Source organism: Somniosus microcephalus, unplaced genomic scaffold (genome assembly GCF_052327205.1).
Source record: "Somniosus microcephalus isolate GS21.2 unplaced genomic scaffold, FLI_Smic_1.0 unresolved_chr2, whole genome shotgun sequence".
In the NCBI taxonomy this organism is placed as follows: domain Eukaryota; kingdom Metazoa; phylum Chordata; class Chondrichthyes; order Squaliformes; family Somniosidae; genus Somniosus; species Somniosus microcephalus.
In genome coordinates this window covers 78,736,267-78,842,510 of record NW_028225180.1, presented here as the reverse complement: position 1 = coordinate 78,842,510, position 106,244 = coordinate 78,736,267, and the positions used below count along the sequence as shown (strand labels likewise).

Genomic DNA, 106,244 nt, shown 5'->3' with positions numbered 1-106,244 from the left:
GTGAATGCTGCAAAATGGCTGGCCTTTATAGTGCAGGGTAAGTGCCCTTTAATTAGCGCTCCCCGCGGCCCACCTCGGCTGTGTACCGTTCCACTTCACAGTCGTTAGGGCCGCCCGGCGCACAATGGCCCGGCGCGAGTGAAGTTCCGGTTCGGGGCGCACAAAGGGCGTTGCACTAGTAAATGACGTCATGATCTGCGCGCGCAGCAGGGCGCGCGCTAAGACTTTGCGCCGGCGCTAAATGTGTACTGAAGTTGGGGCGAGGCGCAGATCGCGCTGCGCCCGGGCGCTAAGCGCCTAGCGCTCGAGATCTACTCCTCCTAAGGCGCTAACGGCTGGCGCGCCCAACTGAATTTCTAGGCCCCAGTATTTCAAGCACCAAAATCTCTTGCAAGATCCCAGTATGTGTTCCAGATGCCAATTTTAATTAATAGTAATGTTCATTCTTTTAACGGTTATCAGTTTCATTGACTGCACATTAAAGGAACATCTCCATTGTTTATGTATGTAATTTCTCTTGTCTATCTCAAAATACAAGAAAAAAACTCATATGATAAGCAATCCTTCTCTCACCTCCAACATCTCTCTCCTGTAAACTGTAAGATTATCATGGATTAGTTAATTTTTAGAATACTTGTTTTAATCTCTTAATCATTAATATCTTACACTAGATTATAAATCCATTACTGATGATTGTAAGAATTAAATGTAGAAGTTTGTAATCATCAATTGTATGCAATGACAGTATAGTCAGGGGGATAGATCGTGTTCTCTGCAGCTGCAAAAGAGAATCCCAAAGGTTGTGTTGCCTACCCAGTGCCAAGGTTAAGGATATCTCTTTGCGGCTGGAGAAGAACTTAGAGTGGGAAGGGGTGGATCCAGTTGTCGTGGTCCATGTAGGAACCTGCATAAGCCAAGGTGCTGCAGATGTGGCATCTTTATGATTTGGATTTGGGGTTTTGGGTGTAAGCCAGTGATTGGTTCAATAGGACGCCGTAGGCTTTCAACGAGAGTAAGGGTATAAGAATGGGGTCTTAACAGCCACAATGTGCAGAAAATTTCAGGAAGAATCAAGGAGATACCCGGTAGATCAAGAGAGACGAGAGACAAGAGACACAGGGTGCAGCTTACTCACGGTTCCGCTTCTACCCAAAGAATAACGGGGTAATATAAGTCTCAATTGTCCTCTGCAAACTGCTGCTCGAATACTGTAATGTATTAACTCTTGCTTGTGCTGAATAAAGTTAAATCACTGTCCCCTATACGGGTCAACCTCGAATCATTTGGAACCAGGGTGCTTCTGGGATCGTACAAAACTTTCTAGTTTCTCTATTTTAACAATGTTATTTTGCTCACTGCAGCCCTAAACTTTCCTCTCCTATTCTTGCAAAGCTCCAGATATAACATCTTATATGCTCATTCTCTTCCCTGCAACCTCACTTTGTTAAAATCAAGATTCATCACATCATCTGCTAGGCTAAATCATTGAAAACCTTAGACGTGCAGAACTCCACCTTTCTCAGGTTTCCCTTCTTTCTATATTCTATGGACTTTTAAAATTCTAATTATCATTATTTAGCGTCAGCCTTGGCTCAGAGGTTGCACTCTCGCCTCTGAGTCAGAAGGTAATGCGTTCAAATCCCACTCTGTCACTCCCAGTACTGTCATAGGTGCTGGATTTCAGATGGAATATCAAACTGATCCTCTGGCTGGCTTCTCAGCTAGATGTGAATATCCCAGGGTAGAATTACCCTGGGGTTGGGGCGGGGGTCTTGATTTACATAGTTTCTCCTGAATTTCCACTGGAGTTAGAGCAGAAGATTGGAAGAACTCCTACGGAAGTTTAATGGTACTGTTCAAAGATTCTCCTGAATTTCCACGGAAGTTATGGCGAAAGATTGGAAGAACACCTACGGAAGTTCAATGGCACTGTTCAAAGAAGAGCAGAAAAGATCTAGGCCTAGAAATTCAGTTTGAGGCGGCCAGCTCGCTCGCGCCCAGAAAGTACCGCTGCGCGCGGAGCCACTTGCGCCCGCCGGAAATTCAGTTTCAGCGCCCCAACTCGAAGGCGGCCGCTATTCAAGGGTTTCGGCGCCCCCGCTTGGGGCGCTGAAACTGAATATCGGCGCGCTAGGTGCCGCAGCGCCACCCGCTGCGGAGCGGCAGGCTGCGGTACTGCAGGCCTTCCTCCCTCTCTTAAGGGGGAGGTGCCTGCAACAGCGAGATCGCCGCTCGCTAGTGCCGGCAAATGAGCCCGGCACCACGGAGAAGTGCCGGGCTCCCGGAAAACAGCCGGCAATGCCGCGGGGGGGGGGTGGAGGAGGCCGGGGAAGGAAGTGCGGGCAGGCGGCCGCCGAAAAAGCGGCCGACCGCACCTCCGCCTTAACTCGTCCCACTAACGCTACAGGACGGCCCTGTTTTCTGATCGCTGTTTGCGGCCGCTGCGGAAGAGGCGGCCGCAACTAAATATGGCGGTCGGGCCGGTAGCGGGGCACTGCGCACACCGATGACGTCATCGGTGGCGGCGCAGCGCTACTGGCTAACGCCGCCATTACTGCAGCGCTGAATATCGGCGAAAGCTCAGCAAGTGGCGCAAAAGCCCTCTTTCAGCGAAAACTGGGCGCAAAGCCTACTGAATTTCTAGCCCCTAGTGTTCTAGCCAACCTATTAATAGCAAATGGGTTCACATTTGCTATCTGGCTTTGTCAGGGGGAGATCATGTCTGACCAATTTGATTGAATTTTGAGAGGGGGTGACTAGGTGTGTGGATGAGGGTAGTGCAGTTGATGTAGTCTACATGGACTTCAGTAAGGCTTTTGACAAAGTCCCACATGGGAGACTGGTCAAGAAGGTAAGAGCCCATGGGATCCAGGGCAATTTGGCACATTGGATCCAAAATTGGCTTAGTGGCAGGAGGCAGAGGGTGATGGTCGAAGGTTGATTTTGTGACTGGAAGCCTGTGTCCAGTGGTGTACCGTAGGGATCGGTGCTGGGTCCTTTGCTGTTTGTGGTGTACATTAATGATTTAGATATGAATGCAGGAGGTATGATCAGTAAGTTCGCAGATGACACGAAAATTGGTGGAGTGGTAAACAGTGAGGAGGGAAGCCTCAGGCTACAGGACAATATAGACGGGTTGGTCAGATGGGCAGAACAGTGGCAAATGGAATTTAACCCTGAAAAGTATGAGGTGATGCATTTTGGGAGGACTAACAAGGCAAGGGAATACACAATGAATGGTAGGACCCTAGGAAGGACAGAGGATCAGAGGGACCTTGGTGTGCATGTACATAGATCCCTGAAGGCAGCAGGACAGGTAGATAAGTTGGTTAAAAAGGCGTATGGGATACTTGCCTTCATTAGCCGAGGCATAGAATATAAGAGCAGGGAGGTTATGATGGAGCTAGTTAGGCCACAGCTGGAATACTGTGTGCAGTTCTGGTCACCACACTATAGGAAGGATGTGATTGCATTGGAGAGGGTGCAGAGGAGATTCACCAGGATGTTACCTGGGCTGGAGCACTTCAGCTATGGAGAGAGACTGGACAGGCTGGGGTTGTTTTCCTTAGAGCAGAGAAGGCTGAGGGGGGACCTGATTGAGGTGTACAAAATTATGAGGGGCATAGATAGGGTAGATAGAAAGGAACTCTTCCCCTTAGTAGAGGGGTCAATAACCAGGGGGCATAGTTTCAAAGTAAGGGGCAGGAGGTTTAGAGGGGATTTGAGGAAAAACTTTTTCACCCAGAGGGTGGTTGGAATCTGGAACTCACTGCCTGAAAGGGTGGAAGAGGCAGGAACCCTCACAACATTCAAGAAGCATTTAGATGAGCACTTGAAACACCATAGCATACAAGGCTATGGACCAAGTGCTGGAAAATGGGATTAGAATAGACAGGGCTTGATGGCCGGCGCGGACACGATGGGCCGAAGGGCCTCTTTCTGTGCTGTATAACTCTATGACATCAGTCTTTGATTGCCAAAAAGAGTACATGCACTGTTCTCTTGCTGGACACATTTTATTAATTCATTCATGAGATGTTGGCGACGCCGGCAAGGCCACCATTTATTGCCCATCCGTACTTGCCCTTGAGAAGGTGGTGGTGAGCCACCTTCTTTAACAGTGCTGTTAGGGAGAGAGTCCCAGGATTTTGACCCAGCGACAATAAAGGAACGGCGATATGTTTCCAAGTCAGGATGTTGTGTGACTTGGAGGGGAACTTGGAGGTGGTGGTGTTCCCATGCACCCGCTGCCCTTGTACTTCTAGGTGGTAAAGGGGTGCCAATCAATCGGGCTGCATTGTACTGGATGGTGTCGAGCTTCTTGAGTTTTGTTGGAACTGCACTCATCCAGGCAAGTAGAGAATATTCTATCACAATCCTGACTTGTGCCTTGTAGATCGTGGAATGGATTTGGGGAGTCAGGAGGTGAGACACTCGCCGCAGAATACCCAGCCTCTGATCTGCTCTTGTAGCCACAGTATTTATGTGGCTGGTCCAGTTAAGTTTCTGGTCAATGGTGACCCCCCAGGATGTTGATGGTGGGGGATTTGATGATGGTAATTCCATTGAATGTCAAGGGGCGGTAGTTAGACTCTCTCTTGTTGGAGATGGTCATTGCCTGGCACTTGTGTGGCGTGAATGTTACTTGCCACTTATCAGCCCAAGCTTGAATGTTGTCCCGGTCTTGCTGTATGCGGGCACGGACTGCTTCATTATCTGAGTAGTTGCGAATGGAAATGAACACTGTGCAAACATCAGCGAACATTCCCGCTTCTGACTTTATGATTGAGAGAAGGGCATTGATGAAGCAGCTGAAGATGGTTGGGCCTAGGATACTGCCCTGTAGCTCCTGCAGCAATGTCCTGGGCTGAGATGATTGTCCTCGAACAACAACAACCATTTTCCTTTGTGCTAGGTATGACTCCAGCCAGTGGAGAGATTTCCCCCTGATTCCCATTGACTTCAATTTTACTAGCGCTCCTTTATGCCACACTCGGTCAAATGCTGCCTTGATGTCAAGGGCAGTCACTCTCACTCTCACTTCTGGAAATCAGCTTGAGTGTCAATGTTTGAACTAAGATTGTAATGAGGTCTGGAGCCGAGTGGTCCTGGCGGAACCCACACTGAGCATCGGTGAGCAAGTCATTGGTGAGTAAGTGCCGCTTGATAGCACTGTTGACGATACCTTCAATCACTTTGCTGATGATTGAGAGTAGACTGATGGGGCGGTAATTGGCCGGATTGGATTTGTCCTATATTTTGTGGACAGGACATACCTAGGAAATGTTCCACTTTGTCAGATAGATGCCAGTGTTCTAGCTGTACTGGAATAGCTTGGCTAAAGGCGCGGCTAGTTCTGGAGCACAAGTCTTCAGCACTACAGCCGGGATGTTGTCAGGGTCGTAACCATTGCTGTATCCAGTGCACTCAGCCATTTCTTGATATCACGTGGAGCGAATCGAATTGGCTAAAGACTTGCTTCTGTGATGGTGGGACCTCAGGAGGAGGCCGAGATGCATCATCCATTCGGCACTTCTGGCTGAAGACGTTTGGAAACGCTTCCGCCTTGGCTTTTGCACTCACGTGCTGGGCTCTGCCATCACTGAGGATGGGGATGTTCATGGAGCCTCCTCCTCTCAATAGTTGTTTAATTGTCCACCACCATTCACGACTGGATGTGGCAGGACTGCAGAGCTTTGCTGTGATCCATTTCTTGTGGGATTACTTAGCTCTGTCTAAAGCATGTTGCTGTAGTCCTGTGTTGCAGCTTCACCAGATAGGCACCTCATTTTTAGGTACTCTTGATGCTGCTCCTCATTGAACCAAGGTTGGTAATGGTAGAGTGAGGGATATTTAGGGCCCTAAGGTCAGAGATTATGGTGGAAATCAATTCTGTTGCTGCTGATGGCTCACAGCACCTCATGGATGCTCAATTTTGACCTATTAGATCGGTTCTGAATCTATCACATTTAGCTCAGTGGTAGTGCCACACAACATGGTGGAGGGTGTCCTCAGTGTGACGACGGGGCTTTGTCTCCACAAGGACTGTGCGGTGGTCACTGCTACCCATAGTCATGGACAGATGCATCTACGACAGGTAGATTGGTCAGGATGAGATCAAGTAGTTTTTTTCCCTCGTGTTGGTTCACTCACCACATACCACAGGCCCAGTCTGACAGCTATGTCCTTCAGGTCTCGGCCCGCTCGGTCACTATTGGTGCTACCGAGCAACGCGTGGTGATGGACATTGCAGTCCCCCACCCAGAGTACATTCTGTACTCTTGCTACCCTCAGTGGTTCATCTGAGTGGTGTTCAACATGGAGGAGTACTGATTCATCAGCTGAGGGAGGGCGGTAGGTGGTAATCAGCAGGTTTCCTTGCTCATGTTTGACCTGATGCCATGAGACTTCATGGGGTCCGAGTCAATGTTGAGGGCTCCCGGGGTCACTCCCTCCCGACTGTGTACTACTGTGCCACCACCTCTGGTGGGGCTGTCCTGCCAGTGGGACAGGACATACCCAGGGATGGTGATGGAAGAGTCTGGGACGTTGGCTGAAAGGTATGATTCTGTGAGTATGACTATGTCAGGCTGTTACTTGACTAGTCTATGGGACAACTCCCCCAATTTTGGCACATCCTTAGATGTTAGTGAGGAGGACTATGCAGGGTCGACTGGGCTGGGTGTGCCTTTGTCGTGTCTGGAACTGTTGCCTAGGTCATGGAAAAGTGCTGAGCCTAGACAAACTCAGAAGAACCGCAGCATGCTACAGCAGTTAGCAGTTTGCGAGATACTGCATAACTAGACAGAGCTGGTTTGTCAGGTTTAGACTTCAATGAAGAGTGGGGTGTAAAACCAGCATTGCATCTGATCTCATCAGTTTCCTGACGGCCGGGTTAGGTTAAAATTGACCGCGTGGTCTCACTCTCCTCTCCCAAAACCGATCACTAGCCCAAAATCATTGGGAAGAGCAAGGACAACCCCTTTCTTTTTTTCTCCACTACCAACTGTCTCTTTAAACCCCTCTCCTCTGCTTCCTCCAACTTCGTCTCTAATAACAAGTGCGAGGAGCTCATGGGCTTCTTTGTGAATGCAACCCCAATGCCCCATTCAACAACAGGCCCACACCTTATGTTCCCTCAGTTATTATAAAAGACACCAAAAAAGAAACATTCCAAACCAAATTTATCAAACCATACAATATTACATACCAAAGTTAATTAATCACCCTGGTGCATTCACTTAGTGCCTGTCTTCCATGTGCCTTTGCCTGTCCTAGTGCTACCCAATGACTGCAGTGATGATGTGCCTCAATAATTCCGAGACTCGATGTTAGCGAAACAAAACAAGGCTTTTATTAACTTAGAAGGTAACACGCAGTGGAGAGAGGTATCTTCCATCTGGAGGTCTGCAGTACTGGATATGAGGCCAGACTGAGCTTGCTTACATAGGGGCCAGGTATGGGCGGAGCCCTACACACAATACATTACAATATACAATACAATGGTGAGGAGACGGAACTGAGGTAAGGGAACTGAAACCTGAAACCAACCACAGTCACAGGCAGTGATGAATGGAATATTTCATCACATGCAGCATGGCTAGTGGAAGGCTTCTGACTTTCAGTGGGGGAGACTGCAGAGGGCCTTGGAGGACGACCTCGAGCAGCTCTGGGACTAGAGGGCCCTGCTTCGCACTGCGCCATCTCAGCATGGGTGGCAGCAGTCCGGGCTAGCTGGCTGAGGCAATAACAATGGCACTGGCGGAGTGGCAGTGGTGGAAGGATGAATGCTGTAATCTTGAGAGAGGACAGCACGTTCATCTTCCACAGAGCCGCTGCCATTCCCCCATGGCAGCGCCTCAGCTAATCCTAGTTCACATCTGAGGCCTCTGCAGCAGAACTCGTGTGCAACTTTGCCCTCTGGGGAGCTGGCACCTGCACTACCCTTTCCCTCTGCCCTGGCTGCAGCCCACTCATGCCCGGTGACTCACCACGTGCAGATCCCGCCTCTAAGCTACCCTCTAAACTCCGCACAGTGCCAGTATATGAGCTGGTGGCTGTGACTGTCAGATCGAATGATGGTCTTTCTTCTTCTTCATCACTCTCCTCTCCCTCTTCTTCTCCAACCACTGGCTGAGCAGGTTGGATTTCTTGGGTCTCTGAAATGAGCAAGGCATAAGAGTCGGGTTGTGGTGAGGGGGAGTCGGGGGGGAAACAAGAACTGCATGCTTACACCATGTGCAGATTGTAAATAAGAGATTGAGGGATGAAGGGGAAGTGGGACGTGAGAAGCAGGATTAACATATGAGGATCCTGGCATTTTGTACTCTTTCTGCCCCGCTGCTGGCCACAACTAAGCTATGCCTCTCCCAAGAATCGCCGGCACCGTCTCCTCCATGACAGTGAGATGATGCAGAAAAGCCTGTCCCGCGCCAGTTACGTTCTGCTGATGCCGGTTATGCGCCACCTTTTCCTTCAAGAGAAAGGGAAGTGTGTCAGTGACTGTGGTGCAATGTGTTTGGGTGATGTGCCTGCCATAGTTGAATAGCTGACAGTGTGTGCAAAATGTGAGATGTGAGTGTGAGGCTTACAGCAGTACTAAGTGTGTGAGGATGAGGTGAAGCTATGAATGTGAGGTGATTAATAAAGATTGTTGGTAGGTTAGTGATGGGGGTGTGGTGATTTCAGCAGTGTGTGAGGCTTGTGGTGCAGTTTGCGTGAGATGGCATTTGAAGATGAATTCACTGACCATGGCCACTCGTGTGAGGTCATTAAACTTCTTCCTGCATTGCCTCCACGTCCCTGGGGTTACACTGCTGGCATTCACTGCAGTGGCTATCTGCTCCCACTGTACTTTGCTCTGTTGTCTGGAGGGCATCCTGTGGAAAGAGGACTTCTCTCCTCCTATTGACCTTCTGTCCAAGGCCTCCAGTGCTGCGTCGGATAACCTTGGTACACGCTCTCTCCCCTGTTATGCCATCATTAATTGTTTTGTTCCACTGTCTTCCTCAGCCAATTGAATGATCTGCTGTAGGCAGAATGCACCTCCCCCTTAAGAGGTGCAGACTGCCTTTAAGTAGTTCAGGCGAGCTTTAATTGGTGCTAGCCTCGCACAAACTTCGGACTCAGCTGAGTGTTCAGCCACGCAGCAGCGCGATTTGTGCTGGGCTGAATGCCACAATCATGGAAATGAGCAGGCAGCATGAAGTTCGGGTGCTGCCTGCAGTCCTCCGAACGGGCGAGGTTTGCTAGCACATCGCGATCACTGCGTCCAAATTCGGCGGCAAACAAATTTCTGGGCCAAAAAGTCTCTCATCAGTACATGAATCATTACGTAACGTTCAGTACAGCCAAAGACAGACAGGGCTCGAATTTCCAAGCCCGAGGAGGCGGGTTTGGAGGCGTGAGTGGTGGGAAAATTGCAGAATCTGGGGGGCAGGAACCCATCCCGCCCCCGTGCCAATGTCCCAGGAGGCGGGTACCCGATCTGTGCTGGGAGCCGCCTCCCCGAGGCGGGAAGGGGATTAGTGCCAATTATCTGCATGTTAACAGGTAGTTAACAGGCAGTTTTTTACCTAATCCCTATTTTTAGCCCTGAAGTGTGGGCTGTCCGACGGCTCCAAACCACGCCAAGTTAGCGAGGCGGACCGTCGGTCTGCAGGGGTTGGAGGGGTCGAAATGTCTGTTGTGCAGGTGACTGATGGGTGCATGTGTGCAGAGGTAAGTGTGTGAGGTAAGTGTAAAGTGTTTTAATAAGTTTTACTTACCTTTACTTTCTCCTGCAGGCTTCCTCCCTTCAGGTCTCGGGAGTCCTTCAGTTCACCGGCACAGAAAGCAGAATGGCCGCTGAACTGTCAAAAGCTGCAGCCTCTGCTTTCTGGTCTGGAGAGCCCTCTAACTGAATCTGAGTAGAAGGACTCAAGTTAGAAGACAGATTGTCAGTGTTTGACAGCTTCACAGAGCTGTCAAACGCTGATTTTTCATCTGTCAAAAGCTCTTGACAGATGAAATGTCAATCGCTGATGTCACCAGTAACCAGGTGTCCCTTAATTGGCCTGCTGAGCCCGCTGGGCGGGCTTAACAAGGTCAATCAAGGGAAAATAGCATGGGTTGGCCACAAGTCGATGGAGGCGGGACTACAACCCAAAAGGTGGGTGTCCCGCCTCCAAAAGCTCCCCATTGAGAAAATCGAGCCCACAATCTCTCCATCAGCAAGTCTCTGCCAGTGAACAACGCTAGTCATTAACAGTCTCTCTGTAATTAACTATCTCTCCATCTGTAGTCCGCAGCCATGGCCTTTGCTGATATCCTGGAGACTGTTGGAAGTGTGGGAAAATTCCAAATTATCCAGCTACTTTTGATGATATTCCCAATTTTATTGATGCCTAGCCACAACCTGCTTCAGAACTTTGTGGCTGCTGTACCCGATCATCACTAGGATCCGTTTGGAAGTGAATGGCTCGAGGTACATTAATGCTACAGACAAGCCGCAGACAGAGGAGCTTCTCCGGGTTTTCATCCCTCTGGACCAGGAGCAGCAGCTGGAGAAATGCCGTGTGTATTCCTCACCTCAGTGGCACCTTCTGGATCTCAACAAGACGCAGGGAAATGGGACCGAATACGACACACAGATGTGCACTGACGGGTGGACATATGTTTAAAGCTACACTAGTCAGTGAGGTATGACTGAGAATGTTTATTTTACTTAAGACTGCATTTCAACAACATTATGTATAATGTGGAACCGAAGGAGGTTCGATAAAAGGATATATATGCACTGGGATAATCTCACCTCTCAGCTGTGAGAATGGGGAGTGGACAGGAGGGAACCTATGTTGAGGTTGGAGTTGAGACACATTGCTGGGAAAAATGAGAGAAAGTCCGCAGTGTAATGCACGGTGGCATAGTGGTTAGCACTGTTGCCTCACAGCGCCAGGGACCCGGGTTCGAATCCGGCCTCGGGTGACTGTCTGTGTGGAGTTTGCACATTCTCCCTGTGTTTGCGTGGGTTGCCTCCGGGTGCTCCGGTTTCCTCCCACAGTCCAAAGATGTGCGGGTTAGGTTGATTGGCTATGATAAAAATTGACCCTTAGTGTTAGGGGGATTAAATACGTGGGGTTACGGGGATAGGGTGGGATATGTGTTGGTGTAGGGGTTACGGGGATCGGGTGGGATATGTGTCGGTGCAGGCTCGATGGGCCAAAATGGCCTCTATCTGCACTGTGAGGTTTCTGTGATTCTGTAATGTGCTGATGAATTGCTGAAGGAGTCGAAGAGGCCCTGAAAAGGTTAGGTTTTAAATGATTTTTGTGAGGCCAGAAGGAGCAGGAGTGTTCCTTCAGGCCCCACAAACATAATCTGGGCCACAGCATTCTGGCTCCCCCTCGGTGATCACGACCCACCCAGCCTGAAGTTAAAAAAAACACAAGGGCCCTGAGCTGCATCGGGGACACCTGTCAGGCGCCCACAGTTCGCCGGTTCCATTTAAATGAGGACTGGGCCTCCAAAAGGCTCCGGCCTCTTTGCCCCCGGAATGGGCAGCCTGCTGGCCAGTGCACTCTGCCAGTCAGTCGCCCAAATGTTGGCAGGGTGGGGAAGAAATAACCAAGTCCTAAATGGGACAGATTGTAAGGTAGAAGGTCATCAAGAGGTGGGTATGGGCACAGTAACCCTGAAAGACATCTGTGTACAGGACCCCAGGAAGAAGCTAACACTGGGAGAGCAGGACAGATACAGGCAACGACAGACCCATTCGTCTTACTTACATGTAAAATAATGGAACTGATTATCAGGATTAAACTTGAGTATTATCTGTATAACAATAACCTAGTGAAGAGTAGTCAACAAGGCTTTAGACTGGCAAGATCCTGCCCGACTAACCTCCTTAATTTCTTTCAGGAAGTGACAACTCAAATCGACTGTGGTGAACCCTATGACATTGTGCACATCGACTTCCAAAGATCCACACAAAAGATTACTAACTAATCTCAAATCTGTTGGGATTCAGGGAAAAATTTAGGTGAAGATAGCAAATTGGCTGAAAACAACTGAGATACAAGGGAGGCATTCAACCGCTGAAGGTAGTGCAGCGAAGAGCCATGAGGCTGGTCCCTCGTGTCGGGGGGAGGGTGGGGGCGGGCTCCGAGATATGAGGAAAAACTGCAGAGATATGAACTTTTTAGCCTGAAAAGGAGGTGATTTTATAAGGTATTTAAGACAATAAATGGTATTGAAAAGGTTAATCTAGAATACTGCTTCAAATTCAACAGTGGGACGAAGGTTCAAACTAGTCAAAGGTAACTTGAGGACTGATATAAAAAAGTTCTTTTTCATGCAGCACGGACTTGTAGGCAGCGTGCTGAAGGCAAAAACCCAGTAATCATTTAAGAAACAATTAGGTACAGCAATGGGAGGAATGCAGGGTTGTTCCACATGGATAAATTAATATTGGCCAAGGAGTCTTAGTTATCCATAAGTATCTTGTGATCTTTCTACATATTAATTACAAGTATAGCTTTGACCAATAACGCACGCAAAGGTTTGCACGTTAGAGTGAAAAAGTAACTGTGTTATCACCAGATGAAGCATTAGTTAATCTATGTACTATTGTTCAGTACAGCCAAAGATACACAGTAAGTGAACAACCCCAGTCATTAACAGTCTCTCTGCAATTAACGATCTCTCCGTCTGTCGTCCGCAGCCATGGGCTTTGCTGATATCCTGGAGACTGTTGGAAGTGTGGGAAAATTCCAAATCATCCAGCTACTTTTGATGATATTCCCAATTGTGTTGATGCCTAGCCACAATCTGCTTCAGAACTTTGTGGCTGCTGTACCCAATCATCACTGTAGGATCCGTTTGGAAGCGAATGGCTCGAGGTACATTAATGTAACAGACAAGCCGCAGACAGAGGAGCTTCTCCGGGTTTTCATCCCTCTGGACCAGGAGCAGCAGCTGGAGAAATGCCGTGTGTATTCCTCACCTCAGTGGCACCTTCTGGATCTCAACAAGACGCGGGGAAATGGGACCGAATACGACACACAGATGTGCACTGACGGGTGGACGTATGACGACTCCGAGTTTAAAGCTACAATAGTTAGCGAGGTACGACTGAGAATGTCTATTTTACTTAAGGTTTGAATAGCATTGTGTATAATGTGGAACTGAAGGGAGTTCTTTCAATGGATGTGTATGCACTGGGTTAATCTGACACCCAAGAGGAGTGTTCAGTTCAAACATTCAGGTATGAGTGTGGAAATGGGAAAATGACCCGCTGGTACAGGAGGAGTGCTCTGCTAAGGTTGAGATTGAAGCACAATGTTGGGGAAGAGTAGAGCAAGCTTTACTCTACATGCTTTGCCTGACCTGGGCGTGATTGTTTTAAGAACCTAACTGGTTCACTTATGTCCTTTAGGAAAGGAAACCTGCCTACCTTACCTGGCCCATATGTGACTCCAGTCCCACACTAGTGTGGTTAGCTCTCAAGTGGCCTTGGAAGCCATTCAGTTATATCAAACCACTACAAAAAGTATGGACTGAAGTGGTTCAAGAGGAAGGCCGATTACCACCCTCTCTGGGCAACTAGGAATGGGCAAAAAATGCCAGCCTTACCAGCAACGTTTAGGAACAGGGAATGAATTAAAAAGTAGATTGTGAAGACCCTGTTATGGCAGTTTCCCACAATTATTGCCAGGCAGGTGTGGATGGTGGCACCACCAATCAGGGTGTGTTGGCTGTTGATCACCTGGAAACCAAGGAAACATCCAACAGTAGCCATTCACGTATTCAACTGGTGCATCGGATCTGCTGTCCCGGCTTTCTTTGGGAATAGGAGCCTTCATATGCACTAATAACCTGCTCAAGCGAGGTATGTTTGTTTTTTCTCTACAGATGTGGGTGTGTGGATGCTGATGGAAGGGCACAGAGCACCTCTTGTGCAGCCTAACCTGTCTGGCATCCCTCTGTTGTCCTCCAAATACCTTAGATTGGGAAATTCCCAGTGGGAAACAGATTGGGGAGGCGGGTTTGGAGGTGGGTCTGTTGGGAAAAATGGCTTCAGACACCCAACGCGCCTCCATCCCGCCCCCACCCGATTTTCCTGAGTTTCTGTTTAGCCACTCCCAAACTGACCCCGTCTCCAACCGGTGGGACAGATAGTGAAGGCAGTTAACAGCCTGTTAACTGCCTTGCTAATCCTATTTTCATAGTGGTTTCCCATTTCCCTGCTTCTGGCTCCTGTTTCCCGACTAGTCAGAAACAGGCCAGGTTCAAGGAGATGAGTTGCTGGAGGACATGATTTGTATGCATTGGTGGAGTGCTTTAAAAGCGCCCCTGAAACATGGCTGACATTCAAATGCAACAACTTTGCTGTTGTAGGTATGGGATAACATTTTGCACATCTACTGACCTTCTGACTGTTCAAGTTGACACCCATCTGCAGGGTGTCATGATGGAATTATTTCAGGACATTTCGACTGTGCGCTTGAAAGATTGTTACCTCAAATGAAATCTATAGCAAAGGGATGGCAAACATTTATGCCCTCTCATCCTGGTCCTCATAATCGGGGGAGTAGCAGCCGCGTGGCTCAGCGCAGATATTCCTGGGAAGAGTAGGAGGAGGATGAGGGGAGCCTGTTGTGACCAATGCAGCATCCCTCCAGTTCACTGCTGCCCGTCAACCAGGGTATGCACACTGCCATGCCACACTACCATAAGCTTACTCTTCAACCATAGGTGGCCACCATATGGCTCTGTAATTGCAGGCGACACTTGTCCAACGTCATACTTCATCTCTGTTATACCCTCTTATTTCCTATCACTTTTACCATCAGCATTACAAATGCAAGTCGCCCTGGACCCTCAATGCACTTTTGCCATTTCCCAGAACACATAGGCCACACAATCAACTGTTTGACATAATTTATCTTTAACACATGACAAAATATATCAGCAACAGTCAGAAAAAAAAGAAACATCACCCAAGTGAGTCCCCTTGTGGCTGCAGGTGCTTTATCTTTCTCTTACGCATGCTTCTACGTGGTGCTTCCCCAGATGTAGAGGCACCTTGCTGACTAGGATGCTGCGCCTGCTTAGACGCCTTTGGCCTTTGGGTTTTGGAGCCTGGAAGGGCTCTTCAACAGTCTGGTCTTCCTGCGGCTGTGCAAGGGCTGAAACGGCCATCTCAGTTGTTTCTGCAAAGTGGGTCTCTGACCGAGGGCTCCGTAGTGGCATGGTTGTGCGAGCGCTTTGAGAGGAGCCCACACTTCCTTCTGTCCTGCCAACAACATCCCTCTCATGGGTCAGCCACACCTCAGTGCTAGCAAGTGACAGGAGAGCACCTTGTTGCACTTCAGGGGGGCCGTGAAGACCCGTATCTGCACTGGCAGTCCTCCTCAAAAGGACGTCCATGAAACTCTGGTCTCTCTGCTCAATAGCTGCCCGTCGCTCCTCCAGAGATGTCATTCTATTCTGAACAGTCACCAGGTTTTCCTGACTCTGGTGACTTATTTCCTCCATGGCCGTAGCCATCCTTTCCACTGAGGTAGCCATCCTTTCCACGGAGATTGCCATCCTATCCATGGTGGTGCGTTCATGCACCATTGCCTCCACCACGGCAGTGCTGATGTTAGAGATGGACTCCTCCACACTTCTTTCCACACTCGGACTAACCCTGGAGGGCAAACCCTCCAGAGACTCCTGCACTTGTTCCTGTATTTCACAAACCGCTCTTTTTCTGGATGGCCCCAGAGGCACAGCGTCTGCATGCAGCTCAGCAGAGCTAGGAGAGTCCTGCGACCTCCGCAGAGGACTCTCCACTGCTGTCGCTTCAGGTTCCTCTGAGATGTCCGGCTCTTTGTCCTGGATCATGGGGAGGGGGGCACTCGATTGTCCTGTGGGAGAGTAAAGGCTTGAATTAGACGTTTGATATTGATATAGCAGACACATCCTTTTGAGCAGATGATACAAAGCGATTCTCTATGAACATCATATTCCATTGCTTTCTGAGAGGGATGAAACTCTATTATGTCACCAGCTTCCTCTAGCATGCCCGTCTCTCCATCGCCCACTTCCAGGTCCTCACCACCTCCAACAATCTCGTTTGCTGCCTCCTCAGCACTGGTGAATGTTACAAGGGTAGGTGTTCCTCCTCCAGTCATTGTTCTCTCCCTCTTATTGTGGGCTATCTTTTCCTGCAAGGAGGGACACAAGTGGTGTTTCAGCCACAGTGATGGAGTGAGTGTGATTAATCCCTACCATAGAAGCTTTAAGTGAGACGAAGATGGGGTAAGGTGCCAAGAGGAAGGTAGCTCCCTGTGCGTTGTTAGTTGTTGTCACTGCATGACAGTGAGAACGAGTCTAAGCGGTGCATAGGCAGGCTGCTGAAGTGATTCAGTGCAGAGACAGAGATGGATAGGAAAGGGTGCAAGGGAAGTAAGAGTAAGGTGGGATGTGAAGGAGGAGGTTTACAAAGCAGAGTGCTGTTGATGAGAAGGGAAGGGAAGCAGAGTGAAGGCAAGTGAGATGGGATACTCACTTTTGATGTTCTCACAAGATCATTAAACGTTTTGCGGCACTGGATCCAGGAGCGTGCATAAATGCACCTTGCGCTCACCTCCTGAGCAATGTACAGCCAGGCTACCTTGGTCTGCTGAGGAGGCTTCCTACGGCAGGAAGGAAGAGAATCTCCCTGCGCCCTCTGACAGCATCCACAAGAACTTGGAGGGACTCATCATTAAAACGAGGAGCTGCCTTGCCTCTGGAAGAAGTCATAGCTTTGAAAAGAAGTGCAGGAAACCACAATGGAAAGGCTCAGGCTGGATAGCAGCTTTAAAAGCAGTTTCTATGATGACGTCATCAGAGGCGGACAGCCGACCCGATCCCACTCATTGGACCGGCCAGCGCGCCTCCATGAAATTAACAAGGTACTTTAATAAAAATCGCAACTCTGCAGCTGTTCCCGCCGGAAGCGGCTCCCGAACCCGCCCACCACGCAACCCAACTCCAACCCGCCTCGGGAATGAAAATCGAGCCCATTGTTTTTTTCAAACAATTCCAAATAAAGTAAGACAAAGACTAAAGTAATACATTGGACAAAAAGATAATTTTGAGGGGGATGTGAATGGAACTAGGGAAGATAAACTGGAATTTTTATTTGACAGACAAAGTGATAGTACAGCAATGGGAAATATTTAAAATGGTTATCAAGAGTTTAGGAGAAATATATTCCTCTAAAAAACAAGAACAAACAAGCCAATAATGAAACACCATGGATGAATAAAAAGATAAGGGTAAAATTGAAATTGAAGAAAAATTCATACACTAAGTGCATTGGCAATAAAGGAAAGATGAGAAAAGGGAATACAAAAAAGTTAGGAAAGGAGTTAAAAAAATAAGGAAAGCAAAGCAGAACTATGAAATTAAATTATTAAGGAAAATGAAAAGAAATAGTAAAGTATTCTACGGGCAAATAAATAACAAAAGAAAAATCAGGATAGGGCAGGACCACTAAGGGATGCACAAAGTAAACTCACAGGTAATGACAGCAAAATGGCAGCAATATTGAATAGTTACTTTGCCTCAGTGTTTACCAGGGAGATTATCATGGTGGACATGACATTGGAAGAAGAGATCAAAAAAGTATATAAAGATATTTAAGATAGAAAGGGGGGAGATAATTGATAAACTAATCAAACTTACAGAGGATCAAACCCCTGGTGCAGATGGATTGCATCCACGCATTTTAAAAGAGGTTAAGGGATAGATAGCAGAGGTACTATTACATATAAATACTAGCTGGGGAGCCCCGCGTTGCGAGGGCAATTTTGGGGTGCTTGGTCTCCCTGCCCCTGTGTGTCCCCCCTCTCCCTGTCCTGTCCTCTCCCTGTCCTATCCCTCCCTCCCCTCTCTCCCTCCCCTCCTCTCCCTCCCCTCCTCTCCCTCCCCTCCCCTCCCTCGCCCCCACTCCCCTCTGTCCCTCTCTCCGGCCCCTCCCCCTGCCTAGCGCCTGAGGTCCGGAGCTGAGGTCCCCCGCGTATCGCGCGGCTGATGGACGGCCGCTGTGGGCGGGCGGGCGGGTGGCGCATGCGCGGTCAGTGCGGGCGGCGCATGCGCGGTCAGTGCGGGCGGTGCATGCGCGGTCAGTGCGGGCGGCGCATGCGCGGTCAGTGCGAGGCGGCCCGCGGGGAGCAGGCAAGACCGCCGGCGTGCCCCGTTGCCGGGGTAACGGGGGCCGTGTGAATGCGTGGCGTCGTCAAGGCGGCCGCGCAACTGGCGGCCTCTTGTTTTTTTAAAACTCATCAGCTCTCCCCCCCCGCGATTTCCCGAGGCTCTCCCCCCCCCCCGCGATTTCCCGAGGCTCTACTCCCCCCCCGCGATTTCCCGAGGCTCTCCCCGCCCCCCCGCGATTTCCCGAGGCTCTCCCCCCCCCCCGCGATTTCCCGAGGCTCTCCCCCCCCCACGATTTCCCGAGGCTCTCCCCCCCCCTATTAAATTGTTATTTAATTCCCTAACACATCATTAAAATATTTACCTTAGTTCCCTAACACACAGAAAGTGTGGGGGAAAAAATTGTGAAAAATCAACATGGCGTCCACTCACCTCGGTTCAGAAGGATAAGGCCCGCCCACACACACACCGATTGGTCGACCAGTCAGGTCACCGAAGCGTAGGATTGGTCAATCGTCGAGTCACTCGACACTCAACTGTAGGAAGGAACCTGCCGTCCGATTGGTGGACCTCGACGTCACACGGTCGCTAATGAGATGCTAATGAGTGGAACGCTGAACGTTTTTGGGATACCGCGGGCGGGATTTTTGTCCGGCCGAAACGTAAATACGCCTATGACCGGTCCGGAATCGCAAGCTTTCTTTTGAGGCGACGCGCGCGTCGGTACGCTCTGTAACTTTCAAACGTATAGAACACGGAGGGACAGACAGACAGACATCGGGACAGACAGAAGAGCCGCTTTATATATATAGAAGATAGATAAAAAGTTCATCAGAAAAGGGAATAGTGCCAGAGGACAGCTAATGTTATTCCTATAAGTCCAGGGACCTATAGGTCAGTTAGCTTAATGCTGATGGTAGCAAAGATAATGGAATCTTTACTCAAATGGAAAAAGATCTAGAAACCGAAAATATAATAGAGTAGTCAGCATGGATTTCAAAAGGGAAGGTCGTGTTTGATCAAATTTATTCAATTCTTTGGAGAAGTAACAGAAAGAGTAGACAAGGGTAATGCAGTAGACGTTATATATTTGGATTATCAAAAGGCCTTCGATAAGGTACTGCATAGTAGACTCATGACTAAGGTCAAAGCGTGTGGAGTCAGGGGACAGGTGGCAGAATGCATCGTAAGGTGGCAACAAAACAGAAAAAGAGAGCAGGGGTTATGGGCAGCTACTCAGATCGGCAAAAGGTGGGAAGTGGGGTTCCACAAAGAATGGTGTTGGGACCACTGTTGTTCGCAACTGACATTAATAATTGGGATTCAGGAATCAGAAGTACAATTTCAAAATTTGGGCATGACACCAAATTGGGAGGGGTATTTTGGTGAAAGAGTGAAAACAGGCGCTAAACGGGTGCTGTGCTAATAAGACATGCCTGTTTGAAAGTCTGCTTTTAGCACGTTATTTTGGGCCTAATTGCTGATTACCGTAATGTGATCTTTCCTGGGGTGCTAAATCAGACACCTGCAGGTTGAGCATTCGAGCACCGATTACATGCAATTTTCGTGGAGCAGTATATGTGGGCTCCACGCGCCAACTTCCACTGAAGGTGTAGAGTGGGCTGGCTGACATACAACAGCAGGTTTCAGGATGGCTCAGAGACCGAGGGAGAGGGCGCACAGGTTCTCTGATGCAGCACTGGAGGTCCTGGTTCACAGAAATCACAGAAACCCCACAGTGCAGATAGAGGCCATTTCGGCCCATCGAGCCTGCACCGACACATATCCCACCCGATCCCCGTAACCCCTACACCAACACATAGAGTCATAGAGTCATAGAGTTATACAGCACGGATAGAGGCCCTTCGGCCCATCATGTCCGCGCCGGCCATCAAGCCCTGTCTAATCTAATCCCATATTCCAGCATTTGGTCCGTAGCCTTGTATGCTATGGCATTTCAAGTGCTCATCCAAATGCTTCTTAAATGTTGTGAGGGTTCCCGCCTCCACAACCCTTTCGGGCAGTGAGTTCCAGACTCCAACCACCCTCTGGGTGAAAAAGTTCTTTCTCAAATCCCCTCTAAACCTCCCGCCCTTTACCTTGAATCTATGCCCCCTAGTTATTGACCCCTCTACTAAGGGAAAAAGCTCCTCAGCATCCATCCTATCTATGCCCCTCATAATTTTGTACACCTCAATCATGTCCCCCCTCAGCCTCCTCTGCTCCAAGGAAAACAAACCCAAACTGCCCAGTCTCTCTTCATAGCTGAAGCGCTCCAGCCCTGGTAACATCCTGGTGAACCTCCTCTGCACCCTCTCCAACGCGATCACATCCTTCCTGTAGTGTGGCGACCAGAACTGCACACAGTATTCCAGCTGTGGCCTAACCAGTGTTTTATACAGCTCCATCATAACCTCCTTGCTCTTATATTCAATGCCTCGGCTAATGAAGGCAAGTATCCCATATGCCTTTTTTACCACCTTATCCACCTGTTCCGCCGCCTTCAGGGATCTGTGTACTTGCACACCCAGATCCCTCTGACCCTCCGTCTTGCCTAGGGTCTTACCATTCATTGTGTATTCCCTTGCCTTGTTAGTCCCCCCAAAGTGCATCACCTCGCACTCTTCCGGGTTAAATTCCATTTGCCACTGTTCCGCCCATCTGACCAACCCATCTATATCGTCCTGCAGACTGAGGCTACCCTCCTCGCTATTTACCACCCTACCAATTTTTGTATCATCCGCGAACTTACTGATCATACCTTTTACATTCATATCCAAGTCATTAATGTAGACCACAAACAGCAAGGGACCCAGCACCGATCCCTGTGGTACCCCACTGGCCACAGGCTTCCAGTCACAAAAACAACCTTCGACCATCACCCTCTGCCTTCTGCCACTAAGCCAGTTTTGTATCCAATGTGCCAAGGCACCCTGGATTCCATGGGCTCTTACCTTCTTGACCAGTCTCCTGTGCGGGACTTTATCGAAGGCCTTACTGAAATCCATGTATACCACATCCACTGCGTTACCCTCATCCACACACCTAGTCACCCCCTCAAAAAATTCAATCAAATTAGTCAGACATGATCTTCCCTTGACAAAGCCATGTTGACTATCCCTGATTAATCCTTGCCTCTCCAAGTGGAGACAAATTTTGTCCCTCAGAATTTTTTCCAATAATTTTCCTACCACTGATGTTGGGCTCACTGGCCTGTAGTTCCCCGGTTTTTCCCTACTTCCCTTCTTGAATAATGGTACTACATTAGCGGTTCTCCAGTCCTCTGGCACATCCCCTGTGGCCAGAGAGGTCCTGAATATATGTGTTAGAGCCCCCGCAATCTCTTCCTTTGCCTCACACAGCAGCCTGGGATACATTTCATCCGGGCCTGGGGATTTATCCATTTTTAGGCCAGCTAAAACCGCCAATACCTCCTCCCTCTCGATGTTAATATGTTCGAGCATATCACAGTCCCCCCGCCCTATTTCTATGTCTACATCGTCCTTCTCCATAGTGAAAACAGATGCAAAAAATTCATTCAGAACCCCTCCTACATCTTCCGGCTCCACACACAGATTGCCACTTTTGTCCCTAATGGGCCCTATTTTTTCCCTAGTTATCCTCTTACCCTTAATATACTTATAAAACATCTTAGGATTTTCCTTTATTTTGCTCGCCAGTGTTATTTCATGGCCCCTCCTTGATCTCCTAATTTCTTTTTTAAGTATCCCCCTGCACTTTTTGTACTCCTCTAGGGCTTCCTCCGTCTTTAGCCTTTTGTATCTGCCAAAAGCCCTCCTTTTTTTCCTAATCCATTCTCGTATATCCCCTGACATCCAAGGTTCCCTGTGGTTTTTGGAACCACCCTTGACCTTTACGGGAACATGTTGCCATTGTATGATCTCAATCTCCCTTCTGAAAGCCTCCCATTGCTCCGATGCGGATTTTCCTGCAAGTAGCTGATCCCAGTCCATTTTGGCCAGATCCTGCCTTATCCTATTAAAATCGGCCTTCCCCCAATTTAGAACCTTTATTTCCGGCCCATCCATGTCCTTTTCCATGACCACCTTAAATCTTACCATATTATGGTCACTGTCACCAAAGTGCTCACCTACTAGCACTTTTTCCACTTGGCCAGCCACATTCCCTAGAATTAGGTCCAGTACCGCCCCCTCTCTTGTAGGACTTTCTACATGCTGGCTCAAAAAGCTCTCCTGGATGCACTTTAAGAATTCTACACCCTCTGAGCCTTTCACACTCTGACTATTCTAGTTAATATTGGGGAAGTTGAAATCCCCCATTATTATTACCCTATTATTTGCACATTTCTCTGAGATTTGCCTACATATCTGTTCCTCTATCTCCCCCTGACTGTTTGGAGGCCTATAGTACACTCCCAGCAAAGTGCTTGCCCCCTTTTTGTTTTTAAGCTCCACCCATATGGCCTCATTAGAGGAACCTGCTAATATATCATCCCTCCTTACTGCAGTAATTGACTCCTTAATTAATATTGCGACACCCCCTCCTCTTATACCTCCTCCTCTGTCTCGCCTGAAGATTCTGTACCCCAGAATATTGAGCTGCCAGTCTTGCCCCTCCCTCAACCATGTCTCCGTGATAGCAACAATATCATACTCCCATGTGTTTATCAACACCTTCAGTTCATCCACCTTATTTGCAAGACTCCTTGCATTAAAATAGATGCCATCCAGCCTTGCCCTTATATATTTGCCCTGTCTACCAAGCTGACTTGTTTTTTTCTCTATAATTGGCAGCACATCACCCCCTATTTCAGCTCCCCTCTGTATCCCATCCCCCTGCCAAGTTAGTTTAAACCCCCCCCAACAGTGCTAGCAAACCTCCCCGCAAGGATATTTGTCCTGCTCTGGTTCAGGTGCAACCCGTCCGACTTGTACAAGTCCCACCTTTCCCAGAAGCAGGCCCAGTGATCCAGGAAAGTAAAACCCTCCCCCCTACACCAACTCCTTAGCCACGCATTCATCTGCTCTATCCTCCCATTCCTATACTCACTAGCACGTGGCACTGGGAGTAATCCAGAGATTACAACCTTTGAGGTCCTGCTCTTTAATCTGTTACCTAGCTCCCTAAATTCTTGATGCAGGACCTCATCTCCCACCCTATCCCCGTAACCCCACGTATTTAATCCCCCTAACACTAAGGGTCAATTTATCATAGCCAATCATCCTAACCTGCACATCTTTGGACTGTGGGAGGAAACCGGAGCACCCGGAGGAAACCCACGCAAACACGGGGAGAATGTGCAAACTCCACACAGTCACCCGAGACCGGATTCGAACCCGGGTCCCTGGCGCTGTGAGGCAACAGTGCTAACCACTATGCCACCATTGAGGTGGTCCAGAGGAGGAAGAATGTCCTGTACCTGCAGGAGGGAAGGTGTCCACCTCACCGTCCTGTTCCTCTCTCCTGCAGTAGCTGGTGCTACTCTGCCTGGCCTCATATCCTCCTCCCATTCCTCCTGTAGGCCCAGGTGGACCCCCAGCAGGATGCCGATGACCAAGCACTCCCTTTCTCCTTGTGACCCCTATAAGGTGTCCAATAAAGTAGAGTAGCACAGCGCTCTCTTTTTAAATGGTCCTCAGAGAATTTCCAGAATAAATGTTGATAGAGCATTGATGAAGTCTTGACAAAGTATCTCAGAAAGTCTCCTGATGTATTTCAAAAGTCCTCTTCAAACTTCCAGCAGCAACTGCTCAAGTAGTGCTCGAGATCCTCAGCAACGACTAGTTTATGCCCAAGCAGCTGGTTGCTGTTAGGAGAGGGCGTTAAGTCCAGCGCTAGCCACCAAAATGCCGTGCAGCCTCGGTAATGAGCATGAGCAGGCAATTTAAGTGGTAATCAACTGCTTAACGATCCTTAGGGCGGCCGTTCCTAACGCAAGCTTCCACTCCTTTACCAAGATGGTGCCTTGCGTTAAACGTGAGCTAAACCGGCGTTTTAGCTTAAGACCCCACCTTGGCCACCTCAGAGGCTCTTTAGCGCCTAATGTATCTGGAGAAAATCGGCCAGTTAACACAAAGGAACAATGTGACAAAATACAAGACGACATTAATAAACGTGCAGAATGAGCGTTTAATTGGCAAACAAATTTCAACATAGATAAGTGTGAGGTGATGCATTTTGGTAGGTAGAATAAGGAGCTCACATACTGCTCGCATTAGGGCTAGAAATTCGTTATAGCCAAGAAATAGGCAGTGTTTAGGCTAAACACTGAGCAGAGCCAGTGGACCTGGGCGGAACCGGAGTGGCAGTGGGAGCAGAATAAAGAACATGGCGAGAGGAGGCCTGAGAGCAGAGCCAGCAGGGGAGAAGCAGCGAGGCTCCAATTCAATAACAAAAAAAATCAAAGTGTGACGTCACAGGTAAGCAGGTAGGTGATTGGTGGTGAGTATTTCTTTTCTCTTAGGACTGAGGGCTAAATTACAGTAAAGACCTATAGCATATAACTAAATTTATAACTAACTAAACTTATTTTAATAAATTAAACAAGATTATTACCTAGTTTACCTAGATTAAAAACTATAACTAGACAATTGATTGACGTAATTAATAAAATAAAATACAATATAATCGAGATGGCAAGGCAGGTGATATGTTGCAGCTGTAGCATGTGGGAGCTGGTGGACACCAGTGTGATCCAGGGCGACCAGATCTGCAGTAAGTGTCTGTAGCTCAAGGAACTTCGGCTCAGAGTTGATGAGCTGGAGTCCGAGTTGCAAACATTGCGATACATCAGGGAGGGAGAAAGTTACCTGGACACTTTGTTCCAGGAGGTAGTCACACCCCTTAGGTTAAATACTTCAGATTTGGCCCGTGGTCAGGGACAGGAGTGTGTGACTGCGAGTGAGACAGGTATCGGGATCCAGGAGGTAGCATTGGAGGAGCCTCAGCCCTTGCACTTGTCCAACAGTTACAAGGCTCTTGCAACCTGTGTGGACGAGAGCAGAGACTGTAGGGAGGATGAGCAAACTGACCACGGCACCATGGTACAGGGGGCCATTCAAGTGGGGGGTGTAAAAAGGAATGTCGTAGTGGTAGGAGACAGTATAGTTAGGGGGATAGTTACTGTTCTCTGCAGCCGAGAGCGTGAGTCCTGAAGGCTGTGTTACCTGCCTGGTGCTAGGGTTAAGGACATCTCCCCGGGGCTGGAGAGGAAATTGGAGTGGGAGGGGAAAGATCCAGTTGTCATGGTCCATGTAGGTACCAATGACATAGTAAGATTAAGAAAGAGGTTCTGCTGAGGGAGTATGAGTAGCTAGGGTCTAAATTAAAAAGCAGAACCACAAAGGTAATAATCTCTGGGTTACTACCTGAGGCACAAGCAAATTGGCATAGGATCAATAAGGTCAGAGAGTTGAATGCGTGGCTCAAGGATCGGTGTGGGAGAAATGGGTTCGATTCATGGGGCACTGGCACCAATGGAAAGAGGGAGTTGTTCCATTGGGGCGGCCTTCACTTGAATCATGCTGGGAGCAATGTCTTGGCGAATCGAATAACTAGGGCTGTAGATAGGGCTTTAAACTAAATAGTGGGGGGGGGGGGGGAGGGTTCAAGCAAGGAGAAATTTAGAAAGTTAAAGAGAAAGGACAGGGCTATAGTGCAGGGTAGCAATATGAGCAATGAAAACCAGAGTGTGACAGGAAGGGACAGAGCGTACAAACATAAGAGTGCACCAGCAAATAAGGTCAGAGTAGGGAAAAATGATAAAAATACAAAATTAAAGGTTCTTTATCTGAATGCAAGCAGCATTCGTAACAAGATAGGTGAATTGATGGCACAACTGGATATAAATGGGTATGATCTAATAGCCATCACAGAGACGTGGTTGCAATGTGACCAAGGACAGACAAATATGCTGTCCGGCATAAGTAATCAAACACAGACAAATATCATCACTATTTGCTGATATCATTACACTGCACTCCCCACCGACCCTTCCCCCAGGCTCCCCTCCAGGGAAGACGTGTCCCCTACATCGCCATGGGTTGGCGCGGCTGAGGGTGCCACTGATGGCCCGCCTTCCTCTTCCTCCTCCTCTTCCTCCTCCTCCTCCTCCTCCTCCGACGAGGGGCTGACACTGGCAGCTTCGGGGACATCCTCCTCAGCTGGCGCCTCACCATCTGAAAGCAGGAAGGCAAAAGAGTAGCTTTTGAGTGAGGACAGGGCGTCTGCGAGGGAAGCATGAGTGGTGCCATTCACCGCATTGGTCGGACAGTGGCAAAGGATGTTGATCTGATGCGCAAGTGGAACGAGAGAGGTCCAAAAGGTCATGTCCTTACCATTGGTGCCCAGAACAGGGTCGGCATCTCCAGTGGCAACGGGGCCAATGACACGGACTCCCATGATGCGCTCCACGCGCTGGTCTAGGTCGGACAGCTCCTGGTGCCGAGGACCACCTCCCCCGGTGGCAAGCTGGCTACGCTTATTGTTAGCCAGCTTGGCCTGCAAGAGAAAGGATGGCCTCTAAGTACGGTGTGTAGCCCTGATCTTGTCTGCACAGCCTCCCATGGTGGAATAGCTTGGACAGTGTGTAAAGTGCATAATGTGCAATTGATGGTCATGCCAGTCCCATAGCTGCGGGATGAGGGCTGGCCATTAGGGCTTTCAGGTCCCTTTGCCCATAATGTCAGGTGCACATGCAAGGATGAGGAGGACACTGGAAAGGGTACTCACCCTGACAATCCTAGTGAGGTCATTAAACTTCTTCCTGCATTGTACAGGAGTCCTGCCAACCACACTGTTGGATGTCACCCTGTTGGAGACATCCCTCCAGGCTTTGCGGAAGACGCTGGTCACCGGTTTCTTGCCAGTGTCTGGAAACAAAATATGGTGTCTTCGCTCCACAGCGCGAACCAGCAGCCTCAGGTCAGCTTCAGTAAAGCGCTGCGCTCTTTCCCGGGCCTTCTGCATCGTCCTGGTCGCTAAATAGGTGCAGCAGCAGTGCTCAGGCCTAGCTGGAGGGCTGCAGTGTCCAGGGCGTGGCAGCCAAACAACTCGACCCTTCCCCCTTTAAGAGATGGCCGGCGCCAGCGTGTCTGCCGTCAATCAACAAATGACCGCACCTGCGCTGCGCCCGGCCTCGGCGGTATCGCTCAGCACCGCCGGCTTTGCGCCTAAAGATAGTCGTGCATCGCCAGTTTTAGCGCTGCAGCAACCTCTTAGGGCGATTCAACTGAATATCGGCGAAGTGGCCTCGACTTTGCACCGGGCGCAAACTTCAGCGGCCGCCCGACTTTACCGCCCCAAAAGTGGCGATACTGAATTTCTAGCCCAAAGAGTCTACAAAGGGATATAGATAGGTTAAGTGAGTGGGTAAGAATTTGGCAGATGGAGTATAATGTGGGAAAATGTGAAGTTATCCACTTTGGTAGGAAGAATAGAAAATAAAAATATTATTTAAATGGAGAAAGACTACAGAATGTGGCAGTACAGAAAGATTTGGGTGTCCTCGTACATGAAACACAAAAAGTTAACATGCAGGTGCAGCAAGTAATTTGGAAGGCAAATGGAATGTTGGCCTTTATTTCAAGGGGGATAGAGTATAAAAGTAGGGAAGTCTTGCTACAACTGTGCAGGGCACTGGTGAGATCACACCTGGAGTACTGCGTACAGTTTTGGTCCCCTTATTTAAGGAGGGATATACTTGCATTGGAGGCAGTTCAGAGAAGGTTCACTAGGTTGATTCCTGGGATGAAGGGGTTGTCTTATGAGGAAAGGTTGAGCAGGTTGGGTCTATACTCATTGGAGTTTAGAAGAATGAGAGATGATCTTATTGAAACATATAAGATTCTTAGGGGGTTGGACAGGGTAGATGCTGAGATGAACGAGGGGGCATAGTCTCAGAATAAGGGGTCGCCCATTTAAGACGGAGATGAGGAGGAATTTCTTCTCTCAAAGGGTCGGGAATCTTTGGAATTCTTTATCCGAGAGCTGTGGAAGCGGAGTCATTGAATATATTCAAGGTTGAGATAGACAGATTTTTGAGCAACAGGGGAATCAAGGGTTATGGGGAACAGGCAGGAAAGTGGAGTTGAGGCTAAAATCGGATCAGCCATGATCTCATTAAATGGCGGAGCAGGCTCAAGGGGCTGAAAGGCCTGCTCCTGCTCCTATTTCTTATGTTCTTATGCTATTATGTTCTAAGAAAGGTTAAGCTGTGCCACCTGAAAATCATCTAGGATGCACGCAAAATTTATGCTGACGCCTCATTAACATGATTGCAGTCATAACTCTAGTCTTAAAAACTCAAGCTGGTTGGCATTACACTGAAAAGCTGGACCAATATCAAGGACAGTCTAATTGCAATTCACGATTACCACAGGCTTTTTCCACTACTTAAAGGGGAGGTTCATTGATGCTGCAGCACCTCATTCCCAGGATTGTTGGCTGTGCAGCTGCCCCAACAGCAAACCAAACACTAGTTAGAAGACATCCGTTGGAACCATGGCAGACCAGAGAAGGAGGGAGAGAGCCCGTTAGTTCTCGGATGACACTCTGGAGGCACTGGTTCTTGCGGCTGAGAAGGCGGGCGGTCCTGTACCCAACCAACTGGCAGGAGGCCCTCGCCACAAGTCTGTCGCACTATGTGGAGGGAATAGCAGACACGTCCCCAGGACCCACACCCAGTGCAGGAAGAAGTTTAACAACCTCACACGGGTGAGTGAAGGCTTCAATAAATGCTACATACTGTTGAATCCGTGAATGTTAATGTATGGTATACTTCAATAAATCGACAGAGACTGCAGAGCAACAATCAACAGGTGTTTACTGGATGCAGGTTACTCAAAAACTAAAGTACAGATCCCTACTCAGGGTTTATATACCGGTGTAGTCACTACCAGTACTACAGTATACAGGAGCTGTAAAAAGTAGTTCTCCCCTTAAAGGTACATACACTACAATTCCTCCCCTTTTAGATTAACAGTACCATAACATTCATTTAACAATTAACACTTTTAACATGTAACATTAACGGCAAATAGTCCATTTATAAATTCAGTCTTTGGGGTGGCTTCCTGATCCTTTCTGGATAGCGCCTTTCCTGGGTGTCTTGCTCTTGGTGTGGAGGCGATTCTGGCCCCCTGTCATCGGTTGGTTCATCAGCTTCCGATGCTACTGTTTCTGGGGTGGATGCTACCTGTATGTCGGGTTCATCACCAGGTACACGAGACCTGGGGTGGACTCTTTCCTGTGACTCTAGGATCTGGTCGACATGGCGTCTCACGATGTTCTCCCCAACATCCACTGTGTACATTAGTGGCCCCTGCCGTGAGCATATCGTTCCTGGTTGCCATTTCTCTGTTCGGTAGTCGCGAGCCAAGACTGGTTGCCCTACATTGAAGCTCCTTGTCGGCTTCTCATTGATGTGCTGGAATTGCTTATTCTCAACATCTCTTCGTACATTTGGTTTGAGCAAATCCAGACGAGATCTCAACCTTCGGTTAAAGAACATCATGGCCGGGGTCTGGTTGGTGATTGTATGTGTCGCATTTCTGTAGGCTAACAGGAAATTGTCCACCTTATGCTGCAGTGGAATGTCGTCATCGCACATGGCCCTTACTGCTTTTTTAAAGGTTTGTACAAACCTCTCAGCCAATCCATTTGTGGCTGGATGATACGGAGCGGAGGTGTAATGCCTTACCCCATTCCTTTTCATAAATCTTCGAAACTCTTCGGACACAAACTGTGGTCCGTTATCAGAGCAAATCTGCTCTGGCAAGCCGTTCCTGGCAAAGATGGTCCGTAGGACTGCAATAGTTTTCTCCGTGGTGGTGGAGGACATTTTGATCACCTCAGGCCATTTTGAGTGCGCATCCACAGCTATTAAAAACATTGAGTCCATGAATGGACCAGCAAAATCAATATGCACCCGTTGCCATGGAGATGAGGGCCACTCCCATGGGTGTAGAGGGGCATGTGGTGGTGCATTTTGGACCTTCTGGCATCCTGAGCAGCTCTTTGTCAGGTCCTCGATTTGCTGATCGATCCCCGGCCACCACACATAAGCCCTAGCAAGGCTTTTCATTTTCACCCCTCCCAGATGGCCTTCGTGAAGCTCTTTGAGCACTCTCTCCCTTAACTTGGGTGGAATTACCACTCGGGATCCACACATCAAGGTCCCCTGGCATACTGACAGCTGTTCTCTTCTGGATGAGAATGCTGGCAACAGTGAGTCGCCATGTGCTGGCCATCCCTTCACCGTCAAATCATATACCCGAGACAGCGTTGGGTCATTGCGGGTCTCCTTCTCTATACCAGCGTTAGTTACTGGCAAGCGTTCAATTATAGTCGAATGAAATATTTCGACAGGATCCACTGCTGGTGCTTCCTCCGCAGTAGGTAGTGGCAGGCGTGATAGCCCATCAGCGTTTCCATGCTGTTTCGTACCCTTATACTCGATATCATATTGGTGCGCCCCTAGAAAAAGGGACCATCTTTGTAGCTGTTGCGCAGTCATCACCGGAACGCCCTTCTTTGGTTTAAAGATGGAGACAAGTGGTTGGTGGTCAGTCAGCAAGGTGAACTTCTGCCCGTGCAGATAGTGATTGAACTTTTTCACTCCCCACACTAGGTTGAGGGCCTCCCTGTCAATCTGGGCGTAGTTACGCTCGGCTGAGGTTAGTGACCGAGAAACAAAGGCTACTGGCCTCTCCGAGCCGTCCGGGAATTTGTGCGACAGCACCGCTCCAATGCCATAGGGTGATGCATCACACGCCAGCTGAATTGGTAGTGCCGGGTTGAAATGAACCAACACCTCTTTTGATGTGATCAATTCTTTGCACTTCTGGAAAGCTCGTTTACATTCGTCATTCCACTTCCATGGTACCCCCGTTTGCAGTAGGGTGTTCAGTGGGTGTAGAACTGTAGACAAATTCGGCAAGAACTTATGGTAGTAGTTCACCAACCCGAGGAACGACCTCAGTTGTGACACATTTTCCGGTGCTGGAGCCTTGACTACTGCCTCAATCTTTTCAGGGGACTTATGTAACCCCTCTTCATCAATAACGTGGCCACAATACGAGATCTGCTTCTGGAAAAACTCGCATTTGTGGCGATTAGCTCAGAGCCCATAATCCTTCAATCAAGTGAGCACCTGCTCCAGGTTGGCGAGGTGATCACTGTCATTTTCGCCCGTGACCAGGATGTCGTCCAAATAACACTGGGTCCCTGGAATCCCTTGCAGGACTTGATCCATTGCCCTTTGCCAAATAGCCGGAGCTGATGCTACCCCGAATACCAGCCGGTTGTATTGGTAGAGACCTTTATGAGTGTTGATCGTGAAGTACTGTTTCGAGGCTTCTTCTACCTCCATTTGCAGGTACGCCTGGGCCAGATCAATCTTAGTGAAGCGTTTCCCTCCAGATAGCGAGGCGAAAATATCTTCAATCCGCGGAAGCGGATATTGTAGTGTGAAGGACTGGATTCACTGTCACCTTAAAGTCCCCACAGATGCGAACCTTCTTTGGTTCCCCAGGCGTATTACTCAACGACCTCTTCATTACAGGAATGATGGGTGTGGCCCACTCGCTCCAGTCCACTTTGGATAGCACTCCTGAACGTTCCAAACCTTCCAGCTCTGCTTCGACGGCTGGGCGGGTCGCATAAGGTACCGGTCTGGCCTTAAAAAACTTTGGGCTTGCATTTTCCTCTATTTTGATCGTTGCTGTTATGCCTTTTAGTGTTCCGAGTCCCTCCTGGAACACTTCTTGTGCGTCAGTTAGCATTTTTGACAGTCGTCCCGGTGTGACGTCGTCATCCTTTTTGGCATCTACAGTCAGTGCTTGTATGGAATGCCAATCTAGCTGTATCTTCCGGATCCATTCACGCCCTAGTAGTGGCGGTCCTCCATCTGGCAATACATATATGTCCATTTTTGGTGTTTCCTTGCCGTTGTATATCACGTTCACCCTTATTTTTCCTTTGGGGTAGACTTTTTGCCCTGTGTACGTCTTCAAGACAATCTCTGTATCTCTCAAGGGTATATGTAAGAATAGCCGCTTGTAGTCCCTTTGGTTTATGACTGTTAGGGCTGATCCTGTGTCCAATTCCATTTTCACTTGGACTCTGTCTATCTTGAGCGTGACCCAGATAGTTTGGTGATCCTCCATTTTGATTACATGATGTAGTTTCATACAACCCAGCTCCTTGCTTCCGGAGTCTGTATCACTTTTCTGTTCGTCTGAACTACTCTCCGTCACCTTATGTACCTTTTTGTACTTCTCCTGTGGAGATTTCTTGCTGCTGGTTTTCTTTCCTGACCTGCAGACACTTGCTCTGTGTTCTACTTTTCCACACTGTCTGCACACTTGGTCCTTGAACCAACAGTCCTTGTGGTCGTGTGTTGTTTTGCCGCAGCGATAACACTTCACTGTCCCATATGACATTTCATTTGTGCCATATTCTTGCGATCTCCGTTGTATCTCTGCAGCGCCCCGTGCGGCTGCTTCGTGTGATACTGCCATGCTGAAAGCCTTGTCCAGTGTAAGATCCTTTTCTGATAGAAGCCATTTCTGGGTTCCTTCACTTTGAAGCCCACACACAAACTTGTCCCTTAAAGTATCTGCTAGTCCCGTTCCAAACTGGCAGTGTTTCGATAGTTTGCGCAGTTCCGTTAAATACTCAGCATTACTTTCGTCTTTATGCTGGTTCCTTTTGTGAAACTTAAATCTTTCGGCTATCAGCAGCGGTGTGGGGTTTAATTGTTCCTGTAGGATTGCCACTATGCTTTCAAAATCCTTTTCCACTGGCTTCTCTGGGGTTACTAGGTTTCGCAGTACGCCGTACGTTTTTGCACCCATGGAATTCAACAATACCAGTGCTTTCCTGGCATCTGGCACTTCATTCGCCTTGCAGTACACTTCTACACGTTCTATATATGTTGCCCAATCTTCGACTTCATTGTCGAACACTGTGACACTGCCACTCTTCTGCATCCTTGGGTGTGGTTAGACTGGCTAAAAATGGCATCTCCCGCGCTCTCCCTTCTTCTCCGCCGGCTCAAAATGGCGTCTCCCGCGCTTCTTTCCTCCCCCGCGGACGCTGCTCAGCCCTTGAAACCCCGGCCGCGCTCTGCGCGTTTTCCCTTCTCTCGTTGACGCCGCTCGGTCTTCGACCCCGGCTGCGCCCTGTGCGCTTCATCCTCTCTCTTACCCCATCGATGCTGCTCGGCCTTTTTGTGTGCCGTCGATCGGCTCCAGCCGCTGCCATCCGGGAAGGGTGTGCGCCGTACCTGCTGCCAGCCCGCTGTACTGGATCGTCTCGACTGGGGAACCAAGCCCAGCTCTCCACAGCCTCCTCTGCGATGTTCAAGTCCTCTCCGGATGGTCGACGCCCGCACTGGTGGAATCGGCCTTCTTTTACAGAATTGCAGGTAGGTTCAAATCAACTCGTCGCCACTGCTGAATCCGTGAATGTTAATGTATGGTATTCTTCAATAAATCGACAGAGACTGCAGAGGAACAATTAACAGGTGTTTACTGGATGCAGGTTACTCAAAAACTAAAGTACAGATCCCTACTCAGTGTTTATATACCGGTGTGGTCACTACCGGCACTACAGTATACAGGAGCTGTAAAAAGTAGTTCTCCCCTTAAAGGTACATACACTACACATACCACCATCTGTACCACAAGCTTCACACATTGCTCAAGGCACCACACCCCCAGCACTCACCCACTATCAATCTCTACCTATCAATACTCACACCCACATTTCACACCTTGCACACAATGACTGCTACTCAACCATGACAGGCACATTACCCAAACACATTGCACCACACTCACTAACACACTACACTTGATCTTGCAGGCTAAGGTCGCTCACAATCGCCGGAAGCAAGAGCGGACAGGCGGGGGCCAAGCAAACATTGAAGAGCTGAGCCAGCTGGAGACATGAGTGCCTGAGATCATTGGGTGCCAGGTCGTGGGCACCGTGACCATCGGCGACACTGACCACCTTGGCTCATTCCTACTTCTTCTCACATCCCACTTCCCCCTAAGCCCACAATCTTTTCTCACTTTCAAGCCACTCATGCTGTTTGCATGCAGTTCTGCCTTCCCGCCCCCTCTCTCAGCATAACCTGACTCTTGTGCCTTTCTGCTTTCAGATAATCAGCAAGCACCCAAGCAGCCTGTCCCCGAGGGCACCACAGAGAGCGAGGGGGGAGAAGAGGAGAAGGAAGAAGACACCACGTCACTGCATCTCTCACTCGCAGACACCAGCTCAGATACTGGCACTACACGTTCTTTAGAGGCTAATGTAGTAGCGGGATCTGCACAGGGTGAGGCACCGAGTAAGAGTGGGCTGCAGCAAGGCCAGGGGGAAAGGGTAGCTCGGGGACCAGCTCCCCGGAGGGCGAGTTCATGAGTGAGTTCTGCTGCACAGGACTTAGATCAGGACCTCGATAGGGAGGCCTTCAGAAGAAGGGTGATGGGCATGCACACGGAAATGAAAGGGACAATGGCAAGGCTGCCAGAGAGCCACTTGGCAATGTCAAGGAGCATGGAGGAGTCCGCCGCCAACATTGCATGGGGCTCTGCGCAGAACATGGAGCCCAGCATTTCCAGTTTGGAAGTGACAGTATACTCCCAGAGAGACCATGGCGACCCAGACATGATAGCGCGCATGATAAGCGATGTCACAGCTTCCATTGCAGCACAGGCAGAAGTGACCCAACGTCTTAGTGCTGCAGTGAAAGCTCAGACTGCTGTCATGCAGTCTCTGCTTGGTGACATCCAAGCTCTGACTGCTCTCATGCAGTCTCAGTATGATGCCTCCAAAGCGCAGAGTGATGCCTCCCAAGCTCAGACTGCTCTCATGCAATCTGAGCTTGAAGCTGCCCAAGCTCTGACTGCTGCCATCATGGCTGGGTTTACCATCGTCGACTGGGGCTTTCACAGTGTCGCAGCAGGCCAGCAATCTGTGCTCCAACAGATTGCTAGGAATGCTGAGGCACCGGCTCGGGGGAGGGTCAGTGGAGCAGGAATCAGCGGTCCTCTGATGACAGCATTCCTACTCCCACCACTGCCACTCAGCCATTGGCCTTGCAGCTGCTAGTCAGCCAGCCAGCCCAAACTGCTGCCTCACATGCCGAGGTGGTGCAGTCTACAGCCGGGCCTTCTAGGGCCAATGCTGGTCGAGGTCGTCCTGCAAGGCCATCTGAAGTCTCCCGCACAGAAACTCAGCAGCCTTCCACCAGCTGTGCTGCAGCCACTGGGGGAGCACTAGATCAGGAAAGGACACACGAAAGACAGACACTAAGGGACTGCACAAGATTAGTTAATAGCATTCATGTAAATTTGCGTCAGATAATTATAGATAAATTTATTAATTGTATTTGCAATCTTTTGTGGTGTCTCTCATTTCAGCTTTGCGCTCAGGAGGACATTGTGCTATGACGTGAGACAGGGAAGGTATGATGGGGATGTGGTGAGCTACGGGGATCTAGGGTTTCATTCAAGCAAATCAGAGTTTGATGAGCCGGTCACGGACAGCCCATCCAGAAAGCCGATTGTCTGGCTGCCTCCTCCCTCTCTCCTCCTCCTCCTCTCCCTCGTTCTCCTCCTGAGGTGGTCCTGCAATCCCTGGTGGCAAGGCCGGCGCCCTCATGATGGCTAAGTTGTGGAGCATGTAGCAGACCACCACGAAATGCGACACCCATTCAGCTGAATACTGGAGGGCTAGTCCCGAGCGGTCAAGGCAGTGGAACCGTTGCTTCAGTAGGCTGATGGTCTGCTCGATGATGTTCCTGGTGGCAGCATGGCTCTCATTATATGAATGCTGGGCATGGAAGTTGCGGAAGGGAGTCATGAGGCAGGTGGAGAGCGGATAGCCCTTGTCTCCGAGAAGCCACCCTCAAGCTTGACATGGTGGGTGGAAGAGTGCTGGTACAACGGTCTGGCGCAGGATGATGGCATTGTAGCTGCTGGCAGGATAGCGGGCATTGACATTGAGGATTCGCTGGTTACAGGAGGTGGCAGAGTTCTGTGACCACCTCCCTAGTGAAGCGGAGCCTCCTAAGACACTGCTCCTTGCTTAATTGAAGGTAGAGAAGTGCTGTCGGAAGACCCTAGGAGGGTAAGGCTTCCTGTTGAGAGGCCTCATGGCCCTCCTCCTCCGTCTGCGCATATGTTCCTGTCTTTCTCGCTGCCTCCGCTCCCTCCGTCGTAGATCCTGGAGGACGAGGTCGACTGCCAGTACAGCCCTCATGACTTTTAGCAGGTGTTGTAGGTTGAAGGGTTTCAAAATAATGATGGAGTTTTGTACTTGCCAGGATACTCCCTGATAACAACTAACCTTGAAATGACTAAAGAAACCTCTTGCAGTTGCAGGAAGTAGCACACAGCCACTTAAACTGCAGAATCCTGTCAGGTGCGAGTGATTGGTGATGATCCCTTTAAATAGTGTGGCTGGACCCGGCTTTGTGCTGCTGCATGCCACCTCTACCTGTCATTGCTTTCTCCAGCCAGCAACTACAATGGCCAAAACAAAGTTGGGAGATCGAGGGCGTCAAGTGAGCATTGAACACTCACTGATGTCATGATCTCCATGAGTGCGATGTCCCTGGCGAGCGAGTTTTGCGGCAGTGCTACTGGCAACTCGGATATTTGCATGCGCCGCTGGAACTGCCATCAGCTGGCAGTAGAACACTAACCACACAAATTTCTCCCTCTAAGAGTCTAAATGGGGTAGAAGAACAAAGAGATCAGGGGGTACAGATACACAAACCACTAAAAGTAGCGATACAGGTTAATACGGCCATTAAAAAAGCAAACCAAGCACTGGGGTTCATTCCTAGAGGGCTAGAATTGAAAAGTAGGGAAGTCATGTTAAACTTGTATAGATCCTTCGTTAGACCAGACTTGGACTACTGTGCACGTTCTGGTCTCCATATTATAAAAAGGATATAGAGGCACTGGTGAAGGTGCAAAAAAGATTCACAAGGATGATACTAGAACTGAGAGGTTATAACTATCAGGAAAGACTGAACAGGCTGGGGTTCTTTTCTCTAGAAAAGAGAAGTCTGAGGGGTGACATGATAGAGGTCTTTAAGATAATGAAAGAGTTTGATAGGGTAGACTTGAAGAGAAGGCTTCCACTTGTAGGACCAAATCTAGGGACCAAAAATATAAGGTAGTCACTAATAAATCCAATAGGGAATTCAGGAGAAACTTCTTTACCCAAAGAGTGATGAGAATGTGGAACACGTTACCACAAAGAGTGGTTAAGGCAAATAGCATAGATGCATTTAAGGGGAAGCTAGATAAGCACATGAGGGAGAAAGGAATAGAAAAGTACGCTGTTAGGGTTGGATGAAGAGGGGTGGGAGGAGGCTCGTGTGCAGCATAAACACCGGCATAGACCAGTTGAGCCGAATGGCCTGTTTCTGTGCTGTAGACCCGATGTAACTAGATGTAAAAGTTAATGAGAACATAAGTGCCAGCAATAAAAATAACAAATAATGAAAAACATAGGGGGAAAAATTCGGTTGATTAGCGCCTCCCGTTAGCGCCCCTAACGGGGCGCAAAGCAACTAGCGCCCGGGCGCAGCGATGTTTGTGTCGCTCGCAAAATTGACCAGACATTATGCGGCGGCGCTAAGCACTACCTCCACGATCTCCTGCGCCCGCAGATCGTGACGTCAGTCGAGCGTGCAATGCCCCGGTAGCGCCCAGGACCAGATATTGGGTGGCGCCCCCTGCCTTTCCGCCTGCCGCTAGCAACGACAGGTAGAGGGGAACTTTTTGCAGTCAGGAAGGGACTGGGGGAGCGCTATGTAAAGGCGGCCGCTTCCTGCCTTTTTTTATCTGCGACATTTTTGCACCACGCATTCTGAGAGAGAGAGAGACGTCTGGAGAGATTCAACGCAGTGGGAAGGAGTTTTGGGTACTGAGCAGCACTTTGCAGGTTCATTTTGATTTGACCTTCCTTGCATCGATTTAGAAGAGACTATGGGGGCTCTTTCCCTGGGCCTCTCCATTGTTCTTTCTAGCAGAATTGATGTACAGGTCTCTCCAGGCCGAGATTCAAGGCTGCAATGAGCAGGATGTGGATGGAGAGCAAGATCGACCCTCCCCTTTAAGAACTGGCCGGCGCCAGTGTGTCTGTGTTCCATTGCTAACTGACATCACATGAACTTCGCCAGCGCCCTGAGGTAGTGCCTCGCTCCTCGGGCTTAGCACCTTAAGACAGGTGTGTAGCGCCTGATTTAGCGCTCAAATCACCTCCAGGGGCGATAGAAGCCAAGTTTGCAGTCGGAGGCGATAATTAGCGCCAGGCGCTAAACTTTGTGCCCGGCCAATAATTGCGCCCCAAACAGGGCGATACTGAATTTCTCCCCCATAGTTTCTACTTAACTTAACATTACTATTAATATTAATATGACCTTCTGCGTATATACCATTACCTAGCAACCCTAAATACCATTTCACATTGGTGTGATTACGAAGGGGAGTACTGCACATTGGGAAATTGTATGCAGGGTGTCCATGCCCTCAACTGAATGTAAATGAAGCTCCTGTTTCAGGCGGTGTTTCCTGAGCAGTTATTCCCCATCCATGGGAAAGTGCACATGATGCAGCACGCACTAAAGTCCAGTGTAATGCTGATCCTACTGGAAAATCTGAGCGAAGTTCTTTCTTTTGCCGCATTAAAAAGAAAAAAAGACAGCAATTTCAGGGCCCAGATGTTTGCAGAACATCCCAGTTACTATTAATGGTGTTATATCCTCAATAACTATCGGTTCCATTCTTGTTTTGACAGTGGGACCTAGTGTGCAACCAGAAGTCTCTGAAACGGATCGCACAGTCTATCTACATGGCTGGTTTGCTGACAGGAGCCATAGTACTGGGCAGGCTTTCTGACAAGTAAGGAAAGCAGGATGGATAATACAAAGAGTTTTTCTTTCGGGGTTGAGCTCCCAACTGGTTATCTAGAACTCAAAGTGCAAGACCAACCTCATGTGAAGTGAAAACTGTGCCAGCTAAACACATACTAAAAAAAAATCACTGTTTAAATTGGTAAACATGGGTTATAACCATGGGTCCTCTTTACAAATGTAAAGGCATAAAAGGGCTTTGGGTGTTAAATGGGAGTATTACGAATTTGGATCTGCTACAGGCATCTTCTTGGGTTCAGTGGCATCAGTCGCTCCTCTAAGGGGTTTGATCATCTGACCTGCATCTTCTCACTGCTCTATACTTGTAACGGGGGCGTAACAGGTGCTGCAATTGCTGACTTGTCCCAAACTGATTAGGAAAACCCTCTCATGGGATTACATAGGATAAACAGCACAGAAACAGGCCATTCGGCCCAACCAGTCCATGCCGGCGTTTATGCTCCACTCGAGCCTCCTCCCATTTCCTCATTCCTCAGCATAACCCCCTATTCCCTTCTCCCTCATTTGCTTATCTAACTGCCCCTTAAATGCTTCTATACTATTCGCCTCAACCACTCCCTGTGGTAGCGAGTTCCACGTTCTCACCACTCTCTGGGTAAAGAAGTTTCTTCTGAATTCCCTATTGGATTTCTTGGTGACTATCTAATATTGATGGCCTCTAGTTACGATCTTCCTCACAAGTGGAAACACTCTCTCTGCATCTACTCTATCAAAGCTTATTTAAAGACCTCAATTGGGTCACCCCTCATCCTTCTTTTTTCAAGAGAAAAGAGGCCCGGCCTGTTCATCCTTTCCTGATAGGTATACCTTCGCATTTCTGGTATCATCCTTGTAAATCTTCTCTGCACCCTCTCCAGTGCTCTTCATATCCTTTTTATAAATTCAGCTTACCGCCCCACACAGGAAGTGGAGCGCAATCTCGGGCACTCCACTTCCTTGGGGGGTGGTAACCGAGGCGAAGTCGGGGCGTGATCAGCAGCGCTCGGCAGAGACTCCGCAGAGCGCTACTGCATTTCAACGTCCCTCCCCTTCAGTTAAAGCGCACTCTGCAGGGCCTCTGATGGCCCCAACAAGGCCACCAGGGTGGTGTGGTGCTGTGGCCGCAGCCCGGCACCAAGACGCAGTGCCGGGCTACGCAGTGGCAGCCAAGAACACGCCACCATGGAGGGCCGACCTGGCGCACGGCCATAAAAAGAAATGGCAGCGCGGGCTGCAGCCACACCTCCCCTTTAAATACCGCCCCGCGAGTGGAGGTCAGCCCAGTTCGAGACACGCGAGGCTGGCGCTGACATCGCCTGCGGCTGCCTCACAGGTCGGAGCTGAATTTCTGCTGCGGGGCGGTAAAGGGTCGGGCCGCACGCCGATGATGCCATCGCCGGCGGCCTGGGGCACTACCGGCGGGGGCGCAACACTATCTCATAGCGCCTCAGCAACGCCCCGCAGAATTTCTCAGGAGGTGCTTTTTTCGCCCCCCCCCACCCCGGCGACAAGCCCTTTGTGCCCCGTTAGCGCCCCCGGAGGCGCTAACGGCAGGCGCAAAGGAACCAGTATTGCAATCTCTAAATCATACTGTCCACAACATACAAACAACGATGATAAAAACCCAGGCCAGTTTGGGGGAACAAACTGGATAATTATCCGTGACCTCCTCAGGCGGTTAAAACCAATCCAGGGGATCTCATTGTCCCTGATTTACATTACAGGATACATAACTTTTGTACGATGTGATCTCCGCCCCAGCTAGAAACAGGTCCAGCTCTCGCATGAAGAAATTAAGCAAATAAGCATTCAACGCTCAAGCAGGTTACCTGTTTGACAGGCTCACTATTCTCTGGGAAAAGATGAACTGCCTATCATCTAACCTAGTTCGGCCACATAACATTTAAGTACGACCCCTGGTCCTCCCTAACCTATCCAGTTGAAATAGTTGGTCCACAAATGCACAATCTAGTCCCTTATAAACCTCGATCAAATTTCCCGAGTCTACACTTTTCTAAAATATACAGATCCAGCTCTTTGAGCCTCTCCGGGTATCGATGGTGCTTTAGACTGCAAATTAATCTTGTGACCCTTCCAAAGCTTCAGTAACCCCATCATGTGAAGATATTACAATAGTATTGTAACTGAGACCTAAACAAGTTATGATACAAGGACAAAATGGTATTCTTTATTTTATAGTGAATTGTCCAGTGATTGCAACCTAGAACTCTGTGTGCTTTATTACTGCTTCAAGACATTGGTCATGGACCTTTAAAGATTGATTCACTAAAACACCCTGAACTCTTTCTTTCACAAATTGCTTTTAATTCTGTTCCCTGTAGGGTGTGTGTATGTTCAGCATTAGACCTGCCCACATGCATGACACTCCGCTTTTCTAAGTTAAACATCATTTGCCAAACTCGGGCCGAATCTCCTAACACATCAAGACCTACTTACAGTACCTGAGCATCCCCCACAGTCCTAACTCTTGCACATACCTTGGTATCATTCACAAACTTGTGGATCATTCCCCCAACATCTACATCTAGATCATCAATGAAAATAGTTAATACCAAAGATCTTAACCGTACCCTGCGGGGCACCAATGGTAACTGGTTTCCAAGTAGATACAAATCCACCGACAACCTCTTTCAGGCTTCCATAGGAAGCTGTATCCCAGTAAGGAGTCAGCTCCTTTAGGAAAGGAGGTGGGAAAATTGGAATAAAGGCCACTCCATACCCACTGTAGCTGTGACAATTCAATGGAGGCTCACAGTGCGCTGATAGCTGTTATTTAAATCTCTGTAAGCTAGAAAGGTCCTGTACAACACCAATTAAACACTGCACAGAACACACTCCAAACATTAACCATGGGAGTAATTTTAACACCCCACGACGGGCGGGAGAGGGTCGGGGGTTAAATTGGCATATATGTGAAACCCGATCCAACCCGCCGCGAACTCACCTACTTCCGTTTTAACCATGGCGGGTTTGGGGGTGTCTGAGTAAACCACACTGGAGAGGTGGGTCCATTATTATAATATGTTAATGAGGCTCTGTTCCTGAGATTTTGACGGCAACAGGCCAGGTTTCCCAGGGCTCGGGAAACTCAGCAGCTAAACGGAGGCGGGACATGCCAGATAAATGCAGGTAAATGCTTTTAGAAACATAGAAGATAGGAACAGGAGTAGGCCATTCGGCCCCTGGAGCCTGCTCCGCCATTCAATGTGATCATGGCTGATCATCCAAACTCAGTACCCTGTCCCTGCTTTCTCCCCATATCCCTTGATTCCTTTAGCCTTAAGAAATATATCTAACTCCTTCTTGAATATATTTAATGAATTGGCCTCAACTGCCTTCTGTGGTAGAGAATTCCACAGGTTCACCACTCTCTGGGTGAAGAAATTCCTCCTCATCTCTGTCCTAAATGGCGTACCCCTTATCCTTAGACTGTGGCTGCTGGTTCTGGACTCCCCGACCATCGGGAACATCCTTCCTGCATCTAGTCTGTCTAGTCCTGTTAGAATTTTATAAGTTTCAATGAGATCCCCTCTCATTCTTCTAACCTCCAGCAAGTATAAGCCCAATCGACCCAATCTCTCATCATACGTCATTCCTGCTATCCCAGGTATCAGTCTGGTGAATCTTTGCTGCACTACCTCCATGGCAAGAATATCCTTCCTCAGATAAGGCGACCAAAACTGCACACAATACAAGGTGTGGTCTCACCAAGGCCCTGTACAACTGCAGCAAGACATCCTTGCTCCTGTACTCGAATCCTCTCGCTACGAAGGCCAACATACCATTTGCCTTCTTAACCGCCTGCTGCACCTGCATGCTTACCTTCAGTGACTGGTGTACAAGGACACCCAGGTCTCGTTGCACTTCCCCTTCTCCCAATCTATTGCCATTCAAATAATAATCTGCCTTCCTGTTTTTGCCACCAAAGTGGATGACCTCGCATTTATCCACATTATACTGCATCTGCCATGCAACTGCCCAATCACCCAACCTGTCCAAATCATACTGGAGTTTCTCGGCATCCTCCTCACAGCACACACGCCCACCCAGCTTTGTGTCATCTGCAAACTTGGAGATATTACATCTAGTTCCCTTGTCTAGATCATTAATATATATTGTGAATAGCTGGGGTCCTAGCACCGATCCCTGCGGTACCCCACTAGTCACTGCCTGCCACTCAGAAAAAGACCCGTTTATTCCAACTGTTTGCTTCCTGTCTACCAACCAGTTCTCTATCCAAGTCAGTACCTTGCTCCCAATCCCATGTGCCTTAACTTTACACGCTAATCTCTAATGCGCGACCTTATCGAAAGCCTTCTGAAAGTCCAAATACACCACATCCACTGGTTCTCCCTTATCTATTCTACCAGTTACATCCTCAAAAAATTCCAGTAGATTAGTCAAGCACGACTTACCTTTTGTAAATCCATGTTAACTTTGTCCGATCCTGTCACTGTTTTCCAAGTGCTCTGCTATTACATCTTTTATAATGGACTCTAGCATTTTCCCCACTACCGATGTCAGGCTTACCAGTCTATAATTCCCCGTTTTCTCTCTACCACCTTTTTTGAACAGTGGGGTAACATTAGCTACCCTCCAATCCATGGGAACTGTTCCAGAGTCTATCGAATTTTGGAAGATGACCAGCAATGCATCTACTATTTCTAGGGTCACTTCCTTAAGTACCCTAGCATGTAGATTATCAGGCCCTGGGGATTTATCGGCCTTCAATCCCGTCAATTTTCTAACACCATTTCCCTACAAATACTGATTTCATTCAGTTCCTCCCTCTCATTAGACCCCATGTTCCCCGACATCTCTGGGAGGTTATTTGTGTCCTCCTTTGTGAAGACAGAATCAAAGTATGTATTTAATTGGTCTTCCATTTCTTTGCTCCCCATTATAAATTCCCCTGATTCTGACTGCAAGGGACCTACGCTTGACTTCACCAATCTTTTTCTCTTCACATATCTATAGAAGCTTTTACAGTCAGTTTTTATGTTCCCTGCAAGCTTACTCTCGTACTCTATTTTCCCTTTCTTAATTAATCCCTTTGTCTTCCTTTGCTGAATCCTAAACTACTCCCAATCCTCAGGTTTGCTGCTTTTTTTGGCCAATTTATATGTCCTCTCCTTGGATCTTATGCTATCCCTAATTTCCCTTGTTAGCCACGGTTGAGTCACCTTTGAATGTTTGCCATTGCCTATCCACCATCAACCCATTGAGTAACATTCCCCAATCCATCCTACCCAACTCGCGCCTCATACCATCGTAGTTACCTTTATTTAAATTCAGGACCCTAGTCTCTGAGTCAACTACTTCACTCGCCATCTTAATGAAGAATTCTATCATATTATGATCGCTCCGCCCCAAGGGGCCTCGCACAACAAGATTGCTAATTAATCCTTTCTCATTACATAATACCCAGTCTAAGATGGCCTGATCTCTAGTTGGTTCCTCAACATATTGGTCCAGGAAACGATCCCGTATACATTCCAGGAATTCCTCCTCCACAGTACCGTTACTAATTTAGTTAGCCCAATCTATATGTAGATTAAAGTCACCCATGATAACTGCTGTGCCCTTATTGCACGCGTCTCTAATTTCCCATTTGATGCCATCCCCAACCTCCGCATTACTGTTTGGAGGTCTGTATACAACCCCCACTAACGTTTTCTGCCCCTTGGTATTTCTCAGTTCTACCCATACAGATTCCACATCATCAGAGCTAATATCCTTCTTTATTATTGTGTTAATCCCCTCTTTAGCCAGCAATGCTACCCCACCTCCTTTTCCTTTTTGCCTCTTTCCTGAATATTGAATACCCCTTTCCACCACGGCTGTGGGCCAGGAGGAGCAGGAGTGCTTCCCCCGGCCCCTCAAGCAAACCTTGTGCCGCGACTGTTCGACCACCCCCCCACATCAACCCGCGATGTTTCCCGGTCGCATGGGACCATCCACAAGGGTCCCCGGCTGCAGCCTTCTACCACAGGCTTTCCTTCAATCGTGCCAGCTGCCAGGCGGGAAACGGAGTAAAAAAATTCTAATGAGGTCCTGCCATTAAATTAGGCAGGAATTCCATGCTGCTAGCATTTTGCGAGAATCACATTCACTCAAACACGTGCCCCCGCTCCCTCCCCATAAATATTGAGGCCCATGTCACCAGACAGGGTCACAGCAGACAAGTGAGTCACGTACCAATATTGTAAAGTAACACTGTTAAAACTGTAATAGCAAGGGTATCTTTTTCTTAATGTTTATCCTGTCTTTACTATTGTTAGGTATGGGCGGCGGACTCTCCTGCTCTGGTGCAGCTTCCAGCTAGCAGTCTCTGGAACATGCGGGGCTTTCTCCTCCTCCTTCCCCTTGTTCTGCTTCTGGAGGTTTTTATGTGGAATGGCACTGTCAGGGGTCATATTCAACACCTACACTTTTGGTAAGTGAATTACTTTATGGCCTAGAAATTGGAGGTTTTAGCGCTGGTCGTTAAGGCCCGTTTTGGTGAAAAAATGGCGGCCGCCTCACTTCCGCACGTTTCCGGCAGGTCTCGCAGCGGCCGCCATTTTCGGCAGGTCAGCAGCACTGCCGTTGCCTGTGCTCATGGCAAGTATTTTAATTAGCAGGAGCGTGAAGTCAATCGCCGTGCAACGTCGAATTGATGCACATTTATCCATTTTGGAGATCGCCACTCCTCTTACCACCCTCTCCAAAGCATGCCCGTGCGTGCAGTCGTTGACAGCGCAGAGAGGCAGAAGAAAGAGGCAGTGAGCTATGACCCGTACAGTAAACAGGTGCTGGTAACTATGGAGAGCTCAGACTATGTAACTGGAGTGAAAACTGCTTCCAATGAGATGCATCAAATCTCCCCCGATCAGTCAAACATTATAGGAGGTAAATACTTTTAAAATAAAATATACTGTACTACAGTTGTAAGAATCTCAAGGAAAAAAATCAAAGCTGCATTTCTTTAAATTTTATACACTGGGTTTTCAAATTTAGGAACTGATAAAATAATATGCAAAGTTTGGAAGTCTGTTTTTAAAAGGCTTAACACCATATTCTCACCAAGAGTTCTTCAAAAGTCTGCTGTTGTTAACAATTTAATTGAACTCTCTTCTGCACCATTTACACCAGTAAACTCCTGACCAAGAGGTTCATGTTCCCCTTTTCTTTAATTTATTTCCATTGATGTCTCACGCAATGGTTTAAGGACATCTATGCCACAGTCTTTATGTGGTGTTTCCAGTCTCAGTCCATCCAGATCTGAGCCTGTGCTTTAAGAGCCACTCACCAGAGAGTGAATCCCCTATGCGATATGCAGGCTAGTGCACTGTCACTGCTAGCTGCAAGACGGTGCATCCCCATCCTTCTACCCCTCCCCCTCCAGCACCATGGTGGAGCACAAACCTGCACACAGCAACCATTTGAGTGAAAGATCTGTGGAGTTATGGCAGCCAGCGAAGGTGGGCGCACCAGGCAGTCTGGTACCCATTTGTGGACCCCTCATAAGACCCAGACAAATATCCACGAAAGCAAGAGGGGAGCTGTGGACAAACAAATGCCTCATAATGTGCCACAACGCTCCAACCCTACAAGGGCCATCAGCTGACTCGATAGCAAAACCCAGGAGCCGTCACCAAATGATCCGACGCTTTGCCCAAGAACATCGCACCAATTCTTCAGACGCAACCTTCAGCCTCCTGCTGAGGTTAGCACCCGAAAGAGCGTGTTGCACAGGAGATTCTCCGCTCCGCTCATGTAAATCAGCAGGCAGCACCAAAATACCAGTGCTGCCTGCGCTCTTCTTGCGGGTGGCCAATGGTTGTGGCACTGGCTGCTTTCTGACCTAAACGAATTAGAGCCTTTTTGTGTTTGCCTCAAGCCCAATGAAGGCAAAAGGAGTCCTTCAGATAATCTGGCGAGGATACATTTGAACCCAACTACGAGAGATAAAAGATCAAGTCCAATGTAGTCTAGTCATCCAGTCCTATTGGAAACCACTATAAATCTTTGAAAGTTAAAATGGGAAAATGCAACTCATGGTTTGGCACTGGGCCATACAGACTCTCCAGTGTGGCATGAAGCCATACAGAGTAGAAGTCATACAGGATACCTACCTCTTGTATGAGGTGATCTCCGCCCCAGCCAGAAACAGGTCCAGCTCCCTCTTGAAGTAATACAGTGAATCAGCATCCCCCAATCCCTGCAGGACATCACCGGTAGCTGGTCTCTAAGCAGATCCGAATCCATTGACTACAATTTTTTGTCTACAGACATTTAGCCAATACTCAACCCATTGCAGCAGATTACCACTAATTCCACAAGATTCTATCTTGTAGCGGAGCCCTTTGTGACGAACCTTATCGAAAGCTTTCTGAAACTCTAGGTATAGACAGTGTCTACTGCGTCACCCTCATCCATTAACCTTGTGACTTCTTCAAAAATTTCAATCAAATTTGTAAGACACAACCTTCTTTTCCAGAAACTGTTGGATGTCTCTGACAGGGCCTTCTATAGCTAAGTGGTCATATAGGGCGTCCCTAATGTTTCCCTCCAGCATCTTACATATTACTGAAGTCAAGCTATAGTTACCCAATTCTGCCTTATCACCTTTTTTAAAAAGTGGAACTATGTTAGCATCTTTCCAGTCTCTGACTTCAGCGAGCTATTAAAGATACGGGCAAGGGGCTCACATAGCCCATTTCCTTAAGGACACTGAGGTGAATACAATTAGGGCTGGCAGCCCGATCTATTTTAAGGTTCCTTATTCTATTTAAGATGATATTCTCATCTATCTTAATAGGAACATCGAAATTGCTAGATGAGAAAAGACCACGGTCCATCTAGTTTGACTTCTACCATCCTGGTAGTCACATGATACAATGATAATGGAGTTATGGACTAATCATTGCAATCAATCTCTATCAATTAGTCTACAACAGACCCAGACATGACATGAGGGAAATCCCAGTAGTAGAGACATTTGGGAAACATAGGTCCAAAATCACCTGTTCCTCCCAAACATGCAATTGACAATTTTACTGTTAACAGCCACACTTTACAGAGAATATACAGCAAAGAAACAGGCCATTCGGCCCAACAGGTCTATATCGGTGTATATAATCCACACAAGCCTCCTTCCACCTTACTTCATCTCACCCTATTAACATATCCTTCTATTCCTTTCTCCCTCATGCACTTATCTAGTTTCCCCTTAAATGCATCTATGCTATACGCTTCAACCACACTCTGTGATGTAAAAAGACTACTGAGCGCTTGGTTTGAGTATAAAACAAGGCTTTAATCAACTGTTTCAAAACCATGAGCTTTCTAGTTACATCATTAGTTCCCCTGGTTACAGAAACATCCTGAGCAAGCTGGGCCCACACCCAAGTATTTATAATCCTTGAATGGCACCACCAGCTGGCCGCCCAGTGTTACTTCATGAGTCATGATAAGATTCATGACACTCTGTGGTAGCAGGTTCCACATTCTCACCACTCTCTGAGTAAAGAAGTTTCTCCTGAATTTCTTATTGGATTTTTTTACTGCCTGCAGCGAAGCTGGACTGGTCCCAACTTCTTGTCCCTCGCAGCTTATGGCTGCTGGTTAGGGACTTCTGTCTTTTGGCTTCTCCCTGACTCGGGAGGCTGCCCTATTCCACTGGAAAGTGGGTGACCATACTTTCTTGGGCTGGGGTACCCGAAGAGACCTCCTAGGGAGTGTCGCTGGTGGGGCTACCCTGGCGAGCGGACCCTTAGCTCGGGTCACAGTCCTTGCTGGCTGGGGACCTTCTCCTTCGGGTCCCTCCCTTCCCAAACCTGGGCTGGGTACAGGCAATCCCTCACCACCAGCTGCCGGTGGCTGAGAGTCTTCCCCTTCAGGTCTAAAACCTGGTTCAGGCTCCTCCCCGAAGTCGCATAGGAGAGGGGGAGTGGTCTGGACAGAGGACGGAATGGCTCCTCCCCTAACACAAGCCACAGCGCCTGCCTGTGCAGCCTGTGAGCTTGTACCTGCTGCAGGCTGAGGATTTCTAAGCTCAGGTTCAATCCCAGCTGCCTGTTTCTCTGCCTCCAGCTTAAACAATTTGCATTGTTTAATATAACTAGCAGCCTGCCAGTAACCCTGTTCTAACTTCTTTCTCCTTACCAGGGCGGCCTTAAAGGCGGAATCTTGGGCTTGGACCTGCTTTTGGTCCGGGGCCAAAGCTATCTCCTGTGTGCCTCCCTTGTCCTGAATTGCTGCTACCGGACCTGCTCTACAGGGGTCCCAGAACTCTCCTTCCCTGTCCCCCTGCTTGGCTACCTCATTGGTCTTGTGGTTACCCTCTCACGTGGTATGGAGGGATCCTAAACCTATGGCCAAAGGTTTTGACCTTTCCCCAGCCTGCTCGTTCCCTGTGGGTCCCATTAAGCTAAATGGGACCTTGTTATACCGGGGTGAATTGGTCAGGTCTTCCGAGTAGACCACCGTGCTGGAAGCTCCAGTGTCCACTGAATATCTCCCCTGCACCGTCTTCACCCCCATCTTATCATAGGGCCTGCTCCCCTCAGCATTTTTGCGGGGACACAGGTCGACAGGCTGCGCTGGCTCTAATCAGTGCTGGGAGTGGGATGGGGCAGACGGGGTCAAAGCACCGGTGGTGGCTGCTACGCTCCCCTGGCCAGTCAAAAGAGACCGTAGGGACTGTAAAACTGACTCGATCGCAGCGGGAGGGATATCTGGCCCTGCCTTTTGGGCTGGGTCTGTGGGATCCTTTCCCTTGTTATCTTTCCAGGGATTCTTACAGACTTTTCTCCAGTGATCGTCTTTCCCGCACCCATAACAATTTAACTTAGCCTGGGAGGGACAGTTCCCCTCCTGGTGCCACTCTTTCTTACTCTGGCTCCCTGGTTTAACCTCATGGACTTTTCCCTTGGGTTGAGGCGTCGCGATACACCTCAGGTTTCTAAATGCTACTGTGAGCCGGCGGATCACCGCCTCTTCGGTGGTCTGGGGGTTTCGGGGGTCAAACCAAGCCGCGACCTGGGCTTGGATCTGGGGTAGGCTGTTTGTCATAATACAACGGAGCCAGTGAGTCAATTGGACTGAGTTCAGTGCTGCCCGCCCTGGCATTCCCGGGCATGCGCTCCAGTAGACTGGCCACAGCCTGTCTGCGAATGCCTGCGGGGACTCCCCTGGGAGCTGCACTGTTCTTTCTACCCGGGCGAACGGACTACCATCATTGAGTCCCATGGCCTCCAATATTTCATTCCTCAGATCCTCATAATCCTCCTGCCCCCTTTTGCACTCGCCAGATAGGGCCTGGAGGAGATCACCACCCAGGGAAAACAGCAGTATTTTTGCTTGCTCTGCGTCATCGCAGTCATTAACACAAGCTGCTTGTTCTATCTCCCTGAAGTGCAGTGAGGGGTCTCCCTTTTTAGTGAGCTTGGGGATGTGGCTAACCATGTCCCTGAGCTGGTGGGTGCCATACGGCACCACAAACTGATTCTAGATGGCCCCTGGGTCATCTTCATCAATGGGCGGACCGTACCTCCGTTGTCGGAGGGGGTACACTGGTCCTGGTCCCGGCCTATCTAGCGGGGCCTGCTGTGCTTCCTCTACCACCTCATCCTCCACCCCCCTTTGCTGCCAGAGTTCCTGAAAGCTCGGAGCTGTGGGTGGCGGTCGTGAGACCTCTGATTCCCTAACCAACCTTGTTCTGGGTGTTGCCTGTGGAACGGTTCTATTTGGGTTGCCGGTAAAGTCCGACTGACCTGTCTTCGGGCTGATAAGACATATCATCCCCTTTGCCCTCTTTAAAGCCATATTCAAACTTTCTATCTCTTCCCTACAGGGGCCATGATCTGCTTCCTCAAACCCTTGGTCGCAGGCCAGCTTATACGCTGCCTTTACCTCCCTAACCTTTTCCTCCTGCTCTTTTACTTCTTGTATTAGGCGGGTGATCTCCTCCCGCACCCTCATCTCATTGCTCTTGGCCTCTGCAACTAGGCACTTCAGGTACTCTAATTCGTACCTCGTGTGGCTTTTGCCCTCACTAAACTGGTCCACCAGGCGCTCTATCTTGGCCTGGTATTCTTCAATCTCCATTTCCTTATCCCAACTCTCTGCTTTAACTTCCCTAAGCCTGCGGGTAACTTCCCCAAGCTTGCGGGTACACCACAAACAGATCAGTGTGATAAAAAGAAAACCAATAACTGCTGCTCTCTCCAGACCCAGATCACCGTCTGCTACATCGCATACTGTTGCTGACGGTCCTGCCGCAGTCGCCATTTTGTAGAAAAAGGAGGGGGGGGTTGGTGGGGTTTATGTCTGGCCAGTCAGAAGTATCTGAGCTGCTCCAGGCCCCGTGCGGTTTCGAATCGCTTCCCTTTTCTGGTTCTGACCAGCGGACTTATTTCAGTAGCGATATAGACAAAACGAGACTCGTGGTTGGGTGCAAAGAAGACCAGTAGTTATTGAAATAAAGAATTAATTGCTGTACAGTGAAAATAATTATGAATACAGCACACTTTTACTTAATACAGCACACCTTTGCTTAATACAGCACACTTTTGCTTAATACAGCACACCTTTGCTTAATACAGCACACCTTTGCTTAATACAGCACACCTTTGCTTAATACAGCACACCTTTGCTTAATACAGCACACCTTTGCTTAATACAGCACACTTTTACATAATACAACACACCTTTGCTTAATGGGGAGGAGAAACGGACACATCGAGGGAAAATTGACTAAAATTACAATTTAACAAGATTTCCCTTTAATTCCCACCCCTTATACCTAACTAGGTTGCCTTGTAATGGGCCAGAAAATCTATGCTCACCAGTGAACGCCTGCTCCGTGCCCCTGCGGTCTGTCCTTTTATTCTTCACCGCCCCGAAGTAGAGATACCCCAGTAATTCAAAAGTAACTGCTGGTATTCCACTTCTTTGGGCGGGCTTGGAGCTGTTCCTCTGGTAGGCAGGGCATTGGAGGCAAGGCGGCAGAGAGAGAATGGCTTCCTGAGGGGCTATCTTTATACCCCATTGAGAGCCGTTATCTTTGCGCCCAAATCTGGATGTATCTGGGCTATACAAAAGGGACCGATCTGTCCCCATTGACTGTAATGGGTTTGAATGTGTTTCCCATTCGTTTAACTGTTTGTGCTCAGTTTAAAATGTCTCACTGATTCCTCAAGTGCTGGACAAGCAAATCCTTAAGTGTTCAGTCAACAGTACTCAAGTGCTTTGTAAACAATCCATTGTCCTGTGGTCACTGCCTAACCGCAACTGATTGACAGCTTCAAGTGCTTAAGCTCTTGAGTCAACATTGTAGAGAGCTCGTGTAAACAAACAATCCTTTGTTCCATTTGAACTTCCTAAACCGCAGTTGATTGACAGTTTTAAGTACCTCAAGTACTTCAGCCATTGATGGGAGATGTACAGACAGGCTGTCTTTGTCTTCTGCCACGAGGCCTGACAGCCATTTTTGATGCCCTGGGTTTTTAAGGTACATTCCAACCAGGTTTTCTTTAATCAAATAATCTTCGGGGGCTGCAGAAATTTTCCGAAATATTGCGAACCTTACACATCTCCATCTTAAATGGGCGACCCCTTATTCTGAGACTATGCCCCCTCGTTCTAGATTCCCTGACGAGGGGAAACATCCTCTCAGCATCGACCCTGTCTAACCCCCTCAGAATCTTATATGTTTCAATAGGATCACCTCTCATTCTTCTAAACTCCAATGAGTATAGGCCCAGCCTGCTCAACCTTTCCCCATAAGACAACCCTTCCATCCCAGGAATCAACCTAGTGAACCTTCTCTGAACTGCTTCCAATGCAAGTATATCCCTCCTTAAATAAGGAGACCAAAAATGTACGCAGTACTCCAGGTGTGGTCTCACCAGCGCCCTGCACAGTTGTAGCAAGACTTCCCTACTTTTATACTCTATCTCCCTTGAAATAAAGGCCAACATTCCATTTGCCTTCCTAATTACTTGCTGCACCTGCATGTTAACTTTTTGTGTTTCATGTACGAGGACACCCAAATTCCTCTGTACCACCGCATACTGTAGTCTTTCTCCATTTAAATAATATTTTTCTTTTCTATTCTTCCTACCAAAGTGGATAACTTCACATTTTCCCACATTATACTCCATCTGCCAAATTCTTACCCACTCACTTAACCTATCTATATCCCTTTGCAGACTCTTTGGGCTGGATTTTACTAGCCCTGAGGAGGTGGGTTTGGAGGCAGGACTGCTGGGAAAATCAAAAAGAATGGGAGCAGGTCCCGAACCCGCTCCCAACCCACCTCCAACCAATCTTCCCGGGAGTTGGGTCCCCGATTTGCACAGGGACCCGACTCCTAGCAGCGGGAAGAGGATTATAGTCACTTAACTGCCTGTTAACAGGTAGTTAACAGGCAGTTAAGAGTTTTTTTCCCATTTTGCGACTTCTGCTGCGGACTGCCTGACGTCGGGGAACCACGTCAGGGTAAGTGAGGCGTGTTGTGGGTCTGTTGTAATGTTTGTGTATAGATGACAGCTGCAGAAGTGGTGTGAAGAATGCAATGGGACACTGGTGAGTATTAGAGGTAAGGAAATGTTGGGAAAGTCATTTTTAATGTGTTTAGATTTTTCTGTAGGGGACAAGCTTTGAAGTGTTTGTGTGGCCTCACCTCATTGGAAGAAGTGACAGATCACTTCTGTACCCTCACCTGCAGCTGCCATCTGTTTTAACCTAAGGAGAGAGTCATTGGAGAGCCTCGATGCAAGGGTTCACCTTTGTACAGTGATTGTCAGTGTTTGACAGCACCTCAATGCTGTCAAACACTGTCAAATCATCTGTCAAAAATAGGTGGTTCATGTCCCTTTAAGAAAACCGGCAGATGAAGCATCATCAACTGACGTCATCTGACACCGGCTTTCCCTTGATTGGCCAGCAAACCCGCAGAGCGGGCTTAACAAGGCCAATCAGGGGAAAATACCGTCGGACGTCGCTGGGGGCTGGACTAGAACTCGGAAGGCAGCAGTCCCACCCCCAACTCGCCTCAGTAAGTAAATTCCAGCCCTTTATGTCCTCCTCACAACTTGCTTTCCCACCTATCTTTGATTTGTCCGCAAATTTGGCTACAATACACTCGCTTCCTTCATCCAAGTCATTAATATAGATTGAAAATAGTTGAGGCCTCAGCACTGATTCCTGTGGCACCTCACTAGTTACAGATTGCCATCCTGAAAATGACCCATTTATCCCGACTCTCTGTTTTCTGTTAGTTAGCCAATCCTCTATCCAATCTAATATATTACCCCCAACACCATGAGCTCTTATCTTATGCAGTAACCTTTTATGTGGCACCTTGTCGAATGACTTTTGGACATCCAAATACACTACATCTACTGGTTCCCATTTATCCACCCTGCTCGTTACCTCCTCAAAGAATTAGAATAGATTTGTCAAACACGATTGCCCTTTCATACAATCAAACAGAGTCAACATGGTTTTATTATGATTTTCTAAATGGTCAGGGACAGGACGGTGTGACTACGAGTGAGGCAGGTACGGGGATCCAGGAGGTAGAGCTGGAGGAGCCGCAGCCCTTGCTCTTGTCCAGCAGGTTCGAGGTTCTTACTCCCTGTGGGGACGGGAGCAGGGACTGCAGGGAGGATGAGCAACCTGGCCACAGCACCGTGGAATGGGGGGCCATTCAAGAGGGGTGAGTAACTAGAAATGTTGTAGTGGTAGGGGGATAGTATTATTAGGGGGATAGATAGAGTTCTCTGCAGCCGAGAGCGAGAGTCCCGAAGGCTGTGTTGCCTACCCGGTGCCAGGGTTAAGGACATCTCCTCTGGGCTGGAAAGAAACTTGCAGTGGGAGGGGGTGGATCCAGTTGTCGTGGTCCATGTTGGTACAAACGACGTAGATAGGACTAGGAAGCCGGTTCTGTTAAAGGAGTATGAGCAGCTAGGGATCAAATTAAAAAACAGAACCTCAAGGGTAATAATCTCTGGATTATTAGCTGAGCCACGAGCGAATTTGGCTAGGACAAATAAAATTAGAGAGTTAAATGCGTGGCTCAAAGACTGGTGTGGGAGAAATGGGTTTTGCTTCCTGGGACACTGGCACCAGTACTGGGGCAGGAGGGAGCTGTTCCGTTGGGACGGGCTTCACTTGGCCAGTGCTGGGACTAGAGTCCTGGCGGATCATATAACTAGGGCTGTAGAGAGGGCTTTAAACTGACTAGTGGGGGGGAGGTTCCTAGAGAGCAAATAATAAAAATGACAACAGAGAAGGTCATAGACTTAGGTAGCAGTGGGGAAATTAAAAACCAGAGCGTGTCAGGAAGGGGCAGAAGGTATGGAGTAAAAGGTAAAGTAATAAAAAGGGCAAAAGCAGGAACTAAGTGTCACAAAACATATTTGAAAGTTCTCTATCTGAATGCACGTAGCATTCATAACAAAATAGACGAGTTAATGGCACAAATAACTACATATGGGTATGATCTTGTGGCCATTACAGAAACATGGCTGCAGGGTGACAATGCCTGGGAATTAAACATACCAGGTTATTTAACGATCAGGAAGGACAGGCAGGAAGGAAGGGGAGGTGGGGTGGCTATGTTAATAAAGGAAGGAATCACTGTAATACAGAGAAATGGTATTGGGTCAAAAGATCAGGATAATGAAACAGTTTGGGTGGAGATAAGGATTAATAAGGGGAAAAAAACACTAGTGGGCGTAGTCTATAGGCCTCCGAACAGTTGCAACTCTGTTGGACGGAGTATCAATCAGGAAATAGTTGAGGCTTGTAATAAGGGAACATCTATAATTATGGGGGATTTTAACTATCATATTAATTGGACAAATCAAATTGGGCAGGGCTGCCTTGAGGATGAGTTCATTGAGTGTATTAGGGATGGGTTTCTTGAGCAGTATGTAACTGAACCAACCAGGGGGCAAGCAACCTTAGATCTGGTCCTGTGTAACGAGACAGGATTAATTAAAAATGTCCTAGTAAAGGATCCCCTTGGAATGAGTGACCATAACATGGTTGAATTCCATATTCAATTAGAGGGTGAGAAGGTTGGATTTCAAACAAGCGTGCTAAGCTTGAATAAAGGAGACTATGAAGGTATGAGAGCGGAATTGAGTAGAGTGGATTGGGAAAATAGATTAACGGGTAAGACGATACATGATCAGTGGTGTACATTTAAGGAGTTATTTTACAACTTCCAAAAAATATATATTCCACTGAGAAGAAAAGGGTGTAAAAGAAGACAGCCATCCGTGGCTAAGTAAAGAAATTAAGGATAGTATTCGACTAAAAACAAGGGCATATAAGGTAGCCAAATCTAATGGGAGGATAGAGGATTGGGAAAACGTTAAAAGACAGCAAAAAATAAGAAAAAGATTGATTAAGAAAGGGAAGATAGATTATGAAAGTAAATTAGCAAAAAATATAAAAACAGATAGTAAGAGTTTTTATAGTTATATAAAAAGAAAAAGGGTGGCTAAAGTAAATGTTGGTCCCTTAGAGGATGAGACCGGGAAATTAATGGTGGGAAATATGGAGATGGCAAAAACACTGAATATTTTATATCAGTCTTTACAGTAGAGGACACTAAGAATATCCCAACACTGGACAAACAGGGGGCTATAGGGGGGGAGGAGCTAAACACGATCAAAATCACTAAGGAAGCGGTACTCGGTAAAATAATGGGACTCAAGGCGGATAAATCACCTGGACCTGATGGCTTACATCCTAGGGTCTTGAGGGAAGTGGCGGTAGGGATTGTGGATGCATTGGTAATAATTTTCCAAAACTCCCTGGACTCAGCAAAGGTCCCGGCAGACTGGAAAACTGCTAATGTAACACCCTTATTTAAAAAGGGCAGGAGACAGAAGGCTGGAAACTATAGACCGGTTAGCCGAACATCTGTGGTAGGTAAAATTTTGGAGTCCATTATTAAGGAGACAGTAACAGGACATTTGGATAATCATCATTTAATAGGACAAAGTCAGCATGGTTTTATGAAGGGGAAGTCATGTTTGACAAATTTGCTGGAGTTCTTTGAGGAAGTAACATATAGGGTGGATAAAGGGGAACCAGTGGACGTAGTGTATTTAGACTTCCAAAAGGCATTTGACAAGGTGCCACACAAAAGATTATTGCTTAAGATAAAAAATCACAGGATTGGGGGTAATATTCTGGCATGGATAGAGGATTGGCTATCTAACAGAAGGCAGAGAGTTGGGATAAATGGTTCATTCTCAGAATGGCAATCAGTAACTAGTGGTGTTCCGCAGGGGTTGGTGCTGGGTCCCCAACTCTTTACAATCTATATTAACGATTTGGAGGAGGGGACCGAGTGTAACATATCAAAGTTTGCAGATGATACTAAGATGGGAGGGAAAGTAGTGAGTGAGGAGGACATAAAAAACCTGCAAGGGGACATAGACAGGCTAAGTAAGTGGGCAGAGATTTGGCAAATGGAATACAATACTGGAAAGTGTGAGGTTATGCACTTTGGCAGGAAAAATCGTAGAGCAAGTTATTATCTTAATGGCAAGAAACTGGAAAGTACTGAAGTACAAAGGGATCTGGGGGTCCTGGTGCACGAAACTCAAAAGGTTAGTATGCAGGTGCAGCAAGTGATTAAGAAGGCCAATGGAATGTTGGCTTTCATTGCTAGGGGGATAGAATATAAAAATAGGGAGGTATTGCTTCAGTTGTACAAGGTATTGGTGAGACCGCACCTGGAATACTGCATACAGTTTTGGTGTCCATACTTAAGAAAAGACATACTTGCTCTCGAGTCAGTACAAAGAAGGTTCACTCGGTTAATCCCGGGGATGAGGGGATGGACATATGAGGGGATGGACATATGAGGAGAGGTTGAGTAGATTGGGACTCTACTCATTGGAGTTCAGAAGAATGAGAGGCAATCTTATTGAAACATATAAGATTGTGAAGGGGTTGGATCGGGTGGATGCGGGGAGGATGTTCCCGATGATGGGTGAAACTAGAACTAGGGGGCATAGTCTTAGAATAAGGGGCTGCTCTTTCAAAACTGAGATGAGGAGGAACTACTTCACTCAGAGGGTGGTAGGTCAATGGAATATGCTGCCCCAAAAAGCTGTAGAAGCTACATCATTACATAAATTTAAAACAGAAATAGACAGTTTCCTAGAAGTAAAGGGAATTAAGGGTTATGGGGAGCGGGCAGGAATTTGGACATGAGTCTAGGTTCGGATCGGGCATGGCCCTGTGGGTAGCGGAGCGGGCCCAGGGGCCGTGTATTTCGTGTGTCTAATTCTGTTAGATTCAGGAGATGGTTCTGTGATAGTAGATTGGCGGTTAGGATCAGATCAGCCATGATCTTATTAAATGGCGGAGCAGGCTCGAGGGGCCGATTCGCCTACTCCTGCTCCTATTTCTTATGTTCTTATGTTCTTATGCCCTGCTACTACTTCCTTAATAATGGATTTGAGCATTTTGCCAATGACAGATGTTAGGCTAACTGGCCTATAGTTTCCTGCTTTCTGTCTCCCTCCTTTTTTGAATAAGGGCGTTACATTTGTGGTTTTCCAATCCGCTGGGACTTTTCCAGAGTCAAGGGAATTTTGGAAGATTACAACCAATGCACCCACTATCTCTGTAGCCAATTCTTTTAAGACCCTAGGATACAGGCCATCAGGTCCAGGGGACTTGTCAGCCATTAGACCCATAGGTTTGCCTAGCACTTTTTCTCTTGTGGTAGTGATTGTTTTAAGTTCCTCCCTCCATTTTGCCCCTTGATTTTCTACTATTACTGTTTTTAGTGTCCTCTAATGTGAAGACAGATACAAAATATTTTCTTTCAATTTGATACCATCCTTAACTTCCTTGGTTAGCCCTGGTTGGTTCATCCTTCTCTTCGAGTTTTTCTTTCTCACTGAAATATATCTTTGTTGAGAGTCATGAAATAATCTCTTTAAATGTCTGCCACTGCTTTTCTACTGTCTTACCTTCTAATCTATTTTCCCAGTCCACTTTAGCCAACTCTCTCCTCATACCTTTGTAATTGCCTTTATTTAAGTTTAATACTCTAGTTTCAGACCCAAGTTTCTCACCTTCAAACTGAATGTGGAATTCTATCATGTTCTGATCACTCTGCCCTAGAGGATCCTTTACTGTGAGATCATTAATTAATCCTGTTTCATTACACATTACCAGATCTAAAATAGCCTGTTCCCTGGTCGGTTCCACAATGTATTGTTCCAAGAAACTGTCCAGAAACACTCTATGAACTCGTCCTCAAGGCTGCTTTTGCCAATTTGATTTGTCCAATCCATATAAAGATTAAAATCACCCATGAGTATTGCAAATAGGCGAAGACAGCACTGCTTGTGGGCCAGGAGGGGCCGGAGTGCCTCCCCTCGGCCCCCCAAGTTCTCTCCCCATCAGAACCCCCCCCTTCACCATACAAAGGCTCCCAGGAACAGACCCCTCCCTGGAAGTGAGTGTTGTGGATGCAGAATGGGCTATGTAGGGAAAAAAATCAGCCAAGGCCCCTATACTTGCTCACTATGTAGTGACCCCTGCTAGAAAGTGACTGACTGAGTGTGTGCATGGATATCAGATGAAGACTGGATCAAGCTCACCCATGATGTCTAACATAATCAACTAACTTACCAATATTCACTTTCAAGGTCACATATGAAGATTGACCATTTGGGTGAAGTACCGGAGGGTTTTCCCAGCATGTGTGGGCACCTTCAGGACAGAACTTGTGCTATTAATGTGTTACTGTGTCTTATTCACACTGAAGCACCTCATATAGTTTCCATTAAAAGTACATGTGCTGTAAGCCAGTCCATCAGTTGCCAGCTCAATATCAGCAGTTTACTTTAGTGTCTTCATCTTTCTTTTATTCCCCCCAGCTGTTGAATGGATCTCAACTAGAATCCGAACTTCTGTTGTAACTGTTATGAATTATTCTTATACCTTGGGTCAACTCGTCCTGGCTGGCTTAGCGTACGGAATTCAAGATTGGCGTTGGCTTCAGTTTGCTGTGTCTGCACCATTTTTCATCATTTTCCTCTACTCATGGTAAAGTCAGATACAAATGATCTTCTCTTTTTACAGAACTATAGCAATAATTATCTATCTCTATTAATACTGCGATTCCTGTGATTTTGCTCATAGTGAGTTTAAGGATATGTTGTTTCAAATGATATGTTGTGCACAATCCATATATATATATAAATAATAATATCTTAATAGAAATCTTGCTTGTGCATGCTCTTCCTGTCCAAAACTTTACTTCTTGTTTTTATAATTTTTGGTCACACTTTAATGTCAGCTTTTAACATTAAAACTTTGTTAAGGAACCAATAAAATCACGCAAAATAACTTTTTCCAAAAAAATTATCCTCCATTTTTCCTCAGAATGTCCAAAATAAGTTTTAAACAATTATTTTTCAAAAATTAACTATTTATTTCACAATAGCATGATTAAATTTGATCTCTGAGGTAGAGCTGGGTGTCACTAGCGTACATGTGGAACTTGACATGATGTTTTCAGATGATGTCGCAGCATGTAGATGAGAAATAGGAGGGGATCAAGGATAGATCCTTGAGGGACTCCAGAGGTAACGGTGCGGGAGTGGGAAGAGCAGCCATGCAGATGATTCTCTGGCTAGATAGAATGGAACCAGGCGAGGGCAGGTCGACTCAGCTGGACAACAGAGGCGAGACGTTGGAGGAGGGCGGTGTGGTCAACCGTGTCAAAGGCTGCAGATAGGCTGAGAAAGATAAGGACAGTGCGTCACAGTCACATAGGATGTCATTTGTGACTGATTGGGGCCGTTTCAATGCTGTAGCGGGGCGGAGCGTGATTGGAGAAGTTCAAATAAGGAGTTGCGGAAGGTTTGGGAATGTGACGGTCAAGGACTTTGGAGAGGAAAGGGAGGTTGGAGATTAAATGGTAGTTTGCAAGGACAGAGGGGTCAAGGATGGGTTTTTTTTTTTTAGGAGTGGGGAGATGACGGCAGATTTAAAAGGGAAGTGGACACTATGAAAGGAGAGGGAACCGGTAACAATATCAGCTAGCACGGGGACCAGGAAGGGAAGCTAGATGGCCAACAGTTTAGTGGGAATAAGGTCGCAAGAACAGGAGATGAGGTTCCTGGACAAGGTCAGCTTGGAGAGGGCATGAGGGGAGATAGGAGAGAAACGAGAGAAAGATGAGAGTTCGGGCTAGGGCAGGGGCAACCTTGGGGGAAGTTTGACCCGGTGAGCATGGGGAAGGGATGGATGCGGCAAAGGCAGCTGAATGGATGATCTCAATCTTAGAGACAAAGAAGTCCATTAGCTCCTCGCATGTGTTGTTGGAAGTGAGGGTGGAGAAGGAAGGGGAGAGGGATTTAAGAAGGCGGTTGGTAGTGGAGAGGAGATGCCAGTTTCAGAGATGAGATACAGATGTAGAAGCAGAAATAAGATGATGACAGATACAGGTAGGAGATACACCACATGACAGCCACTATATTAAAAGTGTTCCATTTAGTACACACTTGCTATCATACTTCAGACATCACAGGTCATATTTAGTTTCCTCTCACTTGTTGTGACCAATGCGTGATCTGCCATACTATATATTAAAAGTCTTGCATACAGTGCGTATTTCCTGTACACACTTACTGTGTCATGATTTTTCAGTCACACTTTTGCTTTCAACACTGTTAATTGGCTCAGAGTAAAGCAGCAGCAAGTCAGAACTGAAGAGGTAGGGAACATACAAATCAGTGACTGGAAAACTGACAATGAAAAACTATGAAGGACTTACCGAAACAATCATTCCTGAATGGCCAGTCTTGCGAATCTACCTATAATAAAAATTAAAAAGAATCAATCAAAATGAGCATATATCAATTCAGAGATGAAGTTTGATTCACAATTAACGCACTTCCAATACTGTCCTGCTGAATTATCCTAAGGTTTTCTGGGAGTGCTTTTATTGCTAAGTATTGCGATCCTTCTCACAGGTGGTTCCCAGAGTCTGCTCGTTGGCTCATTCTAAATGACAAGGCTGATGTGGCTCTGAAACAGCTCAAGAGGGTGGCAAAACTGAACGGCAAGGAGGCAGAAGGGGAAAAACTCACCACCGAAGTAAGCGTTGTTATTAAAAATGTTTTTCACTTACTCACCCCACTTGGTACACCATAGAACTGGTGTTTTTAACCTCTTTACACAGTGAAGGTAACTGGATGACATATTTCTTTCTATTGCTTCCCCTCTGAAGACATCAGAATGTTAAAGTCAGTCATATTAAAGAGAGAGAAAGAGAGGCTATCATTTCATACTGGTTTCTTCTGACCTGGAGCCAGGAACTTACAAGCACCTGCCAATCCAAGCGCTGAAGAGGAAAAATTGTCCCCTTATGTTTGGTTGAGTTAAAGGGACTGCTGACAACCTAAGATTAGACAAAATGCTTATTTTTTTGTCACACTCAATGGAACAGCTCAATTACTGCATCTTGATCTCCTCCAGGTCCTGCGATGGAACAATGAAAATCTTGCTTCCTTTAATCCTTTAAAGACAGTTTCCTTACATCTGTAACAAGTATAACCAACAGCTCTTCCATTACCGTTGATAGTTCCGCCCTTAGTTCTTCTACATTTGTCAATATTATTGGCCTCACACTCTCCTCCATTACTAAAGCTTCTCAAAGAAGCAGTGTTTTCTTTTTTGTGCCAAACATTTCTCTTTCCCCTTAACAATTCTAACTATCAAGCCCAAATACTTCTAAAACTAGAATACCACTCTTATATTAGGACGGTTCTCCTAACACCTCTATTCTCCTCCTGGACATGATACAAGAAAATTATTGTCGTCTCATATGAAATTCCTTACCTCTCTCTCCCCTTTACAGCCTTTCTTATCTCCCCATTTTATTGCTTCACTGAACTTTCCTCTCTTGTGCCTTATAAGCTGGAAAGATAATATCATAGGATTACATAGGATATATGGCACAGAAACAGGCCATTCGGCCCAACCAGTCCGTGCCGGCGTTTATGCTCCACTCGAGCCTCCTCCTGTCTTTCCTCATCTAAATCTATCAGCGTAACCCTCTATTCCCTTCTCCCTCATATGCTTGTCTAGCCTCCCCTTAAATGCATCTATACTTTTCGCTTCAACCACTCCCTGTGGTAGCGAGTTCCACATTCTCACCACTCTCTGGGTAAAGAAGTTTCTTCTGAATTCCCTATTGGATTTATTGGTGACGATCTTATATTGATGGCCTCTAGTTTTGCTCTTCCCCACAAGTGGAAACACTCTCTCTGTATCCACTCTATCAAAACCTTTCATAATCTTAAAGACCTCGATCAGGTCACCCCTCAGCCTTCTCTTTTCTAGAGAAAAGAGACCCAGCCTGTTCATTCTTTCCTGATATGTATACCCTCGCATTTCTGGTATCATCCTTGGGAATCTTCTCTGCACCCTCTGAGCCTCTATATCCTTTTTATAATATGGCAACCAGAACTGTATGCAATACTCTAGGCCGCAATTTTTATTCATCTGAGGGGGTGGGTTTGGAGGCGGGTCTGTTGCGAAAATCGGAGAAATTGGGGGCGGGCTGCGAACCCGCCTCCATGCAACTTTGGGAAGTGTCGGGTCAGTCGCTCCCGAACTGACCCGACACCAAATGGTGGGACAGGTTGTTAAGGCAGTTAACAGGTCGTTAACTGCCTGGATAATCCTATTTTAAAGGGCTGATCAGATTTTCGAGGTTTTTCAACATGCTGCCCGCTTTCATTAAAACACGTCTGGTGAATCGAGCCGGGTTGACCTAGGACCTGAATTGTTGCCAGCTGCTCGAGCAGCTTAAAAGCGGTCCTGCAATCTCTCATTCTTTCACATGCCACAACTTAGTGCTTTAAGGCTTAGCAGACATTTAGCAGCTCTACTAATCTTGTGAGTGTTGAGGCTGAAGTCCATCTGCTGTGTGATCTCCTTGGAATACCCTCTGGCCACTTTGTCTGAGCGCACACAACCTCCATTCCTCGACTGAGATATATACCAGCGGTATGGGAACCATTTATACCCTCTCATCCTGGTCATCAGATTCGCAGGAACAGCAGCCGCGGCAGCATCGCAACCAGGCACAGCAGCAACACCAACAGCAGGAGCGCCAACCTTCTCCTCAGCCACCTGATGATGCACAGGGCAGAGGGCGTCAGCGCAGGCCTGCACCTCGCCGCAGGAGAAACCCCCAACACCGGGTTTACAGGCAGAGGATGAGCTTCCTCAACATGAGTGAGCAGCAGTGCCAAAGGAGGCTGAGACATCCGCGAGATACTGTCGCTGACATCTGCGCAATGCTGCACCAACACCTGGAGCCCAGAGGAGCGTGTGGACACTCCTTACCGGTCTGTCAAAGTCACCACCACACTCAGCTTCTTTGCTTTGGGCTCCTTCCAGGGACCATCTGCTGACATCAGCTGCATCTCCCAGTCGGCCGCACGCCTGCATCACGCAGGTTACCGATACCCTCATTGCAAAGGCGCACAATTACATCCACTTCTCCATGGATGAAGCAAGTGTAACTTTGCGTGTGGTTGGCTTTGCAAATATGGCAGGCTTGCCAAGGGTGCAGGGCGTCGTAGACTGCACACATGTGGCCATTAGGGCACCCCATCACAACCCAACTGTATTTGTCAACTGCAAGGGCTTCCACTCCCTTGACGTCCAGCTGGTGTGTAACCACAGGAAGGTCATCAGGCATGTTTGCGCAAAGTACCCTGGCAGTTGCCATGACTCCTTCATCCTGCGGCAGTCTGAGTGCCTCAGCTCTTCAATCCGCCAACCCAACTTTCCAGATGGCTACTTGGCAACAAGGGCTATCCCCTGAATAAACGGCTCATGACACCGATGAGGAGGCGACTTAGGTCCTCCATGGCGGTTGCCACCCTCTCTATGGTGGCACATTCATGCACCATTGCCACCACAAAGGCAGTGCTCATGTTAGAGATAGACTCCTCCATTCTCTCCACACTCGCAGTTACCCTGGATGCAAACCCTCTCAGAGACTCCCGCTCTTGTTCCTGGAGTTCCAGCACTGCTCTCTTTCTGGATGGCCCCAGTGACACAGCGTCTGCATGCAGCTGAGCAGAGCTAGGAGAGTCCTGCGACCTCCAACGAGGACTCTCCACTGCTGTCACTGTCTCCACCATCTGCTGATGCTCACTTGTGAGCTGTGATACACCAGGTGACAACACTACTCTATGTCATGAAGGCCCCGCCGAGGTATGCATATCTGCGCTGGTGCTGGGTGCGCTGAGTCCTGGTGATGCTGCTACCTCAGAGGCTGCAGGTTCCACTGAGGAGACGTCTGGACAGTGGGGAGGGTGGCGCTCGATGGTCCTGTGGGAGAGTAAAGGCATGAGTTAGACATCTGATTTTGAGGTAGCAGACACATCCTTTTGTGCAGATGATACAAAGCGAATCTCTATGAACATCATATGCCATTGCAGTCAATCATTAAATCTAAATGAGAGGAATGAAACTCTATTCTGTCACCAGCTTCGTCTAGTGCACCCGTCTTTCCATCCCCCCACTTCCAGATTCACGCCACCTCCAACGATTTTGTGCGCAGCCTCCTCAGCACTTGTCAATGTTGCGAGGGTTGCTGTGCCTCCTCCTGTCTGTGTTCTCTCCCTCTTATTGTGGGTTATCTTTTCCTGCAAGGAGGGACACAAATGGAGTTTCAGCGAGAGTGATGGAGTGACTGTGAATAATCCATAATATAGAAGCTTCGAGGGAGATCAAGATGGAGTGAATTGCCAAGAGGAAGCTAGCTCCCTGTGCATTGTAAGTTGTTGTCAATGCATAACAGTGAGAGCGAGTGTGAGGGGTGCATAGGCAGGCTGGTGAGTGTGGTAAACCACTGTTATTGTTGTTCACCGTTGTTGTTGTTGTTGCACACTGTTGTACCTATGCATGCCTCAGCATGTCTCTGCTGGCTCCACCCCTGGCTCCACCCACAGGCCCAGGTATAAAGGTGACTGCTCTGCAGCCCCCTGCCTTCTTGGAACCCAGTCAACCACGAGAGGCATGCTCTGTTCTTTGCTAATAAAAGCCTTTTAGTTACTCTCCTAACTCTCCGTCTTTTATGAGTAATTGATAGCGCATCAATTTTATTAGCAAAAAAAACAAAATGTTGGCAACAAACGCTGAGCAGCAGGCTGCTGCACCAAACGCTGAGCAGCAGGAGCTGCTGCGAGCCCTCAGACCAACATGCCTGGACCGAGACCCCCAAGAAGCGGGTTCGGGTACCAAATTCGCGCATTGGCTGCGTTGCTTCGAGGCTTACCTGCAAGCCTCAACTGTGACCCTGGACGAAAACAAGCTGGAAATCCTGGCCTCAAAGGTGAGCCACCAAGTTTATACAATAATCCAGGACGCGACGACCTACGCGGTGGCTATCGATCTGCTAAAAGGGCAATACGCACGCCCGGTAAATACGGTCTATGCCAGGCACCTCTTAAGATCCCGCAGACAGCAGCCCGGGGAATCGGTGGAGGCCTTCCTACGGGCACTACGGATACTCGGCCGAGGCTGCGATTGCAAAGAAGTATCAGCCGCAGCACACACGGAGGGACTGATCCGAGATGGTTTCGTTGCGGGTCTAAGGTCCGACTACTCCCGGCAGAGACTGTTGGAAAAGGGAGAAATGGACCTGAGAAAGGCAGTGTCCCTCGCGCTCTCGCTCGACGCGGCCCACAGGAATATGGACGCCTTCTCCCCTAACCGCTCCGCAACGTGGACGCCACAACCTTGGGTCATGGGACCGCCACCTTCAACTGCTGCTGCGATGTCCAAGGCACAGAAATGTTATTTTTGTGGCCAGGCAAAACACCCCAGAGCACGCTGCCCGGCGAGAAACGCTACCTGCTCCGGCTGCGGGAAGAAAGGACACTATGTCAGCGCCTGCAAAGGTAAAACCGCTAACGCCAGCAGCGCCGCGTGCGAACCGTGCGGGCAGCCATCTTGTCCGCCATCTTGGGCTCCCCCAGCCGCGTGGGGATCGGGATCATGGGCGCCGCCATTTTGTCCGCCATCTTGGACGTCTCCAACTTCAACCACGGGGGACCCGGACTCAACCACCGCCTCATCTGACGACCACATCGACTCGCTCGACCATACGCTGGCCTCCGTGACGCTGGACCAATCTCTCCCTCATCAACTGTCCAGGTCCATGATGGACATTACGGTAAACGGCCACGCCACTACCTGCCTTTTTGACAGCGGGAGCACGGAGAGCTTTATCCACCCCGACACGGTGCGCAGTTACTCTCTCCCGGTCCTGCCGACGCGCCATCGGATCTCTTTGGCTTCCAAAGCCCAGTCAGCGGACGTCGGTGGCTACTGTGTAGTGACCCTTTCAGTACGGGGCACAGAATACAAAAATTTTAAACTTCTGGTCATGCCACATCTCTGCGCTGCCGTTCTATTGGGGTTGGATTTTCAGTGCCACCTTAAGAGTGTCACATTAGCGTACGACGGACCCCTCCCCCCACTCACAGTCTGCAGCCAGCAGCTTTTAAATCGCCCGCCGCGCACCATTTGCAGCCTCTCCACCCTTAAAGACCCCCCCCCTCCTTGTTCGCTAACCTCACCCGCGACTGTAAGCCCATCACCACCAAAAGCAGGCGTTACAGTGCCGGGGATAGGAGCTTCATTAAATCCGAGGTAGCGAGACTCCTGAAGGAAGGGATTATTGAAAGTAGCACCAGCCCATGGCGAGCACAAGTGGTGGTAGTGAAGACTGGCGAAAAACAGCGCCTAGTTATTGACTACAGCCAGACGATCAATCGCTACACCCAGCTAGATGCATACCCACTACACCGCATATCTGACATGGTCAATCAGATAGCACAATACCGGGTGTTCTCAACGATTGATCTGAAGTCGGCATACCACCAGCTCCCCATCAGGGCTGAGGACCGCCAGTACACAGCTTTTGAAGCTGACGGTCGTCTCTACCACTTCCTCAGAGTTCCCTTCGGCGTCACCAACGGGGTTTCAGTCTTCCAACGGGAGATGGACCGGATGGTCGACCAGAACGCGCTCCAGGCCACTTTCCCCTATCTAGACAACGTCACCATCTGCGGCCACGACCAGCAGGACCATGATGTTAATCTAGAGAAATTCCTCCGTATGGCCCAGCGGCTGAACCTAACATACAACAAGGACAAATGTATGTTTCGTACCACGCGCCTTGCCATTCTTGGCTGTGTAGTGGAGAACGGAGTCATCGGCCCCGACCCCGACAGGATGTGCCCCCTTATGGAGCTCCCCCTCCCCCACTGCCAAAAAGCACTGAAGAAATGCCTAGGGTTTTTCTCTTACTATGCTCAGTGGGTGCCCAACTATGCGGACAAAGCCAGACCCCTCATCAAGTCCACCTCCTTCCCCCTGACAGCAGAGGCCTGTGCAGCCTTCACTCTCATAAAAAGAGATATTGCGAGGGCCACGATGCACGCAGTGGATGAGTCCATCACTTTCCAAGTGGAGAGCGACGCATCCGACTTTGCCCTAGCTGCAACCCTTAACCAGGCGGGGAGACCCGTGGCCTTTTTCTCAAGGACCCTCCAGGGCCCCGAGATTCGACACTCCTCTGTCGAAAAGGAGGCCCAGGCCATTGTGGAAGCGGTGCGACATTGGAGGCATTACCTGGCCGGAAAACGATTTACCCTGCTCACTGACCAGCGTTCAGTAGCTTTTATGTTTAATAATAAGCAGAGGGGCAAAATCAAGAATGACAAGATCTTGAGGTGGAGAATCGAACTCTCCACCTACAATTACGATATCTTGTACCGGCCCGGGAAACTCAATGAGCCCCCAGGTGCCCTATCACGTGGTACATGCGCCAACGCGCAGGTTGATAGACTGAAGACCCTCCACAATGGCCTCTGCCACCCGGGGGTCACCAGGTTTTTTCACTTCATCAAATCCCATAACCTGCCCTACTCCATCGAGGAGGTCATGACCATGACCAGGAACTGCCAAATCTGTGCCGAGTGCAAACCGCATTTTTATAGGCCAGACAGAGCAAGCCTGATCAAAGCCACGCGCCCCTTTGAACGGCTGAGCGTCGATTTTAAAGGGCCCCTCCCCTCCTCTGACCGCAATGTGTACTTCCTCAACATAATTGATGAGTACTCCCATTTCCCGTTTGCCATCCCTTGCTCAGACATGACCAGTACCACGGTCATTAAATGTCTGAATGACCTCTTCGCCTTGTTCGGTTTCCCTAGCTATATTCATAGCGACAGGGGCTCATCCTTTATGAGCGACGAACTTCGTCAGTACCTGCTCGCGAGAGGTATTGCTACAAGCAGGACCACCAGCTACAACCCCCGGGGGAATGGCCAGGTGGAAAGGGAGAATGCGACGGTCTGGAAGGCAGTCCTTTTAAACTTGAAATCTAAGGGCCTTCCAACCGCTCGCTGGCAGGAGGTCCTCCCTGCGGCGCTCCATTCCATTCGGTCACTGCTCTGTACAGCCACCAATGCCACCCCTCATGAGAGAATGTTCTCCTTCCCCAGGAAGTCCACATCGGGGATCTCGTTACCGACATGGCTGACTTCTCCAGGACCCGTCCTACTGCGGAAGCACGTGCGGTCCCATAAGACGGACCCCCTGGTTGAGAGGGTGAGCCTCCTCCATGCCAACCCTCAGTATGCTTACGTGGTGTACCCGGACGGGCGGGAGGACACAGTCTCCATACGAGACCTCGCACCTTCGGGTGCTCCCGCAACACCTCCTTCGCCACCCACCACTACCCACGCCTACCCCCAGTACGCTTACGTAGCGTACCCGGACGGGCGGGAGGACACAGCCTCCACACGAGATCTCGCACCTTCGGGTGCCCCTGAAACACTACCATCGCCATCCACCACTACCCACAACCCAACCCCGCTAGACGGCATGCCGCAGCCCCAGGACCCGTCATTAACCACCCAACCACTCAATGAGACGCCTGATTCAACGTTGGATGCTGCACCATCACCGCCGCCACCGCGACGATCAGGACAGCATACAAGGCCACCTGATAGACTTACTTACACGAACCTTTAGTACACTTCACCCCGCCGGACTCAATTTTAAACAAGGGGTGAATGTGGTAAACCACTGTTGTTGTTGTTGTTGCACACTGTTGTACCTATGCATGCCTCAGCATGTCTCTGCTGGCTCCGCCCCTGGCTCCACCCACAGGCCCAGGTATAAAGGTGACTGCTCTGCAGCCCCCTGCCTTCTTGGAACCCAGTCAACCACGAGAGGCATGCTCTGTTCTTTGCTAATAAAAGCCTTTTAGTTACTCTCCTAACTCTCCGTCTTCTATGAGTAATTGATAGCGCATCAGTGAGGTCATTCAGTATAGAGAGATGGATAGGTAAGGGTGCAAGGGAAGTAAGGGTAAGGTGGGATGTGGAGGAGCAGGCTTACAAAGCAGAGTGCTGGTGATGAGAAGAGAAGGGAAGCCAATGGAAGGTAAGTGTGATGTGATACTCAGTTTTGATGATCGCAGAAGATCACAAAAGCGTTTCCTGCAGTGTATCCAGGTGCGTGAACAAACGGACCTTGCTCTGGCCTCCTCAACAATGCGCAGCCAGACTGCCTTGGTTTGCTAAGGGGGCTTCCTCCAGCCATCGGGAGGGAACAGAATCTCCCTGCGCCCTCTAACTCCCTCCACAAGAGCTTGGAGGGAGTCCTCAGTGAAGCATGGTGCAACCTTAAGTTTCGATGCACTCATTGTGGCCTTGCTAATTTCAGACTCCAACAGAATCAATAAATTAAAGGCTGAGGCTGCATGGGACCCTTAAAAACATCTGCACTAATGACGTCATCAGAGGCGACTAACAGACCTGATCCCAGTCACTGGACCGGCCAGCGCGCACCATTCAACTCAAGGGGCCAATTAAACAAAAGTCTAAACTGGGGATCAGATGCAGCTGGCAGCGGGTCCGGACCCCGCGCACCAAGTAACCCGACTCCATCTCGCCTCCTCCATTAAATTAGCGGCCTAAGTGTGATCTAACCAAGGTTCGATACAGGTTTAGCATAACTTCCCTACTTTTCAATTCTATACCTCTAGAAATAAACCCTAGTGCTTGGTTTGCCTTTTTTATGGCCTTGCTAACCTGTGTCGCAACTTTTAGTGATTTGTGTATTTGTACTCCCAGATCCTTTTGTTCCTCTACCCCACCTAGACTCGCACCCTCCAAATAATAAGTGACCTCCCTATTCTTCCTACCAAAATGTAATACCTCACATTTATCTGTGTTGAACTTCATTTGCCCAATTTGCCCACGGTGGCATAGTGGTTAGCACTGTTGCCTCACAGCGCCAGGGACCCGGGTTCGAATCCGGCCTCGGGTGACTGTCTGTGTGGAGTTTGCACATTCTCCCCGTGTTTGCGTGGGTTTCCTCCGGGTGCTCCGGTTTCCTCCCACAGTCCAAAGATGTGCGGGTTAGGTTGATTGGCTATGATAAATTGACCCTTAGTGTTAGGGGGATTAAATACGTGGGGTTACGGGGATAGGGTGGGATATGTGTCGGTGCAGGCTCGATGGGCCGAAATGGCCTCTATCTACACTGTGGGGTTTCTGTGATTCTGTGAATTATATGCCCATTCTGCAAGTTTATTAATGTCCTCCTGTAATTTGTTGCAGTCCTCCTCAGTATTGACTATCCTCCCACCCCACCCCCACCCCGCCAATTTGGTGTCATCCACAAATTTAGAAATTGTGTTTTTGATTCCAAAGCCTAAATCGTTAATATAAATTGTGAACAGCAGTGCTCCCAGCACTGATCCTTGTGGAACACCACTACCCACCTTCTGCCACTGTGAATAGCTACCTTTCACCCCTACTCTCTGCTTTGTCTTGAAGCCAACTAGCTATCCATTCTGCTTCTTGTCCCCTGACTCTGCATTCTCTGACCTTGTTCATTAGTCTATTATAGGGTACCTCATCGAAGGCCTTTTGAAAATCTAGATAAATTACATCTACTGCATTACCATTGTCTACTCTCTCTGTTACCTCCTCAAAAAATTCAATGATGTTGGTCAAGCAATACTTTCCCTTTTGAAATCCATGCTGACTATTCATTACTATGTTTTTGCTTTCTAGATGTTCTTCTATTTTCTCCTTTAGTAGGGATGCCGTTATTTTTCCTACCACCGATGTTAAGCTGACTGGTCTATAAATCCCTGGACATGTTCTATCCCCCTTCTTAAATATAGGTACTTGCTGTGCCTCAAGGGGTTTTATACCCTTACCTATATAACAATTAAGAAGGACTCCAGGGTGGAGAGTTGAGTTAACGGCCATTTTATTTACAATGTACTTCTTCACTCAATGCACTACATTTCCCATAGTGCATTGCAAATCACCACTACAGTATCCCATGTGGGACAATTCTAATACACATTCAAAATACACAACATATTTCCTCCCCCTTAAAATAGAATGTCCACAAAACAGAATAACTGAAAATGACTATCACTTTGGAAGAGAGGGTAGACTGCCTCTACATTCCGCTAACCCTGGGGATTATTCTGCCCCATGCACACAGGTTAGCACTAACTGTAACTAAGGCACTCTGGAGGCTGCCTTTCTCTTTGGGGGTAACGCCTAGTCTCAGGAGCAGGCTCTGGCTGACTCTCCCGTGACCCTGCAGGTGTGGCTTCCTCCCTCGATGGCACAAGAGTGGATGGTGCCACCGTCTCAGGGTCGGACAACCAGTCCCTGCTGGAGCCCCCAGCAGGTCCTTGATCCTCTGTTTCTTGGGTTACCTGTGGCGACTGTCTTGGCAGTAACTAGTCTACATGCCGTCTCCATGTTCGGTCGTCTCTGGTGCGGACTCGGTATGAAACGGGGCCCGCCTTTTGAATGACCGTAGCCGGGACCCACCGCTCCGGGGTGGTGTCGTTACGCGCTAGGACTTTGCCCCCCACCACAAAGTGTCGTTCTTTGGACCTCTGAGCTCGTCTGCTGGCCTGATCCTGCTGATTGGCGTGCACCATTGCTTCTGTGGACGTTGGCCTCAGCAGGTCAAGGCGTGTCCGTAGCTGTCTTCCCTTGAGTAGGTAAGCAGGAGATGTTCCAGTCGTAGCATGAGGCGTGTTTCGGTATTTCAGCAAGAAAGCATTCAGGCGCTGCTTTAGAGGAGCATCACTTCTTGCAGCTTTCAACGCGCGTTTCAGCGTTCTGACAAATCTCTCCGCCAATCCATTCGTGGATGGATGATAAGGCGCGGAGAACGTGTGCTGGACTCCATTGCTCTTGAGGAACTCCTCCATCTCCTGGGATGTAAACTGTGTTCCATTGTCGGTTACGATCTGCTCCGGCAGACCAAATCGCCCGAACATCTCTCTCAGAGTCTCCGTAGTGGTAGTGGACATTACTGCAACCTCTAGCCATTTGGAATGGGAGTCCACCGCGACCAGGAACATCGCTCCTTCCACTGGTCCCGCGAAGTCCAGATGGATCCGTTGCCACGGTGTCGCCGGCCATTCCCATGGATGCAGTGGCGCTGTTCTTGGCATATCCCTGGTTGTCTCGCATGATGGGCATGATTTCACTTCAACTTCAATTTCATGATCCAGACCGGGCCACCAGAAGTAGCTTCGTGCCAGCTCCTTCATCCGGACAATACCACAATGTCCTGAGTGCAGCTCGTTGAAGACATGTTTCCGCAGCTTTGGTGGTATGGTCACTCGCATGCCCCAAAGGAGGCATCCTGACGTGACAGACAACTCCTTCCCTCTTGACAGGTAAGGTAGGAGCTCAGGTGGTGCGTCTGACACCCGTGATCCGTCTCCTCGCATCACCCGATCCAGCACCTTGGATAGCGTAGGGTCCACTCTGGTCTCTTTCTTGACCTGCCGGGCCGTGACAGGGGCATTGCTCACCATGTCAAAGTAGAAAATCTTCTGCTCACAGCCTTCAGAGGGCACAGGCAGCGGAAGTCTTGACAATCCGTCCGCATTGCCATGTGCTGCTGACCTCCGGTATTTGATGTTGTAATTGTGAGCGCTTAACATCAGCGCCCAGTGCTGCATCCTGCACGCTGCCAGGGAGGGTATTCCTGTGTGTGGACCAAAGATCGATGTCAGAGGACGATGATCCATCAGCAAGGTGAATTTCCTTCCGAACAAGTAGTGATGGAACTTTTTGATTCCAAAGATGATGCCCAAAGCCTCTTTTTCGATCTGCGGGTATTTCACCTCCGCCTTGCTCAGGGACCTTGACGCGAATGCAATCAGCTTCTCTTCGCCTGAGGGAAAGATGTGGGACACGACCGCGCCGACGCCATAAGGCGATGCGTCACAGGCCAGCTGAATCTGCAATGACGGGTCAAAGTGCGTCAACACCCTGGGGTCAGTCAAAGCTGCTTTGGCTTTCTTGAATGCAGCTTCGCACTCCTTCGTCCACGCCCAGGCCTTGCCCTGACACAGCAACTCATGTAATGGCTTCAACAGTGATGCCAGCTGTGGAATAAACTTTCCGTAATAGTTCAGAAGACCTAAGAATGACCGCAGCTGGCCGACATTTGTAGGTGCAGGAGCGTCGGCAATGGCTTTCACTTCCGACGGTGCTGTGTGTAGGCCGTCTGCGTCGATGACATGGCCTAGGTACTCCACTGATGGCTTGAAAAATTCGCATTTGTCTTTGCGAACGCGTAAGCCATATTCTTCAAGTCTTCCCAGTGTCTTCATCAGGTTCTGCAGATGCTCGTTGTCGTCCTTTCCTGTGACAAGGATATCGTCGAGATAACATTGTACCCCTGGAATGCCGCTTAAGATCTGGGCCATAGCCCGCTGAAACAATGCTGGTGCTGACGTTATACCAAAGGGTAGGCGGCAGTGCCTGTAGAGGCCCTTGTGGGTGGTGATGGTGAGGTACTTCTGTGAGTCCTCTTCTACATGCATCTGCAAGTAGGCTTGGCATAGATCAATCTTGCTAAACTTCTGACCGCCTGCTAGACCCACGAAAAGACCTTCAATGATGGGGAGGGGGTACTGTTCAGCTGAGAGCACAGGTGATGGGCCTTCAATAACCACAAAACTAGAAGTTATAGACTTAAACAAGTTGGCTTTTAATCACCAAGATCAGAGCTAACATTTCAACACGCCGACTGGTTCACAGGAATGAGTCATACAGATCCTGGGATCTTTATGTAAGAGAAGTCAGGGGCGGAGCCAAGAGCCAAGACCTGGAGCCTCCCAGGTTAGTCGGGAAAGAGGAAGTGAAACTATACACAGTGGGGGAGGGTAATATACATGAGTGCAAAACGAATACAGGATCAAGACAAACAGATTTCATTACATTCACCCCTTCTATAGATTTAGTCCATCGGGGTGATGTTTCTTAAAAGTTGGTATAAGTGAGTCTGTCAGGAGGTTTTGCAGTTCTCAGTGATCGGCGCAAAGCCGGTTGGGGTGCCTCTAGGGGAGTGGATTCTGGTTCCTCCGCTGTCCGGGCCTCCACAGTGTCTTCCAGGTTATCTGCAGTGTCCTCCAGGTTAAAGTTGGCTATTGATACCTCTGGGCGTCCTGTCTCTTTGTAGTGTAGGTCTTCATCGGGTAGTCTCCCATCGTTCTCTCCGCTCCCCGAGGGAGCGAGGTCTTTTATGGAAACAGTGTCCTCTCGCCCGTCAGAGTATTCGATATAGGCGTACTGAGGGTTTGCATGGAGGAGCTGTACCTTTTCCACAAGGGGGTCCGTTTTATGGACTCTCACGTGCTTCCGCAATAGTACTGTCCCCGGAGACGTCAGCCACGCGGGTAGAGATATGTCCGAGGTGGATTTCCGGGGGAAAACGAACATCTTTTCATGAGGGGTAGCGTTAGTGGCAGTACATAACAGAGACCTTATGGAGTGGAGCATGTCTGGGAGGACTTCCTGCCAGCGGGAGGTCGGAAGGCCTTTTGACTTTAAGGCTAACGTGACAGCCTTCCAAACAGTAACATTCTCCCTTTCCACTTGCCCATTACCCCGGGGGTTGTAGCTAGTGGTTCTGCTAGTGGCTATCCCCTTCGAGAGCAAGAACTGGCACAGCTCGTCACTCATGAATGACGTCCCCCTATCGCTGTGTATGTAGTTCGGCATGCCAAACATGCAGAATAGATTACAGAGACACTTGATGACCGCGGCACTGGTCATGTCTGGGCAGTGAATGGCGAAGGGGAAGCGGGAATATTCATCAATGATATTGAGGAAGTATACGTTACGGTCGGCAGAGGGAAGGGGTCCCTTGAAGTCCAGACTTAGGCGCTCGAATGGCCGTGTGGCTTTGATAAGGTGTGCACGGTCAGGCCTGTAGAAACGAGGCTTGCATTCCACACAGATGCGGCAGGCTCTGGTCATTGCCCTGACCTCCTTGATGGAGTGGGGCAGATTGTGGGACTTTATAAAATGGTATAGTCGGGTGACCCCTGGGTGACAGAGGTCGTTGTGGAGACCCTGTAATTTGTCCGTATGGATGCTGGCACACATTCCCCGCGATAGGGCGTCCGGGGGTTCATTAAGGGCTCCCGGCCTGTACATAATATCATAGTTGAACGTGGATAGTTCGATCCTCCACCTGAGTATTTTGTCATTCTTGATTTTCCCCCTTTGTTTGTTATTAAACATGAAAGCCACCGACCGCTGGTCGGTGAGCAGGGTGAAACGTTTGCCGGCTAGGTAGTGTCTCCAGTGCCGCACTGCCTCCACTATAGCCTGTGCCTCCTTCTCGACAGAAGAGTGCCTGATTTCAGGTCCCTGAAGGGTTCGGGAGAAGGCGGCCACAGGTCTCCCAGCCTGATTGAGGGTCGCAGCTAAGGCAAACTCTGATGCATCGCTTTCGACTTGAAAGGGAATGCATTCGTCCACTGCACACACTGCAGCTCTTTCAATGTCCTGTTTAATACTGGTGAAAGCCTCCCGAGATTCAGCTGATAGTGGGAAGGACGTCAATTTAATGAGGGGTCGGGCCTTATCAGAGTAATTGGGCACCCATTGGGCATAATACGAAAAAAATCCCAGGCACCTTTTTAAAGCTTTGGGATTGTGTGGCAGGGGCAGTTCCTTTAGGGGGCGTAATCGGTCAGGGTCCGGTCCAATTACCCCATCTTCCACCACACAGCCGAGGATACAGAGACGGGTTGTGTTGAAGACACATTTGTCTTCGTTGTAGGTTAGATTCAGCTTTAGGGCAGTTTTTAAAAATCTCGCAAGATTTAGATCGTGGTCTTGCTGGTTGTGCCCGCAGATAGTGACATTGTCCAGATAGGGGTAGGTAGCTTGTAGTTTATTCTCGTCAACCATGCGGTCCATCTCACGTTGGAAGACCGAGACCCCATTTGTTACTCCGAAGGGCACTCTGAGAAAATGGTAGAGGCGCCCGTTCGCCTCGAAGGCGGTGTATGGGCGGTCCTCCGTTCTAATGGGGAGCTGGTGATACGCGGATTTGAGGTCGATAGTCGAGAAGACTCGGTATTGCGCAATCTGGTTGACCATTTCTGATATGCGGGGTAAAGGGTAGGCGTCCAGCTGGGTATAAATATTAACAGTCTGGCTGTAGTCAATTACCATCCGTTTCTTTTCGCTATTTTTAACTATGACTACTTGGGCACGCCACGGGCTGGTACTGCATTCAATAATGCCTTCCCGCAGGAGTCTGTCCACTTCCGCCTTGATAAAGTGTACCATCTACTTTTGGTCGCTATGGGCCTACAGTTCGGAGCGAGATTAGCGAATAAAGAGGGTGGGCTGATTTTTAAGGTTGATAGGCCACAGACTGTGAGTGGCGGCTGGGACCCGCCATATGCTAGCGTGACACTTTCGTGGTGGCACTGGAAGTCCAGGCCCAAGATTACATTAACACAGAGTTCTGGCATCACGAGGAGTTTAAAATCCTTGTAGTCCGTGCCTTTTACAGTCAGTGTTACCACACAGTAGCCCAAAATGTCCGAAGTGTGGGGCTTAGCAGCCATAGCAATTCTGCTCCGTGTAGGGGTTACCGTTAATGAGTGCCGCCGTACCAGGCTAGGGTGGATAAAACTCTCGGTACTCCCACAGTCAATTAAACATTTCGTTAAATTCCCGTTTACCTGTATGTCCATCATGGATTTTGTCAACGGGTGTGGCCTGGATTGATCCACCATGATCGAAGCCACTGTTGGGCCCTGGGCGGCCGTTGAGTCGGGAAAAGATGGCGGATCCCAAGATGGCGGCCCGCACGGCACGCACGAGGCGGTGACGGAGTTGGAAATCGGATTCCCCCTGCACTTTGCTAAAATGCCCCTTTTTCTTACATTTGAAGCATGTAGCGTCCTTCGCTGGGCATCGTTGTCTGGGGTGCTTGGCCTGGCCGCAGAAGTAGCATTTCGGGCCTCGAGACATTGCCGCTGTAGTAGGACTCCTGGGTGAACTTCTGTGTGGGGACTCCGGCGGCGTAGAGCTGGTCTGAGACCTGGATGGGGAAGATGGCTGATTCCAAGATGGCGGCCCCCTCGGCGCGCACGAGGCGGTGAGGGCCGCATGGCCGGAAGAATAAGAGTCAGAGTTTTTCTGGGCCACGTCCAGCGATCGCGCAGTGGCCACTGCCTTTTTTAAGTCCAGGACCTCCTTCTCCAGCAGTCTCTGCCGGATATAATTCGATTTGAGGCCCGTGATGAAGGAATCGCGGACCAATTCGTCAGAGTACGCGTTGGCCGTCACGGCCTTGCAGTTACAGTCCCGGACCAGGTCCTTTAGGCCCTGTAAGAAATCGTCCATTGATTCCTCTGGTCGCTGCCTGCGTGTAGCCAGCAGATGTCTGGCGTACACTTCGTTTACCGGCCTCTGGTATTGGGCCTTCAGGATAGTGATGGCCTCCGTGTAAGAGGTGGCGTCCCGGATGAACTAATAAATCCGATGACTTATGCGAGTAGTCAGTAGACTCAGTTTATCTACCTCGCTAGCGGATGAGGCCCCCGCGAAGAGTTCGAAGCATTTGAGCCAGTGTCCAAATTGATTTGATGCTTCAGCAGAATGTGGATCCAAGTCCAGACGCTCTGGTTTTAGGAGTCGATCCATCCTAGTATTCTTTAGTGATTAAAATTGATGGGCCTTCAATAACCACAAAGCTAGAAGTTATAGACTTAAACAAGTTGGCTTTTAATCACTAAGATCAGAGCTAACATCTCAACACGCCGACTGGTTCACAGGAATGAGTCATACAAATCCTGGGATCTTTATGTAAGAGAAGTCAGGGGCGGAGCCAAGAGCCAAGACCTGGAACCTCCCAGGTTAGTCGGAAAAGAGGAAGTGAAACTATACACAGTGGGGGAGGGTAATATACATGAGTGCAAAACGAATACAGGATCAAGACAAACAGATTTCATTACAACAGGATTCACTGTTACTTTGAAATCTCCACATAAGCGAACCGCGCCGTCACTCTTCATCACTGGTACCACGGGCGTGGCCCACTCACTGTGCGAAACCGACACCAGGACCCCTATCTTGACCAGACGCTCCAGGTCAGCCTCCATCTTTGGTCTGAGGGCGTAGGGAACGTTCCTGGCCTTCAGGAATCATGGCTGGCTGTCAGGCTTCACCTTGAGTTTGACCGTAATCCCCTTCATACTCCCCAATTCTCCATCAAAGACAGCCGCATGCTTTGTCAACACTGCCGCTAGCCCCGCCTCTTCGACTGACACCGCATTCACTGTTTTCCAATCCAGATGAATTTTCTCCAACCATGGCCTGCCCATCAGGGATGGATAGTCACCCTTGACCACGTAAACTGGCAGCATCACGGTTTGTCCATTAAGCTCCACCTTGACCTCCGTCTTACCCAGCATTGGGACTGTTTCCCCAGTGTAGGTCTTTAAGATGAGCTTGGCCGGCGTCAGTGATAGGTGGTTCAGTTTTTCTTTGAATAGCTTCTCTGAAATCAAGGAGACAGCAGCCCCGTATCCAGCTCCATTTTGACCGGTATTCCCTCTAGTAGTGGAGTGACTCCATAGCCTGATGAGCCTCCATTCACCGTTAACACATGGAGATTCAGCTCTCCATCAGAGTCTGTTTCACTGTCTTCCTGTTCCTGTTTCACCATGTGTAGGTTTTTCTTTTTAGAACGCCAGTTGGATGTGTTTCCTTGTTTGTTTTTGTGTGTCTCTGTGTAGGATTGTTTGCTTTGCCCTTTACACACACGTTCAATGTGTCCTTTCTTTTCACATTTCCGACAGGTCAGGTCTTTACACCAGCAGTCAGACGGCTGATGACCTGACCTTCCACATCTGTAACACTCTCTGGCACCCCTTGCATGCTTATCCGGTGTAGCTGCTACCCTGTGCACTCTTGTTGCAGCCCCCAACAGCTGTGCATCTTTAGCTGCTAACTCCATAGACACAGTGAGCTCCACTGCTGATTTAAGTGTCAGTTTGTCAGTCGTGAGCAAGCACTTCTGTGTTGCTTCACATCTTAATCCACACACAAACCTATCACGGACAGTGTCATTTAGAGTTTCACCAAACTCACAATGCTCAGTTAGGTTCTTTAGCACTGCAACATATTCGGCTATGGACTCACCCTCCCCTTGGTTTCATTTGTGAAACCTGAACCTCTCGGCAATCAGCAGCGGCTTGGGTGCGAAATGTTTCCAAAACGTCCACAATCTGATCATGTCTTAGCGCCGGGCTTATCCGGGTGCATCAAACTCCGTAACAAGCCAAATGTTTTTGCTCCGATCACACTGAGGAACGTCGCCACTTTCACGTCATCTTTAATGCCATTTGCAGTCACGAAAAATCCGAAATGCTCTGTATAAGCACTCCATTGCTCCGCCGTTTCATCAAATGGTCCAAACGCTCCGGTTAGCATAGCCATTTAGAAAATTTTTTTTTTTTTAGTCCTTTTCCTCCACTTTTTTAAAATTTTTACAGCCCTTTTCCTCCACTTCGTTTCACTGTATCATTACTCTCCCCCTTCTTATTTGTGTAACACATGAACCGCCACCTTTACGAGGCGATTGTATCAGCACTAATCTGCGGGCGCGCCATTAAGAAAAGACAGGAACTTCTTACTTTAAACATCGCCGATTCCAGTGCAAAGTGATGCGCAAGTCCGTCGTCCTCGTCGCCAGTTTTGTTGTGCCTCAAGGGGTTTTATACCCTTACCTATATAACAATTATTAAGCAGGACTCCAGGGTGGAGAGTTTAGTTAACGGCCATTTTATTTACAATGTGCTTCTTCACTCAATGCACTACATTTCCCATAGTGCATTGCAAATCATCACTACGGTATCCCATGTGGGACAATTCTAATACACATTCAAAATACACAACAGTATTTTGTTAGCTATCCGCCAGTCCTCTGGCACTACACCTTTTTCTAACGAATTATTAAATATGTGTAGTAATGCCTCTGCTATCTCTTCCCTAGATTCTTTTAAAATGCGTGGATGCAATCTATCGGGACCAGGGGTTTTATCCTCTTTGAATTTGATTAGTTTATTTAATATATCCCCTCTTTTTATTTTAAATGCACTTATCTCATTACTAATCTCATCATCCAATGTCATGTCCACCTGTTCTATCTCCCTGGTAAATACTGAAGCAAAATAATTATTTAATATTTCTGCCATCTCTCTATCGTTACCTGTGGTATTATCCTGTCTATCCCTTAGTGGCCCTATTCCCATCCCAACCTTCCTTTTTTTATTGATGTGCCTGTAAAATATTTTGCTATTTTGTTTTATGTTCCTTGATAATTTAATTTCATAGTTCCTCTTTGCCTTCCTAATTATTTTTTTGAGTTATTTCCTAATCTCTTCATATTCTCCCTTATCATGCACTCCCCTGCTGTCTATGTACTTAATGTATGCCTTTTTCCTTACCCTCAGTTGTTTCCTTGTGGCTTTATTCATCTATGGAGTCTCATTAGTGTTTAGCTTGTTCTTTCCTTTTAGTGGAATATATTGTTCCTGCACTCTGTTGAACACCTTTTCAAATGTTTCCCATTACTGTTCGGCATCATTGTTTGCCAATATTGTTGCCCATTTTTTCCAAGTTCTATTTTCAACCTCTCAAAATCAACTTTTCTCCAATCTATTGCCCTGATTTTTGTCATACTTATGTCCTTCTCAATTATCATCTTAAAGCGTATTACATTATGCTCACTATTGCCTAGATGTTCCCCTACTTTTACTTCTCTAATCTGCACTGGTTCATTCCCCATTACTAGTTCCAATAGCGAATCCTCCCTTGTTGGGCTTTTTACATATTGGGTTAGAAAGGAGTCCTGTACACATTGTAGGAACTCCATTCCCTTATCTCCTTTACCTACTTCTTCTGTCCAATTAATATCGGGGTAGTTGAAATCCCCCATGATTATTATTCTATGTTTTTTTACTCATTTCCCTAATTTGTCTGTATATTTCTTCCTCCACCTCCCTTCCACTATTAGAGGTCTGTAGACTACACCTATTAGTGTGATTGATCGTTTATTATCTTTTATCTCTATCCATATGGATTCTATTATTGTCTTGCTGATAGCTGCATCACTTTTTTCTACTGCCATTATGTTATCCCTAATAAGTACAGCTACTCCACCTCCCCTTTTTCCCTCTCTATCTTTTCTAAATATGTTCTACCCTGCAATGTTTAATTCCCAGTCCTGATTTTTCTGTAGCCGTGTCTCAGTAATCCCTACTATGTCTGGTTCCTCGCAACGCATGATTACCTCCAGCTCCCCTGTTTTATTACGGACACTGTGTGCATTGCTGTACAGTTTAATACATTTTTAATAGGATTTCCTCTCACTTTATGTTTAACAATGTTTTTAGACTCCTTGGGGGAGAAATTCAGTTGTTAGCGCCAGCCGCTAGCGCCTTAAGAGGGCGATAAGTGGGGCGCGAAGCGGCTAGCGCCCGGGCACGGCGCGAACTGCGCCTCTCGCGAAATTGAGCGGACATTTAGCGGCGGCGCAAAACCGCAATGCCCGCTCAGCTGCACGCGCAGATCCTGACGTCATTTCATGGTGCAACGCCCTTGGTGCACCCCGAACCGGAACTTCAGTGGCGCCCCCCTTCTTTCCGCCTGGCGCTCCCAGCGACTGGTTGAGTGGAACGGTTCCCAGTCGCTATGGGGCTGGGGGGGCGCTATTTAAAGGGGGCTCTTCCTGCCTTCTTAGTGGTAGCCATTTTTGGACCACTCCTTCTGTGTGAGAGAGAGAGAGATTTGCAGAGAGACAAAGGGAGAGACCTTTCTGCATTGACTCAGCGCTCGCACAGGTACTTCTGGCTTCAGGCCAGAGCTTTGCAGTTGGATTGATTTTTCAGTGCCATAGCCTTGAGTGGCCACATATAATGGGGGCTGCAATGGGTGGAAACGTTGGGTTTCTCCATTGCATTGAGAGGGCTCAGAGACACCGAGAGAGAGTGCCAATCATGGGCAGACAGAGGAGGGCCAACAGGCGTCGGCACAGGAGGCCTTACCCTCCCAGGGTATACCGCCAGCAGTTCTCATACCTCAACATGTCTGAGGAGCAGTGTATTCGGAGGCTTCGATTCAGAAGGGAGGTAGTCACTGAGATCTGCCACCTGCTTCAGACAGATCTGCAGCCTCAGCTGAGGAGTAGGACGTCTCTGTTGGTGGCAGTGAAGGTGGCAGTGGCTCTCAACCTCTATGCCACTGGCTCCTTCTAATCTGCTACTGGGGACATTGCCAATGTCTCCCAGTTCGCGGTGCATTGCTGCATCCGCCAAGTCACGAATGCCCTCTTCAAAAGGAGATGTCAGTACATTTCCTACCCCATGACCCTGGACAAGCAGCAGGAGCGCGCAATGGGATTTGCAAGAATAGCGGGCTTCCCCATGGTCCAGGGCGCCATTGACTGCATGCATGTGGCTTTGCGGGTGCCTCTAGAGAATGCCGAGGATTACCGCAACCGGAAGGGGTTCCATTCGTTGAACGTGCAGTTGGTGTGTGACCACAGACAGCTGATGCTAGCTGTCAATGCCCGCTTTCCAGGCAGCAGCCACGACGCCTTCATCCTGTGCCAGACTTCTGTGGCAGACCTTTTCGAAGCCCCAGCTCACCCAGGAGGCTGGCTTCTCGGGGACAAGGGCTATCCTCTGTGCACCTGGTTGATGACCCCGCTCCGTGCACCCAGCACCCCTGCTGAAGAGCGATACAATGACAGCCATCAAGCGACCAGGAACATCATTGAGCACACAATCGGCATGCTAAAGCAACGGTTCCACTGTCTGGACCATTCCGGGGGAGCCCTTCAGTACTCGCCTGAGCGAGTCTCCCATTTCATTGTAGTGTGCTGCATGCTGCACAACCTGGCTATCCTCAGGACTCAGCCACTGCCAGCAGACATTGAAGGACCACCAGAGGAGGAGGAGGAGGAGGAGCACCAAGACGGAAGGGAGGCACAAAGTGCAAGGGCCGTCCGTCAGCGGCTTATTGCAAGTCGGTTCTAGGCCTCCTCTGAGGGAATGGCTTGTGCCATTGAAAGAACATGAATGGAACCGGTCCGCAAACCCTGAGCCGGTCAAGGCAACAAATAGTTCAAAGTGCAAACATGCACAATCTAAATAAAGACAATTATTTATTTAACAAACTCTGTGCCCTTCCCACATGACAAACAAATACAGAGAAACCCCCAAAAAAACAGTCAGACACATAACTGGCTCTCACAACCTGGAGACAATGAACAAAAGAGTTAACCAAATATGACCATGATCCTCGTACTTCACAAAAAAAAAACAGCATTTTGCCACACCTCCTACTTTTTGGCCTGCGAGGGTGATCTGCCTCGCTTGCGAGATTGGCCCCTTCCCACCCTGCAGCTCCTTCGCAATGGGACCCCAGTGGCTGCAGCAAGGCTGGGGGAAGGCTGCTGAGTGTCAGATAGTGAGTCGGCAGATGCCCTTGGGGGACGGCCTGGACCAGCTCTGGGCCTGGAGGGGCCGGCTGCTGACTGCTCCCTGCTCCAACTCTGCTGGTGGTGGCAGCTGCAGTGGAGGAGCAACAGTGTTGGCAGCAGGAATGCTGCCAACCTGACAGAGCACAGGCACTCCCTGGTCGGACGAGACACTGGCACTCGCACGGGGCAGCACTGAAGCATGCGCAGCAATCTGCTGAAGCACAGACTGCTGGCCTGCTGCGGCGCGGCGAGGGCCCCGGCGAATCCTGCCCAATCCAGCGAGGGTGGCAGCAGTTAGTGCTCGTGTGGCCCTGTTCTGTGTCTGCATCAGACCAGCCAGTGACTGCATGGCACGACTAAGCACTTGGCTGGAAGCCACCTGTGCTGCCCCGAATTCCTGTACACTCCTTGCCAGTGACTCTATGGAGTCAGGCATCCTTGCCACTGCAGCCATGAGCTCAGTGTGCCTGTGCTCCGCCTGGGTGCCCATTTCAGCAAGGAGCCGCACCTCCTCTGCGCTCACTGTAGCAGGACTGGAGGCACACTCTCCCTCCGGGGAGAAGGCCGCCGAGCTTCCCTACCCCCCGCCTGCGTTGCTGCAGCCCGCTGGGCCCCGGAGCTTCACCCTCCTCAGACCCTTCCCCCCTGCTCCCCTCCAGGGAAGATGTGTCCCCATTATGGCCATGGGCTGCCTCGGCTGAGGGTGGCACTGATGTTCCGGCTTCCTCTTCCTCCTCCTCGCCTTCCGAATCACTCACAGTGGCAGCTTGAGGGCCCGCCTCCTCACCTGGCGAATTAACATCTGAAAACAGGGAGGTACAAGAGTTGCTTTAGGGCGGCAGCGAGGGAGGCATGAGGGCTGCAATGCACTGCATTGCTTCGATAGTGGTAAAGGATGTTGGTGTGAAGCACAAGTGGAGAGAGAGAGAGGTCAAAAAGGTGATGACCTTACCATTGCTGTCCAGAACGGGGTCGGCATCTCCAGTGGCGACGGGGCCAATCAGCCGGCCTGCCATAATCCGTTCCACTCGCTGCTCCAGATCGCTGAGGTCTTTAAGTTCAGGACGGCCTCCCCCAGTCCGTTGCTGCTGCCTCCTATTGTGGGCCAGCTTGCACTGCAAGAGAAAGGACGGGCTCTGAGTACAGTGTGAAAACCCTGATCTTGGCTGCACTGCCTCCCATGGTCGAATAGCCCTTACAGTGTGAAGCCCTGATCTTGGCTGCACTGCCTCCCATGGTCGAATAGCCCTTACAGTGTGAAGCCCTGATCTTGGCTGCACTGCCTCCCATGGTCGAATAGCCCTTACAGTGTGTAAAGTGGTGAATGTGCATGTGAGTTTCATGAGAGGCCCATAGGCTGGGCATTGGGGCTTTCAGGACCCTTTGGCCATAAAGTGAGGTGCACATGCAGGGATGAAGAGGATACTGGAAAGGGTAATCACCCTGACAACCCGAGTGAGGTCGTTGAACTTCTTCCTGCATTGCACAGGGGTCCTAGGTACCATGCTGCTGGAGGTCACTCTGTGTGCCACCTCCCTCCAAGCTTTTCGATATTCGTTGGGCAGCGGCCTCCTGCCACTGTCCAGAAAGAGGATAGCTCGCCTGCACTCCACTGCGCCAACCAGAACCTTCAGCGCCCCCTCACTGAACCGCTGCGCGCGCTCGCTCCCTGGCCCTCTCCATGGTCGTAGGCGTAACAATGTCGCAGCAGGTCTATCAAGGCCGAGAATCAGGGCTCCAATGTGCAGGGCGTGGCTGCAAGCCAAATCGACCCTCCCCCTTTAAGAGGTGACCGGTGCCAGCGTGTCTGCCTGCAATCGCTAACTGGCCGCACCTGTGCTGCGCCCGCCCTCGGTGGTAGCGCCTTGCCTCTCCGGCTTAGCGCCTTAGGATAGTCGTGCAGCGCCCGATTTAGCGCACCAAGAACCTCTTGGGGCGAAGCAAGTCAATTTCGCTGAAGGTGGCGATAATTTGCACCGGGCGCTAAATTTAGCGCACGCTCGACTATAGCGCCCCAAACGTGGCGATACTGAATTTCTAGGCCCTTTTCTATAACTCTATTTATTCCCTTGCCATCAATGTCCTCCCTTACTTTATTCTTTCCGATGTTCTCTTTTCCTGTTTTGTTTATAATTCGGCTGGTTAAATTTCTTGTAGATCCCTCCCCCCATCTTACTAGTTTAAAGCCTTTGTCACCTCCCTATTTACCCTTTCTGCTAGGACACGGGTCCCATCCCAGTTCAGGTGGAGCCCGTCCCATCGGTACAGCTCCTTCCTTATCCAGAACTGGTGCCAGTGTCCCATGAAAAGGAACCCCTCTTTCCCTCGCCAGCCCTTTAGCCACGTGTTAATTCTCCTGATCTGTCTGCTTCTATGCCAATTTGCACGTGGCTCGGGCAATAATCCAGATATTAATACCCTCGAGGTCCTGCTTTTTAATTTTGAGCCTAACTCCTAATACTCTTTCAGCAGGACTTCCTCCCTGTTCCTACCTATGTCATTTGTACCAACATGGACAACGACAACTGGATTTACCCTCTCCCTTGCCAAGTTCCTCTCCAGCCACCATGAGATATCCCTTACCCTGGCACCGGGTAGGCAACACACCCTTCGGGATTCTCAATCTTGGCTGCAGAGGATGCTATCTATCCCCCTAATTATAGAGTCCTCACGACCACATTTCTATTCTGCTCTTCCCCCCCTTGGACAGCCTTCTGAGCCACGGTGTCTTGGTCTGCATTGTGGCTGTCCTCCCTACAGTCTTTCTCCTTGTCCTCACATGTAGCGAGTACTTCGTACCTGTTGGTCAGGACCAGTGTCTGCGGGACCTCCTTCTCAACCTGTCCTAAATCCCTGCTACCCGGCTCCGTTCCCCCTTCCTGAACCTCTGCTTTCCTCTGGGGTGTGACTGAATTCTGGATAAAACTGCCCAGAAATTCCTCTCCCTCCCTTACGTGTTGGAGTGTCTCCAACTCGCACTTCAGCTCAATGACTCTCGGAGCCGGAGAGATTCAAGATGGAGAGATCTCCTGCAGACGTGTTCGCTCAGGATCGTCTCACTGTCCACAAACTCCCACACACTGCAATCCAGACACACAACCTGCCCTGACATATCTTAGTCTAGCCTTATTTTATTTATTTAATTATTTGAAGTTTTTATTCAACAATTATTTATAGTTATATTAATTAGTTTAACTAGTTAAGCGATAAATTTAATACAGTACTTTGTACTTTCCCGCACCTAGTTTAAACCACTGTCCTAGGTTAAAGAGAAGAGAAAAAAAACCTTAATACTCACCAACCAATCACCTACCTGCTGTCCTGTGACGTCACTCCTTGTTACTTTGGATATCGTCGAAGGTTCAGCCGCCTTTGATACCACCTTCAATTAGGTCCGTGCTGCCTGGTCTCCCGATGTTTTAAGTACTGCCGCCACCGATACCGCCTCCATATCCTACTTACTCTTCTTCCTCACTGCACTCTCATTGTTTTGAAAAGTCTATTTTAACTAATTCTTTCCTGGGGCCTCATAATGGTGGAACTCCAAAACGCCCTTATTTTTTCCATCCTACTTCATTCTTCAAGTTTCTAAGACTGAGGTTTGGAGTCACATAGTACTATTTCCTGATTTATTTAACCTCTTTTACTTTATTCCACCATGGCTGTGTCCTGCACAATAGGCCTTGGACTTTCACCCAAGTTACTCAATTTAAAAAAACTCGATGTAGAACCCATTCAGTTCTTAAGAATCTGATCTATCAGAGGTAATAAGAACACTGGGCCAATTTTCATCTTTCCATGTAGGTCTGTTCTAATTTGCTTAGCGCTGCCTGAATATTATGCGCAAGCTAGCCCTCAATTCGCCAGTATAAACTCATATGCATTAACAGAGAGGGTTAATGAGGATAGTGAGGTTGATGTTGTGTATGTAGACTTTGAAAAGGCATTTGACAAAGTACCACATAATAGACTTGTAAGAAAAATTAAAGCCCAGGGGATTAAACGGATAGTGGCAGCGTGGATACAAAATTGGTTAAGGGATAGAAACAGAGTAGTGGTGAACGGTTGTTTTACAAAGTGCAGGGAAGTATACAGTGGTATTCCCCAGGGACCACTGCTTTATTTGATATATATTAATGACCTGGACTTGGGTATACAGGATATCATTTTAAAGTTGCAGATGACACAAAACTCAGAAATTTAGTAAACAATGAGGAGGTTAGTAACAGACTTCAGGAAGACATAGACTGGTGAAATGGGCAGACACATGGCAGATGAAATGTAATGCAGAGAAGTGTGAGGTGCTACATTTTGGTAGGAAGAATGAGGGGAGGCAATATAAACGAAATGGTACAATTTTAAAGGGGGGGGCAGGAACAGAGAGACCTGGGGTGTATGTACATAAATCTTTAAAATTGGCAGGACAAGTTGAGAAGGCTGTGAAAAAGCACATGGGATCCTTGGCTTTATTAATAGAGGCATAGAGTACAAAAGCAAGGAGGTTACGCTAAACTTTTATAAAATACTGGTTAGGCTTCAGCTGGAGTATTGTATTCAATTCTGGGCACCACACTTTAGTAAGAATGTCAAGGCCTTAGAGAGGGTGCAGAACAGATTTACTAGAATGGTACCAGGGATGAGGGACTTCAGTTATGTGGAGAGACTGGAGAAGCTGAGAGCAGAGAAGATTAAGAGGAGATTTGATAGAGGTGTTCAAAATAATGAACAGTTTAGATAGAGTAAATATGGATAAACTGTTTCCAGTGGCAAAAGGGTGAGTAACCAGAGGACACAGATTTAAGATGATAGGCAAAAGAACTAGAGGCGACATGAGAAATGTATTTTTATGCAGCAAATTGCTGTGATCTAGAATGCACTGCCTGAAAGGGTGGTGGAAGCAGATTCAATAGTAACTTTTGAAAGGGAATTGGATAAATAATTGAAGGGAAAAAAATAACAGGGCTATGGGGAAAGAGCAGGGGAGTGGGACTAATTGGATAGCTCTTTCAAAGAGCCAGCACGGGCACGATGGGCCGAATGGCCTCCTTCTGTGTTGTCTCATTCTATGATTCTATTAACAACTCCAAGTGCATACTCAGACAGGACTAAGGGTGACACTTGAGACAGAAGCTGTGCTTTAGTGAAATTTAAACAGATGGGAACAGTTAAAAGGGAGTGTCGGAATGAGGAGTCCAAATACCAGAAAGCTTCTGGAATGCCTTGTAGGATATCGCAACCCATCAGCAATCTTTGCCAGGGTTGAACGGTAAGCTCTGCAGACAAGTGACAGAGCAGCCCAGCGTCCAGCCCCCTGTTTAATGGCTACTTAAGTTGAGGTGATGCTTGTGAAGCTGGATGCCCGCTGAGCTTCTCCACGGCATCATCCCATTCGTCAGCACAATAGAATACTGGCAAGAAGGGCTAGCTAGGTATCAGGCCACAGCTGACTGCGGCTGTCCCTGCAAGTGCAAACCTTTTGTTGCACGATAGCCACAGGGCTCATTACACCAGATGGCACAGCTCGACATCTGCCAATGACCCAGGCACTGAGAAGACAGGTTCGCACTGAGAAGACAGGTTCGCACAGTCATTCCCAGGTGGTTTTGCCAGACATTACAAAATGGTTGGAGGCATTTTGGCAGGTGTGCCTAAATAGGCAACACTGGCTCCTGATCACCTTGACCTTTTACACCTTATGGACCACCCGCCGGCAGGCTTGCCTGAGGATGCCTTCTTTCATGCAATACTATGCTATGATTCTCAAGAACCTTCCAGCAGAATGATTGATCAGGCACATAGTGATAACACCGGAGGTCTGCTGGCACAGTGTCCTTTGGGAAGAGGAACCTCCAACACATTAAATCTGCAGAAGCGAGGTATATTACCTCTCTGCAGATGCAGGGGATTGAGTACCAGTGGGAGGGCATGAGGCACCTGGCATCAGGGAGCCTGGCCTGCCTGGTATCCATCACCAGCTCCTCGTGTTCCTCCAAACACGTCAGAAAAGACTTGCATTTATATAGCGCCTTTCACGACCACCGGATGTCTCAAAGCGCTTTACAGCCGCTGTTGTAATGTGCGAAACGCAGCAGCCAATTTGTGCACAGCAAGGTCCCACAAACAGCGATGTGATAATGACCAGATAACCTGTTTTAGTGATGTTGGTTGAGGGATACATATTGACCAGGACACCGGGGATAACTCCCCTGCTCTTCTTCAAAATAGTGCCAAGGGGTCTTTAAGGTCCACCTGAGGTTTAACGTCTCATCCGAAAGACGGTACCTCCGACAGTGCAGCACTCCCTCAGCACTGCACTGGAGTGTCAGCCTAGCTTCATGTGCTCAAGTCCCTGGAGTGGGACTTGAACCCACAACCTTCTGACTCAGAGGCGAGTGTGCTACCAAACCTTCTGGTGCCCAATAAATTAATGACAACATGAAAAAGGCTCAGTGCCACAAGTGGGAAAATAAATGAAAGTCCTGAAACAATTTCTCTAAAATCTATGGCCCACCCGCCTGCAGGTTTGCCTGAGGGTGCCTTCCGCCAAGTTTCCATGGATGTGCTGGGAACTCAGTATTCAGCGTGCCCATGAGCCAAGAAATAATGCTGCACTCTTATCCACCCGCTCTTGAATATGCTAATAAACTCCTACCTGCTTCACACACACAAAGTTCCTACACCTATTCCTGTCTTGTCTAGATGATAGAGCAGGGCCCGAAACTAAACCCAATGGGAATCTTGCAGAACTGATCTCTGTCAGACATCTCAGCTGCTGCTACCCCATTTTCATCCAAATCGAGATGTGAAGACGACCAAAATTACTCCTATTAAAGTCATGAATCTATCATGGGCTGAATACTCCAACATAAGGGATATGCTCAGTGCAGATGTGTCATTTCACTGTGTGTGTTTTTTCTAGATTCTCAAATCGAGTATGGAGAAAGAGCTGTCAAACACCAAAGATTCCTACAGTATGTTAGATCTGTTCCGGACACCCGTAATGCGCAAGACAGCATTTTGTACCATGCTTGTTTGGTAAGTTATTAGATAATGAGTTCTCGTAACTGGGTGTGAAGTGGTGCCCATAAATGAAAAATGCCAGTGAGAAAATGGAAGGGAAACAATGAAGCAAAGAACTGAGATTGTTACAAGTTGACTGGTTTCCTCTGAAGCCAAATAGATGATTGATAAGGTGGTTGGAATGGGGAAGATGCAAATAACATTTCCATCCACAGAAACAATTTGGACATGATGAAAAAAATCTGATTCTTCTTTTTCCTGCAACAGGTTTTCAACAAGTTTTACATATTATGGGTTATCGATCGACCTGCAAGGATTTGGAGTTGATATTTACCTCATCCAAGTCATTTTTGGAGCTGTCGACATTCCAGCAAAATGTGTTGCTTTTATCGCCCAGAGTTATATAGGCAGACGGTTCACACAAGGCACCTCCCTCATCCTGGCAGGAAGCATTATAATAACAAACATCTTCATCCCAAAAGGTAAGTTCTTATCGTTACATATCATCCTATTCCCCACAATGGGAATTGTATCCACGTCACTCTCGTCATCCGGGAGGATAGGGAATCAAAGATGCCATTGTCCAATTCTTCTGATGGCTTATTAAGTGGAATGAAGCTGTATAGAGAGAGATGATCCAGGTTTCGATTTCTGCGGCATGCTAAGTTAGCTAAACTCAGCAGGGGTGGCAGTTGGCATGCTGCAATTGATCAAAGTGACCAAGGGCTAACGAGTGGGAAGAATCAGTCAGGGTTCCTAAGCAATGACCTTCACACTCCCCTCCCCAAGAAGATGCTTGTCTGTGCATATAGGGTGAGAACAAGATACCGGAATGTTGCTGCCACCTGTGGAACCATACCCAATCATAAGTCAGTTCAGCAAAAAAGGAGCAGAGAAACAAGGAGCAAATTGGGGAAAGAATAGATGTCATCTGCCCAGAACAACTGACAATGGTGAGCTATAACTGCCAAAGAGGAACACAGATGCAAGAGCGACTGCTGGTGCCATTCTTCCTTGTTGTTGTACAGTTGTCTACTTACTAACCTATCAAGATGAGACTGTCCATCTCATTCCAACTACCAGCAAGTTATGGGTTTTAAATCACTGAGCTATCAAGAAATTCTGAAGAGTTCAATCTATGTTCAACACTGCAGAAGGAGGAAAACATGATCCTGAGAATCGGTACATGCAAGGGGACATGTTCTTTGTACTGAACCAGAAGATAATAAGCTAGGTATGAGCTGAACGTCATTTATAGAGTAATTAATTCATAATTAGAGATGATAACGTGCATTGAATGTAGGCTGTGTTCAAATGTTCAAAAAAGAAAGACAGGACCCTTTATTTAACAGATTAGAGAGATACAGGTTAGGTCCCACGGCAGGAAGAGGACATACGTGTTCCTGCACCAATTGTGCCAGGAAAATGCCAGGTTGATCCCTGGGCTGTGCTGAATTGTAGTAAGTGTATTAGACTTGGTTTCAGCATACCTTGGCTAGCAAGAGGAAAAATCAACCAGGGTCCTCATTCCCCATCATTAACCAGTGATGTCTGCTGAAAGTGCATGTGTGTGGATATTGGATCAGGGATAGAAAGCTCTCTATTTTTAACCAGTTGATTAATGGTTCTGTTGGAATTCCTGAATTTGCTATTTTCAGATTTCATTAATTAAAATCGATTAATGAATGTTAAAATCTCAAGCAGATATACAGGAAACTTTGGTTTAACCGGAGGTTGTATGTCTGGAAAACTCGCTCTACCGGCAGAATTCACCCCCCGAAAACAGCGCCTGAGTAACCGGCAATGTTGCCGGTTCCGAGTCCGAGTCTCCAACGGTTGCCGAGTTCGTCAGTGGGGGTAGTTCTACAAACTGCCACTACTCGGCCACTTGGCGCCAGCGGAACTCGGAACACCTCAGAAACCCTGCATCAGGAGTCTCACCCTCCCACGCTGCCGGTAGCCTCTTCTGATCCGCCATTTTTTGGGGTTCCAGTGCAGTACTGTGTGTCTCCAACGCTGTTGCAACTCATTGGACTGCATTATGGAAATCCCAAAAGTTGATCCAACCAAAAGGAAGAGAGTGGTGTTAACTTTAAAGCAGAAAATTGATATATGCAAATGACTAGAAATGGGAGCGAAGCGTATGCACATTATGAAAGAATTCAAAATCGGTTCGTCAACAATGTACGACATCAAAGCGCAGAAGGATAAGCTGCTCAAGTTTTATGCAAGCTCGGAGACATCTAAGAGTGTAGAGAAACGGCGCACACTTCGTAAGCCTAAGCTTGAAGAGCTGGATACCGTGCTTTATGAGTGGTTTGCTCTGAAGCGTTCAGAGGGTGTTCCGATTTCCGGACCCATGCTAATATCAAAAGCGAAGGATTTTTATGCAAAGATGGAGCTCACTGACAAGTGTGCTTTCTCTGATGGATGGCTATCGTGCTTCAAGGCACGGCATGGGATACGACGACTCGATGTTTGCGGGGAGAAGAAATCAGCTGATCACGACACCGCAGAATACTGCGATTATTTCAATCGGATTGTGCAGCAACATGATTTGTCGCCAGCACAGCTATACAATGCCGATGAAACGGGCTTATTTTGGAGGTGTTTGCCAGAATCAACACTTGCTGGGGCTAGTGAGGCTAATGCTTCAGGTTACAAGAAAAATAAAGATCGTGTAACCGTGCTAACATGTGCGAACGCTGCTGGATCACACCAGGTTAAACTTCTCGTCATTGGGAAGTATAAAAATCCCCGTGCATTTAAAAATGTGAGGCACTTACCTGTTGAGTACAAAGCTCAAGCAAATGCTTGGATGGATAAGGAAATCTTTTCAAATTGGTTCCATCATACTTTTGCTCCATCTGTGAGGGAACATTTCCGTAGAATAAGGAAACCTGAAGATAGCAAATGCATTTTATTGCTGGATAATTGTAGAGCCCATCCGCATGAATCCAAGTTGGTTTCTGGAAATATTTTCACCATTTATTTGCCACCAAATGTTACTTCTCTCATACAACCCATGGACCAGGGCGTTATCCAAAATCTCAAGTGTCATTACAAGAAAGACTTCCTACGTAGACTGATAAGCCAAGATGACAATACAGGTATTCAGGCATTTCAGAAGGAATACAATCTTAAAGATGCCATCTTTAATGTTGCATGTTCCTGGAAATTGGTGAAAGGTCACACTTTGAGACAAGCCTGGTGCAAATTGTGGCCTTCTGTAATGTTTGCTGAAGGTTCTTCTTCAGAGGAGGAATTTCGTGGGTTCAATGTTCGTCCGCGGAAGACTGCAGTAATGGAAATGGCTGACATGGTGAAAGATGTAGGCCCAGCAAACCCTTTGCATCACCTCAGTGAAAGTGATATTGAGCAGTGGGTTGATGCCAATAGCAAATGCACAACAGCAACTTCTCTAAGTGATGATGAAATAATGGAGAATGTTTTGAATCCAAGGAAAGAAAAGGAAAGTGTGATGGAAAATGAAGACGATGAGATTTCTGAAGTGAACAAGATTTCTTGGGCTAAAGCTGCAGCAGATCTTGCTTCATTCATCAAATTTGCTGAAAGCCGTTCTTGCTATTCTGCCCAAGAAGTTATGCAGCTCCATATTCTGCAGTCTACCTTTCTGCAAAGAAGGCAAGGGTCCACTAAGCAAGCAGACATCCGGGACATGTTTAAGAAAGCTTCCAAAAGAGTTGGAGCACTGGAAGTGCCTGAAGAAACTGTTGAAGTGCATGATCCTGATGAACCAGTTGGCTTGGAATAAGTGTACAGGCAACCACCGTACAGTACTTTATACTGTACTGTACAGTCGTTTAAGTTTTGGTGCACTGCACAGTCGTTTATAAGTTTTGTTTTACTGTTAAGTTATTAAAGAGTTATGGATTACCATCAACTGGCAGTACTGTACTTAATCAAGCATCTTTCACCATCCATTTAACACAACATTCTGTAGGTGAGTACCCAATTACTGTATATTGCACATTTCTTGATTTTTAAATTTTTCTTAGTTAAAAACAGCCTGGGTAGATAATCCGCTCACCACTCCGGAACTTTTGATAGATCGGCATCACGCCGGTCCCGGATATCAGAACTTTTCCTGTATTTCACCCAAATGTATTAATCAATTCATTAAAATAGCACACAGTGACATTTCTATTGCTCCATCTCTCTTACAGAATTGCAGGCCGTGCGAACTGCATTTGCTGCTATTGGGAAAGGATGCCTCGCAGCTGCGTTCAGCTGTTGCTACCTCCACGCAGGTGAACTCTACCCAACTGTGGTCAGGTGAGTACTCCTATTACATTCTACAACTGATTCATTTGAACAAGCTCAGTAACTCCATTTACAATCATCAGGATAGAACTCTGACAGTAGATTGGTGAGTAAAGACTCCGCTGTACGCTGAGCCATTCAGACCAGGTTTGATTCAATAGAACCATACGAGTTTATAGCATAGAAGGAGGCCATTTGGCCCATTGTGTCTGTGCCGACTCTTTGCTAGGGCAATCCAAAACGAATCCCACTGTTCCACTCTCTCCCTATAGCCCTACATTGCCTCTGCTTCAAATATTTATCCAATTTTCCCTTAAAAGATGCAATGGTGTCTGTCTCAACCATTACCTGTGGCAAAGCATTCCATGTGCCAATAACTCTCTGTATAAAGAAATTTCTTCTACTTTCTCTTAGTGATAATTTTAAATTAATAACTCCTCGCACTGACTCCCAACCAGAGGAAATAGTCTTTCCCTATTCACTCTATCAAAACCTTTCATAATTTAAAAACCTCAATTAAATCTTCTCTGCTCCAGTGGAAATAGTCCCAGTATCTCATCTCTCCTCAAGACAAGTTTCCTATCACTGGCATCATCCTGGTGAATCTATACTGTATGCTCTCTATCGCTTTAATGTCCCTTCTATAATAGGGTGCCCAAAACTGCACACAGTACTATGGACTAACCAATCCTTTGTACAAATTGATCATTACTTCTTTACTCTATGGTCCTAGTTAATAAACCCAAAATGCGGTTGGTCTCATTTATGGCTTTTTCTATCTGTAGTCGCACTTTCAGGAAATTATGCGTGTGAATCGCTAGGTCTCTGTTTACCCACACCATCAACATCTTTCCACTGAGTATGTACTTGCATTCATTGTTTTTTCTCTCAAAAATGTACTACCTCACACTTATCTGCATTAAATAGCATTTTCCACTTGTCTGTCCATTCCACTAACCTATCTATGAATTTCTGAACCATCAGCTAATTTCTGAATTGTACTCCCTATGCACAAGTCCAATTTATCTGTATAATAACCAAGGACAAAAATGGACCAGCCCTGATCCATGGAGTACACCACTTCCAACCTTTCACCAATCCGAGCAAGACCCATTTACCCTAATGATTTGTTGCCTATCCAGCAACCAACTTTCTATCCAGACTGCCACCTTTCCTCATACCGCATGCTTGAATTTATCTAACACATTTCTTAGGAGACACCTTATCGAACTTTCTGAAAATCAGTATGCACTACATCTATTTCATTTGCTTTACCTAACCACTTAGTCACTTCTTTAACAAAAATTCTGTTAAATTTATTTGCTAACTTTACTGGACAGTTAATTGGGACCAGACGCCTTCGTATTCACACCCTTTAATGTCTTTCCATTGCATGTATACTTGCATGCTGAGTGAACTTTGCCTTTTTCCAGTCCAGCATTCTGATCTTTGACTCTTCATTATCGTTTTCTATTTTTTGACATTGAACCTAAATATTGTGGTTGCTATTTCCCCACTTTTCACAGAATCACAGAAACCCCACAGTGCAGATAGAGGCCATTTCGGCCCATCGAGCCTGCACCGACACATATCCCACCCAATCCCCGTAACCCCTACACCAACACATATCCCACCCTATCCCCGTAACCCCACGTATTTAATCCCCCTAACACTAAGGGTCAATTTATCATAGCCAATCAACCTAACCCGCACATCTTTTGGACTGTGGGAGGAAACCGGAGCACCCGGAGGAAACCCACGCAAACACGGGGAGAATGTGCAAACTCAACCAGTTATTTACCCAACTTTATTTCCCACAACGAAACCACGCAATGATTCTTTCCTTGTTGGACTAGAAACATACTGACCTTGGAAAAAATTCTCGATGCATTCTAAAAAGCATTCCCCACTTTGCACACATCCATTACCTTTATTCCAGTCTATTTTTGGATAGTTAAATCATGCAATATTATTGTCCTGTGGTTCTTACATATCTCCCTAAACTGTCTTCAGACGTCCCCCTCTATCTCACCTCCACTAGTTGGTGACCTATAATGCACACCAAGATATGTACCATTTCCCTTCCAATTTTTATTAACTCTATCCATATGAATTCCATCTTAACTCAATCCCATGCACATCCTTACATCTAGCCCTGTAATAAAATCCTTTAATAGCCCTGATGCCCGCTCTGTTTTTCCTGCTCTATCGCTCCTGAATGTTTTGTAACCAATGTTCAGTTCCCAGTCTTAACCTAGCCTAAGACGTGTCTTGGTTAACATTTTTATATCTCATCAAACACTTTGTAAATGTATGTACAAGCAATCCAACCCTCGCCCTGTCTGTTTGACAATCTTACTCATTTTCCTCCCACCTCCTTTGTGCCAAGTTAGGTGACCTCAGCTGGGCCAGTCGAGCCTCTACTGCCTTCCTAGGAGTGGGTAGCCAACCCCCATCTGAGGTTACATGAATGAAGGCACTCCAACACACCATGTGTGCACGTTTACTGGAATGTCTGCAACAAACCTCCATTGTCTCAATCCGATATCGTATGCAGTAAGCATCATTCTAGACAGACGCCTCATCTGAATGTTAATTCCCATTCCCAAAAACTGTATGTTGTAGATTTAATCCCTTGTGAGCCTAATTTAACTTAATAGCAAGATCTTAATTTAAAAAATGACCTAAAATTCTTCTGAAATCAAATAGTCAAAGCTCTCGAATATTAGAGGACTACATCTATTACAGGAGGGTGTGGTTTATATCAGAGTGCTGCAATGAGGGTGTGGGTATATCAAAGTGCTACAGTTACAGGTATAGGCCATATTAGGGAGTGTCTAACTGAACGAAGTTGTAACATACCCCAGCAAGATTCAGCAGCTTCATTAGAGGAGAAAAAGAAAAAAGAAAAACAATTGTTAAAAAGTGAAATGTTTCATCAACTTCTGACTCTCTGAGTTTGTTTCTTTCCCCTTGCAGACAGACGGGATTGGGACTTGTGAGTATGATGGCCCGGGCGGGAGCCATGATAGCACCGGTTGTAAGGCTGACCGGTGATTATATACCATTTCTACCGCTGGCTACATATGGTGGAATGGCAATAATAGCTGGAGTTGTTGCCTTTTTCTTACTGGAAACACTGAACGTTCCTTTACCAGACACTATTGAGGAAATGGAAAGCAGGTTTGTAATGTCAAAAATTCACGATGATTCAGGGCTCAATTTAAACAACAGCAAGGATTTCAATGTATTAGAAAATAATGGGTACTCCACCTAGTCTTACAGCCATTTCAATTCACTTCTGCACTTGTGGCGATTGGAAAACTATTGAGAGGCAGGGTTACCATATTAATGTAAAACTATTGGTCCAACAGTTTCATCTTTTTCTTTCTCATCCTTTAGGGAGGTGCCTGGTCTCCAACAGACAATTTGCCATAGCAGCATGATAGCAATCGAGCAGAGTCTGTGGGGAATTGTAAGGTCCACCTTGCATCCAGTCACTTCATGGGCTGAATGTTGGTTCACTCTTGAGAGTAGACCTCAAGCAAGACAGAGGTTGGGACTGTTAGTAACAGTACGACATGGTTGCAGCACACACAGCCGTACACAAGATCTACTCAAAGTGTCATAATAATTATTGGTCATCTTTTCTTATTGAGAAACCAAAGAAAAAGGCCCACGCTCATAGTACAGGACACCATCAGGGATGAAGTGTAAATATAAACTACTTGCAGATTGAAATGCCTCAAGCACTCCATTCAATTCAATACTTTTGGAGTGCAATTGCTGTTGATATGTAGGCAAATATGACAACCATTCTGTGCTTGGAATTAAATGAAAAAGTTATTTTCTGATGGTGTTGACTGAAGGAAGAAATATTAGGATAACTTGTTGCTCTTCTTTGAATAATGCCACAGTATCTTTTATCTCTACCTGAACAGGTAGATAAGGCCTTGGATTAACAGCACCTCTGACAGTGCTGGAGAAAAATAAATTACAATAGGAGCCTGTGCAAAGTCATGATTTTAACAGTTACGATGCAGGGAGTACATGTGAGTTTACAAACAACAGAAAGGGAAAGTACTCACCAAAGTAATATTGGAGACACCAAAAAGGCTATTATGGAGAGGGAGAAACTAGAGTCTGGAGGTGAAAGACTTTTTAAAGAACCAGCTAAGAATCTAGTCTCTAAATCGTGGAACAAAGGCATGGATGAGGGTTTCAGCAGCAGATGAGCTGAGGCAGGGCCGGAGACGGGAGATATAACGGAGGTGGAAGTTGGTGGTTTTGGTGATGGAGTGGATATGTGGGCGGAAGCTCATCTCAGGGTCACATACGGTGCCAAGGTTGCAAATAGTCTAGTTCAGCCTCAGACATTGGCCAGGGAGAGGGATGGAGTCAGTAGCTGGGGAATGGAGTTCGTGGACAACGGCTTAGGTCTCCCCAATATTTAGTTGAAGGAAAGTTCTGCTCATCCAGTGCACGATGATGGACAAGCAGTGTGGAGGGGGATCGAACGAGGTGGTGGTGAGGTAGAGCTGGCTGTCATCGACTTTTATGTGGAAGCTGACGTTTTCAGATGATGTTGCTGAGGGGCGGCTTGTAGATGAGAAATAGGAGGGATAGATCCTCGGGGAACTCCAGAGGTAATGGTGCGGGATCGGAAAGAGAAGCCATTGCAGGCGATTCTCTGGCTACAGATAAGAATGAAACCAGGCAAGCCCAGACCCACCCAGCTGGACGATGGAGAAGAGACATTGCAGGAGGATGGTGTGGTCAACCATGTCAAAGGCTGCAGACAAGTTGAGAAGGATGAACAGGGATAGTGCACCAGAGTCACAGTCACATAGGATGTCATTACACTATTCAGGAAGGTCCTGGATTCAATGTACAATCTCTCTTGAGGTAGGTAATCTCAACTAGAGCAGTAAGAGAACTGCTACAATTGGCCTCAGCAACTCCCAGCGTTCCCACTTGTCATCGCAATCCAGTTGACTCCTGCTGGAAATTGTGGGGATTTTTGGATTTCTGCTGAGAAAAGGTCTTTGCTTAGATAAGACGTTGGCCTTGATTCTTTATCTGGGCTCACACATGAAGAATGGTCACTTCGGCGAGGGGAGAAAATTAGGCAATGAAAGAAAAGTTAAATGTTTCCTAATCACTGATTGTTTTTCTGTTTTATTTATTTATGTCCAGAGCAAAAAAAAGTGCTGAAAAAGAAAAGAAGCGAAAGAGGGATGCGATTCCAGTGCAGGAAACACACATTGCACTGATGAAACAGACTGTTTAACCAAACACAGCTCACTCTCAACACACCATCATCCTCTGAATGGCTACGGGACGACTGACCCTCTTTAGCACATGTTCACCTTTTTACAGCGGGCCATACAATAACATATTCTAAATCTGTAATGTTTCTGATAATTGATAATATAATATTGTACGATATACTTCTTCCATGATAGTCTTAATTTATCATTCGAAATTGCTCCCACTACCACCACCATGAGCCTGTAACCACCAGTCCTTCAAACACCAAAATCTCTTGCAAGATCCCAGTATGTGTTCCAGATGCCAATTTTAATTAATAAGTAATGTTCATTCTATTAAAGGTTATCAGTTTCATCAGGCATAGAGTGCAGCTAGCCTGGGAAGCAAGGTCAGGTGCAGCTGCCACTGTGTTGGAATGTTATGATGTCTGCAGTGAATTAAAAACATAGGCCTCTCACAGAAACAGCAAGGACGCCATGGGGGAGAAATTCAGTATCGCCCCGTTTGGGACGCAATTATTGGCCGGGCGCAAAGTTTAGCGCCTGGAGCTAATTATTGCCTCCGACTGCAAACTTGGCTTTTATCGCCCCGGATGTGATTGGAGCACTAAATCAGACGCTACACACCTGTCTTAAGGCACAAAGGCCGAGGAGCGAGGCGCTAACTCAGAGCGCGGGCGAAGCGCATGTGATGTCAGTCAGCAATGGAACACAGACACACTGGCGCTGGCCAATTCTTAAAGGGGAGGGTCGATCTTGCTCTCCATCCACACCTTGCTCATTGCAGCCTTCAATCTCGGCCTGGAGAGACCTGTACATCAAATCTGCTGGAAAGAGCAATGGAGAGGCCCAGGGAAAGAGCTCAGAGTGCAGCCCCCACAGTCTCTTCTAAATCGATGCAAGGAAGGTCAAATCAAAATGAACCTGCAAAGTGCTGTTCAGTACCCAAAACTCCTTCACACAGCGTTGAATCTCTCCAGAAGTCTCTCTCTCTGAATGCATGGTGCAAAAATGTTGCCGACAAAAAAAGGCAGGAAGCGGTCGCCTTTAAATAGCACTCCCCCAGTCCCTTCCCGACTGCAAAACGCTCCCCTCAACCTGTCGTTGCTAAAGCCAGGTGGTAAGGCAGGGGGCGCCACTCAATATCCGGTCCAGGGCACTACAGGCTCGACTAACGTCATGATCTGTGGGCGCAGGAGATCATGGCGGTAGTGTTTAGCACCGCCGCAAAATGTCTGGTCAATTTCACGAACGGCACAAACATCGCCGCGCCCGGGCGCTAGTTGCTTTGCGCCCTCTTAGGGCGCTAACGGGAGGTGCAAAACAACCGAATTTTTCCCCCCATATCTCTACATTGTGGAGACATGTTCCTTTTGTGTTGCCATAATTACACCAGATATGAGTCCTGATTGTCAAAAACAGATGCTGTAAGGGTGTCATATGACCAGAACCTGCGTAAGCCAAGGTGCTGCAGATGTGGCATCTTTGATTGGATTTTGGGGCTTTGGGTGTAAGCCAGTGATTGGTTCAGTAGGACTCCATAGGCTTTCAATGAGAGTAAGGGTATAAGAATGGGGTCTTAAACGCCACAATGTGTAGAAAATTTCAGGAAGAATGAAGGAGACACCCGGCAGATCAAGAGAGGCGAGAGACAAGAGACACAGGGTGCAGCTTACTCACGGTTGCACTTCTCCCCAAAGAATAACGGGGTAATATAAGTCTCAATTATCCTCTGCAAACTGCTGCTTGTGTTAAATCTTACTGGTGCTGAATAAAGTTAAATCACTGTCTCCTATACGGGTCAACCTCGAATCATTTGAAACCAGGGTCCCTTCTGGGATCGTACAAAACTTTCTAGTCTCTCTATTTTAACAATGTTATTTTGCTCACTGCAGCCCTAAAAACTTTCCTCTCCTATTCTTGCAAAGCTCCAGATATAACATCTTATATGCTCATTCTCTTCCCTGCAACCTCACTTTGTTAAAATCAAGATTCATCACATCATCTGCTAGTCTAAATCATTGAAAACCTCGGTAGAACTCCACCTTTCTCAGGTTTCCCCTCCTTCTATATTCTATGGACTTTTAAAATTATTATCTAAGCGTCAGTCTTGGCTCAGAGGTTGCACTCTCGCCTCGGAGTCAGAAGGTAATGCGTTCAAATCCCACTCTGTCACTCCCAGTACTGTCATAGGTGCTGGATTTCAGATGGAATACCAAAGCGAAGCTCTGCCTGGCCTCTCAGCTAGACGTGAATATCCCAGGGTAGAATTACCCTGGGGTTGGGGCGGGGGTCTTGATTTAGTTCCTCCTGAATTTCCACTGAAGTTAGAGCAGAAGATTGGAAGAACTCCTACGGAAGTTCAATGGCACTGTTCAAAGATCTCCTAGTGTTCTAGCCAATCTATTGATAGCGAATGGGTTCACATCAATCTGTGCCTGCTATAAAGAATACACACACTATTCTCTTGCTGGATACCTTTTTTTATTCATTCATGAGATGTGGGCTTCGCTGGCAAGGCAAGCATTTATTGCCCATCCGTAATTCCTCTTGAGAAGGTGGTGGTGAGCCGCCTTCTTTAACTGCTTCAATTTGTGTGGTGAAGGTGTTCCCACAGTGCTGTTAGGGAGGGAGTTCCAGGATTTTGACCCAGCGACGATAAAGGAACGGCGATATGTTTCCAAGTCAGGAATGTTGTGTGACTTGGGAGGGGAACTTGGAGGTGGTGGTGTTCCCATGCACCTGCTGCCCTTGTCCTTCTAGGTGGTAAAGGTCCCGGGTTTGGTAGTTGCAGTCAAAGAAGCCTTGGTGAGTTTCTGCAGTGCATCTTGTAGATGGTACACACTGCAGCCATGGTGCGCCGGTGGTGGAGGGAGTGAATGTTTAAGGTGGTGGATGGGGTACCAATCAATCGGGCTGCTTTGTACTGGATGGTGTTGAACTTAGAGTTTTGTTGGAGCCGCACCCATCCAGGCAAGTAGAGAATATTCCATCACACTCCTGACTTGTGCCTTGTAGATGGTGGAATGGCTTTGGGTAGTTAGAAGGTGAGTCACTTGCCGCAGAATACCCAGCCTCTGATCTGCTCTTGTAGCCACAGTATTTATGTGGCTGGTCCAGTTAAATTTCTGGTCAATGGTAACCCCCAGGATGTTGATGGTGGGGGATTTGACAATGATAATACCATTGAATGTCAAGGGGAGGTGGTTAGACTCTTCCTTGTTGGAGATGGTCATTGTCTGGCACTTGTGTGGCGTGAATGTTACTTGTCACTTATCAGCCCAAGCTTGAATGTTGTCCAGGTCTTGTTGCATGTGGGCACGGACTGCTTCATTATTTGAGGAGTTGCAAATGCAAATGAACACTGTGCAAACATCAGCGAGCATTCCCACTTATGACCTTATGATTGAGGGAAGGTCATTGATGAAGCAGCTGAAGATGGTTGGGCCTAGGATACTGCCCTGAGGAACTTCTACAGCGATGTCCTGGGGCGGAGATGATTGGTCTTGAACAACTACAACCATTTTCCTTTGTGCTAGGTATGGCTCCAGCCAGTGGAGAGATTTTCCCAATTCCCATTGACTTCAATTTTACTAGCACTCCTTTATGCCACACTCGGTCAAATGCTGCCTTGATGTCAAGGGCAGTCATTCTCACTCTCACTTCTGGAAATCAGCTTGAATGTCCATGTTTGAACCAAGGCTGTAATGAGGTCTGGAGCCTAATGGTCCTGGCGGAACCCACACTGAGCATCGGTGAGCAAGTCAATGGTGAGTAAGTGCCGCTTAATAGCACTGTCGACAACACCTTCAATCACTTTGCTGATGAATGAGAGCAGACTGATGGGGCGGTAATTGACCGGATTGGATTTGTCTTATATTTTGTGGCCAGGCCATACCTGGGAAATTTTCCACTTTGTCAGATAGATGCCAGTGTTGAAGCTGTACTAGAATAGCTTGGCTAAAGGCGCGGCTAGTTCTGGAGCACAAGTCTTCAGTACTACAGCCGGGATGTTATCAGGGTCATAACCATTGCTGTATCCAGTGCGCTCAGCCATTTCTTGATATCACGTGGAGCGAATCGAATTGGCTGAAGACTGACTTCTGTGATAGTGGGGACGTCAGGAGGAGGTCGAGACGGATCATCCAATCGGCACCTCTGGCTGAAGATGGTTGCAAACACTTCAGCCTTGGATTCTGCACTCGTGCTGGGCTCCGCCATCATTGAGGATGGGGATGTTCATGGAGCCTCCCTTTCCGAATAGTTGTTTAATTGTCCGCCACCATTCACGACTGGAGGTGGCAGGACTGCAGAGCTTCTATCTGATCCATTGATTGTGGGATCACTTAGCTCTGTCTATAGCATGCTGCTGTAGTCCTGCGGTTTTTTTTTAATTCGTTTATGGGATGTGGGCGTCGCTGGCAAGGCCAGCATTTATTGCCCATCCCTAATTGCCCTCGAGAAGATGGTGGTGAGCCACCTTCTTGAACGGCTGCAGTCCACGTGGTGAAGGTACTCCCACAGTGCTGTTAGGTAGGGAGTTCCAGGATTTTGACCCAGCGACGATGAAGGATCGCCGATATATTTCTAAGTCAGGATGGTGTGTGACTTGGAGG

At 48.0% G+C, this 106,244-nt stretch overlaps 1 protein-coding gene across 1 annotated transcript; it reads left to right on the top strand.

Moving 5' to 3' along the window:
• Positions 1-12,522: 12,522 nt before the first annotated feature.
• On the top strand, positions 12,523-101,806 carry LOC147092853 (solute carrier family 22 member 6-A-like). The gene is made up of 10 exons (XM_085976110.1): positions 12,523-13,104; positions 38,968-39,071; positions 45,385-45,539; positions 60,019-60,187; positions 62,122-62,245; positions 91,974-92,089; positions 92,342-92,556; positions 96,262-96,370; positions 99,338-99,541; positions 101,555-101,806. The coding sequence occupies exons 1-10, from the start codon at positions 12,703-12,705 to the stop codon at positions 101,646-101,648; spliced, it is 1,692 nt and encodes a 563-aa protein (XP_085832236.1). The 5' UTR covers positions 12,523-12,702; the 3' UTR covers positions 101,649-101,806.
• Positions 101,807-106,244: the final 4,438 nt, after the last annotated feature.

What these genes read in the sequence shown, in the direction of transcription:
- LOC147092853 (XM_085976110.1), top strand. Translation starts at nt 12,703, where the DNA reads ATGGGCTTTGCTGATATCCTGGAGACTGTTGGAAGTGTGGGAAAATTC. An exon ending in ATTCAACACCTACACTTTTG is followed by an intron (nt 45,540 to 60,018) that starts GTAAGTGAATTA and finishes TATTCCCCCCAG; the next exon opens with CTGTTGAATGGATCTCAACT. An exon ending in AAACATCTTCATCCCAAAAG is followed by an intron (nt 92,557 to 96,261) that starts GTAAGTTCTTAT and finishes TCTCTCTTACAG; the next exon opens with AATTGCAGGCCGTGCGAACT.